Raw genomic sequence first — 144,179 nt, 5'->3', positions numbered from 1 at the left:
CATCCAGATGGTCATTGGCAAACTTCAGACAGGCCTGGACATGCGCTGGCTTGAGCAGGGGGACCTTGCGTGCGCTGCAGGATTTTAATCCATGACGGCGTAGTGTGTTACTAATGGTTTTCTTTGAGACTGTGGTCCCAGCTCTCTTCAGGTCATTGACCAGGTCCTGCTGTTTAGTTCTGGGCTGATCCCTCACCTTCCTCATGATCATTGATGCCCCACGAGGTGAGATCTTGCATGGAGCCCCAGACCGAGGATTGACCGTCATCTTGAACTTCTTCCATTTTCTAATAATTGCGCCAACAGTTGTTGCCTTCTCACCAAGCTGCTTGCCTATTGTCCTGTAGCCCATCCCAGCCTTGTGCAGGTCTACAATTTTATCCCTGATGTCCTTACACAGCTCTCTGGTCTTGGCCATTGTGGAGAGGTTGGAGTCTGTTTGATTGAGTGTGTGGACAGGTGTCTTTTATACAGGTAACGAGTTCAAACAAGTGCAGTTAATCCAGGTAATGAGTGGAGAACAGGAGGGCTTCTTAAAGAAAAACTAACAGGTCTGTGAGAGCCGGAATTCTTACTGGTTGGTAGGTGATCAAATACTTATGTCATGCAATAAAATGCAAATGAATTACTTAAAAATCATACAATGTGATTTTCTGGATTTTTGTTTTCGATTCCGTCTCTCACAGTTGAAGTGTACCTATGATAGAAATTACAGACCTCTACATGCTTTGTAAGTAGGAAAACCTGCAAAATCGGCAGTGTATCAAATACTTGTTCTCCCCACTGTAGATATCATACCACTCATTAATTAATAATAATTAATAATATCAGTCTCATTCTGAATGTCATAGACTCCGCAAATCTGCACAAACCCAGGTCTCACTGATCATTCTGTACCAGACACATTGATTTGATTATTTATTTACTAACAAGCTAAGTGATGACATAAGATACACAACACGGTATAGTTTATTGATTAGAAACTTAATACGATGACAAGTCCCTAGAGACTAATAAAATATGACACTGGTTACACAAGATGGCGATTTAAAGAGAGAGAGAAAGAGAAACAACACTTGGATACATTTCTAATCTACGCTTAGTTTAGCACCTAATACCTTTCCCCGAACCGCCTCTTTTATGGGTAAGAAGTAATGTATGTATTTACGTGTGGAAGGGCTTCGTTGGGTATCCCTGTTGGGCCCAGGCCTCCGTGGGCTGTGTTCCGCTTGGTGAGAAAGTTTTGACGGAGGCCTTGTTCTTTGGATGGCCTTCTCCTTCGTTCACAGGTGTAAGTCTCTGATTGTCCACAAGATGTCACACTGTCCTTCTTAGTTTTCTGTTTACTTGCATTCTTTCTGGATGAGTGGTCTCTTAGAGGATGGCTAATAAGCCGTGTCGATGATCTTAGAGTGGTGATGAAAGCCGTGTTGACAAACAATGATTTGAAGAGAATAACCGTCTGGTCCTGCTTAAATTCACCTTCTTCGATACAGTACTTGGAACAGCTATTCAACCGTAGCATTGTATTGTTAAGAGGTTCCTTTGTCTTCAAACCCTTGTTGCGTTTTGGGGTCGTGACCAATCGTAGACCTCGGCTACAGCTTGTGGCCCTTCTAGTCTGATAGGAATTAACATAACTCAAATGCTTTATACCCTCTGAAAGAAAGGGGGAGTTTCTGTCTTGCTAACACGCTCTCTGGGTTCCCTGAGGCTGTAGCTAGTTACAAGGCAAGGTATCAGAATTTACTATGATCTCGTTAGAGAACTAAAATCACAAATCTTATCTTCACAAAAATATTTTCTTTATCCTGGATATTTTCCACACAACACAAAGCATGTAAACATGACATACACTACCGGTGAAAAGTTTTAGGACACCTACTCATTCAAGGGTTTTACATTATTTTTACTATTTTCTACATTGTATAATAATAATAGTGAATCAAAACTATGAAATAACACACATGGAATCATGTAGTAACCAAAAAAGTGTTAAACAAATCAAAATATGTCAGATTATTCAAATAGCCACCCTTTGCCTTGATGACAGCTTTGCACAATTGGCATTCTCTCAACCAACTTTATGAGGTAGTCAGCTGGAATGCATTTCAATTAACAGGTGTGCTTTCTTAAAAGTTAATTTGTGGAATTTCTTTCCTCAATGTGTTTGAGCCAATCAGTTGTGTTGTAACAAGGTAGGGGGTATACAGGAGATACCCTTATTTGATAAAAGACCAAGTCCATATTATGGCAAGAACAGCTCAAATAAGCAAAAAGAAACAACAGTCCATCATTACTTTAAGACATGAGGTCAGTTAATGTGGAACATTTCAAGAACTTTGAAAATGTTTTCAATTACAGTTGTAAAAACCCATCAAGCGCAATGATGAAACTGGTTCTCATAAGGACCGCCACAGGAATGGAAGACCCAGAATTGCCTCTGCTGCAGAGGAAAAGTTCATTAGAGTCAACTGCACCTCAGAAATTGCAGTTCAAGTAACAGACACACCTCAATCAACTGTTCAGAGCAGACTGTGTGAATCAGGCCTTCATGGTCGAATTGCTGCAAAGAAACCACTACTAAAGGTCACCAATAAGAAGATGAAGAAGACTTGCTTGGGCCAAGAAACATGAGCAGTGGACATTAGACCGGTGGAAATTTGTCCTTTGGTCTGGAGTCCAAATTTGAGATTTTTGGTTCCAACCGCCGTGTCTTTGTGAGATGAGTTGTGGGTGAACAGATGATCTCCATGTGTATTTCCCACCGTAAAGCATGGAGGAGGTAGTGTTATGGTGTGGTGGTGCTTTGCTGGTGACACTGTGATCTATTTAGAATTCAAGGCACACTTAACCAGCATGGCTACCACAACATTCTGCAGCATAACACCATCCCATCTGGTTTGGACTTAGCCCCACTATCATTTGTTTTTCAACAAGACAATGACCCAACACACCTCCAGGCTGTGTAAGGGCCATTTGACCATGAACGAGAGTGATGTTGTGCTGTATCAGATGACCTGGCCTCCACAATCACCTGACCTCAACCCAATTGAGATGGTTTGGGATGAGTTGGACAGTGGAGTGAAGGAAAAGCAGCCAACAAGTGCTCAGCTTATGTGGGAACTCCTTCAAGACTGTTGGAAAACATTCCGGGTGAAGCTCGTTGAGAGAATCAAGGCAAAGTGTAGCTATTTGAAGAACCTCAAACATAAAATATATTTTGATTTGTTTAACACTTTTTTGGGGGTTTCTACATGATTCCATATGTGTCATTGCATTATTCTACAATGTAGAAAATAGTCAAAATAAAGAAAAACACTTGAATGAGCAAGGGTTCTAAAACTTGTACACCATATGAAAACTCTTCCAAGTTACAATGTTTTTGTTATGTCTTCATGCAACTTTTAATGACATCACAAAATAGACATACATTTTCAATTTTCCATCTCTCATCATTACCAACATTCGGAGGATGAAATATATTGTCCCGGTGTCCATTTGTTTGATGTTGTAGTTTGGGAGGTAAACTCATCTAACACAGAGACATTCCATTTGCCCAAATTAGGCCCCAAAATGAATCGTCTGCTGCCCATGGTTTACGATCGACATGTGGTGTCATAAAACCCCCATATCCATCCCTCTTTCCCTCTGTGGGAGAGAGAGCTCTGTAGAGCTGATCCACTGTAACATGATCCTTTGGATCCTCACAGGAGAGTCATGACAGTCCCCCTCTGGTGGATTCAACCTTGGAAGGATCCTGCAAGTTGCAACCCACCATAAGAATTACTATTGAATGTCCATAGCAGTCTCCCCCTGGTGGTTTAACCTGGTAGGATTTCTGCAGGCTGCAGACCACCACCAGAATGGACAGGGGAGGTCCGGCTGTGGCTCTGCGTTCCGGGCCCGTTGTCCCAGCTAGTGGATCTAGGCAGTAACTTAGACAGAAGTTAATAACACACAACACTCCGGCAATACATCATTACATTTCTTCCCCAAATTAGCGGCATCGTGGCACTAACTGGTGGCTGTATAGGGAACGGGTTTGTGGCTCTATCACTTGCTAGGTGTCAAAACGAATGAAACAAAAATGAATAAAAACAAACAAAATATGTAAGATACATCTTAATCATCTAATTGGACTATGTTCTATATACATCCAAGGTCTTGGCTAAGTGACTATCATGTCATTGTCTCTGTCATATCTAGGGTCATCTGTACTTGAAGCTGGGTAGTTAAGGCACTTAGAAAAGTGGCACCCTGAATGACAAAGCTTACACTGTGGACATTAAAAGGCTGACCTAGTGAATTCGGGAGAGGAGGCTGGGGATGCTGTGGATGGAACACCTAATGGGGTTTCAGGATCTATTGCCAGGATCCTAGTATAAGACCTCATTAGGTCTTCCATTACACGTGTGCGCCTGTGTACATAGTAGGTGCACACGCCAAGGGCAATAAGAACAAGGATCATGGTAACAGTCAGGATACTGTCAGGCACCGTCCAAGAGCGGGCAACAGACCAATATTTTGGCTTGTAGTCAGTTGGGTCAACTAAAAGTGCCTCCTCCAGTACGCTAAGATCAACAGTCATTGGTCCCTCGTACTGGATTTGGTTTTGAATTGCTTGTGGTAATTCAAGGGAACGTTTAGCAAAAGCGTCAGACATTTCAATATCTCTGTCTATCCTTTCGTTGGGAAGTTGATATAGAGCGAGGTCGTCTATGTGAATAATCGCCCCCTCCGGTACCTTAACAAAAACAGTCTGGTTGGGGTGGTTCATTTGGGTGGTTGAGTCATGGCGTTCCTAAGTCATAGTGGTGGACGCAATCGGGGTGTTAACCAACCATCGATTCCTTACAACCTCCACTTGTGTGGTGGTGATACCATCCCTTGCTGTTAGTTTGGCTCTACATTGTTCTTCGATGGTGGTAGGCTTAAGACCACAAAGACATTCAGTGTTATCCCTGACACATAATTTGCTAGGACAGAGGGAGTGGACATCTTTGGTTAGAGTACACAGTAACAGGTTAGGGGTGAGAGAGAGATCTGGATAAGCTACGACTCGGAGTGTGGCAATTTTCACATGGGTGCTGTCGCGCCAAAATCCTACATTTAGAACCGCTTTCATTCTATAGATATTCTCCAGTTCAACAACTGGCAGCGTCAGTCAAAATCCCACTTAATTACGAACAACATCAACATGTATTGGGATTGCTGACCCCAGACTATAGGCCAAATGTAACTGAGGTCAATATGTTATGTACCATTGAGAGAGAGATCTCTTCCTCCCGCAGAGGGGGAGAGGTATGGAGGTGTTTTTTTTATGACCTCGCACCCATCGTAAATTTGTAAGACAGCAGACCAACTCCTTTCTGGTCTAATATGAGAGATCGGAATGTCTATTTGCCATATGAGTTTACTGTCCAAAACTAAAACGTCAACATTGGGACGATATATTTGATCTGCCAAATGGGTAGGAATAATGATAGATGGAATATGAAAATGAATGTCTATTTTATGTGAGTAAAAGTTAAATGAAGATGTTATGACAAACATTGTAACATGAAGAGTTTTCATAATGTGTATGCGATGTTTACATACTGTATGTTGTGTAGAAAATATCCAGATGAAAGAGAATGTTTTGGTGACGATAAGACTGATTTTAGTTGTCTAAACGAGATCATAGTAAATTGTAATACCTTGCCTCGTAACTAGTTACGACCCAGGGAACCCAGAGAGCGTGTCATAAAGACGGATACACCCTTTCTAAAACGTGAGTTGAGAATTAACATACTAGACTAAAACGGACCACCACTGCAACGTGATCTAAGATTGTCGCGACCCCGCAAACGCAACACAAGGTTGAAAAGGACGAAGGAGCCTCTTAACAATCCATCCTACGGTTGAGTACTGTATCTAAGAAGGTGAATTCAAGCAGGACCACCTTGTTATTCTCTTCAAGTCACCGGTTGTCTACATGGCTCTCCTACCCTCTTCAGAAGATCACTCTCAAAGAACGAGTGCAAGGAAACTAAGAGAAAGGACATTGACATCTTGTGGACTGAGACTTACACCCGAGAATGAAGCAGACGGCTAAATACATGCATTACAATTCTTACCCATAAGAGCGGCAGTACGGGGCAAGGTGTTAGGGCTGAACTAAACATAGTTAACAAACGTATCCAAGTGTTGCTTTTCGCTCTCTCTCCCTCGCGGCCGCTCTCCCTCTCTAAATCCCCATCTTGTGTAACGTGTCATATTGTGTTGGTCCGCTAGGGACCTGTTGTCATTGTATTAAATTCTAATCAATAAACTAGACTGTGTGTGTGTGTGTGTGTCTTATGTTATCATTTAGCTTGTTAGTAAATTAATAATCAACTCAATTTGTGTGGTACGGAATGATTAGTGAGACCTGGGTTTGTGCAGATTTAAAGGATTATGAGACGTTCAGAATGAGACTGATATGAGGAAATGACTGACTGCTATGATATTGAGATCCTGATTTATTCTTGAGTTAATTCAGGAAACGATAACTCATTAAACAAACTTTAACCGTGGTGCCCCAGATTACTAATGAGTTGATTGTTACATAATTAATTAAATCACGTAATGATCAGACGTAGTTGATTATTCGATAAATAGCGTGTCATCACATTAATGATAAATATGTCACGACAGAGGGGATTCAATTCGTGGACAAGTGGTCCATAGAAGAGCTAACTTCACATAGAAAATCCTCAAATAACAATCTAACCAATTGGACATGGGCATAGTCATGGTTCATGAGGTCTACTAGCTTTCCTACCGACAGGAGGGTTTTGTTCAGGAGAGTAGCGTACCAGAACAGTATCGCAGAGAAACTTTCCTAGATGTTGCAACCTGAGTTCCTGTGATTTGATCTGTTTCTAGATAAGTGGCATCTCTTCAGTTATCTCCCTAGCATTTATCTTGACTACGGCTAGACTGACTGCGTGGGACGGCAGTGGTACTTCGAGCAAACAGTGACCCTACGGCTGCACCTATCGAGAGTAGAGCCCTGACAAATCGTTTCTCTCGCCTTCGCTCTACTAGTTCTGACTAGGTGACTGTGAACTTTTGGAGTTGGGCCAACATATACATATGTAGCTTATTTTCCTATTTCGAACAGCGCAGCGCAGGACAATATCAACAGTGACAACGAACGTATATCTTGTAGCTAGGAAGAGAAGGTAAGATGTTCGGTGCAACCTACTGATCTACTGGAAGGGATCAGCTGAGTATATTTAAGAATTTGCTTAGTACCTTTGACTTTGCTAGGTTTCTATCTATTCTGTGCTGGCCTGCACCCCTTCTATTCCCATGGGGGTTGTGTACAACTTGATTTGGTTCCTGTGGACCCACTTGAACATGGTGTTTTGTCAACCTTTGCGGATTCTGATTTGATAAACTACAGGTGACAGCTTCACCACAATCTTGTGTGGCTCCGTCCAGTAGGGCAGGAACTTTGTCACGACGCCTACGAGTTTGGGGTATACATTTGAAGTCTGACGTTTCCATACACCTAAGCCAAATACATTTAATCTCAGTTTTTCACAATTCCTGTCATTTAATCCTAGTAAAAATGCTCTGTCTTCGGTCAGTTAGGATCACCACTTTATTTTAAGAATGTGAAATGTCAGAATAATAGTAGAGAGAATAATTTATTTTCAGCTTTTATTTCTTTCATCACATTCCCAGTGGGTCAGAAGTTTACATACACTCAATTAGTATTTGGTAGCATTGCCTTTAAATTGCTTAACCTCTCTAGGGGGTGTGGGACGGTAGCGTCCCACTTGGCCAACATCCAGTGAAATTTCAGAGCGCCAAATTCAAAAACAGAAATACTCATTATAAAAATTCATAAAACATACAGGTGTTATACATCGGTTTAAATATTAACTTCTTGTTAATCCAACCACAGTGTCAGATTTCAAAAAGGCTGCAAAAGCATACCATGCGATTATCTGAGAACAGCGCCCAGCAGACAAATCATTACAAACAGTTACCAGTCAAGTAGAGGAGTTACAAAAGTCAGAAATAGCGGTAAAATTAATCACTTACCTTTGATGATCTTCATATGGTTACACTCACAAGACTCCCATTTACTCAATAAATGTTTGTTTTGTTCGATAAAGTCCCTCTTTATATCCAAAACCTCCGTTTTGTTCACACGTTTTGTTCAGTAATCCACAGGCTCAAAGGCAGTCACAACAGGCAGACGAAAAATCCGAAAAGTATCAGTAAAGTTTGTAGAAACATGTCAAACGATTTTTATAATCAATCCTCAGGTTGTTTTTAGTCATAATAATCAATAATATTTCAACCGGACAAAAGCTTTGTCAATATAAAAGGAAAACAAGAAAGGCGCGCTCTCGGTCATGTGCATGAAAAAACCTCTGGGACACTGCAGTGTCTACTCATTCAGAGTGGTCTTACTCCCTCATTTTTTCAGAATACAAGCCTGAAACGATTTCTAAAGACTGTTGACATCTAGTGGAAGCCGTAGGAAGTGCAATTTGAGTCCTAAATCAATGGAATCTGTATAGGCAGTCAATGGAAAACTACAAACATAAAAAAGTCCCACTTCCTGGATAGATTTTTCTCAGGTTTTCGCTAGCCATTTCAGTTCTGTTATACTCAGACATTATTTTAACAGTTTTAGAAACTTTGGAGTGTTCTATCCAAATCTACTAATTATATGCATATCCTAACTTCGGGGCCTGAGTAGCAGGCAGTTTACTTTGGGCACGCTTTTCATCCGGAGGTGAAAATAGTGCCCCCTACCCTAGTGAGGTTAACTTGGGTCAAACCTTTCGGGTAGCCTTCCACAAGCTTCCCACAATAAGTTTTTGGAATTTTGGCCCATTCCTCCAGACAGAGCTGGAGTCAGGTTTGTAGGCCCCCTTGCTCGCACAGGCTTTTTCGGTTCAGCCCACAAATTTTCTATGTGATTGAGGTCAGGGATTTGTCAATACCTTGACTTTGTTGTCCTTAATTTTGCCACAATTTTGGAAGTATGCTTGGGGTCATTGTTCATGACAAGCTTTAACTTCCTCACTGATGTCTTGAAATGTTGCTTCAATATATCAACATAATTTTCTTGCCTCATGATGCCATCTATTTTGTGAAGTGCACCAGTCCCTTCTGCAGCAAAGCACCCCCACAACATGATGCTGCCACCCCCGTGCTTCACAGTTGGGATGGTGTTCTTCGACTTGCAAGCATCCCCTCTTTCCTCCAAACATAACGATTTTCTCCAAAAAGTACAATCTTTGTCCCCATGTGTAAACTGTAGTCTGGCTTTTTTATGGTGGTTTTGGAGCAGTGGCTTCTTCCTTGCTGAGCGGCCTTTCAGGTTATGTTGATATAGGACTTGTTTTACTGTGGATATAGATACTTTTGTACCTGTTTCCTCCAGCATCTTCATAAAGGTTCTTTGCTGTTCTGGGATTGATTTGCACTTTCACACCAAAGTACGTTCATCTCTAGGAGACAGAACGCGTCTCCGTCCTGAGCGGTATGATGGCTGCGTGATCCCATGGTGTTTATACTTGCGTACTATTGTTTGTACAGATGAACGTGGTACGTTCTGGTGTTTGGAAATTGCACGCCAGGAAACCAGACTTGTGGAGGTCTACAATTGTTTTTCTGAGGTCTTGGCTGATTTATTTTGATATTCCCATGATGGCAAGCAAAGCGAAACTGAGTTTGAAGGTAGGCCATAAAATACATCCATATATACACCTCCAGTTGACTCAAATGATGTCAGAAGTTTCTAAAGCCATGACATAATTTTCTGGAATTTTCCAAGCTGTTTAAAGGCACAGTCAACTTAGTGAATGTAAACTTCTTACCCACTGGAATTGTGATACAGTGAAACAATCTGTCTGTAAACAATTGTTGGAAAAATGACTTGTCTCATGCACAAAGTAGATGTCCTAACCGACTTGCCAAAACTATAGTTTGTTAACAAGACATTTGTGGAGTGGTTGAAAAACTAGTTTTAATGACTCCAACCTAAGTGTATGTAAACGTCCGTCTTCAACTGTATGTAGTACCACACCTTATCCCAGACCTTGTACACATGGTGTGAGGCCTTTTTGTCGTAATGGGTCTTGTCACCTTTGCACTTCTTTCCAACTCCAACTTTCCTTGAGCGCACGCAATGGTAGTCTGGAGGTGGGTTCGCAAGTCAGCCACGTATTGATGAGCCGTGTTGGCGGTGGCTGCGGTGACATCTCCTGGTTTGTATAGGAGTTGCAGTGGAAGTGCCATTTGTTGTCCTGTCATCTCGAATGGTGTTATTCCCGTAGACCTGTTGCGTGTGGCTCTGATCGCCATCAGTACCAGTGGGAGTTTGAGGTCCCAATCTTTGTGGTTGGCTGCCACATATTTCCTCAGGATTCTGACGATTGTCTTGTTGCTCCTTTCTACCCTGTCGGAGCTCCTAGGGTGGTACGTGATGTGGAGTTTAGCTTTGACTCCCAGGAGCCTCCAGAGTTCGGTCAATACAACTGCCTAAACATGGGTTCCTCTGTCGCTGTCCTGTTTCTTTTGGCAGGCCGAAACAACTGAAAATGTGGTTGAGCAAAAGAACTGCCGTGGTTTCTGCTGTTTCATTGGTTCCGGGCAGGCACTCCACCCACTTGGTGAATGCGCAAGTCACTGTGAGGAGATACTTGTTGCCTCTTGCCGACCTGGCAACTGGGCCGACCCAGTCGATTCTGATCGGGCTCCACTGGTGCTCTGTGAAGTGGCTTGGAGGGCTGAAATTGGCAGCAAGCTAGACACCCTCTCACGTATTGTGCCACGTCTTGTTTCATGTGAGGCCAGTGGGCCACCTTTCGCAATGTTTCACATGTAGCCTTGAACCCCCCCCCCATAAACCAGTAGGTCGTCTACAAGTGTGAGGTGCTGTTTAGTTGCGTACAGCGAACGCAAGTCGTTTGAGCCTGCCAAAGCCCGTTCGGAATCTGGGTGATTGACAGAATCAGACAAGAAAGCTGTCGAAGTGGGGAGGGTCTCATCTTGGTGTTGCATTGCTACCAGATCACCATTCAGGAATAAATGAGTTAGCAACACATTATGTTCATGCGAAGACGTTTCCCGCGGTGCTACATGGCTATGCATTACCGCAGACACAATGGTTGCCTCAGGGATCATTGCGTCTCGAGCATCGAACACCCAAGGGGTGCCGTAAATTGCACCAAATTTCACCTTGCTGTCAGCATGGCCTTGCCAAGTTCGTCACGACCAGGAGATTTGGAGTGTCCCTTGACTTTCTTCCAATACACCATAAGAAGGTGAGTCTGGTGTAGTTTGAGTCAGTGCAGATTGACAGTTCTGACAACTCGTGTTTCACCGCTGTTTGCAGTGTGATAAGTATGTCAGCAACTTTTTGCCTAGCTGAAATTGAAGCGGTTTGCACGGAATGTCGTTGTGCCATACCAACCCCACACCAGCTTGCAAGTGGTCTAGATTACGGTAAGAACAGCCATCCACAAATGTCATCGGCATGCCAAGATATGTTCTCTTTGAACTAGTGATGGTTCAAAGGCAACATCGAAACTACGTCACACGGGGTGGTGTGAAGTTGATGTCGCCACAGCTTTGACACACCACCAACACCCCGCCCAAAGGCAGGTTTTTCGCTTTTGTGTAGTTACCTACTACATCATGGCTTTGCAGCGTCATTAGTCAAGCTGTTATTCTGCTGTTGTGTACAGCACCCTCACGTATTTCAGAAAAGTCTTGGGCTGGTGACATGTTTCTATGATCACCTTTTGTCCGCCAATATAACTGGTGAAGTGTTTCACCGCCCAGACTGTCGACAGCGGTGCTTTTTCGCAGTCTGAGTACTTGTGTTCAGCAGGGTTGAGCGTTTTGCTTGCGTACGCAACCACACGTCTGTCTTGGTCATGTTTTTGATACAACCCAGCACTAAAGCAGTGCTCTGAGGAACTGACTTCCAAAAAGGTCTTTGTTGGGGTATACCCCAACAAGGGTGCCTCGCAAAGCAGGTTTTTCAAGGAAGTAACAGCTTCGTTGCGAGTGGCATCCCAAACTAACTTGTCAAAGGCTTTGACAAGTCGGCATAGTTTTCGATGAATTGACGGGAGTAATTACATACTCCCAAGAAACTGTGCACCTCATGAAGGATTGTAAGTGTTTTGATGTAGCGGACTGCTTGGATTCTGTTAGACTGTGGCAGGATGCCCTCAGCACCCACTAGAAGTCCAACGTAGTTTACCTTGGTCCTGCATAATGTATTGCAAGTAGCCTTCGACGAAGGCAGTGGAGTCAACGGAGTTGGCATAGTTATTTGTGACCAAACTTGGTTGGTTTTCCAATCCATTAGTGGTATCAAACGGTCAATTAAATCTATCCCAATCAGCATCTGTTTGGTGTCAATGCTAGTTTTAGTAGGAGAGGCTTGGTTAGAGACTGAGTGAAACCTTGAAGTGTGGTGTCGCAGCGTTCAGTTTTTAACCAACGTTTTGATGGGTCCTCTGCCCTTTTTGAGTTCATCCAGAAAAGTTTGAGCTATGAGAGAAATGGTCAAACCTGAATCTATCACAGGTCAAACAGTAATTAGAGGTATGGCCCGTTGAAGTTGGATTTTCTCGTCATATCCCCAACAAAGTAGAGTGGGTTGGAATAACAGAGCATTTGGTTATGTGTCGATTTTCAAGACCGATAACCCACCTTCGTGACCCAGTGGGTCCTCTATCAGAATGAGAGAGGAGTCAGCAGTAGCAACGCTGCTTATTTTGTGCGTCTCGACGAGCAGGAAGCTGTGGAACGATGGGGTAACTTTGGGAGTTTCAGTAAGCAACCATTTTGATACATTCCTTCAATTGTATTAGCCTACTTTATTTCAATATTTTTTGTCATTCTGTGATATTTATTACCACAGTAATTCTTTATGGATCGATTCAGTTGTGGTTAAGAAACGGTACATGCTTAGTGGTGGGCTATACGAAGAGATGGGGGAAGTGACATGCCTTGCAAAGTTTAGAACGGGCACGATGATGGTTAATGAGCGCTGCCTAGCAACCATTGAGTTTAAGAGCGTAGTGTGTGTCAATGCCACCTCGACATTACGGCTACATTTCATAAACCGTTGGCAGAATTGTATTACTAGGAAATGATTACTAGGTTGTTTGGCGGGAATAAACGTTTTGGCTTTCATACGGGCAATACCTTTCACATATAAAGAAAAGGTGCAAAAAAAAATGCGGGAAAAATGTTGTCATATGAAAGGGGTTATGAGTGTCTGCCTGCCAGCTGATAATCTTTACCAGTGCGTGTGTAGGCTGCCTGCCCCTCCACATCCGAAGCATAGGCTGCTGTAGCCTACTGACGTAACAAACATGATTAAAAAGTTACGGCAAGAGATTTTGAATTAGAAAAGAATGGATTAACTTTTTCGATGCCAGTTAAGGATACTATAGCTATAATGTTTCACATTGGATTTATTAATTACTAAAGTTAAGGCGTGTTTTTATTTGAATTCTGGTGCCGCTCTGCACACACAAGCTTGTTAGCTAGCCAGCTCTGGTCCAACGTTAATCCAACTCTCGGAAATTCAAAGACATTCAAAGTTCCTCCATAGAAGGAATCCTTCTATTCAGATAATGTGATTAGATACCCAGCGCTTCAATTCAAGGCTCCTCCACCCTCTTCGGACCAGCAAAATGTCAGTTGCGTCTCGTGCCCTACACTTGTCTGTCCAATTCATGTTAACAACTATACAATATTCACACCCCCTTTTCCACAATTTGTTTTTAGAAAGTGGGATTAAAATGTTTACAAATAAAAACCAATCTACACAAAATACTCTACTGTCAAAGTGGAAGAAATCTAACAAATGAATGAAAAAAATAGAAAATAATTTACCTAAGTATTCAACCCCCTGTTAGAATTAAGAGTTTGACCGATTAATCGGAATGGCCGATTTAATTAGGGCCGATTTCAAGTTCTCATAACAATCGGTAATCGGCTTTTTTGGCAGCTGATTATGGCCGATTTATATTGCAATCCATGAGGAGACTGCGTGGCAGGCTGACTACCTGTTATGCGAGTGCAGGCAGCAAGGAGCCATGGTAAATTGCTAGCTAGCATTAAACTTATCTTATAAAAAACAATCAATCTTAACATAATCACTAGTTAACTACACATGGTTGATGATATTGCCAGTTTAACTAGCTTGTCCTGCGTTGCATATAATCAATGCGGTGCCTGAAATTGTGTCACTTCTCTTGCATTCTGTGCAAGCAGAGTCAGGGTATATGCAGCAGTTTGGGCCGCCTGGCTCATTGCGAACTGTGTGAAGACCATTTCTTCCTAACAAAGACCGTAGTTAATTTGCCAGAATTGTACATAATTATGACATAACATTGAAGGTTGTGCAATGTAACAGCAATATTTAGAACACCCGTTCGATAAAATATGGAACAGTTCCGTATTTCACTGAAAAAATAAACGTCTGAGTGTTTATTATATTATAATTAAGTCTATAAGCAGTCTGACTGAACGGTGGTAGGCAGCAGCATGCTCGTAAGCATTCATTCAAACAGCACTTTCCTGCGTTTGCCAGCAGTGTTTCGCAATGCTTGAAACACAGCGCTGTTTATGACTTCAAGCATATCAACTCCCGAGATTAGGCTGGCAATACTATAGTGCCTATAAGAACATCCAATAGTCAAAGATCTATGAAATACAAATGGTATAGAGCGAAGTAGTCCTATAATAACTACAACCTAAAACTTCTTACCTGGGAATATTGAAGACTCGTGTTAAAAAGAACCACCAGCTTTAATTTGTTATCATGTTCTGAGCAAGGAACTTTGGTCATCCAATAATCGGTATCCCATTGAAAAATCATAATCGGTCGACCTCTAGTTAGAATCACCTTTTGGCCGCGATTACAGCTGTGAGTCTTTCTGGGTAAGTCTCTAAGAGCTTTGCACACTTGGATTGTGCAATGTTTGCAATTATTCTTTAAAATATGATTCAAGCTCAGTTCAAATTGGTTGTAATAATTTGCTAGACAGCTATTTATCAAGTCTTGCAATATATTTCAAGCTGATTTAACTCAAAGCTGTAACTAGGCCACTCAGAAACATTCAATGTCGTCTTGGTAAGCAACTCCAGTGCATATTTGGCCTTGTGTTTGAGGTTATTGTCCTGCCTAAGGTGAATTTATCTCCCAGTGTCTGTTAGAAAGCAGACTGAAGCAGGTTTTCCTCTAGAATTTTGCCTGTGCTTAGCTTTATTTCTTCATTTTTTTTATCATAAACTTCCCAGTCCTTGCCGACTACAAGCATACCCATAACATTATGCAGCCACCACCATGCTTGAAGATATGAAGAGTGGTACTCCGTGATGTGTTGTTGGATTTTCCCCAAACATAACGCTTTGTTTTCAGGACTTAAAGTTAATATCTTTGCCTCACATTCATGTTTTGTAATATTGTTATTCTGTACAGGTTTCCTTGCATTGTTTTTCAGTGAATTAAGATTAAACCAACATAAAAATATATATAAGTTGACACAAGCAACGGATTCTGAAAATGTGTGATTGATATATATATGTAACGGGTTTCATCTTCCTCCTCTGAGGAGGAGTAGGAGAGATCGGACCAATGTGCAGCGTGTCCATTTTAGTTTATTCAACTGAACACTAAAGAATACAAAATAACAAAGTGAATGATACAAACAAAAACTGAAACAGTCCTGAAATGTGAAACAAACATTACAACAGGAAACAATCACCCACAACTCAAAAGTGAAACCAGGCTACCTAAGTATGGTTCTCAATCAGGGACAACGATTGACAGCTGCCTCTGATTGAGAACCATACCAGGCCAAACACAGAAATCCCAAAACATAGAAAAAGGAACATAGACAACCCACCCAACTCCTGCACTGACCATACTAAAACAAAGACATAACAACAGAACTAAGGTCAGAACGTGACAATATGAAGGTTTTTTGTTGTATTTCCAATATAATTAATTGTAAACATTAAGAGAAATTAAGGATTTTCTACAATGTTGTTGATCCATCCTCAGTTTACTTCTATCACAGCCATTGAACTCTGTTTTAAAGTCACCAATTTAAAATTGGATTTGATCTAAGCTCTTCTCCTATCAGGTGTGTTGCTTTGTTGCTCTCTACTACAATGTGATCATCGGCTGAAGCCTGTTCTACTTAGGGAACTCTTCCCAGTACCCTTTACCTTGGGAAGAGTGTCCTGAACATGGTACCACAACACAAGTTACATAAGAGACATGAAGGGTGCCATAATGAAGTTTGGGAGGAGCTGAGTGCAGGGAAAACAATCGCATGTGACAGTACTGATAAGATACTGTTGAAGGCTCATATCACTTAGTTCCCTGCTTAGCAAGAATAATGCAATGTTTAGCGATAAGGAGGAGACGCCACCCAAAGTGGGGTATGAACACCTCCATGGGGGAAGCCGTGTCTGTGTCTGAATTACAGCTGTAACGACCCTTTGGGAAGAATTGAACTTGGTTAAGCTTCTCTAGTGTCCGTGAGTTATTTATTAAAGATTAGAACCTAACACTACTATATAAGGAAAAGGTTTCCATTTAGGACACAACCATCACTCATTCATTGCCTAAATTTTCAATAATGTTGTCCAAATACAAACACAATAGAAGCCTGATGTGAACCTGACCATTGTCTTTGTCTTTAATCTCAGTGGAGGAAGTCCCAGTAGTCCCACCACCTACTTCTGGTTACGGAAGGCTCTAGACATTACCGACTCCATCAATGAGATGGGCGAGTTTATCCCCGTCATCACCTGCTGCCTGCTTGCCGCCTGGACTATCGTCTGCATGGGCATGTTCAAAGGCGCCAAGTCTTCTGGCAAGGTACTGAGTTTTCTGCTTAAGCATTACTGTTTGGTCTGCACGTATAGCCTTACTGGAATTTGAGTCAACCCGCCTAAGCATGACATACAATTACAGATGAACTAATTGAATCACTGAAGCTGGGGGTGTAGAAGCATAAATTCCAGTGCGGTCATAGGCCTGTATGTGGAGTTATCCCACTGCCATTAAACTGACCCTAACTTCACAGAAGCCTGTTTAAATCCCTTCTCTTTTAAAGAAGTTCTCTAAATGGAGAACGACCATCAAAATGACATAGCATATGTAATCAGACTCTTGGTCGACTAACTCGATGGAGATTTTAAGACATTCTAATCAATAAATGTGTTACCCCTCCTCCTCTCATCCAAGGTGATGTATTTCTCCTTGATCTTCCCCTACATCGTGCTGCTGTGTTTCCTCATCAGAGGGCTGATGCTGGATGGGGCTACAGAGGGCATCAAGTACATGTTCTACCCTAAGGTGTCACCATCACCCAACCCAGCACACTGCTTGTATGAATGACAGTTATAAGGGGAAAGAGGGGGGTGGCATATGATAACCTGGCAAATGCTACTACATACAGCCTAATACTGGGACTGCTTAAGCACACACTGATAAACTGTGTGATCCTGATTGTTCTAAAGGGGTATGTGGTTCAGAATTACTCCGTTTTTTGCAACCATGGCAATTCACACACAAACTCCTTGCGATCAATAATGCACTAGGCCTAGATACTGTATCTATCATGGTAGGATTCAGTGCACTGTGCCAGTGTCTAGCCACTGACCGCCCCTTCTCCCTCTCCCCCCAATCCAGCTGGAGATCTGGGGTGAGGTGTAGGTATGGCGCCAGGTGGCCACGCAGGTCTTCTTTGCTCTTGGCCTGGGCTTTGGCTCAGTCATGGCCTATTCCTCCTACAACCCAGTACCAAATGCCACCGTGACGCCCTGACCGTTTCCACCATCAACTTCCTCACCTCTGTCCTCGCCTCGCTGGTGGTGTTCGCCGTGCTGGGCTTCCGCATCAGGGAAGTCGCCATGCGCTGCGTGACGCGGTGTGTGTTTGGGCGGGGAATCACTGTTTTTGATCTCTTTGTGTGTGTGTGTGTGTGTGTATGTGTGTGTGTGTGTTGGGATGAAAAGGGGCTATATTGAAATGCCCTGTGTTCGGGGACTGTTTCTGGTGTTATGTTTAGTTAGATATTATTATATATCTACATGCATATCTACTCGGTCATTAAAAAAAAATACTCGGTCGTAGCGAGTACATAATAAACTGACTGGTTGTTCTCCACACTCCCCTCTCTCAGTAACTTGGAGAAGCTGTCTGAGCAGTTTTCCATGTTGCCCCTAGACCGGGACCTGCTACCCAGGTTTAACATCTCTGACCCCAGTTCGGTACCACTGGAGCCTACAGGGATTGGTTCACGGCTCACGGAGCCAAGGTTCCTGGCAACCTCACCGACTGCAGCCTAGAGGAGGAGGTGAACAATGTAAATGGTTGATCTTGCACTCTAGCCTGCCTTTTCTTTTACTGCATCTCAACTCTGTATTCTTTGTTACCGCTTTGCCCTCTTTTTTTGAAAACCAACCAGCCCTGCAGCCTAGAGTATGCTCTTCCACCCACTCCTTGTAAATTAATAATTTAATTTTAGCAGGTTTATTGCTCAAATTTAGATATGTTAAGATAGTTAGGATCTGTTGAGCTATATCATGATACATGTAAATGTCCCCTTCCCTTTCTCCTTGTCCCTCTCTTTCAGGGTGTGGAGGGCACAGGGCTGGCATTCATAGCCTTCACAGAGGCCATGACTCTGTTCCTGGGCTGTCCCTTCTGGTCGGCCTTGTTCTTCCTCATGCTGCTCAACCTGGGCCTCAGCACCATGTTCGGCGCCTTGGAGGGCATCCTCACACCCCTCACCGACAACTTAAAAGTGCTGAAGTGCCACAAGACCAAGCTCACAGGTAAAGAGAGAGAGAGATGGTGTCTGTGTCCATGTTTTTGCTCGCGAGCCCCTTTTTCTATCAGGTGGCCCATCTTGGGTTTCTGACCCTAAGTTTGGGAACCACTGGATGAAACTATTCAATTTTATAAACATTTGAATTCTTATTCATATAGAAGTGGGTCTGAGTGTTAGTCCTCACTCCTCTTTACTAAATATGCCAAGTGTTTCTGTGTGGGGTCTGTAATGTTCTCTCCCTTCCCCAGTGATTAGCTGCATCATCGGCTTTCTGATTGGCGTGCTGTTGCAGCGCTGTGGGAACTACTTTGTAATGATGTTTGACGACTACTCCGCAACCCTGCCCCTCATCATCGTGGTGGTGTTTGAGTGTTTCAGCGTGTCCTGGGTATACGGCGCTGACCGGTAAGAACCTATTAACTACACTGACCACATAAATCACATGATGTCCCTCAGAAATTAGATGACAATTCCTTTCCCGAAAGAGGAATTTTACATTGATGAAGAAATAGTCATACTTTTGGATTAATGCAAATTTAGATTACAAACAGTGATTCACAGCATCGATCCTTCAGGTCGACTTGCTGTGTTTGTTCCCCATTGTCACTGATCATTGTCTTGTGTATCTGAATGTCCAGGTTTCTTGATGACGTAGAGAAGATGCTGCACTGGCGCCCCCCTGTGATATATAAGTACCTGTGGAAGTACGTGTGTCTGCTGGCCATGCTGGGACTGCTGGAAGCTAGCCTGCTGAGGATGTGCTTCAAACGGCCCACCTACACCGCCTGGAACAGAGAAACGGTAAGGAGGCGGCCTCATCATGGTTGACTTTTTCCACATTTTGTTACAGCCTTATTCTAAAATGGATTAAATAGTTTTTTTTCCTTTATCAATCTACACACAATACCCCATAATGACAAATAAAAAGACAGGTTTTTAGAATTTTTAAAAAATGTATACAAATATTTAAAAAATCACATTTACTTAAGTATTCAGACTGTTTACTCAGTACATCAGTTGAAGCACCTTTTGGCAGCGATTATAGCCTTTCTTGGATATGACGCTACAAGCTTGGCACACCTGTATTTGGGGAGTTTCTCCCCTTCTCTGTAGATCCTCTCAAGCTCTGTCAGGTTGGATGGGGAGCGTCGCTGCGCAGCTATTTTCAGGTCTCTCCAGAGATGTTCGATCGGGTTCAAGTGCGGGCTCTGGCTCGGCCACTCAAGGACATTCAGAGACTTGTCCCGAAGACACTCCTGCATTGGCGTGGCTGTGTGCTTAGGGTCATTGTCCTCTTCACCCCAGTCTGAAGTTCTGAGCGCTCTGGATCAGGTTTTCATCAAGGATCTCTGTACTTTGCTTTGTTCATCTTTGACCTCAATTCTAACCAGTTTCCCAGTCCCTACCGCTGAAAAACATCCCCACAGCATGATGCTGCCACCACCATGCTTCACTGTAGGGATGGTGCCAGGTTTTCTCCAGACGTGACGCTTGGCATTCAGGCCAAAGAGTTCAATGTTGGTTTCATCAGACCAGAGAATCTTGTTTTTCATGGTTTGAGAGTCCTTTAGGTGCCTTTTGGCAAACTCCAAGCGGGCTGTCGTACCTTTTACTGAGAATTGGCTTCCGTCTGGCCACTACCATAAAGCCCTGGTTGGTGGAGTGCTGCAGAGATGGTTGTCCTTCTGGAAGGTTCTCCCATCTCCACAAACAAACTCCGGATCTCTGTCTGAGTGACCATCAGGTTGTTGATCACCTCCCTGACCAAGGTTCATCTCCCCCGATTGCTCAGATTTGCCGGGGGTCAGCTCTAGGTGGTTCCAAACTTCTTCCTTTTAAGAATGATGGAGGCCACTGTGTTCTTGGGGACCTTCAATGGTGCAGAAATATTTTGGTACCCTTCCCCAGATCTGTGCAATCCTTTCTCGGAGCTCTACAGATAATTCCTTCGACCTCATGGCTTGGTTTTTGCTCTGACATGCACTGTCGACTTTGGGACATTATATACACAGCTGTGTGCCTTGTCAAATCAATTGAATTTATCACAGGTGGAGTCCAAGTTGTAGAAACATCTCAAGGATGATGAATGGAAACAGGATGCGCCTGCGCTCAGTTTCGAGTTTCATAGAAAAGGGTCTGAATACTTATGTAAATAAGGTATTTCAGATTATTATTTATTTTTTTATAAATTTGAAAAAAATTCTAAACAGTTTTTGCTTCATCATTATGGGTTATTGTGTGTAGATTGATGAGGAATTGTGTTTATCCATTTTAGAATAAGGCTGTAAGAAAATGTGGGAAAAGTCAAGGGTGTCTGAATACTTTCCGAATTGACTGTATGTATTTATGCATCGCATGTCCCTTTCATACTGTATGTGTGTATTCTCTGTTTGGATATATGGGTGGCTGGGGACAGTAGTTGTCTTGGATGCAGTTTTGTCAATCATCTAGGGACACTGGGAGTGGAATCCGAGGGTACAGATAAAGCGAGAGAAGGGAAAGAACAGCTGAGTGAACACACCTGGCAGACGGGAGTGGCTACCAAACCAGCTAAAGAACTGGTAATGTACATATTCCTATATCTGATTTGTATATCTAAATATATAATTGAATGGGGGAGTAACAACCTAAATATACATGGAAATGCATGAGACTTTAAATAAATAGTCAATTGTGATTACTAAGCTTAAACCGCGTATTTCAAGACCTGGCATTGTATTGGTCGCATACACATATTTAGCAGATGTTATTGTAGGTGTAGCGAAATGCTTGTGGAGCTAAAACGTAAATGTTGCAACAAAAAGTTGTCTTTTGAGCTGTGTGGTAGTTGGATGCTCATAATAAGAACAGTAACTACTAGAGCTTCTCTGTGACTACTCTAAATATCCTAATGTAGAACTCAACGATGAAAGGGATACATTTTAACTGTGTGCACTCAGAGCGTGATAAAGTAGCAACATGGAAGTAATTTCAGTTCTGATTTCCAAAGAAGTCCTCTCTTTTTTTTAAAGGTGAACCTGCTAGTATGGATGCCCTCATGGCCTGCCTGGTGGCCATGTGTTTCTGTCTGGTCCTCCCAGTGAGCTGGTCCCAGAGCACACACAAGTCAGAGGAGTTTATCAATACCCAGCCTCAACCTGCCCCTGGAGTACTACCACAACTGGCTCCTGCAGCAGCACACATCCAAGATGTGCTGAAGAGTAAAGAGGAGACCGAGATCACTTCAAAACAAATGTGTGAGTTGAGAGTCACAACGGGGAAATGTTCATAGATGCAGGGTCTGGGAGAGACAAATGTTGAATTCACGTTAGAGGGGAAAGAAATCACTGACGGGCAGCTGTTGAGAGAAATGGAGGGAGCGGAAGGGGTGGGGTTAATTTGTTGTTTATTTGTAGTTCTGGGCTACTTATGTTGTGGCTTTTGTTCACAAACAATACTGTACGTAGTACAGTTTGAGGGTGGGTTATAGTCCATCTGAAAGGCTGGTGTATGAAGGGATGTATGAATATACAAAGAATTCGCTTTTACTTGTTTTGATATGATATTCAGAGATGGGTAGCAATGTGTCACTGTTTCCCATCAGATGCGAATGTGGGCCACGACAACGCCAAACTGGGCCTGTTCATAGCTGCTGCCCTGGGAACCGTGGCGCTGATGGGCATGGTCTACTGCATCTACATGCAGTTTTACACCAAGCACCAGTACCTGCACACCCAGCTCCACGAAGACTCTGGTAATAGAACTAACTCCTTTTCAATACTAATAGATCATTTTACACTAAAACATGTTGGGCTAGTTTTGGAACCATTGGAAACTATATAGAAATTACTGCACTTGTGATCCCTCTTACTGTTGGCTTTTTCTCTGTCCGTCTCTTTTTCTCGTTCTTACCTTCTCTCGCCAAAGAGTTGACCCTTGACCTCCCAGAGGCACCTCCTGTTTTCTTCCACGGTTCCGTCGGTGCAATGGACAGAAAGGGAGAGGTGCGGGGATCTGGTAATGGATCTTTCATCTCTAACACACCCTCCACCATCTCTGTACCACCCAGGCTGTCCCCTCCTCCCTCCGCTGTGCCTTACCTTCCCCTCTTCCTCACCTCTTACCCTCTCAGGACCATATCTGTTAGAGATCTGGAGAGAAGCTTTGTCTGAAATTAGGTACTTATCACCAGTGACTGGAGACATATTAACCTGATCATTAAGAACAATGTTTTTTCTCTTAGCTAAATTAACTGAAGTTGGTGCTGTTGAACTCATAATAAAATTGACTCTCACTGTGCATTTCCTGTGATCCTGTGGTTTTTGGAAATTGAAAAATTCAACAACTGAACTTTTTTTTTGTCTGCAGTACCGTACTATGGTAGATGAGTAGCCTACTGTAGATCACATGCCATGTCATATTCAGGCCAGTAGGTGCTAGAACACTGGTGATAGAGTAGGGGGATTTTATGATGAAGACTTCAGTGATGGCAGGGATTGGAATAAAACTCATCAATAAAATCAACATAGCCTGAAATAGTAGCCAATAGTACTCATAATGTGGCGAGATCAGAGCACATCCATGTTTGTAGATGTACAGTTAGTATGGTGAGCTTTAACTAAAGATATTGGTTATACTTCCAATCTCTGGGGACCACTCTGGCCCTAAATGACCTGTTTCTCCAGTACATGTTTGTCAGAATAGACTAATCTAATGCCCTTCATTCAGTGTTTGTGTGGTACAAGAATAGCCAGGCTACTTAACACACCGGGCTGCAGGAAAGGAAGTGACACCATACCTCGCTACACAATCGGGCAGATTAGCGTTGGGGGCAGTAATCTGGTTTCAGCACCATGGATAGCGACACTCGCAGCCAGACAGCGGCCGACCGTTCATTCGAGATACACATTTGGATTTGTTTTATAAATTATTTTTAACTTGCTAAAGCACTGCTAAAACAACGTAGGCTATTGTCTAATCTCAATTTTGGGAAATGTGGGCATGGGAAGTGTTAGTGCTTTTTTCTTGAATATTTACTTGCGGCTCACTTTGGTTTGATTTAGACTAGAATAATCAGAGGGTATTAGGAGGGTGTGGATGTCTGTGTTCATAACTCTGTGCGTAAAAACGGTGTGGACCAGCTGGTTGAGAAAGGAAAGCGAGGTTTAATGGTGTGTGAGTGAAAGGTTAAGGGCGGAGGGAGAAGGTGATAGGGAAGAGAGCTACGGTCGGAGCTTGGAGCCGGGAGGATGGAGATCCGACCAGATAGGTTTAAGATCGTCGCGGGCAAGACCCTTGGTAAATTACACAAGTAAGTTAAAAAAACAGCTTCATAGCTTACATTTTCTGTGCGGTGTATTTGTTAAAGTTGTGTAGCCTAAACTATACCTTGTTCGCGTAGCGCACGCAATCCAGATCAAGGTCTTGTTTGTGACAGTATTAGGCTACCTACCCACTTGCCATCCCTGCACTAAGTTTATAAAAGTTTAAACAAATATATAGGCCTATTCAATATTAGCCTAGGGCTATTTATGTTTATAAGATATAAAGTAGGCTATGACTTTTATCCGAACTTTTGTTTAAAAAACGAACGGATGGGCCTTGACACCTAAAATCCACATGCCCAAAACCCTTATCAATAGAACAGTCAATTTAGTAAAACCGTCGTTATATCTTACTTCAAATAAGACATGGAAGATATAGGTTACACACATAAATGCATGTTCAGAAATTCCTTTGATCCCAGTGAATGTGATGGGTTTTTTTTTTACATGTAGGCTGCTTTAATTCATTTGTATGGTAAATTGCAATTGTAAAGGAGTGGGTGGGTTATGGTTGTTTTGATTTTTAAAATATTTGATTTCCACTATGTTATCGTAGCGTGTGCTCTGTGTCATGGATACCTAGATTAATTTAATTCAGGCCCTATAAATTGACGTATAGGCCCACCTCGGAATGCTGTCCTCGTCCTTTCTTTACCAGAGAACTTGAGACAGTTGCCGTTCCGGTCATTCTAAAGTCTATAAGTAGCCTAACTGAAATGATTTACTGAAGGCGTAGAGTGAATTAATGTTTTCTGTGGGAGAAAATGTGGACATCAAAACTGTCCATTTGTTCTTTAGGCAGTGATGCGGTGCTAGACTATTTTATGTTTGTTATGCCTCTTTCTCATAGAAATAAAACATTTTTTTTTGCTTTAGAAATCAAATGGGGCCCATCTAACATTTTTCATTGTCAATTTATTATTATAACACCTGAACAATGAATTTCTTAGCGATGCTACGATGAGTGTTAACAGCATCCATTGTTTACAAAGGTAAGCCACACTAAATGGTGTACGAATAATTTATAATCAGGCCATAATTAATGTATATTAACATGTTGATAAAGGGGAAAAGACTCTGTTGTAAATATGCCTACTGGAAAAATGTGTCTAAAATGTGACATTGCTCTACATGTATAAAAAATTAGGAGGTGGCATCAAAATGTGTATATCCAAGAGAAGTATCTCTGTCTGATGTTCATGCTTGGTTCATATTTTACCTAGCCTACAGTAAAATCATTATTGGGCGGGGGGATAACTACATGATAAGAACTGATCTTTGTAGGCTATGCGCTTTAGTTGAAATTCTTTTGCATAAAAAAAGACGTGTCCAGGCCAGCTGGTCAACTAAATATTGGCACTTTGTAAAAGCAGTGAAAGTTAGATCAGCATCTCATTTGCATAATGAGATACAGTGTGTGGCCACTTGAGAGAGCAAGTGCTGAATATTCTGCTCAAGAAATGTGGAAGACATTTATACTTTAATAAGGGAACATAACGTTTATTTGGTGCGGCCACGATGCAAAAAAATGCGTGATTAATCTGCAGAAACATTGATGGATATCCGAGCGCAAATAGTTCGCGATCTCCTTTCTCTCGGGATTTGAAGAAGCGTCTGAACACATAAATCCTCTCCCGAAATAGCCCTCTCCCCCCTCCAAGCTGTCGGCCCACGTAAATCCCTATACACCTCTCTCTCGCTCTCTCTGTAGGTAGCCTACCTCTCCAGGTTCTCCCGGTCTACGGTTTAATAACTCGTCATCGTCTGCTCCCCTCCCCCAAATGCAGGGATTACCTGCCCTACGCGATAGTTACCAAACCTTCACTTCCTTATCACATGCGTGCGCTGAGGTGTTCCCCAGTGCGTAATATGGTGCCTTGGTTTGTGGCTGCTGTTACGACCCTATGTTGTGTGAATTTTTGTGACATTTAGCCGTATATGACATGTAAATAGTTAGGCCCGTTTTTCTTCATAGAGGTCTGGAACTCTCTTATAGGTCTATTAATTATTTTTCCACCAGGTGATGGCAGCAGGCAGGACAAAATTCCTTCCCACGAAAACAGGCTGAAATTTCAGGGCTTTTTTAAACCCGAATTTCGATCTTGTCTCATCGCTGCAACTCCCCAAAGGGCTCGGGAGGCGAAGGTAGACTCATGCGTCCTCCGAAACAAGACCCGCCAAAACTGCGCTTCTTAACACCCGCCCGCTTAACCCGGATGCCAGCCGCACCAACGTGTAGTAGGAAACACGTTCACCTGATGACTGAGGTCAGCCTGCAGTCGTCTCGCCCGCCACTAGGAAACGCTAGAGCGCGATGAGCCAAGTAAAGCGAAATGAGCCCCTAGCCAAACCCTCCCCTAACCCGGACGTCACTGGGCCAATTGTGCGCCACCCTATGGGGCTCCCAATCACGGCCGGTTGTGATACAGCCTGGGAACGAACCATGGTCTGTAGTGACTCCTTTAGCACTGGGGTTGCAGTGCCTTACACCACTGACACCCGGGACCCCTTTCAGGCGGTCTTTTCAAAGAGGTCTTCAACTAAAAAGGTATTATCATTTTCACAATTTTACAGTAGTATCCCAAATTTATAGTGTGGGAATATACTCTCACCGGGCAGTTTATTAGGTACACCACCCTGTTCACAAATGGATTACACCTACAGACAGAGATTCACATGGCCGTGGCTTGCTATATAAGACAGGTATCTCGACATTCAGTCACTCTTCAATTGAACGTTAGAATGGGCAAAACGAGTGACCTAAGCGACTTTGAGCAGGGTATGATCGTCAGTGCTAGGCACGCCAGAGCCACTATTTCCGAAACTTGCCACCCTTCTGGGCTTTTCTTGCACAACCGTCAAATCAAATTGTATTTTTGTCACACTGGGGTGCGACAAACAAAAAGCATAGTCAGCGGCAGTCCCGTGGGCGAAAACAGCTCGTTGAAGGAGAATGTCAAGAATCGTGCAAGCTAACAAGCGGCCCACAAACATCAATAACGGCGCAGTACAACATTTCGCAACGCACAACTCCTCGATCCTTGTCACGGATTGCTATTGCAGCAGACGATCACACTGGGTACCACTCTTTGCAGCTAAAACCAAGAAGAAGCGGTGGGCCTGCGATCACCAACACTTGACAGTTTACTTGAGGGGCCTGCGCAGTCCCCCAGACCTCAGCCTAATAGTGCATCTTTGGGATGAGATGGCACGAGTTGTTGATGGCATAAATGCACCGCCGTCCAATCTGCAGAAACTGCGTGTTACAGTTGCGTCAGCATGGACCGACATCCCTGTGGAACGTTTCCTGTGGCACTTTGTAGAATGCCCCGAAGAAGTCAGGCTTTTATGGAGACAAAAGGAGGTCTGATCCGGTATGAGATGGGTGTACCTAATAAACTGTCAAGTGAGTGTATAAAACACAGGAAATCACATTTTTGACTGTACTGGGCCTTTTAATATGCTCCTCTTCCTTAACTTCTTTGATGTCTGTCAGATGAATAACCAACTCTGACACTTGTTGTTCAATGATTAATAACTTATTGTTGCGATGATTGTGCTCGGGCCCTCATAACTCACAATAACAAATTACTTATGTAAACATGTTATAAACAGTTGCATAATTACTTATCCTTAACTGCAATCCGATTTTTCAGATACTCTGGAAAGGCATTGTCCCTAAAACAGGGAGTAGATATTTCGATCCAGCTGTTTGGTCATGCGTTGAGGTCATAACAAAAACAAATTTAGTTGAATGCAATTCATATTCTTATGGTTGGGCCCTTTGCCCACATGATAAAACTGGAGAAATTCACCACACATGAACTTGTCTGCAGTATAGTGTCTTATTTACAAATGTAGCCACTGTTTTTGACCATGTGATGCATTATTATAATTTGGAGGTGCTTATATTTGTCCTATTTCACAAGTGTACAAGTGGTTTAATATGCATGTTTGAATTGGAAATGTTTTTTTTAAATATATAATTATATATTTATTTTCATATCCCAACTCCCCACTCTCCAAGGGTGTTTCAGGCGGTCGTGGCAATTATCAACGGTGACCCTGGAGCAATTAGGGTTAAGTGCCTTGTTCAAGGGCACATCGGCAGATTTGTCACCTTGTCAGTTCAGGGATTCAAACTAGTGACCTTTCAGTTACTGGCCCAATGGTCTAACTGCTAGGCTACCTGCCGCCATCATATTCATAATGACATGTCATGACATTTCAACAAAATATCAGTCACCAGTCTAAATTTAGAGCTTTTTGTAATCCAAGTACAACATTTATTCATGTTTCTAAAGCTCATTTTGGTCCAGTCCAGTGTGTGGATTGTTTAGAGAATTTGCCGTTTGGTTATTGTATTATTCAAGAGAGTTCCAGTGCCCTTAGCTGACTTTTCACTCTGTGTTGAAAGGTTTTCCTATGGTAGCCATTTATCATTCTCTCAACTATTCCTTTGTGTGTTGACTAGTCTGCAACCTCCATCTCTTTATTCTAATGAGACCTAAGTTATGTAGTTGTTCAAGACAGTCTGTGTCAAAAGTATCATATTCAGGTGGTATTGCTTCCCAGATCCAGTCCTATTCCTCATGTCCAATTTATTCTTCAATCAATAATCTTCACCTGTTGATTGAACTGTGAACTGCACTGCTGAACTGTTCTCACACCTATGTCCTTGACGAAAGAATTAAGAGATTATGTTGGAGGGTGAACCCACTATACTCATTTGACAAGCCAATGAGCAAGGATTAAGGGTCACTGACCTCTATTTAATTTGCTACACTGTAATATGTCTGAGTATTGTGCAGACAGACTTCCACATTTACTACACAAGTATGCGTCAGTCTGTCTGTTTGTGTGACGATACTTAGAGTGAAAACGAGGGGTTGGTAAAGCGCTAAGGATTAAAAGGGATATACGTCTCAGGGTCAGACAAAGCCAACCGAAAGTTGAGACATGGAGGAAAAAGAACCCGAGTTAAAACTCTCTTAAGACAGAGAACGAAATACATGAAAAAAAAAACATTTCAAAGTATCTACTGCAATGATATCAAGTGAATGATGGCATATTTTCTATGTCATTACCATGGGACAGTTGGCTCCTAGCCCGTTTTCAGCTGTTTGCAAGGCAACAGTGTTGAGCACGTTTCACTTTCAACACATTTCATAAACACCTGACGGTTATCAGAAGGACATTGTGTCGCCAGTACAGATGTGCACTTCCATATGCAATCCTGTTCAGACGGAAAGATATTTCTCAGGACGCAGAAAGGGGGGTTGGTGTTAAAAGAACAGTGGTGCAAGATGGGTGTGACGATGTGAGAAGAGAGGGAATTGACGATTAAAGCCAGGGACTGAGACAAAACTCGAAAGATGAACGAGGGACAGGAAGAATAGAGGGAAAGAGAGGCGCACAAATACAGAAATAGTACGAAGCGGTATTAATAATTCATCCTCAGCGAAAGTCATTAATACTTAATGTCAGAGAATGCTGGAACCATTGCTTGTGTGAACTGTTTTTGGTATGGGCATCGTAGTGGCACCCATTTTGTGGATATTGCTTTGTCACGTATTGGTGTACATAGTTTCCGGATACCACAGCAGTTTTCGACTTGCCACAATGCAGTTTGTAAATTGTAGTTGGAAGCAAACTGTAGTTGGATGCCAAATAAGGTGTACAGTTTGCTGTCAAAAGTGTAGGCGTAATTCAAATGTGTTGATTTTACTTTCTTATCATTCTCTAGCCTCCATATAGCAAGTCACCTTGTAAAATGGCCTTGCATGTTGATGGGGTGACAAACACCTTGTGCTTTCAGGGATAATATTGGTTTATAATCCCATCTAAGCATCACCTTTCCCTGGTTCTTGTGAAACTTTTGTATCTTAATTAGCAGTTTCCTTATACCACCTCATACTCTATTGTTTCTGATGTCTGTAAAATGACAATAGTTCGATTTTGGAGGGATGAAAAGGTCTGTGGGAAAAATAATTAGAACACAGCACAGTATGGTTCAAAGGAGTACCCATTTGTTACCATTCCCAAGGACTAGGCCCAACTAGCGAATAACTATGCAAGACCAATAGACTTATTCCTTGGACGAGAAACGGTCAACTTTGCAGTTCAAACAATACTGGCTTCAAAACTGACTGATTGATAGTTTTGTATTCTTCCGCCTCCTCGTCTGCTCTAAACCAATGTGAAATATTTACTTCCAAAGCAGAGATGATATGATTGGCTCTCCTTCCCCCCTAATCACTTGAGCATTAAAAACATATGCCCAAACAGGATATAAAGCAAGGGCATGTGAAACCTCAGTCTCCCCCACAACCCACCACATCCATTGGCCTTGCAGCAGAGGAATAAAGTATGGTCTGTGAACTCAGCACAGCCTCACATTGGGGCCGAGCTGATCTCATGCTTAATGGATGATGTGCCTCAGCTGAATACATATTTGATGTTTCCTAGACTGGAGGCTGGCGCAGGTCGTTAGCATGTTTGCTCAGTGAGCTGGATAGGTCGGGAGAGAGCAGGAGAGAGCGAGGTGAAGAGATTCGGCCAGAGATGTTCCATAGAGACAAGTGCTGTTTTCACCGTACGGTTTTAGTTCTACTGTATGACAGCCTACCTGCCGAGGCCTGTCAGATTGGCAATGTCAGCAAAAAAAAACGATTCGAAAAAAATAACTCACTGCAGGCCGGGGCTTGACCAAGGTGACATTGAAGTGTACCGAGGTGGTTGACATTGTTTTGAGGTTTACAGGAAGGAATGTCTGTCTTGGAAGAGTCTGTTTGGGTAGATGTCAAGCATAGCAATTCAAATACATTAGCAATGAATACAATCTCATGTAAGTTTAATACCATGCAAAATACATAATTAATGCATGGAAGACCCACACACAAACCTGCATTGCTGACTGGTGCTTACAAGAACATATACTATTGAGACACAAGTATGTGGACACTCCTTCAAATTAATGGATTTGGCCATTTCATTCACACCCGTTGCTGACAAACATTGGCAGTAGAATGGCCCGTACTGAAGAGCTCAGTGACTTTCAACGTGGTACCGTCAAAGGATGCCACCTTTCCAACAAGTCAGTTCGTCAATTTCTGCCCTGTTAGAGCTTCCCCGGTCAAATGTAAGTGCTGTTATTGTGAAGTGGAGATGTCTAGGAGCAACAACGGCTCATCCGCGAAGTGGTAGGCTGCACAAGCTCACAGAACTGGACCGCTGATGCGCTGTCACGGCAGTCAAAAGAAGTGGACCAAGGTGCAGCGTGGTTAGCGTACATTTTCCTTTTATTTTAGAAATGTCGCCAACAAAACAACAAACGAAAGAAACAACCGTGAACAATCAGGGCATTAGTGCCACAAACAAAGTTAACTACCCACACCGAAAGGAGGGAAAAAGGGCTACCTAAGTATGATTCCCAATCAGAGACAACGATAGACAGCTGTCTCTGATTGAGATCCATACCCGGCCAAAACATAGAAATAAAGAAACATAGAAAACAAAAACCCCACATCACACCCTGACATAACCAAATAGAGAAATAAAAAGGCTCTCTAAGGTCAGGGCGTGACAAGTATCACATAAAAATCGTCTGTCCTAAGTTGCAACACTCACTACCAAGTTCCAAACTATCACTGGAAGCAACATCAGCACAAGAACTGTTCGTCTGGAGTTTCATGAGATGGGTTTCCATGGCAGCACAGCCGCACACAATATCACCATGCGTAATGCCAAGCGTTGGCTGGAGTGGTGTAAAGCTCGCCGCCATTGGACTATGGAAAGGTGGAAATGCGTTCTCTGGAGTAATGAATCGCGCTTCACCATCTGGCAGTCCGACGAACGGATCTTGGTTTGGTGGATGCCAGGAGACGCTACTCCAATTCATAGTGCCAACTGTAAAGTTTGGTGGAGGAGAAAAAATGGTCTGGGGCTAGTTTCATGGTTCTGGCTAGGTCCCTTAATTCCAGTGAAGGGAAATCTTAACGCTACAGCATACAATGATAATCTGGATGATTGTGTGCTTTTGATTTTGTGGCAACAGTTTGGGGAAGTCCTTTTCCTGTTTCAGCAATGCCCACATGCACAAATCGAGGTCCATATAGAAATGGTTTGTCGAGATTGTTGTGGAAGAACTTGACTGGCCTGGACAGAGCCCTGACCTCAACCATATTGGACACCTTTGGGGTGAAGCTATGCCATACCTATTCACCCAACATCAGTACTTGACCTCACTAATGCTTCTGTGGCTGCATGGAAGAAAGTCGCTGCAGCATTGACAGATTTTTCACCAAGTCGGTTCGGGGATTCAAACCAGCAACCTTTCAGTTACTAGCCCAATATGCACTTATCCGTTAGGCTACCTACTGCCATGTGCCATTTAGCAGACACTTTTATCCAAGCGACTTAGTCACGTCATCATGAGCGCATATATTTAACATATGGGTGGTCCCTGGAATCAAACCCACTCCTCTGGCGTTACAAGTGCTGTGTTCTACTGACTGAGCTACAAAGGACCAGTCTTTGCACCACCTTTAACGTCTGTATGTTAAAGGCGGTGTCTATACAAGTCCTAAGCCAACTCTATATATAAGCAAAAAAAGAAACGTCCTCTCACTGTCAACGGTGTTTATTTTCAGCAAACTTAACGTGTAAATATTTGTATGAACATAAGATTCAACTACTGAGATATAAACGGAACAAGTTCCACAGAAATTTGACAAACAGAAATGGAATATTGTATGCCTGAATAAAGGGGGGTCAAAATCAAAAGTAACAGTCAGTATCTGGTGTGGCCACCAGCTGCATTAAGTACTGCAGTGCATCTCCTCTTGGACTGCACCAGATTTTCCAGTTCTTGCTTTGAGATGTTACTCCACTCTTCCACCAAGGCACCTGCAAGTTCCCGGACATTTCTGGGGGAATGGCCCTAGCCCTCACTCTCTGATCCAACAGGTCCCAGACGTGCTCAATGGGATTGAGATCCGGGCTCTTCAGTGGCCATGGCAGAACACTGACATTTCTGTCTTGCAGGAAATCATGCACAGAACGAGCAGTATGTCTGGTGGCATTGTCATGCTGGAGGGTCATGTCAGGATGAGCCTGCAGGAAGGGTACCACATGAGGGAGTAGGATATCTTCCCTGTAACACACAGCGTTGAGATTGCCTGCATTGACAACAAGCTCAGTCCGATGATGCTGTGACACACCCAGACCGTGACGGACCCTCCACATCGATCCTGCTCCAGAGTACAGGCCTCGGTGTAACGCTCATTCCTTCGACGATAAACACGAATCTGACCAACAAAACCACCACTCTTCAGTGAAGAGCACTTTTTGCCGGTCCTGTCTGGTCCAGCAATGGTGGGTTTGTGCCCATAGGCGACGTTGTTGCTGGTGATATCTGGTGAGGACCTTCCTTACAACAGTCCAACCAACCTCTGTCCACAATAGTCTGAGCACTGATGGAGGGATTGTGCTTTCCTGGTGTAACTCAGGCAGTTGTTGCCATCCTGTACCTGTCCCGCAGGTGCGATGTTCGGATGTACCGATTCTGTGCAGGTGTTGTTACACGTGGTCTGCCACAGCGAGGACAATCAGCTGTCCTCGCTGTAGCGCTGTCCTAGGCGTCTCACAGTACAGACATTGCAATTTATTTCCCTGGCCACATCTGCAGTCCTCATGCCTCCTTGCAGTATGCCTAAGGCACGTTCACGCAGATGAGCAGGGACACTGGGCATCTTTCTTTTGGTGTTTTTCAGTAGAAAGTCCTCTTTGGTGTCCTAAGTTTTCATTACCGTGACCTTAATTGCCTACCGTCTGTAAGCTGTTAGTGTCTTAAACCCCGTTCCACAGGTGCATGGTCATTAATTATTTATGGTACATTGAACAAGCATGGGAAACAGTGTTTAAACCCTTTACAATGAAGATCTGTGAAGTTATTTGGATTTTACGAATAATTTTTGAAAGATAATGTCCTGAAAAAGGGACATTCTTTTTTTGCTGATTTTATATATCATATATAATCTATCCTCTCCTTTTCATTCTCAGAATCCTAGAGAAGCGGCAGGAAAATGGCGAGACAATCGAGCTCACTGATGAGGGTCAGGCAGTTATCGTGGAGGAGAAGGAGATGCCCGTGGTGGACTGCACCTGTTTCGGCCTGCCCCGACGCTACATCATCGCCATCCTCTCCGGCCTGGGCTTCTGCATCTCCTTCGGTATCCGATGCAACTTGGGCGTTGCCATCGTCAGCATGGTCAACAACCAAACCATCTACAAGGGCGACAAGCCGATTCTTGTGGTGAGTCAGAGATATTGTCTTAGAACAAAGGGTTCTAAAAGGGTTCTTTCAGGACAGGTAGGGTTCTACGTGGAATATTTTCCATCTAAATAACTCTTTATGTCTGAAAAAAGGGTTGTTGAGGGTGCTTTGTTGAGTGAAAACATTCTACCTGAAACTGAAAATGGTTCTCTTACAGGGACAAGCCAAAGACATCTTTATGGTTCTAGGTAGCACCTTTGTTTCCATGAGTGATATGTGTGACTTGTTGGTAACCAGTGAGGGGAGAATGAATCCCTATTGTCAGTGGTGTTATGTATGCTCTCAAAGGGTCAGAGTTGGACCAATCAGGTTGCTTTGGCTTTACCTCCTTCTCCTAAATGGATAATTACCTTATTGGTTGTAATGAACTACAAACACGAGACTCATGCCTTGTTGCACTAGCTGAAAGAGGATTGTTACTGCCAGTTGAAATGTGGTGGCTATTAAAGTTGCTAGGTCCCTATGATCGCAATGAAATAGTTTGATTGTCAACTGAGGATTTGTCTTTTATTGAATTAAGACTTTGATTCATGATTACTGTAGAAGGGTGACAGTTACGGTCACTTACTTTAGCTATCTAAATTATTTTTTCCCACCATCCCAGAAAATCTTTTCCTCATCTTTTTTTGCCTTGAACTCTTCTTTCGTTTTTCTCACTCTCTCCACAGAAAGCTCAGTTCAACTGGGAACCAGAAACGGTCGGAATGATCCATGGGTCATTTTTCTGGGGATACATAGTAACCCAAATACCCGGGGGATTCATCTGTCAAAAATTTGCAGCCAACAGGTCAGCTGCTTTTACTTGTATGTAAATAATGTGACTATTTCAATAACTATTACTGTAGGTAGATATCTGATTCTTTTCCCCTCTATCACGCAGAGTCTTTGGTTTTGCCATAGTGGCCACCTCATGCCTGAATATGTTGATCCCATCGGCAGCACGAACTCACATTGGATGCGTTATCCTTGTCAGGATATGTCAAGGACTCGTGGAGGTGCTTGGCTACATCCAATGGCTTCCCCTAGCATACATCAGAGTTCACACTTGCACTATGCTGACAACGGATTGTTTTCTCTATGGTGAACTGGCCACTGCCCGGCCATGTGTCATTCTTGACTAGAATGTTTTCTTTCTAAAGTGTAAAATGCATTTCACCTGAAACACCCTATGAGAGAAAGAGTTACACCAGGAAGTTATGTCAGTGATTTTAGGAGATCAACTTTTCATATGAGAAAGAAAACATTCTCGTCAAGTATGACACATGGCCAGTCCACCATAGAGAAAACAACTGTCAGCAACCTTTCAGTACAACTGCAAATATAAAAAGTTGTTGTTCTCCTAATGTAACTCTTTCTCTCATAGGGTGTTTCATACCCAGCATGCCACGGCATCTGGGCAAAATGGGCCCCGCCTCTTGAAAGAAGTCGATTGGCCACAACAGCCTTTTGTGGTGAGGTCATCTTTCTTTTCTGTCATCCTCTCTGTCTCCCGTCTTTGTCTGGACACTACAAAGGGACAAAGTTTCGACTACAATTAATATAACTTATTGTGATGACGTATTTCTCCATAATTCTTCTTGTAAAACTGATGTTTTCTACATGACTAGAACCATTTCCTCATCTACTGTGACTATTTTGACCATTATAATAATTAATAATCATGCTGTGTTTGCTCAAGATCGTAGTTCTAGTTCCACAGCAATGTGTTTAATGCTGTTGATTTCCATATGAATGACCTTTCGGTCTCCCTCATGTTTGAGTGTATCTGCCTCTGTATCTCAGGGTCCTATGCAGGAGCTGTGATAGCCATGCCACTGGCTGGAGTGCTAGTCCAGTACTCAGGGTGGTCGTCTGTCTTCTATGTCTACGGTTAGTGACATCTATTTGTCATAAATGTTCCCAACTTAAAGTAATAGTCAGGGCCGGCGTTATGGGCGGCCCTTAGGGGGCCTGGCCCGCCCTGCCGTACCTCCTTGCCCATCCAAATAACACATTGAAATATTGATAATTTATTTGACCAAGAGGCGCGCCGACAGAAAGACGCTTCAATGTCAGATAAAGCATCCGAGCGAGCGAAACAGTGCCCTTCTGTCTCAGAATGCGTAGACCATGTATCTGATTCTGTATGGACCAAAAGAGTATGGCATGTCATACTATTTCTAGCCAGACAGCATCAGATACATGGGCTACATATAGTAAGACAGAGGGGCGCTGTTTCGCTCACTCGGATGCTCTGTCCTGTGAGAGAGTTTCAGCAGAGCGGAAGAGGCGATGCAAGAGGGCTCACTCTCGCCAAAATCTGTCCAGAATAAGCCCAATGCGTTTCCATGGGCATAATATGCAGACCTAAGCTTGTCGCCTGCCTTCCTGGCTTGGGACAACGATTCCCATTGTTCGGGCGGAAACAAGAGCCTCTCGTCATTATATACAGATCTCTGATTTCAGACTCTTGCGAATTGGAAAGGAAAGTTGGCGGGTGCACAGTGCACTGTTAAGATAATGGCTTCCCCTATAGCCAATTTATGTTTTTTGCCAAAATGATATACTTACTACTGTCTGAATAAAAATATTCAAATACTTCACCAGAGAGCATGACTTGGCCACAGAGGATCATTAGCTTGTTTACATTTCTTTGTTGTGGATTATTTCAAATCACAAGTGTGTAAGCCTATGCTTATTTGGGAATCCTGCAAATTTTGGCAGCGTGAATTGCAATATGTTTAGCTGATTTGAATTGTAGCTGTCAGTGAAAAGCATCTAAAATATGTGTGAAGATGATGTCTGAATATATTTAAAATGTTGCAACAAGAAGGAGGGGAGGGATGTGTGGCGAAGATATGGCATGTCTCTCTCCAGAATGCACGCACTCAGCTTTCCAGAATGCGCTCAGTGGTCTCCTGACAATTCTTGCACATTCATTGTTTCATTATGTGAATTGTTTACCCTTTGATCGTTTTTTTGTTTAGCAATTCCCCATTACATATGTCACCAGTAGGTCTAGTAAATGTACCATTATTCCCCAATCATTTGATTACATTAATTTCTGTTAATGCATGTATTGATTACAGTTATTTACCGTTCTCATTCTTGGAGTGGAAACGTTGTTTGCAAAGTCTACAACCTGCTACACTTGTGAGAAACAAGTTCATGTAGAAAAGTGCCCATTTGGCAATGTCTGATTTCTGATTGTCTTAACTCACCACGTCCACCACTAATAAGCTGAGCTTTTCAGTAATTTTTCCTTCACCTCACACTAAGTCAGTCTGTTTTTTTTAAACATCCATTTCGAATGATTTGAAAGCAATATCATGAAAATTATTCCAACACTCCCGGCCTCAATAATCACCAGACTTTGGTGTGAAAGAGCAAAATATCATGATCTGATGATTCCATATATAGTATCTACTGGAAACGTCATAAAAAGCAGCTGTCTGTCCCAAGCTCACTGGCGCAGGAAACTCTGAGGGCCTGGAATAGGCTAGTTGATACAATGTTGCACTTCAATAGCTCAAGTCAAGACATATAGAAAGGGAGGCAGAGTATAGAGATTAATGTGATTGAAAGAAGCAGAATTTTCATCAGGAAATTTTCTGCTGTTTTTAGTTTTCGGCTTTAGGCCTATGTATTTTACTTAGTTGACGTGGAAGTTATAGGCCTACTGCTGCATTGGCCTATAGGCTATCTCTGAGTTCTATGCGCTCATGTCTTTCGCCTCCAATGCACCACGGTGTGGTGCTAAATGTGGCAGAGCTGAGGCTGGTGCTCTCGCCTTAGTTTCATTTGAACTTTTACATTTTTATCATTTTACTTAAGTTTTTTATGATTAACCTCGTGACAATGTTTTTGAGAAACAAAAACGTTATTGTTGAAATTAAACTGTTCCACTAGAAGGCTCATATAAAAAATGATCATAACTGTCTCTCAGATCAGTAGAAATGATATAAGCTTCCCCGAACTTGAAAATCATGAGCTGCCTATGGTCTTTACTCATTAAAAAAAAATTGTGAACACACAAGCGCATGCACACACAGGAGGTCCTGTGAAAAAAAAACGTGCCCGCCTGTGAAAATCAAAGGCCCGTCTGACAGATTCGTTCTGGCTTCCCTAGGGTATTGTAGTTTATTCCAAATCTTAAAAAAAAATGTGTTTGCTGGTTATTTAGCAAAGTCCAGAATCACCTGGATAGATTTTTTTGAGAATGTAGCAATGCTACCGGAAATAGATTGTCTCTGTGCGTCACGAGAATTTTCAATCCCAATGATGATAACTAAACAATTATTTAGGCTTTGACCAATCCCCGAGGTTTGTAAGACCCTGGGTTGAATAATAATTAGGCAAAGACTCAGTTTCTGCAAGAGGTCCGTAAAGTTTATTCAGAGAACATTCTAAAGTAAAACAATGCAAAGAAATGTAATTTTATAACTCTCACCCCCACCTACTTTCCCGCACATACACACACACAAACAGTAGGTGGGTTGTATCTCTCCCCACAGTCCACATTCCTCGTATATCACTACCAAGCTGGCAGTTCCATACCATTCCCTCCCTCCCTCCCGAGATTAGGAGGGACCTTGACAGTGTCTCTTTCCTGTCGTAAGTTTTTCAAAGTTCCAACCAGGTCAGGTCATGTATAGTTTAATTGTCCTCCGTGTTTTCTTAGTCCCACACACACATTTCTCTCCCTTACTTGTCTCGACCAAACCTTATTGGACTTTAGTTTAATTATCCTTAATACATTTTACATAGTCTAATAATTACGTTAGTCTAATTATTCTTATACGTGTTACATAATCGAATAATTACGTTTCAGGGTGGAATTCTTTAGTCATTACCTTAAACATATAAATTCCCTTATCAATCTGTTAGCAAAAGTTAACAATCCCTCAGTTCACTTCAAGTATGCAAATTCCACAAAGGCTTATGTATTGGCTGTGAAACGTATGCACTGTAGCTCTGACTCTTAGTCTGTCCTTGTTTTAAAAATATCCTTTTCCCTTTTCCTCATCTTCCATCAGTTCCCCACTTTTACACTTCCTCTATTCTTCCTATTTTCTCCACACTCTTTTCACTCTTCCTTCCACCTCCCAGGCAGCTTTGGGATCTTCTGGTATCTCTTCTGGATCCTGGTGTCATACGAGAGTCCGGCAGCCCACCCTACCATCACAGAAGAGGAGCAGAAATACATTGAGGAGGCAATCGGAATGTCAGCCGCTAATGCCACACCTGTTACGGTTAGTCAACAATACAACAATTCCTCTATTCACTCACTCACTTCTGAATTAAATTCTTCTCCAGATCCACTTTTCATGGCCCCTCCTTGTCGTGTTCTGATGGTGTGATTTAGCGTTTTTGAGCCTTTGACATTTTTTTTTTAGTTAAGTGCCTGCATCTGAAATGGCACACTTTTCCCTATATCAAATGTTATTTGTCACATGCACCGAATACAACAGGTGCCCGTCAGGAAGTCAAGGATCCAGTTGTAGAGGCAGGTGTTTAGACCCAGGGTCCTTAGCTTATTGATGAGCTTCGTGGGCACTATGGTGTTGAACGCTGAGCTGTAGTCAATGAACAGCATTCTCACATAGGTGTTCCTTTTGTCCAGGTGGGAAAGGGCAGTGTGGAGACTCAATCTCACATCTGTGGAACTGTTGGGGCGGTATGCGAATTGTAATGGGTCTCCAGTTTCCGGCCCGATGGTGTTGTGAGCCATGACCAGCCTTTTAACCTCTAGCGTTGAGCAATCCCGTATCGGGGAGCGTAATCATAGCCTCAAGCTCATTACCATAACGCAACGTTTCCTATTCATGAAAATCGCAAATGAAATGAAATAAATATATTGAAACACAAGCTTAGCCTTTTGTTAACAACACTGTCATCTCAGATTTTCAAAATATGCATTAACCAAAGCTACACAAGCATTTGTGTAAGAGTATTGATAGCCTAGCATAGCATTAAGCCTAGCATTCAGCAGGCAACATTTTCACAAAAACAAGAAAAGCATTCAAATAAAATCATTTACCTTTGAAGAACTTTGGATGTTTTCAATGACGAGACTCTCAGTTAGATAGCAAATGTTCATTTTTTCCAAAAATATTATTTGTGTAAGAGAAATAGCTTCGTTTTGTTCATCACATTTGGCTAAGAAAAAAAAAGAAAATGCAGTCAACACAACGCCAAACTTTTTTCCAAATTAGCTCCATAATATTGACAGAAACATGGCAAACGTTGTTTAGAATCAATCCTCAAGGTGTTTTTCACAATTCTATTCGATGAAAAATCATTCCTGGCAGTCGGTTTCTCATCAAAGGCAAACGGAAAAATACTGCAGCTGGAGATTACGCAATAATTGCGACGGAGGACACCAAGCGACCACCTGGTAGATGTAGTCTCTTATGGTCAATCTTCCAATGATATGCCTACAAATACGTCACAATGCTGCAGACACCTTGGGGAAAACGCGGAAAACGTAAGCTGACTCCTAGCTCCTCCACAGCCATATAAGGAGTCATTGGAATGAGGCGGTTTCAAAAAATGCGGCACTTCCTGATTGGATTTTTATCTGGGTTTCGCCTGTAACATCAGTTCTGTGGCTCTCACAGACAATATCTTTGCAGTTTTGGAAACGTCAGAGTGTTTTCTTTCCAAAGCTGTCAATTATATGCATAGTCGAGCATCTTTTTGTGACAAAATATCTTGTTTAAAACGGGAACGTTTTTCATCCAAAAATTAAAAGAGCGCCCCCTATATCGAAGAAGTTAAAGCACTTCATGACTACCGACGTGAGTGCTACAGGGCGGTAGTCATTTAGGCAGGTGACCTATGCTTTCTTGGGCACAGGGTCTATGGTGGTCTGTTTGAAACATGTAGGTATTACAGACTCCGTCAGGGAGAGGTTGAAAATGTCAGTGAAGACACTTGTCAGTTTGTCCACGCATGCGTTGAGTAGACATCCTGGTAATCCGTCTGGCCCTGTTACTTTGTGAATGTTGACCTGTTTAAAGGTCTTGCTTACATCTGCTATGGAGCGCGTAGCACAGTTGTCCAGAACAGCTGGTGCTCTCATGCATGCTTCAGTGTTGCTTGCTTCGAAGCGAGCATAAAAGGCTCTGGTAGGCTCGCATCACTGGGCAGCTCGCAGCTGGGTTTCCATTTCCAGTCCGTAATATTTTTCAAGCCCTGCAACATACGACGATCGGAGCCGGTGTAGTAGGATTCAGTCTTAGTCCTTTATTGACGCTTTGCCTGTTTGATGGTTCGTCTGTGGGCATAACAGGATTTGTGAGGTAAAAACATGGGGCGCATTCAGCAGGACGCAAAGTTGTGGAATGTTCAGATGGAACAAACATTCCCCTCTGACATGTTGAATAAGGAATAATGTATACTTTTCAAAGTCTTGCGTCCTACTGAACGCTCCACCAGGTTGCTAGCTTTTTGAATGATACGGGCTAGAATCAAGCCGTTTTCTCTGAGGAAAAGAGGGAGACTTGGCAACGTTGGCTACAGAACCTGGCTATGAAATGCAGTGTGGAAAGTGGGAGAGTTGAGTGTGACTACAAATTCAAAGACAGCCTACTCTATTCATGGAATTTCTCTCTGCAATGTCCGAGAACGTTTTGCAACTGAACGTGGCCCTGGTAACATTACCAGCAGCTTACTGTATATGCAAACATTTGGTGGCACAGAAATAAAGGGAAAGGAATAGCAAAAATGTATTTACTAAATTCATCTTGCCATCTGTCTGGTTAAATAACTTTTTGAGTTAATGGGAATTCAGAAGACACTTGGACCACTTGGACCAGGACTCGAGCACTGGGACTCGGACTTCAGCCATAGAGACTCGTGACTCGACCCTAGACGCGACCATTGGACTTTGGTCTCGATTTGGACTCGAGATTTAAGTCACATCACTGGGTGAAACGGTCATTAGCTCCTGTTCAAAGTCTTTAGAACCCGTTCTACTTTTGGACACCAATGTGGCTGCGGCGTCTGTAGAACTTTGATAACAATGACAGAGTGACAGAGGTGCAGCCCATACTACTTTGCAGCACCATCTGGTGGTTGTGCTTCTATCTCTCTCTGTCTCTCTGTCTGTGTCTCTGAGTCTCTATCTCTGTCTGTGTCTGTCTGTGTCTCTCAGTCTGTGTCTGTGTCTCTCAGTCTGTCTGTGTCTCTCAGTTTCTGTCTGTGTCTCTCAGTCTCTGTCTGTGTTTCAGTCTCTGTCTGTGTTTCAGTCTCTGTCTGTGTCTCAGTCTCTGTCTGTGTCTCTCTGTCTGTCTCTCAGTCTCTGTCACTCTCTCTCTCTCTGCCTCTCTCTCTCTCTGCCTCTCTCTCTCTCTGTCTTTCTGCCTCTGTCTCTCTGCCTCTCTCTCTCTCTCTTTGCCTCTCTCTCTCTGCCCCTCTTTCTCTCTACCTCTCTCTCTCTGCCTCTCTCTCTCTGCCTCTCTCTTTCTCTGCCTCTCTCAGCTTGTCTGTTTTGTGTAGTTTTGTGTAGTATCTATGTAGGCTGAATTTGGAATTTACATGGACAGATAATTATTATATATATTTGTCATATTTCTGCTTTTGGGAAGATAATAGGATGTTACTGTATGTGTACTATAGGTTAATGAGGCAATACAAATGTGATGTGACTAAAATGAAAGGGCATTTAGTTGACTAAATTGGCCCACTGTTTTTGTAATTTTTACAATAACTAGACTACAATAATGACAAAGGTGTGACTAAAATGTAAGGATAGTTTAGTCCAAATGACTAAGACTAGCCTAAATCAACAACAAAAAAGTGCCAAAATGAACAGTACTCTGGCCAAAAGCAGTGTCTTTTAGAGCACACAATATAGTCATGATAACATGATCAACCCAGGTCTCCGTGTGGTGGTTGTTACAAAAGCTCTAAATCTGTGTCATTTTTCAACAACTCTATTCAAATCTATTCAGTAGGTTTTTGGTTTTATTTTACTGTGCACATTTGCCTGCAACCTGACACTGGATGTTTTCCTCTAGAAATGGAACACGCCTTGGAGAGCCTTTTTCACTTCGATGCCGGTCTACGCCATCATCGTGGCCAATTTCTGTAGAAGCTGGACCTTCTACTTGCTCCTCATCAGCCAACCTGCATATTTTGAGGAAGTGTTCGGGTTCGAGATCAGCAAGGTGTCTAAGACGAGGAATATCCAAGTAGAGCTGGCCTAGAGCCACACTCAGAAAAAAGGGTTCCAAAAGGGTTCTTCTGCTGTCCCCATAGGAGAACCATTTTTTGTTCCAGGTAGAACCTTTTATGGTTCCAGGTAGATTCCTTTTGGGTTCCATGTAAAACCCTATGTGGAAAGGGTTCTTCATGGAACACAAAATGGTTCTACTTGGAGCCAAAAAGGGTTATTTAAAGGGTTCTCCTATGGGGACAGCCGAAGAACCCTTTTAGGTTCTAGATAGCACCTTTTTTGCTAAGAGTGTAGTGCTGTACTAGTACAGGTTTATCTGGCTTTGTGTGATCCCGGGGTTGTGTGATCCCAGGGTTGTGTGATCCCGGGGTTGTGTGATCCCAGGGTTGTGTGATCCCGGGGTTGTGTGATCCCAGGGTTGTGTGATCCCGGGGTTGTGTGATCCCGGGGTTGTGTGATCCCGGGGTTGTGTGATCCCGGGGTTGTGTGAACCCAGGTTTGTGTGATCCCAGGGTTGTGTGATCCCGGGGTTGTGTGATCCCGGGGTTGTGTGATCCCAGGATTGTGTGATCCCAGGGTTGTGTGATCCCAGGGTTGTGTGATCCCAGGGTTGTGTGATCCCGGGGTACACAAATTGTATTTTTATCTTTTCTTTTGAGGACTTCTAACATGCAGAGTTATGCTACTCTAAATCTCGTCTTATTTGTCGTACAGTACTCAAAAATATCTTCCCTCTCCTTTTTCCAAACCTCTGCTCACATATCCACCCCTCCACCCCTCATCACAGGTGGGCTTGGTGTCGGCGCTCCCCCATCTAGTGATGACCATCATCGTGCCGATCGGGGGCCAGCTGGCTGACTACCTGCGCACAAACAAAATCATGAGCACCACCAATGTCAGGAAGATGATGAACTGTGGAGGTAAGTGAGGAGGGTGAAAAGGGGAGGAAGGAAAGAGGAGGATGGAATTAAAAATATATAAATATTTTACCTTAACTAGGCAAGTCAGTTAAGAACAAATTCTTATTTACAATGACGGCCTAGGAACAGCGGGTTAACTGCCTTGTTGAGGGGCAGAGCGGGAGCAGGCGGAAGGGCAAGAGGTGTCATTGATTTAGAGATTTGTATCAAATCAAACCACATTTTTATGGACGCATACACATACAGACGTAATTGCGGGTGTAGTGAAATGCTTGTGTTCCTAGCTCCAACAGTGCAGTAATATCTAACAATACACAACAGTACACACAAATCTAAAAGTAAAATAATGGAATTAAGAAATATTAGGACAAGCAATGTCAGGAGAGAGAGAGAGAGAGAGAGAGAGAGAGAGAGAGAGAGAGAGAGAGAGAGAGAGAGAGAGAGAGAGAGAGAGAGAGAGAGAGAGAGAGAGAGAGAGAGAGAGAGAGAGAGAGAGAGAGAGAGAGAGGTATAGACATTATGGATAAGTAGGATATAATAGTATATGTATAGCAATAGTTGAATAGGATGCTATTGACTAGAATACAGTATTATACATACGAAATGAGTAAAACAGTATGTACACATTATTAAAGTGACTAGTGTTCCATTATTAAAGTGACCCGTTGTCCATGTCTATGTACATAGTGCAGCAGCATCTAAGGTGCAGGGTTGAGTAACCGGGTGGTAGCCGGCTAGTGACAGTGACTAAGTTAAGGGCAGGGTATTGGGTGGTAGCCGGCTAGTGACAGTGACTAAGTTCAGGGCAGGGTACTGGGTGGTAGCCGGCTAGTGACAGTGACTAAGTTCAGGGCAGGGTACTGGGTGGAGGCCGGCTAGTGACAGTGACTAAGTTAAGGGCAGGGTACTGGGTGGAGGCCGGCTAGTGACAGTGACTAAGTTTAGGGCAGGGTACTGGGTGGAGGCCGGCTAGTGACAGTGACTAAGTTAAGGGCAGGGTACTGGGTGGAGGCCGGCTAGTGACAGTGACTAAGTTCAGGGCAGGGTACTGGGTGGTGGCCGGCTAGTGACAGTGTCTAAGTTCAGGGCAGGGTACTGGGTGGTAGCCGGCTAGTGACAGTGACTAAGTTCAGGGCAGGGTACTGGGTGGTGGCCGGCTAGTGACAGTGACTAAGTTCAGGGCAGGGTACTGGGTGGTGGCCGGCTAGTGACAGTGACTAAGTTCAGGGCAGGGTACTGGGTGGTGGCCGGCTAGTGACAGTGACTAAGTTCAGGGCAGGGTACTGGGTGGTGGCCGGCTAGTGACAGTGACTAAGTTCAGGGCAGGGTACTGGGTGGTGGCCGGCTAGTGACAGTGTCTAAGTTCAGGGCAGGGTACTGACCGTTAGCCGGCTAGTGACAGTGACTAAGTTCAGGGCAGGGTACTGGGTGGTAGCCGGCTAGTGACAGTGACTAAGTTCAGGGCAGGGTACTGGGTGGAGGCCGGCTAGTGACTAAGTTAAGGGCAGGGTACTGGGTGGAGGCCGGCTAGTGACAGTGACTAAGTTAAGTGTAGGGTACTGGGTTGTGGCCGGCTAGTTACAGTGACTAAGTTAAGGGCAGGGTACTGGGTGCCAATGATTTCAAGTCTGTATGTAAGCAGCAGTCTCTCTGTGTTAGTGATGGCTATTTAACAGTCTGATGGCCTTGAGATTGAAGCTGTTTTTCAGTCTCTCGGTCCCAACTTTGATGCACCTGTACTGAGCTATCAGTCAGCTTGTGCCAGTTTTGTCATACATGACCTCTACTTTTACATGAGAAAAACTACAACTACAAGGAGAAATAGCAGGTTAAAAAAATCTGAACTAAAAGATTCAGGAAAGGAAAGATATTGACCTGGAAAATACAACACCTTGTTTTGTGGTAACCACGGAGTCCAGTCGATCCGTGAGAAAATGATCACTGCATAAGGCAAACGATGACTCACCGTAACGCAGCATTGCTTGCCACTGTAGACTATTTTTGAACTGCAGAGAAATCGATAGAGGAGTGAGGGGAATGAGAAGCGTGTTTATATATTTATATCTCACTGTGTGAAGCTGCACCATGTAGAGCCACAGTTAGGTTATACTCTCCTCAATACCCTTTAACTAGAAGGAAACAAAGGAAATAATGTCTTAAAGAAAAATATTCTGTTTTATCTGCAACAGAAATCAATCCCCATTCATTTACCTGTGTATTCAAAGCTCATTTGATTCTTGACTTCCTCCATATATGTTTATGGGTCTTTATTTCCTTGTAATAGGTTTCGGAATGGAAGCCACCCTACTGCTAGTGGTCGGGTTTTCTCATACGAAAGCTGTGGCTATCACCTTTTTGGTTTTGGCTGTGGGCTTCAGTGGGTTCGCTATTTCAGGTGAGACTTAGTTTGTTATCTTTTATGTCTCTCATACCCCTGCTATTCTCTACTCAAGACACTTTTTGGCATTCTCACACAGCAGAAGAAAAAGAGTTCACTGCAGCACCTCACAGAAACGAATAAGCTCTGTCAGCAGAACAACTAAACCTGATCTGTCCATAGAGAATTGCATAATCTCTCAAGCTCAGTTATTTAGGGGATCATCCGTATCTAGCATAGAGTTTGGCTACTAATATATCATATTCTTGCAAATTGATCGTCTGTGTAGTTTACAACAACAACATGGTGACCTTTCTCTCTGTTTCCCCATTAGGCTTTAATGTGAACCATCTGGACATTGCTCCCCGCTATGCCAGTATCCTCATGGGCATCTCCAACGGTGTGGGCACTTTGTCTGGCATGGTGTGCCCGCTCATTGTTGGCGCCATGACCAAACATAAGGTACAAAATGACTCTACTTCTACACAACATAATGACATCACCCTGCCTACTGCATTCATTACTGACTTCTACACATCATATAAACCATTATCTATCATAACACAGCAAGACACTGATGGAGGAGTAAGAGACAGATTCTTACTCAATATTCATCCTTTCAGACTTTCTTCTTTTATCACTTGTTTTAATCGATTTTTCTCACCCCATTCACTCTTTTTTACTTTCTCGCTCTCTCTCTCTCTCCCTCTCTCCCTCTCTATCTCTCTCCCTCCCTCTCTCTCTCTCACACACGGACACACACTCTCTCTTTCACTCGGTCTAACAATCACTCTCATGTTTATCTTTCTCCCTCCCTCTCTCGCCTTAGACGCGGGAAGAGTGGCAGTATGTGTTTCTCATTGCTGCACTTGTTCATTACGGCGGTGTAATATTCTATGGTGTGTATTCTCTCTCAATCCCCCCCATCCCTCTTCTTCGCACATCCTAATGAAGCTGTATAATGATGCTCCGTTTCACAACAATTGTTTGCCATTTACTCTTGAATTGACCCTGAAGTAAATAAACGGGTTTCATTTGTATCAAACTCATTTCATGCCACACAAGCTAGATCCTTCATTGAAAATCAAACATGCATTCTCATATCGCTCTCCCCTTTTGCACTATTGCATTGCCTTTCGTAATAATATTCAGATATGATTCATTTTGGTCCTACTTTCCATGTGTTAATGCAACCCTTTAGTGTAGAACTAAATCATCTAGATCCAAGCCAAGTAAGTACAGCTTTGGGCAGAATGTTTTTGTTTGTCTTTTGTATTCCAGGACTTTTTGCCTCCGGAGAAAAGCAGTGGTGGGCAGAGCCCGAGCAACTCAGCGATGACAAGTGTGGAATTCTGGATGAGGATGAGCTGGCCAACGAGACGGAGGAGTTGTACCGTACTAGTGGAGGAGGAGGCTACGGAGCAACGAGCCAAGCCCCGGATCCCAATGGAGGAGGAGGAGGTGCAGGAACCTGGGTTTCAGACTGGGACAAGACTGAAGAGCTAGTACAACCACCAGGAACCAATAGTTACCTACATGGAGGAGAGGAAGACAGGGAGCTAACATAGAGGAAGTTACAGGGTGGGGTAGCAGACAGAACGAGTACGTAAAAGAGTGAAAAGTTTCCTTTTGGCACAGGATCTTGGAAAGGGGTGGATTAGGTAGATGGGATGAGGGCAAGGAGCAGAAGAGGGGGAGGAGGAGGAAGAAAAGCCAGCATGTCCATAGTATTATTTATGGGGAACTGAAAATGATTGTACAAAAGTGGAAAGAGGATGAGCCATAGCTGTACTAAGCGTGTGTATGTGAGTGTGTTTTTGCATTTGTGTACCGTGTGTGAGACATTCTCACTAAGAGTATTTTAGGGCACCAAAGCTTCTATGTCGATACAGGTACACCTCTTATTGAAGAGGGATATTTTTAGGCCTAGTTTGGTTGCTTTCATTAACAGTGCGTTTATTATAACCCACCGTATTGGTTGTTTGAATATATTCCATCATGAGGATGAGCCTGATTTTTGTTACCATGTTTGTCACAAGACTACCTGTAGATCTACAACTGAATGCCATATACTATATCACAGTCTGGTGGCTAACATCAACATGTTAATTCAATACATGATAACGTTCACACTTTTAAGAAAAAGCATCTTACTTGTGCCAATAAGTAGTATTGGTTTGCTTAATCTGGAGAGATGCAGTCTAAAAATTCCAAAGTTATTGACTTACAGCATTGTGACTACCAGTTTATCTTTAGTCTGTTCACTATTCCTTCCACAGTATCAGTTCAATGAGTACAATTTTCAATTCTAGCATGTCAACGAATTGTATACATTAGGCCTCGAACCTGTCTGCCTGGTTGAAAAAGGATTGTCTGTTGAGATGTTGCCTTGGAAATAATTACAAGGGATGTGGTTTTAGAAAAATAGTCAGTAGGATGAGAAAAATAGTTGCGCCAAAGACCAACTCAGAAACATCACCCAATCCAAGTTCTGCAAAATATAGTGAAAGATGTTTATTGACAGGTAATACTGGTATTTGACAGGTATACTGGTATATATTTCACATACAGTTGTTAGACTCTTTGGTTTTACTTTATATAAGACTGTATGTATGAAGGTGTTTTGGGAAAGGAAAATGGAGAATCGCATAAAACGTAATAGTATTGTTCTGTAACAAGTCTGGATTCCGTATATACACTGTATTCTCCACCTCCAATAGACACGTACCTATGTTATTGTAGCTTTGTATTGATTTCCACTGTTTGTCTTGCCGGTCACGCTTGATATATTGTGATGTCAGTGCGCTCGTGCCCGAAGAACCAGTTTGCAGGCACCAAGGAGCCAAAAAAAAAAACCAAACACACGCCAGCCTGTGCCCACCGTCACAGTGACTAAGCAATAACACACGGAGGGAGAGAGGCTGTGGGGTCATGATCCCAAAGAGCGCCCACCACGACCCTATCAATCACTCATCCAAACCAGTCAAATAGTGACTGCTTTGAAGGGCAAAATGGTGCATGAAGCTATATACCAGTCAATGGTTGACAGTACATTTCAAACATGATATTGATGTAGCCGCTGGCTCCCTCCAATGCAGGGTCGTGTTCATTAAGCACCTAAAGAAGAAGAAAAACTGACTGAAACAGGGAGGGACTACCTCGACTTATGAAATACACGACCCTGGTGTCCATACAGAGCAGAGAAGGGGAACCGGAGATCTCTCTCTCTCTCCTATGGAGGAATATCCCTCTCACCAACCCCTCCCTTTACTTATATAGTCTGCACTGAAGTGTAACTCTGGATATACTTAGAATCGTCGGTAAGGCTGTATTTTTACGCACTTAGTCAAAAAGCAATAACTAATGAATTATGTATGTCACTGAAAATGTTGAATTTCTGTACATAAATAATAACTTTACTGGTAAGCTTTTTGAGTTGTTAAGTTAGCCTTAGAGCCCTAAGATAAAACCCATGTTTTCATTGCTAAAGCAGAGTGGTGTCTCACTTTCAGACTTAGATCAAATATGGCAAAAACGTATTTTGAGGTACACTTGATTTTGCACTTTTGGGACAATTCCATTGGCTCTTCTGTACCAGGCAAACTAAATCAAGTGCAGCTTAAGTATTTAAACGTTTTTTTTTACCTACATATTTCACCCAGGTCTGATCACTTTGACTGACGAGTTTGTTTCAGTCATTGGCGATAAACAATATTAGTCTTTCACAGTCCTGGAAAGGATGAATATTTACTGTTTGGGTTTTTACTGTGGTTGTGTTTTTGTTTCTTTTTTATAGACTGTCAGCTGCTTTCATTCTTTAACAGTTTTGTTTTGTTCTTTACTGTAAAATGTAAAATTGTGTATGTAAAAAAAACATGTACATGTGGAAATAATATTGTTTAATAAAAGCTAGAGGACAATATTATTATCACTATTATTACTATTATCATTACTACTGCTATTATCAACATTATTACAAATTATTCAACATTAATTTGGAACATCCTATTCTATTTTCTCTATGAACCTGTTCAGTTTTCTATACTTGTGGATGGTATGTGAATTGTGAACAAACTGTATAATACACAAAGCCTCCTGCTTGTCTGGTTCCCACTTTATCTGCCCACATCTTTCCCTTCGAACACCCCATTCTTCCCTCTGCCTCTGGTTGGGCTGCTAATGGGCAAAGAACCCTTCTCTCCAGATACGAAGGTGTCATATTTCTATGCCATATCCCTTTCCCATCTATTGATCACTGGGCTTCAGATATCACCCTAGAGAAAATGGGAGAGAGAAATAGAGATTTTGATGGGCTTTGTCACTGTCCAGGGAGCACGTGGAGGGTCTATGTCATCATGTCAGACAGAGATAGTCCTTATGACCAGTGTAGAAAACACTCTCTTTCTCTGCCCTCTCTAATCATTAATAATCCTGCATCCATCTGCCTGAGAGAGAGCGAAAAGGAAGGGGGAAGGGAGAGACATTGGTAAGTGATATTTGATAATGGTATTATATTATGACACCTGATTTCTAGCTGTGCACTGTGCATTCTCTTGGCATTGTTCTGTGAGGGGGTGAAGGAGAGAGACAAGGAGGGAAGGAAAGAGGGAGGGAAACGGAGGAAAGAGAAGCTGTCAGGTTAGCTGAAGTCTTTCTGACACACTTGGCTGGGCTGAGGAGATTCCTGGTGGGAACAGCAGGTTCAGGTAATTATAGTCAAGATGGATGAGTGTAGTGCAGGAGGATTCCACCTCTCCTCCTCTGCCAGCCCTGGGACTCCTCCCACAGCTTCCCTCTTCTCTGACCACTCAAAGGTATTTCTTGGGTCAAAGATAATGGCTTCAATGTTGTAAAGACCAAGGTGCGTATTCACAAAGCGAGACGCTGCTCTAGGATCAGTTTTGCCTTAGATCTTTATGAATAAGATTACATGGACAGATGAACTTAGATCAGCAATCTTACTGTAGGAGCGCTGTGTGAATACAGCCCCAGAACAGTAACCAGTTGTAGACAGTGTTAATCACCCATCCCTATGGTAATATTAAACCCTGCTGCTCATTCTATTGTTCTCAGACCTCATTTTAATATGATTATTCCAGCACAGGGTGATCCCGCACCAAGGTACACCAAAGTGCAATGGTATAATAATATTGACTCAATCTGTGTCTGGTTGAGTGTGGGACCCAAACAATTTAGTATTTTATATATTTTTAAACCTTTATTTAACTAGGCAAGTCAGTTAAGAACAAATTCTTATTTACAATGACAGCCTACCCTGGTCAAACCCTCACAATGCTGGGCCAATTGTGTGTCGCTCTATGGGACTCCCAATCATGCCGGTTGTGTTACAGCCTGGAATCAAACCAGGGTCTGTAATGATGCATCTAGCACTGAGATGCAGTGCCTGAGACTGCTGCACCACTCGGGAGCCCTAGTTTCCATAAAACAATTTATTATGCAAATACTTTATTTCAGCAAACTAAATGATCATAATGATAATACCCATATTCCACTGCTGCCCACTATAACTAATATATATATTGTAGCGGTTTCAGGGGTTGTGTGGTGGATGGACGGTATGTGCCTGCAAGGTTTCTGTGTTTTCTGGCTGCCAGTATTCCCTAGAGGCAGGACCATGGACAGCTCAGGGGAAACTGCCAGACTACAGCAAAACAGCCACACCTGTCTCCAGTTGTAATTAGGCTAAAAGTCAGACAGGTGAAACCAATTAGGGCCTCTACTTAACCGCTCCCTGGGTTTGCTTTCTTTGCCTTTCCTTTGGCCTCGGCTGGTGAACGAGGAGGAGGAGGAGGAGGCGGCGGCGGCGGCGGCGGCGGCGGCGGCGGCGGCGGCGGCGGCGGCGGCGGAGGAGGAGGAGGAGGCGGCGGCGGCGGCGGCGGCGGCGGCGGCGGCGGCGGCGGCTGAGCATACGAAGGAGGTTTACCGGAATAACCCCAAAGACCAAGGGTGGAGGCCCTTCCACTGGTGACGACATATTTACTTTGTTTGAGTTTTGTATATCAGGAACACTGCCGGTACCTGCTAGATAAATAAACCATGTTAACCCTTCACGTGGACTGGCGGGGTGCGTTTGTATGTGCAAACCCTGCCTTACCAAGATCATAGTGCCGAAACCGCCACAATATACAGTCTGGAGTATCGCTTTGAGATATAATGTATATTAAACATATTGATATCTCAATGCAGGCTCTGTATACAGTGCATCTGGAAAATATTTAGACCCCTTGACTTTTTCCACATTGTTACGTTACTGCCTTATTCTAAAATGTATTAAATAAACAAAATCCTCATCAATATACACACAACAGGTTTTATTTTTTTTTGCAAATGTATTAAATAAACATACCTTATTTACATAAGTATTCAGACTCTTTGCTATGAGACTTGAAATTGAGCTAGGATGCATCCCGTTTCCATTGATCATCCTTGAGATGCTTCTACAACTTGATTGGAGTCCACCTGTCAAAATTCAATTGGACATGATTTGAAAAGGTACACACCGGTCTATATAACGTCCCACAGTTGACAGTGCATGTCAGAGCAAAAACCAAGTCACGAGGTCGAAGGAATTGTCCGTAGAGCTCAGACAGGATTGTGTCAAGGCACAGATCTGGGGAAGGGTACCAAAAGATTTCTGCAGAATTGAAGGTCCCCAAGAACACCGTGGCCTCCATCATTCTTAAATGGAAGAAGTTTGGAACCACCAAGACTCTTCCTAGAGTTGGCAGCCCTGCCAACCAGGGAGGTGACCAAGAATCTGTTGGTCACTCTGACAGCTCCACATAGGAACTCTGGAAGTGGGAGAACCTTTCAGAAGGACAACAACCCTACGTACACAGCCAATACAATGTGGAGTGGCTTTGGAACAAGTCTCAATGTCCTTGAGTGGCTCAGCCAGAGCCTGGTCTTGAACCCGATCGAACATTTCTAGAGAGACCTGAAAATCGCTGTGCAGCAGCACCATCCAAGTTTGAGTGGTGAGTTTGAGTTTATTCTGCAGAGAATAATGGGAGAAACTCCCCAAATACAGGTGTGCCAAGCTTGTAGCCCCATACCCACGTAGAGTCAAGGCTGTAATCTTTGCCAAAGATGCTTCAACAGAGTACGGAGTAAAGAGTCTGAATACTTACGCAAATGTACATTTAAATGTTTGTAAAAATGTCTAAACTGTTCTTGCTTCGTCATGAGGTATTGTGTGTAGATTGATTATATTATATTTTAAATACATTTTAGAATAAGTCTAACGTAACAACAGAAGAAAAAAAAGTAAATGGGTCTGAATACTTTTCAAATGCCTCTGAATACTTTCCAAATGCCTCTGAATACTTTCCAAATGGGTCTGAATACTTTCCAAATGGGTCTGAATACTTTCCAAATGCATCTGAATACTTTCCAAATGCCTCTGAATACTTTCCAAATGCATCTGAATACTTTCCAAATGCGTCTGAATACTTTCCAAATGGGTCTGAATACTTTCCAAATGCCTCTGAATACTTTCCAAATGCATCTGAATACTTTCCAAATGCGTCTGAATACTTTCCAAATGGGTCTGAATACTTTCCAAATGCCTCTGAATACTTTCCAAATGCCTCTGAATACTTTCCAAATGAATCTGAATACTTTCCAAATGCATCTGAATACTTTCCAAATGCATCTGAATACTTTCCAAATGCATCTGAATACTTTCCAAATGCATCTGAATACTTTCCAAATGCCTCTGAATACTTTCCAAATGCCTCTGAATACTTTCCAAATGCCTCTGAATACTTTTCAAATGCCTCTGAATACTTTCCAAATGCATCTGAATACTTTCCAAATGCGTCTGAATACTTTCCAAATGGGTCTGAATACTTTTCAAATGCCTCTGAATACTTTCCAAATGCCTCTGAATACTTTCCAAATGCATCTGAATACTTTCCAAATGCATCTGAATACTTTCCAAATGCCTCTGAATACTTTCCAAATGCCTCTGAATACTTTCCAAATGCATCTGAATACTTTCCAAATGCGTCTGAATACTTTCCAAATGGGTCTGAATACTTTTCAAATGCCTCTGAATACTTTCCAAATGCACTGTAATTTGAATTTGATTGAAGGGGCAATCTGCAGTTCAAACACAAGAAAGTGGCCAGCCAGCCACGGTCTTAGGTAAACAGCTTAGGGGTGGGACTGGAGAAATGTAACCACTCTCAAATTCATAGACAGGACTAGATGCAATAACTAACCATCCATGAGATCAAAATTATAGCTGTTTTTATTTTATTACAATGTTAAACAATATAGTAAAACAAGCTTATACTTTTGGTTTTGATGGGGTTAAATAGTTGCGCTAAGCCCACGAGGCATTTCTAAGTTATATTCTTCAATAAGCCTCAGGGTGGAGGAGATGGACGGTATGAGGAGCTGAGAGAGAGGGAGAGTACGACACCCGGAACACAACTCCAGCAGCAGCAGCAGGGGGAGAGAAAAGTGAGGGAGACACCCTGAAGGTGAAGGAAGAGAGGTGTACGTCACCTTGGGTGACGAGGGGGCTAAAGATAGGGATGGGGAGATGAGGTTGTATGACGTTTTGAAAAAGTCCAAAGATGGGTGGGTGGGGGGGGGGGGAGTCTCTACTCTGGGGATACATTTAAGCTGAGCTGTGACAACAGCACAGGTACGATAAAATGGTTCAAGAGCAAGACAGCCAGACATGCAGCAAGACTTGCTCTTGAATCCCATTTTTGTTAAATAAATATTTTATAGTACCTGTGCTGTTGTCACCACTCAGCTTAATTGTATCCCCAGAGTAGACTTGCTTGACTGAGGGGGACATGGAAACTGAAAAGAGATTGAAAAAAGGAGAGAGAACAATTAGAGAGGCTTTTGTCTCTTAGTGTAAATAGGAATTCTCACAATATTTGGCTGAAGTGGCCAACTGCAGTCAGGTTAGGTTTATGCTGCCATCTAGCGGCATTTGAGACGTCACACTTGAGAAGTGATATGAAAATTGCTATGGTGGTTAAATTGTTATCTGTGGGATTTCACTTAGTGACGGGGAATCAACTAAGGTACAATTATCTCGTGGACAGACTACGTAAAGCATTTTACCAAATTACATAAGATTTTAGTTCTCGGCTCACCAAGATTACTCAAGAAGTAGCCTAATTAAAAGGCTATTTTGAAGATGCATTGAGGCAAGAGAGGAACATGGAGATACGAGTCATTCCGTAATTGGTTCAAGTCATGTATTGTCCCTCTGCACAAAGAAATCTGTCCAACACTCTAACGTTGATGTATTGTAAGGTTAAGAGTAGCTATGATTCCATTAACTTTTGTAGCGATTTTTTGTTGTTGTTATTGACATTTAGAAAGTTCGCATAGAAAAGAGTTGCGACATTTGCCTGCTAAGGTGCGTTTCCATGTTGATCTCTTGTGTAGATAAAAACAGCTGGACGTAATGACGTCAAAATAAATAGACTGATAAGCGCCACTACACTGTAGGGAGATGAGGAGGAGCAAGCAATGTCTGTTTGCTCCTGGCTCTTATTTGCTAGAAATATTCGTTGTTAATCTGATTTTGAAGGGATAGTTCGAGATTTCTGTCAATTAAGCCCTTTTTCTTCTTACCTTTCTACTCATTCGCTTCTGTTAAATGAATACAGGGGAAACACTGCAGACAACCAGAAATGCAAGGCGAAGTAATTCAGACATTCTTGATAGTCAGGACAATCCTTGTCCTGCAGTACAGTAAGCAACTAGGCGTTTATGGTGCAGACATTCATATGGCCTATTGTTAGCTTCAGTCATGTCATGTGACCTGGCCAACATCCAAATGTGTTTGATAGATCACTGGAAAAGGAATAGGAATAGGAACTTTGAGATTTATTTTAAACTGCAAAACCCTTACGCACCACTGCACTTTGTATACCAGGGTTGGCTGGCCTTCTCTAGTCACTCGTAGGCTCACTGGACGGCTTTTCACAAATGTATATGTATTTGAACACAATAATGGTTGAATTGAAGAAGTTTAAGCTAACTAGCAATCATTGCTTTTGCAACCATTGGACAGACAGTGAAAAATGTGCACTTGCAACAGCTGCATATTGCGGACCCCAGCCTATTGAATACAGGTTTGAGGAACTTCCTCCATTCTAAACTTCTCTATGGTATTGTGCTCCATACTGTCAAAAACTAGTTTAATTTAAGAAGACCACGAGTGGGGTTTTTTATTGCTCAATCGGGCTGATAAAATAAAACATCTGAATGCTTAATGGACACATGCTCAAATTTGCATACCTTTGATAGACTTAAACAGCTGCAAATGATCAAGATATCAAAGTGTCACCAACAAAATGGTAAACAATAGGCCTATAGCAAATGCAGCATATGGCATTCATTTTTCACATGCAAATAGCACGTTTTGGTAGTTATCAAAGCATGCCATTCCATGAGCGCAGCATTTCTTTTTCAACTTGAAGCAATGAGCCCAATCAATCCTCCATGACAACAAAATATACAACAGAGTAGCTAAGCAAATAAGTCCTTAGCTGACTAAACTCCACTCCATGGTAGTCAGCTACTAAGTCCCTAGTTTTTGGGTTATGCTCAGGCAAAACATCTACACTATATTTCAAGTCCTCTTCTTGAAGATCTAGGGGTATTAAATTCACCATAATGACTGGAAATCTGAAGGAATTTGGTTTTTAATATAAAGATATAGCCTAATCATGTTATTATTTGTAGTATAAAGCAATGGGTTAGAAGAAGCCTACATAACCAACCCATATAAAGCATTTATGGCCAGCTATGTAAACTTTTAACATTGATTTATCCTGCAATAGATGTTGTTAAATGGGTAGATTTGTGTCTTCTTCTAATGCCTCTTAAGGGGAAAGTCATCTAAAAGTAATAAAGTTACCAGATTACTGAGTTTGGGTAATCCAAAAGTTACATTACTGATTACAATTTTGGACAGGTAACTAGTAACTGCAACGCATTACTTTTAGAAAGGAACTTACCCAACCTGCCGGTGATTTACCGAAGTTACCGGAATCTTTAGTAATTTAGGTAATTAACAGACAATCTATCGTAAAGTTGGCAATTTATACCTGAATATATATTTTTTCTTCTTATTTAGTATTCATTTATTATATCAGTTTCTATATTTTCCATGTGTTTCTAGTAGATAGACCATATGGTCGGAATGAAAATAGCCTAGTTAATGAAATGATGACATTATTATTTTCTATTAACTCTGCAACTCTTCCAACTATTTACGTTTTCACAACTGCCACCAGTTTGACGCCAAAACGTTGAAAACAAATACATATTGACATAGTAAAATAAATACAAGTTTGTAAAAAAATAAATACATATAAAGGATTTTTCATGCTGAAACTCTCATATTAAACATTGGTATTCACTAAGTTAATGGTTAATATTTAGGATATTGTTTTACACGCTTGTCATTAATTATAATTCTTAAAAAAATCATCTTATTGAATTATTTTATATATTTTGCGTGTGAAAAGCTTTAGGGGTCATCTTATCATCTGATGACTTACTGTAATCATTGATGGAACTGATAGAAGCTGATAGCTTTTCACAGCCATTCAGTGTCATTTATTTTAGGGCACTGGACATTGGGTTATACTGGTTAGTAGTAGTATTATACTGGTTAGTATAACCCAATGTTTAGGGGAGAAATAGAAATGCAGTCCATGAAAGATGTGGTCATGCCCTTAGTCACCTAGATGACAGGAATTGAGTAACTTAAGTGCCTGTAAGCAAGTTGTATGCTTCTCAGTTATTCAGTCTTGATAAATTATTACCCCCAGTCCATTGGCGCACACGCAGCTAATCTTCTTTCAATTACTCATAACTGTCACTAGAGTTCACTACTGTGTTATTTTTCACTAAATAAGTTGTGTCGTTTCTTCCATAAACCAGATGGCACTGTGATCTGAGGTCAAGGTTGAGTGTAGAAATGATCAACCTGGACACATATATCTTTTCTGCTCTCCTTTGTCACTGAAGAAATGCAATTAAACGGTATGGTGGCAATTGCTTCCATGACATGTGTTTGTAATGAATTGATAGATAGCAAGTTATAATATAAAAGTGCTTTTGACTATGTATTGTGCCCACATAATGAATGCTATTCTTTCCATTTCGTTCCAATGAGCTATACCGTGCCTTCGGAAAGTATTCAGAACCCTTGACTTTTTCCACATTTTGTTAAGTTACAACTTTATTCTAAAATTGATAAAATCGTTTTTTTTACTCATCAATCCACACACAATACCCCATAATGATAAAGCAAAAACTTAAATATCACATTTACATAAGAACTCAGACCCTTTACTCAGTACTTTGTTGAAGTACCTTTGGCATCGATTATAGCCTCAAGTCTTCTTCTGTATGACGCTTACAAGCTTGGCACACTTGTATTTGGGGAGTTTCTCCCATTCTTCTCTGCAGATCCTCTCAATCTCTGTCAGGTTGGGTAGGGATCATTTCTGCACAGCTATTTTCAGTTCTCTCCAGAGATGTTCGATCGGGTTCATGTCCGGGCTCTGGCTGGGCCTCTCAATGACATTCAGAGACTTTTCCCGGAGCCACTCCTGCATTGTCTTGGCTGTGTGCTTACGGTTATTGTCCTGTTGGAAGGTAAACCTTCGCCCCAGTCTGAGGTCCTGATCGCTCTGGAGCAGGTTTTCATCAAGGATCTCTCTGTACTTTGCTCTGTTCATCTTTCCCTCGATCCTGACTAGTCTCGCAGTCCCTGCCACTGAAAAACATCCCCACAGCGTGATGCTGCCACCACCATGCTTCACCTTAGGGATAGTGCCAGGTTACCTCTAGACGTGATGCTTGGCGTTCAGGTCAAAGAGTTCAATCTTGGTTTCATCAGACCAGAGAATCATGGTCTGAGTGACTTTAGGTGCCATTTGGCAAACTCCCAGTGGGCCCTTTACAGAGGAGTGGCTTCCGTCTGGCCACTCTACCATAAAGGACTGATTGTTGGAGTGCTGCAGAGATGATTGTCGTTCTGGAAGGTTCTCCCATCTCCACAGAGGAACTTTAGAGCTCTGTCAGAGTGACCATCGGGTTCTTGGTCACCTCCCTGACCAAGGCCCTTCTCCCCCGATTGCTCAGGATGGTCGGGCGGCCAGCTCTAGGAAGAGTCTTGGTGGTTCCAAACTTCTTCCATTTTAGAATGATGGAGGCCACTGTGTTCTTGGGGACCTTCAATGCTGCAGAAACGTTTTGGTATCCTTCCCCAGATCTGTGTCTTGACACAATTTTGTCCCTAAGCTCTACGGACAATTCCTTCGACCTCATGGTTTGGTTTTTGCTCTGACATGCACTGTCAACTGTGGTACCTTATATAGACAGGTGTGTGCCTTTCCAAATCATCAATTTATTTTACCACAGGTGGACTCCAATCAAGTTGTAGAAACATCTCAAGGATGATCAATGGAAACAGGATGCATCTGCATCAATTTCAAGTCTCATAGCAAAGAGTCTGAATACTTAAGTAAATAAGGTATTTCTGTTTTTAACTTTTAATACATTTGCAAAAAAATCAAAAAACCTGTTCACGCATTGTCTTTATTGGATATTGAGTGTAGATTGCTGAGGATTTAAATATACATTTAATCCCTTTTAGAATAAGGCTGGAACGTAACAAAATGTGAAAAAAGTCAAGGGGTCTGAATACTTTCCAAAGGCACTGTATATACAGCACTATATAAGCTCACTCTTCCTTTCATCCCATTCATTAAATCATTTTCTCCTCTCCCTTTACACACACACACACACACTCACACACTCACACACTCACACACTCACACACACACACACACACACACACACACAAAATCCCTACTCTCTCCTCCATCTGCCCATGACCCACTTTTTCTCCTTCCCATTGGGATGTGAATGGTTAACTCGGAAGGCAAGAGGAAAGCATGTCTTTCAGAATCAGGACATAGGACAGCAAAACCAGAGAGCGCACCAATATAGGCCTGGAGTATAGTGTATTAAAGAGAAGAAGTGTGCCATCGCGGTACATGGGTAAAAAAGCTAAATATGATGTGGCTGTCCATGGTTCTGATTTCTGTGTTCGTGTGTGCGCGTTCGTGCAAGTCGAAAAACATCTTGACTCACCTGTTAATTGAAATGCATTTCAGGTGACTACCTCATGAAGCTGGTTGAGAGAATGCCAAGATATTAAATATATTTTAATTTGTTTAACACTTTTGGTTACTAAATTATTCCATATGTGTGATTTCATAGTTTTGATGTCTTCACTATTATTCTACAATGTAGATAATAGTAAAAATAAATAGAAAAAACCCTGAATGAGTAGGTGTGTCCAAACTTTTGACTGTACATATTGAACTTCCATCCTCTCAGGTGACAGGCACAACAATGTATAAATGAATTGTTGGATTAGAATCACGGTTATAATCATTGGCCAGTACAGAGAATGAAGTAAAACCACAACCACAAGTATCATATCACTGTGCGATGTTCTATCGATTCCCAGGATCATTTCATGTTTATCTGAGCTAGTCCCTAGGTCGCTGGCTTTTGTAGGAGGGGGTCCCTGGGCAAGAAAATATTGAAGACCCCTCTTATATTGTATTTGTGCATCTCTGAGTGATGTTCTGTCAATTCTCCGGGGTCATTTCATGTTTTCATGTGTATCTGAGCTATTCGCTGTTCAAGCATACAGAAATACAGTGTTTAGTATTTCTACCCGTTTTGTATTTCTACCTGTTTGATAGCTCAGATAAAGAGGAAATTACCCTGGGAATCGATAGAACATCGCACAGTGATATGATATAACATTCAAAATGGGTGAATCTTTCCTTTCATGTTAATGGAAACACATCCAACGCAGATCCAGCCGACTCGTTAGTGAAGCTGCTCATGGTCTGTTGTCCAGCTTCCTGTGGACAGGCCCTCTTTCTCAAGATCAAAGGAAATGATTCAGTAAATAAGTCCTGCTGGAGTTCCATTTAAACAAAAAATACATTGACCTCTTATTAAGACTGTAAACATGGCATTTAGTGGTTCTTACAGGCACAACCCGGCTTCCAAAGTAATTAAATATTCAGTACTACCACAATCAATCATATTGTGGGTAATCAATTAGAAATTGTTTATCTGGTGTGGCTTGAAGGCCAATCATGCAGATGATTTACATGTCATGTTTCTAGTAGGACGCACCAGTAAATTGGTACCTGCTTTTTCCAGCTACCTTTCTTCCAGCTGCCAGCCTGTCTTACACTCTGGGTCAACCCAAATAGGAAGCGGGGATCAGCAGTATGTGACACATCCTCACATAGCTCCATGAACCCTGTCCCATTGGGAAGTGAACGTTAATTACGACAGTGTACCTCTCCCAACACCTTGCACTGCGGCGATCACTTGAAGCTTCCGATTCCCCACCAATGTGATGAGAGAGAATAACCTTTGAATTTGGTCAATGGAGAGAGGTCTTGCAGGCTGTGATTTTGATCCCCACTGAACATCAAAGAGACCAGGAGAGAGATGACCTGAATCTGGCTGCTGTCAGTGTTAGTGTCAGTGGTAGATAGACCACAGGAGGGGAGAAGGGTGGCATAATATCATGAGAGAAGAATGTGTGTGAGAGAGGGGTGGAGGCAGGGAGGGAGAATGGCAAGCGACAAGGAGAAGGAGAGTGTGTTAAGAGGGAGGTTGAATATTGGGGGACGAGGGAATATGATAGCGTATGTGAGTGAGAGGGAGTGGGATAGAAAGACAGAATGGAGAGTCACAGGAGTAGCTAGAGTAAATAAGTGGAACATAAAGAGAAAGGGAGGAGAGTGATGGAGTGAGATCAACCTACCAGCTGTAGAGAGAGCGAGCAGGGTTGTTTGAATGAGCCACGGTGGCGAGGGAGAGTGTGTGTGTGTGTGCGAGGGAGAGATAGATAGAGCTATTGAGGGGGTAGGTGGGTGAGAAAGGGTGTGTGTCTGAGAGAGAGAGAGGTTGTCAGACCCCCATCGAAGTAGAGGCTGCTGCTCAGTGCAGTTGCTCTGGGTCCCATTGATACCCATTTGTAGAGTGGGAAGAGCTGAAAATGTAATTTTGAAAGGAGAAAAAAACATGTTTTCTTTTTTTTCTCTTTCCTTATTTTTCCTTCTGGATCTTTACTCATCTCCAATCTGGTCCTCCTTGCTCTCTTTGTGGTTGTATGAAGGAGGTCACTGCGGATACAAAGTAACGGAGCACAGTCCAAACAACACTGTAGAAGGTATTTATTCTTTAGTTTTTGTGTTTGTTAAATACTGATGTATTGTTTTAAAGAATGTTTAATAGAGTAACATTAGTAGTTAACTCAGAAGAGTAACTGAATGGAGAGCAGGTTTTGGTGTTTGGGGACCGACCAAGATAAGTGACAGAAAAGGTGTCTGAAAGTCAAAGGCACAGTAACCAATAGGAAAAGGGCAATCGTTTGGTGACAGAGACCCACTGTGCAAAAAGACAAAGATAAGATAACATCTAGAAGCAAGCTTGGATATATACGAGAGGTGTCGTCTCAGCAATCAAATCAAATCAGTCTCAGTAGTCTCAGCGATGCATGTTTCATACAGAGAGGGGTGTGAGCTGGAAAGTCGCAGTGTTCTTCAGAGAAGAAAGTGAGAGAGAACAGCGCTGGTATCCGTTTTGTAGAGAGCAGAGGGGTGTGTATTACAGAGTGATGGTGAAGAGGTCTAATTCACATGTTTTATGTAGATGGGGAGGGGGATAGGTGCAAAGTGGGACAGTACAGGGATTACATGATCACAGAGGCTTCTTCAAAGCCAACACTCGTGTAATTGGGCACATCCCTTAAGAGTAGATTAGTATTACTCAAGAAATAGACGATAGAACAGATTATAAATTGTGATAAATTGTGCCTTCTATACCCTGTTTCCATGTGATTTCCATGAAATTATTGTACAGTATGTAGCCAAAAGCTTGTACAGTTGTTATCTAGTTCAACTCCTGAAGTATTCAATAGAAGAAGCTTACGGTGTCTACAACTTGAATTGAGTTGCGTTTCTGTAAATAATTGCTCGATGCGTATGAACGTCGAGCATGAACAAACGGAGAACGAGTCACCACAAGGTTGAGTCAGACGAGTAGGCAAAGATTGTCAGAAGTTTATTCTGAAAGGGGCTTTATCACCTGAGGACACTTTGAAAGCGTGATTACCTGAGGACACTTTGAAAGCGTGATTACCTGAGGACACTTTGAAAGCGTGATTACAACAATATTAGGCCTATGTTTTTTTTCAATCGCATGCAATACCATAGTCAGACCATGTTGCATGCGCTACCTACTTCTTACAGAGCAATAGAGAGAGGATGGGGGGGGGGGGGGGGGTGCATACACATTTCGGGAAGGCAATCTGCAAAGCTGCCCCTGTTGATTCCACTTGGTGTATGAACTATTATGTAACAAAAGTTATAAAATGTGTTGCATCTTGCTGGGTCAGTTCAGTAGCCTGACGACCTATCCACATCGCTCCTTCCAAATGCCACGCCCACTAGCGTTTCTTCTCAATGTCTGGGTTTGCTTTCTTCCATGACGTCTGGTAGAGTGTGAACATATTCTTGCCGTTCGGATTGGTCCCAGACACTGACGTGTTGGGCCAGAGCCGGCGCCAGAGCCATCATTGGTTTTGCTTAATCCAATTGGCTAGTGACATTCTCATCACAGTCAAATTTGTTTTGTACAACGCCCCTGATTTTGACGTCAGCACAAATGACTTCTAGGATGGCCGTTTCTGACTGAACGTATGGAGCGATCGATAGAGCAGTGGACTTACATTCATGTGAGTCGCCAAAGGCACAGAGTTCAGAGTGAGGAAGTAGAAAGGTCAGGAGAATCCTTGCAGAGCTCAACACCGAATTTCACACACTTCCTGTTCTGATGCTTGTCAACAAAGTTGAGTTTTATTCCTAACTCGAGTTCTTACTATGCTATAAGCTGTCTCCAGACAGCACCACTGAATGAAGTCAAGTCATATGCGAGTGGAACAGGTTATTTATATGATAGAAGATGTGCTATGCATCAATGGTGTAAGACAGGCTCATGAGCTGAGCAGAAGACTTTGATCTTCTAGATACAGAAAGTAATTGGCTGTGCCTCCCTCTAGACTTACACTGAACATTATACCGGTACATGTTATATTGCACAACCAGCAGTCTTGCTATTGACGCGAACAGCATCTTTTTCTATGGAAAAACTGGACCCCAGGGAATTAATTTACAGAACAAAAAAATGCAGTTTGGAGGAGAATGGTTACAGCAAGATGAATGACTTCCTTACGAACACAGAACAATTTATCAACACGAATTTGACCGCAACAAAGACAGTGACATGACATTATCAAACCCGTAATGAGATCAAATGAACATAAATAATGTGTGTGTTCAAAGGAAATAGGATTCATGTAAAGCATGGCGATGAAAGAGAGCATTAATGTAAGCCACAATGCTCGGAGGTTCACTGGGTGCTTTTCTACTCAACAGAACTGGGAACTCTTAATAAAGGAGAGGAATGGAGAGGTCACTGTGTAGCAGATTTAACTCTGGTGTTTGCTGCAGTATCTCTCCAGGGTTTAGTGTGGAGAGTGTGGAAGACAAGAGGGAGACATGTTGAGAATGGCTTTGTGGCAGCGATTCTCCTACGAGAAATAAAGAGGGCGAATTGCAAGCTACTGCACAGTAAGATGCAGCATTTACAATACAATATAGCTTAATTCGCTCCCGTGTGGAAATCATAACTGGGCTGCAGCAGATGGGACACACACACACACACACACACACACACAGTAGTTGTGTACATAACTAGAGAAACACATTATTAGAGTGAAACACTTATGATGACTCAAGTTAAATATCCTATATGCTCTGTTGGTTAAGTGCCATCAATTAATGGCCTTGAGAAATACTTTTTTATATAAAAAAAAAAGAAAAGCTATCCTTAGATAAAAAAATGTTTAATGAGCTTTCGATTGTTGCTTACTGTAGCGAGCATAGCAGCCTCCCAGAACGACACTCATTAAGAAGGTGGAACACAATAAAATAGCTGTTCCACCTGACTCAGCAATGCTTTCATATTACGTAGGACAGCCCCTAGAGTAAAGATGTAGACTAGAGGACAAGCCAGCAAAGCTGGAGCTGGTAAACGGCTACATAACCATCATAATAGAGCACTCTGAAAAATGTGTTTTCTTCAAAAACTGACTCGCACAGTATCAGTTGAAAATGCTGTTATATTCCAATAACAAAGCCATAATGTATTTTTAATGACACTGGAGTATTATACTATAGTAATTTTGTTCCCCTTAGGCTAAAACACCACGATTCCTAGCTAATGATTCCACTGTATTAACAGGCTTTAAAAACTAGTCCAAAACAGAGCCAGATGAAAAGCAATCATTGGTGGCCTATACTCCATGTATCGAACAAGTGTCTCATAGTCAATAAATACAGAAGTGTCCGTCTCCTAAACTAATCCAGTGTTTCCCCTATTCTTTTTTTCAATAGTGGTGGCAAAGTTAGCTTGAGGCGGTGGCCTCGGCCTTTGGCGCAGTCTCCAACCAACATTTTTAAAGGCCCTCCTCTTAGCCGCAGATGTTTTTGAAATATATATTTTTAAGCTAATTTCCTGCAATTCTACACAATTCTACACATTTTGCAATTGGCCTGAGAGAATATTTGCAGTTTTAATGCTAATTTCCTACACATTTTGCCATTGGCCTGAGAGAATATTTGCAGTTTTAATGCTAATTTCCTACACATTTTGCCATTGGCCTGAGAGAATGTTTGCAGTTTTAATGCTAATTTCCTACACATTTTGCCATTGGCCTGAGAGAATATTTGCAGTTTTAATGCTAATTTCCTACACATTTTGCCATGGTTTATGCTGTGTTTTTCTGCTATCTGAGCAGGACGGTAACCAGGGTTTGAGTGTTAGTGAGTTCCAGAAGGAGCTTTGAGAGTTCAACGCATTTACATTTCTATACAATTAACAAACTTTAAAATGCTATTTGGAGTACAGCAAAAATAAGCACAGATGACCCCAGCCATTATCACCTTGGCTGCTGTAGGTTCATTCACCTCAGTCGTTCTACAAACACATAGCCTATTAGCTATACAATTGTAATATTATGCCCCTGAAAGTGGGGAAATATGAGAAATGATTCACACGGACATGTAGCATGAGCCACGAAACAAAAACGTACTACATTTTTAGAACTGTATGTATTGTTAAATTCCTAACTTGTTTGTTAAGATTAGTCCAGATTTTCTAAGGGGACCCCATGTTTGGGAACCGCTGTACTAACCTCTCCCTCTGCTTGCTTTCTTTCTCTCTCGCTCTGCCCTGCTTCCTCCTGCATGCAATGCAACCTGCCTCAGCCTCACCGCTGAGCGCCACGTCACTGTCTCAGACGCTCAGTAGCCTACTCTCTGTAAAACAAAGTTATTATCGGAATTTAATAGCATATTTTTTTCTCCTGCTGAGGTAGGCTCCGTTTGACATTAGCTTCTAACTTCATCCTTATAACTGGCTAAGTAACACTATCCAGAGCCCTTCAATGTTACTGCAATCCTTTGGGTGGTGGACCATTCTTGATACAAACCGGAAACTGTGGAGCATGGAAAAAAACTCAGCAGTATTGCAGATCTTGACACACTCGATCCTGTGCGCCTATCACCTACTACCATACCCCGTTCCAAGGCACTTGTCTTGCCCATTCAACCTCTGAATGGCACACATACACAATCCATGTCTCAATTGTCTTATAATTGTCATATTGGCTTATAAATCCTTCTTTAACCTGTCTCCTCCCTTTCATCTACACTGATTGAAGTGACATCAATAAGGGATCATAGCTTTCACCTGGATTTGCCTGGTCAGTCTATTTCATGGAAAGACCAGGGGTTCCTAATGTTCAATTTCTTTTTCTTTTTTGAAAACATTACAGAGGTCCAGACCTCTGTGTCCTCATATGTAGTAAAGGCCACGAGCAGGCCCTGGGGCTGTGCCGCAAGAGGGCGGAGTTAGCCATTTGAGAGAGTGGTGAATGTGAAACTGAAAAGGCAAATCTGGGAGGCAAATCCGGAGGACGCAGGCGAACATAATGAACAAACCACGGTTCATGATTCCACTCGTTTGCAAAGAGGCAGGCTTGATTAGAACTGTCAGATAAAGAATATTAAGCGTTCTAAACTTTGATCAACGCAGGGAGCAATATTTAGATGTTGACCCGTTATTCGTTTTCTTTATGTATACAAAGTATATATTTGTATTATATATTTTTTTTAATAAAATGAGAAACAATTACCGAGGTCTGGACCTTGTTGTCCTCATACTGACTTTATATCTGGTTGAAATCGTTTAAGTTTAGGGAAAGGAAAGGGGGGTACCTTGTCAGTTGTACTGAATGCATTCAACTGAAATCTCTCTTCTGCATTTAACCCAACCCCTCTGAATCAGAGAGATGGGGAGGGCTGCCGTAATCGACACTGAAAACATTTCATATAAAAAAGGTGATACTTTTTGGGGGAGTGGTCTGCTTTCCCCTAAATGAATATAAGGGAAACACTGTAATTGTGATACATTTGTGAGTTAAAGAACTAACCTTAACAAGAGCCGACAGTCACGTCTCATACACTTCCTCTCTCTGGCATCATCATAGTCCCTCTGTTGAAGCTACTGTATATCTGACAACATTTATTATGATCTTGTATGCCTCAGTTCCTCAAAAATGCATACAGAACCCTTTGAACTAACAGGCAGAGGCTACATACAGTTGAAGTCGGAAGTTTACATACACCTTAGCCAAATAGATTTTCAAAATTTCTGACATTTAATCCTAGTAAAAATTCCTTGTTTTAGGTCAGTTAGGATCACCACTTTATTTTAAGAATGTGAAATGTCAGAATAATAGTAGAGATGATGATTTATTTCAGCTTTTATTTCTTTCATCACATTCCCAGTGGGTCAGAAGTTTACATACACTCAATTAGTATTTGGTAGCATTGCCTTTAAATTGTTTAACTTGGGTCAAACGTTTCAGGTAGCCTTCCACAAGCTTCCCACAATAAGTTGGGTGTATTTTGGCCCATTCATCCTGACAGAGCGGGTGCAACTGAGTCAGGTTTGTAGGCCTCCTTGTTCGCACACGCTTTTTCAGTTCTGCCCACTCATTTTCTACAGGATTGAGGTCAGGGCTTTGTGATGGCCACTCCAATACCTTGACTTTGTTGTCCTTAATCCATTTTGCCACAATTTTCATGCTTGGGGCCATTATCCATTTGGAAGACCCATTTTCGACCAAGCTTTAACTTCCTGACTGATGTCTTGAGATGTTGCTTCAATATATCCACAGAATTTTCCTCCTTCATGATGCCATCTATTTTGTGAAGTGTACCAGTCCCTCCTGCAGCAAAGCACCCCCACAACATGATGCTGCCACCTCCGTGCTTCACAGTTGGGATGGTGTTCTTCAGCTTGCAAGCATCCCCTTTTTCCTCCAAACATTAAGATTGTCATTATGGCCAAACAGTTCTATTTTTGTTTCATCAGACCAGAGGACATTTCTCCAAAAAGTACAATCTTTGTCCCCATGTGCAGTTGCAAACCGAATTGAATGCCACCTTCCAAGTGCAGTTGTGCAGTTGCAAACCGTCATAGAATGCCACCTTCCCAACAAGTCACTTCGTCAAATTTCTGCCTGCTAGAGCTGCACCTGTCAATTCTAAGTGCTGTTATAGTGAAGTGGAAATGTCTAGGAGCAACAACGTCTCAGCCGCGAAGCAGTAGGCCACACAAGCTCACAGAACGGGAATGCCGAGTGCTGAAGCGCGACTGTTCTCAGTTGCAACACTCACTACCGAGTTCCAAACTGCCTCTGGAAGCAACACCAGCACAATAACTGTTTGTTGGATGCTTCATGAAATGGGTTTCCATGGCCGAGCAGTCGCACACAACACACAAGATCACAATGCGATTCCCAGCATCAGCTGTAGGGGTGTAAAGCTTGCCGCCATTGGACTCTGGGGCATTGGAAAGGCCTTCTCTGGAGTGATGAATCACGCTTCACCATCTGTCAGTCCGATGGACGAATCTGGGTTTGGCAGATGCCAGGAGAACGCTACCTGCCCAAATGCATAATGCCAGCTGTAAAGTTTGGTGGAGGAGGAATAATGGTCTGGGGCTGTTTTTCATGGTTCTGGCTAGGCCCCTTAATTCCAGTGAAGGGAAATCTTAACGCTACAACATACAGTGACATTCTAGATGATTCGGTGCTTCCAACTTTGTGGAAGAGTATGGGGAAGGCCTTTTCCTGTTTCAGCATGACAATGCCCCCATGCACAAAGCGAGGTCCATACAGAAATGGTTTGTCGAGATCGGTGTGGAAGACCTTGACTGGCCTGTACAGAGCCCTGACCTCAACCTCATCGAACACCTTTGAGATGAGTTGGAACACTGACTGCGAGTCAGGCCTAATCGCTCAACATCAGTGCCCGACCTCACTAATGCTCTTGTGGCTGAATGGAAACAAGTCCCACAATGTTCTAACAGTGTAAAGCCTTCCCAGAAGAGTGGAGGCTGTTATAGCAGCAAACAGGGGACCAACTCCATATTAATGCCCATGATTTTGGAATGACGAGCAGGTATCCACATGCTTTTTGTCATGTGGAATATTTGGCCATGACGATCCATAATCCAAACGAACCGGATAAGGGTTATTTTCTTTCCTTTCTCTCAACCTCAGTTTTTTTTCATGCTGCTATTGTCCGTTGCCTGCTTTTCTAGGGCTTTCGGCCTCGGATCTTTAGTGAAGAATATGATGTCTGAAGAGAAAAACGAGCCCTTGGAATATACACATGTTAATGGGTACACTGGGATGAACTGTTGTGTAGAGACAGATATGTTTCCACTGTCCCCCTGTGTTTCTGTGTTTCCGCTGTGGATGTGAGACAGTAGGACTCCTGCAGCAGAGATCCCTTTGATGTTCAAATGCTCTTTCATGGCGTTTTAATGCACACTGTCAAAGCATGCCAGCCATGTGTATATACTGTATATACTACCACCCCACCCAACAAATGTTCCAAATGGAAAGCCCCAGAGATTGATTCGTTCATCTAATTTCTCGAGGGAATATTGATGACGGCACCGGTTTGTTATAAGATCACATACAGCGTCTGCAGTCTGCGCAATATTACTAGAAAAATGTGTGCTATGCATTTTATTTAAAAGTTGTAACTATAAATGTAACAAAGTAATCAGCTGGAAAACTCAAGAACAACATTTTGGCAGCTTTCAACAATATCACTGGGGACATTACAGCTAAAATGTGCCCTGCGCAGTAGGCTACCCACCCTCCCCACCAAGTATAGCCTAGCCCAGGCAGGCGAGGCACTCAACACACATTCCACCTGACCCATTTATACCCAGTCTGGTGGGGAAAGAGAGAGCGCCGCTTTTGATCTGCACCAGACCACTGCCAGCCAGATTAAGTGGTCTGAAACCTTAGCTGCTTTCTAGCTACACTCAGGACAGAGGAGTCTGTCTTAAGAGTATGATTCCGAGCTATCTGTATTTGAAACCTTGTCAGCCTATCTCTAACCTTTGAGGATAGCTAGATGTTTCCAGAAAAGGATGGCCCTTGGTGAAGTGGAGTTGGAGGATGGGGAGGCTTCAGAGTGGATCAAAGAGTTGGGAATTGTTTACCGAGGAGTGTAGGCTCGGGATAATTATTTTAATCAAGCACTTAATTAATGATAAGATGTCTGTTTGAGTAACGGTTTGATTATCATCTAACATTCTGTTTGATTAATGAAACGCAATTGTTTGGAGAGGCGATCATTGAATTTTCCTGTGAAATGACGGTAAGTGAATCATGGTAGAGGATGGGGAATTATACTATTATTATGTGTTCTTATCTCATTTGAAAATAAATGAAGGCAGCAGAAATGTATTTTTGTGACCAACATTTAATTGTATTTACCTGCAAAACCTGAAAATGGATACATTTTAGATGGTTGACTGTCTCACATCTCGACAATAATCTCATTTTTTTGCACCAAGTGCTACCTTGGTTTATTAGGAACCAGAAGTCAGAAACATAGCTAGCACACAACATGGCCCTCATGGAGTTAAAATGGACTTCCCTGAGTGTTTGCGATCTTCCTGCATTGAGTACCGCCCTTTAGAAATTATCTACTGAAGTTTAACTCCTCCTCCCCATCTTCTCTGACTACTCCCCACTTAGATGGCCAATGATCCACTCGTAGGTACCTCCCATATAACTTATCAAAGCCCCCTTTTCTCGTTAGAAGTGTTCATTCTGTCTGTCTCTTTGATGTTGTAATAGACCTACGGCACATTCCTAAATGTCTCATGCTTAAGTAGAGGGGACTATCAGAGTGAAAGAGGTTGAAGGATGGCGACCTAGTGAAAGAGAGGGATATGGAGGACAGAACTTGGCCGCTCTACTTTCGTAGGACTCAAAAGTGGGACAATCTGTTCCTTGGATACTCTCCAATTCTAGTTTCTGGGGACCAATACACTGAAAATATATCTATACTCACGCTCTGTCCTACATAGAGAGAGAGTGAGGGAGAGGAGAGAGAGAGTAGAGAGAGAGAGAGAGTAGAGAGAGTAGAGAGAGTAGAGAGAAAGAGTAGAGAGAGAGAGTAGAGAGAGAGAGAGAGAGAGAGAGAGTGGAATGCGTCTTTAAGGCCTAAAAAATGCTCTGCGCTGCGCTGCGACCGTATTTATGACCATTCCCTTGAGATGGACCCAAAAAAGGAGAAATCCCTAGATCTAGACTTAGACTTAACTCAAATGTGACATGCCAGTTGCTGATCGACCATCTGCCTATGAAGAGAGGAGTGTTGCTAACAGGTGTAAGATGTCATGTCTGACAGTACAGATGTGCATGATATAGCATGTAGTTCTGGTGTGTTCTGGTGTTGACTTGTCAGGCCATGTAAAACTCTCTTTCAATATTTATTTTATTTGTCATGTTTTGTAAAAAAAAATTACACAGCTACTGGGGGGGGGGGGGGGGGGGGGGGGGGTCAGATGTCAATGCCAGCTTAAAGTCATGGTGACTTTGTTGCAAGTGATGAGATCCTATCCTATCTTCCAAAGCAAAGAGGAAAAGAAAGATGGAAGAAAAAGATATCATTAAACCTTTCTCGAAATCTATCCATCCATCCATCCATCTTTGCTTCCTGGGCACTGAACGAGGGCAATTTATCTCTGTCCTCGTTATCATGATTAATCCTCCTCTGATCCTCCTCTTATTTTCAACTCCTTCTCTCTCCTCTTGGCTTCTACACACCTCAGTGAACCCATATGTTCTGTTCCCCATATCACTGTCAAATACCCTGTTTGGGCCCCATGCCCTTTCTCCAGGTTTCCACCAGGGTTTCTGGTGCTGATCTGAGTTCAGACCTGAAGGCCCTAATTTTCAGATCGTTCAGCCTTTCCTCTCCCCAACTTAAGTGTCTGTCTTTCAAAAACACAGTCTTCAGATGGTGCTACGCTCTCACTGTTTTCAATCCATTGGGGCCCTCCACGTACTATTAGTCATGCAGAGAAAGACAACAAGTGTGATGTTGTCAGTTTTTTAAATCAGAAGGGAGCTTTATCCTTGTATTGGGAGGTTCATGAGGCTTCCGTACCTATTGTGGTGTAAATGTGGCTCAAACTTGGGATGTAGCCCCATTTCCCGTACCAACTCCTACACTCTTTGGTTGCCAACCAGTTTTTTCTCTCACCCCCTCCTCATCCAATCACTCTTATATCCTACTTTTCCTCCCAGGGCTCTTCAACTCTCTTTCGACACCTTTCCAATCCCCCCAATTGTTCTCTCTCTTTCTCCCTTTATCTGATTACTCTGCTTTATGCTAAATACATCTCACTCTTTCTCTTTCTCTCTCATGTATTCCCCTTGTGCTCTCTCTCCCCAATTAGTTTGTTCTTTGACGCTCTATTGGCCTGTCTACCCTCTGCCTGTCCTTCTTCTCTTATCTCTTCCAGTGCAGACTCCCAAGTTCTTAAATATTTAATGAGACAATGTACATAAATCAGCCTCTCTCCGTCCACCCTGGTTAATTGTATGATGGTGTTAACCTCCTAAAGCCTTGTTAAGCGTTAGGCTAACATGCTGCGGTTTAGCAACGTGCGAATTATAGAAGCCATCACCGTTAATACCAGGCTTGGTTCGGGAATGGCGGATCTAATGCCGCCAACAACAACTAGAGTTTATGATGAACGTTAGCTTGATATTGCATGAGAGTTAGTTTGGGTTGGCTTGTTTTGGTTCGTTTCATAGGTAGTTTCCTGCATTTCTAAGCTACTGGTACAGGTTATTTGCCTGGAGTGTACACTTTTATTCAACATTTTTGAAGAGTTGATGAATTATACAAAAATATAAACGCAACCTAGAAATTTTCCTTACACACAAAAAGCTTATTTCTCAAAAAATGTTGTGCACAAATGTGTTTACTGTCCATCCCTGTTAGTGAGCATTTGACGTTTGCCAAGATAATCCATCCATATCAAGAAGCTAATTAAAAAGCATGATCATTACACAGGTGCACCTTGTGATGGGGACAATATAAGGCCACTCTAAAATGTGCAGTTTTGGCACACAACATAATGCCACAGATGTGTCAAGTTTTGAGGGAGCGGGCAATTGGCATTCTGACTGCAGGAATGTCCACCAGAGCTGTTGCCAGATAATTGAATGTTAATTTCTCTACCACAAGCCGCTACTTCGTTATAGAAAATTTGGCAGTATGTCCAAACGACCTGACATCCACAGACCACATGTAACCACGCCAGCGAAGGACCTCCACATCCGGCTTCTTCATCTGCGGGATCGTTTAAGACCAGCCACCCGGACAACTGATGAAACTGAGGAGTATTTCTGTCTGTCATTAAGCCATTTTGTAGGGAAAACTCATTCTGATTGGCTGGGCCTGGCTCCCCACTGGGTGGGCCTATGCCCTCCAATGCCCACCCATGGCTGTGACCCTGCCCAGTCATGTGAAATCCATAGATTAGGGCCTAATTTATTTATTTCAAATGACTGATTTCCTTATATGAACTGTAACTCAGTGAAACCGTTGAAATTGTTGCATGTTGCGTTTATATTTTTGATCAGTGTACTTACAGTGGGTATAGAAAGGCACCACCACCTTTCAAAATGTTCACATTTTGTTGCCTTACAGCCTGAAATAAAAACACATCAAATCATTTATTTTCCAGCTTTACTTACACATAGTAACCCACAATATCCAATTAAAACATTTCAATAAAAAAACGCTGAAAATGAATTACAATTAAAACAGTAAAATAACCCATTTGGATAAGTGAACACCCCCCTGAGTTAATTATTTTGCTTGAATTACAGCCATGAATTACTGCCAGTCTCTTTGAAAACACGTCTACTAACTTTGCACACCTAGACTGTGCAATATTTGCCAATTCTTCCTTGCAGAATTGTTCAAGCTGAGTCAAATTGCATGGTGACTGCTCATGGACTGCACTCTTCAAGTCATTCCACAGATTCTCGATGGGATTTAGTTTGGGGCTCTGACTAGGCCACTGAAGGACATTCACCTTCCTGTCCTTCAGCCTCTGTACGGTTGCTTTGGAGGTGTGCTTTGGGCCATTGTCAAGTTGAAACGTGAACCATCTTCCCATTTTCAACTTCCTAGCAGAGAGTTGCAGGTTCTCTTCAAGAATCTGTCAGTATTTTGCACTGTCCATTTTCCCTTCTATCCTGACAAGTGCTCCAGTCCCTGCTGAAGAGAAACACCCCCACAACAGGACGCTGCCACCGCCGGGCTTTACTGTAGGCATGGTGTTCTTTGGGTGGAAAGATGTATTGGATTGTCGCCAGACATGTGGTTATGTGTTGTGGTCACATGCACACATTGACCAGTCTTCGCCATAAAGGCCTGAAGCTCCTTCAAAGTCACTTGGCTTCTTGGTAGCTTCTGATCAGTCTCCTCCTTGCCCGGTCATCCAGTTTGAAGGGGCGGCCTGATCTATGCAGGGTCTGGGTGGTGCCATACGCCTTCCACTAATTAATAATGGTATTAACTGTGCTCCGAGGGATAGACAAAGGCTTTGAAATCTTTTTATATCCATCCCCTGACTTGTGCCTTTCCACAACTTTATCTCGTACTGTAGATCTTTTCAAAGTACCTTTCCGCCCGTAGTGGATCCTTTGCATTGAATTGCACTACCAAGCAAAAGACTCCTCTTTGAACAACTGCTTTTATTCTGAACTAATCAAAGTCACTACAATGGATCACAGATGGAAGCCAATTAGCTTGATTTGTGATCAGGAAGGTGGTTGGTTATACCTCAGCAAGTTTGCAATTCTAAGGGGCTGTGTTCACTTATCCAAATAGGGTATTTTACCGTTTTAATTTCAATATATTTTCAGATATTAACAAATATATATATATTATTGTGGGCTACTGTGTGTAAATAAAGCCAGAAAAGGTGAATATTTTGAAAGGGGGTGGTGACCCACTGTATTTGATAGATTGTTTATTTGATTTAGTGCACGTATTATGGCCCTTGCAATATTTTCATTGAGCCCCCCTCTCTAATGTACACTGAACAAAAATATAAACGCAACAATTTCAAAGATTTTACTGAGTTACATTTGATATAAGGAAATCAGTCAATTGAAATAAATTCATTAGTCCTTAATCTATGGATTTCACATGACTGGGAATACAGATATGCATACGTAGGTCACAGATATCTTAAGAAAACCAGTCAGTATCTGGTGTGACCATTTTCCTCATGTAGCGCAACACATCTCTTTCGCATAGAGTTGATCAGGCTGTTGATTCTGGCCTGTGGAATGTTGTCCCACTCCTCTTCAAGGGCTGTGTGAAATTGCTGGATATTGGCGGGAACTGGAAAGCACGCTGTCGTACATGTCGATCCAGAGCATCCCAAACATGCTCAATGGGTGACATGTCTGGTAAGTATGCAGGCCATAGAAGAACTGGGACATTTTCATCTTCCAGGGATTGTGTAAAGATCTTTGCGACATGGGGCACTGCATTATTATGCTGAATCATGAGGTGATGGCGGCGGATGAATGGCATGATAATGGGCCTCAAGTTCTCATCACGAAATCTCTGTGCATTAAATTTGCCATCGATAAAATCCAATTGTTTTTGTTGTCCGTAGCTTATGCCTGCCCACCGCCACCATGGGGAACTCTGTTCACAACATTGACATCAGCAAACGACTCGCCCACACTACACCATACATGCTGTCTGCCATCTGCCAGTTGAAACCAGGAATAATCCGTGAAGAGCACACTTCTCCAGTGGCCATCAAAATTGAGCATTTGCCCACTGAAGTCGGTTACGACGCAGAACTGCAGTCAGGGCAAGGCCCTGGTGAGGACGACGAGCACCCAGATGAGCTTCTCTGAGATGGTTTCTGACAGTTGGTGCAGAAATTATTTGGTTGTGCAAACCCACAGTTTCATCAGCTCTCTGGGTGCCTGGTCTCAGACGATCCCGCAGGGGAAGAAGCTGGATGTGGAGGTCCTGGGCTTGCGAGGTTACACGTGGTCTGTGGTTGTGACTGCCAAATTCTCTAAACAACATTGGAGGCGGCTTATGGTAGAGAAATCTACATTACATTTTCTGGCTACAGCTCTGGTGGACATTCCTGCAGTCAGCATGGCAAATATATGCTCCCTCAAAACTTGACACATCTGTGGCATTGTGTTGTGTGCACATTTTAGAGTGGCCTTTTATTGTCCCTAAACAATACGCACCTGTGAAAGGATCATGCTGTTTAATCAGCTTCTTGAAAAGCCACACCTGTCAGGTGGATGGATTATTTTGGCAAAGGAGAAATGCTTAATAACAGGGATGTAAACAAATTTGTGCACAAAGTTTGAGAGAAATAAGCTTTTTGTGATTATGTAAAATTTCTGGGATCTTTTTTTTCAGCTCGTGAAACATGGGACCAACACCTTACATGTTGCGTTTATATTTTTGTTCAGTGCATTCGGAAAGAATTCAGATCCCTTGACTTTTTCCACATTTTGTTACGTTACAGCCCTATTCTCAAGTTGATTGAATTATTTATTTTCCTCATCAATCTACACACAATACCCCATAATGACAAAGCAAAAACAGGTTTTTAGAAATGTTTGCAAATATAAAAAAATATAAAAAGATAAATACTTTTTTACATAAGTATTCAGACCCTTTGCTATGAGATTCGAAAAGTTTAACTCTGGTGCATCTTGTTTCCATTGATCATCCTTGAGATGTTTCTACAACTTGATTCCACCTGAGTCCACCTGTGGAAAGGCACACACCTGTCTATATAAGGTCCCACAGTTGACAGTGCATGTCAGAGCAAAAACCAAGCTATGAGGTCGAAGGAAATGTCCGTAGAGCTCTGAGACTGGTTTGTGTCGAGGCACAGATCTGGGGAAGAGTGTCAAAACATTTCTGCAGCACTGAAGGTCCCCAAGAATACAGTGGCCTCCTTCATTCTTAAATGAAAGAAGTTTGGAACCACCCATACACTTCCTAGAGCTGGCCACCATGCCAACCTGAGCAATCGGTGGGGAAGGACCTTGGTCAGGGAGGTAACCAAGAACCTGATGGTCACTTTGACAGATCTCCAAAGTTCCTCTGTGGAGATGGGACAAACTTCCAGAAGGACAGCCATCTCTGCAGTACTCCACCAATCAGGCCTTTATGGTAGAGTGGCCAGATGGAAGCCACTCCTCAGTAAAAAGCACATTATAGCCTGCTTGGAGTTTGCCAAAGGGCACCTAAAGGACTCTCAGACCATGATGAAATGAAGATTGAACTCTTTGTCCTGAATGCCAAGCATCATGTCTGGAGGAAAACTGACACCATCCCTACAGTGAAGCATGGGGGTGGTAGCATCATGCTTTGGGGATGTTTTTCAGTGGCAGGGATTGGGAGGCTAGTCAGGATCGAGGGAAAGATGTACGGAGCAAAGTACAGAGAGATCTTTGGTGAAAACCTGCTCCAGAGCGCTCAGGACCTCAGACTAGGGCGAAGGTTCACCTTCTAACAGGACAAACGACCCTAAGCACCAAATAAAGACGTCGCAGGAGTGGCTTCAGGACAAGTCTCCGAATGTCTTTGAGTGGCCCAGCCAGAGTCCGGACTTGAACACGATTCAACATCCTGAAAATAGCTGTGAGCAACGCTCCCCATCCAACCTGACAGAGCTTGAGAGGATCTGCAGAAAAGAATGGGATAAACTCCGAAATACAGGTGTGCCAAGCTTGTAGCGGCATGCCCAAGAAAACTGAAGGCTATAATCGCTGCCAAAGGTGCTTCAACAGAGTACTGAGTAAAGGGTCTGGATACTTAGGTAAATGTGATTTTTCCGGTTTTTTGCAAACATTTCTCATCCTGTTTTTGCTTTGTCAATATGTGGTATTGTGTGTAGATTCATGAGGGGAAAAAATATAATTTAATCCATTTTAGAGTAAGGCTGTAACGTAACAAAATGTGGAAAAAGTCAAGGGGTCTTACCACCTCCCGAATGCACTGTATGTGTGCTTACGGAAGTGGTTTGTGACATATTTCCTTCTTCCCCTCACCACCATTCTCCGGCCGGCCGCTCATCTCCCTGGCATGCCAGCCTCACTTCCTCTGACAGACCGTTGCTCACGGTGAAGTGGCCAACCCTGTCACCTACTGGCTCTTTGGGAATCACTTTCCCCACATGCTCAATCCTCTTTTTCACTCGCTTACTTTACACCACAACTGTTTAATGGGCGTGCTTCCTGTTTGGGCTCTGAGACATGAACAGACCTTATTGATTTGCATGCGTCAAACATACGACCTGCAACTGTCATTCAATGGTGCTGATACACAAACCCTCGACCCTTTTTACCCTATTCATCCATTATGCTTGCCATTTTACCTATGTGAGTGATGTGTCTGCACTTTCGTCATGTCTGTAATTCTTTCAAAATCCTGTGTATTTCCAGAAGCAGGCCGTCTGTCCTTGTTGTGCCTGCTACTAGAGTCTAAAATTAATACTAACCCTGTGGTCTCGAGTTTTATTGAGCTCCGTCTATCCTTGTTGTGCCTGCTACTAGAGTCTAAAATGAATACTAACCCTGTGGTCTCGAGTTTTATTGAGCTCCGTCTATCCTTGTTGTGCCTGCTACTAGAGTCTAAAATGAATACTAACCCTGTGGTCTCGTGGTGTTTTATTGAGCTCCGTCTGTCGGTCTGAATCTACAAATTCACATCTATGTAGGTTTCACCACCTTCATTTTCATAATTTCTTATTTTATACATTTTTACCAAAGTGAAGCCGCTCCAAAAACACAAACCAATTCCAACCATGAAACTGCCAATGGGGCAGTGGGGAATCCCAACGTCATCCACCATCATTCAGACAGTTTGTGGACATGACCTAACTCTGCATGATGTCTGGCCCTGTAGCCAGACTATGCCACGTAGAGAAACCAGAACAAAGCATATAGAGGAAACCAGAACAAAACCAGAACAAAGCATTTCTCAGTCAAATGCTCATGAAAGGGAAGCCATATTAAATTGTGCAAGTCTTGCTGTTATCATTGTGTTTTTCCAGAGAAAACAGTGCTACTTTAACAATAGTGCCCAATGCTCTTGACCAGTTGGGATAGTAAACGGCATGTCCTCTCTCTCCTATGTGAACTTGCAAATATTGATAGAGTTTATATATAGGCCGTCTTTCATCAGCCCTACTCCATATATTTCCGGCAGCAAATGGTGCTGATGAAAGACGGCCTATATATAAACTCTATCAATATTTGCAAGTTCATTATAGGAAAGAGAGAGGACATGGCGTTTACTATCCCAACTGGTGAAGAGCACTGAGCACCATTGTTAAAGTAGCACTGTGTACCAGTACTCATATGCTTTGTGAGAATGTCACTAATAAGTTATTACTTCTATTGCATATGGCTACACTACTGTTCAGGTGGCTATGCTACTGTAATTATGGCTATGCTACTGTTCATATGGCTACGCTACTCTTCATGCCAAATGCTAAATATTTGTAATATTTTTGACTTATTTTCTCACAGTTTGAGAAATGTGTTGATTTCAGTGTTATCAGTCAATGTGTTAATTAGCTATTTGGTTAATCCCTTTCTCTCCCTCTCTCCTCCACAGCATGTTTTTGGGGGTGAAAACTATGTCGCACGGGACAACCATGTCACGTTGCAACAATAGCAATGTCACCCGGCCCTCTCTGCAGTGACCCTGCACAGCAAAGGATGCTGGGAAATAACAAACACTATTATCCCGGGGAGGACGACAAGGATGGGGAGGATGAGGAAGAGGAAGAGGAGCAGGGACAAGATAACAACAAGGGGGATGGTAGAGAGAAGGAGAATGGAGGGATGGAAGGGCTCGAGGAGATTGAGATGAAGGGAGGCAGACAATCACGCGAAGGGAAAGGAGAGGGAGGTAAACCCTCAGCCATTGTGGTTGGAAGGCAGAGAGGGGACCGGACACTGAGGCCAGACAATCCAGGAAATAGAGGCATCCCTTATACGTCCAATCAGGCCCCTCATAAGCAGCAGCACCAGCAGCAGTATCACCCGGCCCCATCCACTCAGACCCAGAAAAGACGTGCTCACATGGAGCGCAGTATGACCACAGTGGCACCCATAGAGGACACTCGACTGACCATGATGGTGTTCCGCATTGGAATCCCTGACATCAAACAAACAGTAGGTGCATGTTTCACGGTACTGCTAAGTACAAGTATGTCAAGCTGCTGTTATATACTTCTTATGTTACTATCATAACATACATTCAGTGTAACAGCCAAGCCCAGGCCAGAGATAAACCCTGAGGGGAACCATACTCAATTCAGAACAACCATCTCTGTCACATACAGTGCCTTCAGAAGGTATTCATACCTCTTGACTTCCACATTTTGTTGTGTTATAACCTGAATTACAAAATGGACTAAATAGTTTTTTTTTCTCATCCATCTACACAAAAAAATACATAATGTCAAAGTGAAAAATGTATTGATAATGAAATACAAAGTGTCTAATTTGAGTTAATACTTTGCACCTTTGCTTCTACAAATAACAGCTGTGCACACCTGGATTGTACAATATTTGCTCAATATTCTTTAAAACGTTCTTTAAGCTCTGTCAAGTTGACTGTTGATCATTGCTAAACAGATATTTTCAAGTCTTGCCATTGATTTTCAAGCCGATTTAAGTCAAAACTGCAACCAGGCCACTCAGGAACATTCAATGTCCTCTTGGTAAGCAACTCCAGTGTAGATTTGGCCTTGTGATTTAGGTTATTGTCTTGCTGAAAGGTAAATTCATCTCCCAAGCTGTGTTCAAATGCTCATACTAACCAAACTAACTGTACTGTTGTGATTTAAATTGAGTATGTAGTATATTTATTGGTCATAGTATGGATATAGTCAGTATGCCAAAAGTTACTGGATGTCATACAACATTTTCCAAAATACGAAGTATACAAGCAGTGAACACTATTTCCGGGCTTTTAGGGCCCATAATGCAATTATTCAGAAAATGGGCATGGCTTCACAACATTATCAAATTTGAATAAAATGGTGGAAAATATGCAGCTGAAGTCTGACGAGAGTGGATACAAATTCATTGCTTTAACAAATTATGACAAATGTTAAGAAAATGTTGAGCAATGTAATAAAGTAATGACTTTCAAATAAGTTTCATTACATGTTATGTTGGCTGACAATTTGTTAGCTATGCCGTCCTTACGAACCGCATAGCATATTATTACAGCAGTATGTACCAATATGTTAGCTATGCTGTCCTTACGAACCGCATAGCACATTATTACAGCAGTATGTACCAATATGTTAGCTATGCTGTCCTTACAAACCGCATAGCATATTATTACAGCAGTATGTACCAATATGTTAGCTATGCTGTCCTTACGAACCGCATGGCATATTATTACAGCAGTATGTACCAATATGTTAGCTAGCTACCTAACATTACTTGGCTACTGATACTTGCCAGTCAAACATGCCAGTATATTAACTATTGTCTATATGACTAACTACGCAACGTTTATTGACTTATTAGTGATTATTTGTGCGTTCTCAATGGACATGGTTAATTCTGTCTAACTACTCTGATTTCAGAGCACTCTCATCTGAGTGTCAGAGCTCATAATAACTGATGAATTTACTCAACACCCGTTGAATATGGTCTGAGTCAGTAAACGTCAGCAAAAAAGCGTTATTAAGTTGTTGCCAGCGGCACAGTTACAGTCACCAAAGCTCTGGATAACATGAAAACAGACTAACCAGCTCTGCTAGGGCGAATAAAAAATACGGACATTGCAATTTATTGCCCTGGCCACATCTGCAGTCCTCATGCCTCCTTGCAGAATGCTTAAGGCACGTTCACGCAGATGAGCAGGGACACTGGGCATCTTTCTCTTGGTGTTTTTCAGAGTCAGTTGAAAGGCCTCTTAGTGTCCTAAGTTTTCATAACTGTGACCTTAATTGCCTACCGTCTGTAAGCTGTTAGTGTCTTAACGACCGTTCCACAGGTGCATGTTTATTAATTGTTTATGGTTCATTGAACAAGCACGGGAAACAGTGTTTAAACACGTTACAATGAAGATCTGTGAAGTTATTTGGATTTTTAGGAATTATCTTTGAAAGACAGGGTCCTGAAAAGCAGGGTCCTGTTTTTTTTTTTTTGCTGAGTTTAGCATATACTCATTAAGTATGTAACATACAGTATGTTAGTATGGGTATTTGAACACAGCTCCAGTGTCTGTTGGGAACAAACTGAGCCAAGTTTTCCGCTAGGATTTGCCTGTGCTTATAGCTGTATTCTGTTTCTTTTTATCCTAAAAAAAACTCCCTAGTCCTTGCCAATGACAAGCATACCCATAACATGATGCAACCACTGCAATGCTTGAAAATATGAAAAGTGCTACTCACTGATGTGTCGTGTTGGATTTGCCCCAAACATGATGCTTTGTATTCTGGACAAAAAGTGCATTTCTTTTCCAAAATGTTTTCAGCGTTACATAAGTGTCTTGTTGCAAACAGGCTTCCGTCTTTTCACTCTGTCATTTAGGTTAGTATTGTGGAATAACTACAATGTTATTGATCCATCCTCAGTTTTCTCATATCACCACCATTGAACTCTGTAACTGTTTAAAAATCCCCATTGGCATCATGGTGAAAACCCTGAGCAGTTTCCTTCCCCTCCGGCAACTGAGTTAGGAAAGACACCTGTTTCTTTGTAGTGACTGGGTGTATTGATACACCACCCAAAGTGTGATTATTAACTTCACCATGCTCAAAATAATATTCTATGTCTGCTTTTAAAAAGTTTACCCATCTACCAATAATTGCCCTTCTTTGTGAGGCATTTGAATACCTCCCTGGTCTTTGTGAGGGACCTTAGAAATAATGTGGGGTACAGAGATGAGGTAGTCATTCAAAAAGAATGTTAAACACTATTATTGAACAGAGTGAGTCCATGCAACTTATTATGTGACTTGTTAGGCACATTTTTACTCCTGAACTTATTTAGGCTTGCCATAATAAAGGGTTTGAATACTTAATGAATCAAAACATTTCAGCTTTTAATTGTTTATTCATTTCTAAATGTTTCCGTGTAGATCAGTGACATAAAATCTCAATTGAATCAATCTTAAATTCAAGCTATAACAATAAAACGTGGAAAAAGTAAACGGGTGTGAATACTTTCTGAAGGCACTGTAAGTTATCTATACATGAAGAACAAAAATCTATGGAGACTTGACTCACTTAATAATCCAATGTAATTGACAGCCTAAAGACATTCATTATCATCAAAATTACAGTGTTCTCTCTTCTCACTAAAGTTAGCAATGACTTGCCCTTTCAAATGCTTTCTTGGTATTGCATAGGTAGGTGAGATTGTGGGTGAGAATTGGCTAACCAATCAGTCTGTATAGTGGCATTTCAGGTGAAAATGGGTGCCCTATGCTAACCCTTCGCCTGTTATGAATCTTCTCTGTACTCCAATTCCCAGAACATTCCCAACTGTTCTACATGTCAGCTAATCTGCCCTCAATATAACAGTAATTGTTAATTATCTAATAGGGTTTTAATGAGTTTGGAGAGGACTGGGAAGTGAGCAGCATTGTGAAAGGCGTAAACACCAAGAGGGCATTTGGTGTCTTGGTCTTAGAGCACTTTCACCAACGGGTACCTAGACCGCCCACTACCCACTCCAACAAACACTTACAGTACCTCGCACAGGAAATATAATTGTTTGAAATGAAAGGAGGATGGAGAGAATGAGGGAGTGTAGTGCATACTGTAGGCTAAAAGCGCGAGAGAGAGAAGGAGAGAGGGAGAGAGAGAAGGAGAGAGGGAGAGAGAAGGAGAGAGGGAGAGAGAGAGGGAGAGAGAGAGAGGAGAGAGGGATAGAGAGAAGGAGAGAGGGAGAGAGAGAAGGAGAGAGGGAGCGAGAGAAGGAGAGAGGGAGAGAGAGAAGGAGAGAGGGAGAGAGAGAAGGAGAGAGGGAGCGAGAGAAGTACAGGACATTAGAAAGGGAGAGGCAATTACAGGGGGATCGAGATCAGGTCACACACAAAATACATCTGTCCATTGATCAGTAATTTATGTCTGAACAATGCTATGTTCAATGTAATGAGGACAGCTGCTGAGAGCATCCCAGAAAGTCCTGTAGGAATCCACAGAATGATCGGGAGGAAGTGTCACACTCACATACAGTGCCTTTCAGAAAGTATTCATACTATTCATATTTTGTTGTGTTACAGCCTGAATTCAAAATGGATTAAATAGATGTTTGTCTCACCCATCTACACACAATACCTAACACTGACAAAGTGAAAACATGTTTTTATAATATTTTTGCAAATGAAATGCAAAAATATGAAAGTTGCATAACTATTCACACCTCTGAGTCAATACTTTGTAGAAGCAACTTTGGCAGCGATTACAGCTGTGAGTCTTTTGGGGTAAGTCTCTAAGAGCTTTACACACCTGAATTGTACAATATGTGTCCATTTAATCTTTAGAAAATGATTCAGGCTCTGTCAAGTTGGTTGTTGGTCATTGCTAGACAGCCATTTTCAAGTCTTGCCATAGATTTTCATGCCGATTTAAGTCAAAACTGTAACTCGGCCATTCATGAACATTCAATGTTGTCTTGGTAAGAAACTCCAGTGTAGATTTGTACTTTTTTTTACGTTATTGTCCTGCTGAAAGGTGAATTCATCTCCCAGTGTCTGTAGGAAAGCAAACTGAACTAGGTTTTCCTCTAGGATTTTACCTGTGTTTATAGCTGTGTTCCATTTATTTTTATCCTAAAAAACTCCCAAGTCCTTGCTGATGACAAGCATACCCATAACATGATGCAGCCACCACCATGCTTGAAAATATGAAGTTGTACTCCGTGATGTTTTGGATTGACCCAAACGTGACGCTTTGTATTCTGGAAAATTAGTAAAACAAATTGCCACATTTTATGCAGTATTATTTTTTTGCAAATAGGATGCATGTTTTAGAATGATTTTATTTTGTACAGGCTTCCTTCTTTTCACTCTGTCATTTGGGTTAGTATTGTGGGATAACTACAATATTGTTGATCCATCCTCAGTTTTCTCATATCACAACCATTAAACTCTGTAACTGTTTTAAAATCTCCATCTGCCTCAAGGTGAAATCCCTGAGCAGTTAACTTCCTCTCTGGCGACTGAGTTAGGAAGGACACCTGTATCTTTGTAGTGACTGGGTGTATTGATATACCATCTAAAGTGCAATTAATAACTTCACCATGCTCAAACGGATATTCAGAGTCTGCTTATTTTATTTTTACACATACCAATCGGTGCCCTTCTTTGCGAGCCATTCAAAAACCTCCCTGGTCTTTGTGGTTGAATCTGTGTTTGAAATTCACTACTTGATTGAGGGATACAGATAATTGTACATATGGGGTATAGAGATGGAGTTGTCATTCAAAAGTCCTGTTAACCACTTTTATTGAACACGGAATGAGTCCATGCAACATGTGACTTGAACACATTTTTACTCCTGAACTTATTTGGGCTTGCCATAACAAAGGGGTTGAATACTTATTGACTCAAGACATTTCAGCTTTTAATTGTTTCTTCATTTGAAAAAATGTTATACAAATAAAATTCCAGTTTGATATTATGGGGTATTGTGTGTGGATCAGTGGCACAACATGTCTATTTAATCCATTTTAAATTCAGGCTGTAACACAACAAAATGTGGAAAAAGTAAATGGGTGTGAATACTTTCTGAAGGCACTGTATATTACATTAGCTTGACTCTCTCCATGGGATTGCACACGCACACGCACACACACACACACACACACACCAGACACACATACACACATACAACCCCCCTCATATGGTTTACCTCCCAGGGAATACCAAGGCATTGCTACGGCAACGGGTGCCTTGCTCCTCTAATGAACTGGTTGCCATGCCAATGCTGTTGGCTACAGTATCAAATGTAGAGGCAGAGGGGGAGAGGAGGGAGACAAGGGACTATGCTGAACTGTACAATTTTATTTACAGATCATAAGCATGGGACAATAGTTCTGTGTGTATCTCACTAACCCCCTTCTCCTATACACACATGAAGTTCCAAGACAAACATTGCAAAGGAATTGTCGTTCCAAGAAAAAAAAATGACATTGGGAATAAATAATATAGAAGCGCCACCAGACGCATATACAAACATCAAAGACATTGTCCATTGTGACCAGAAAGCCTCTAGTGTATCAAGCACAGACATGTGTGGGGGGGGAAAGCTCTTTATCCTCCAAAGAAGTTTAAAAAGAAAATCTCTATTTCTCATTGACTGCAATGCAGGTCTAGGCGTATGGCATAGGCAGATAATTGGTTTAGATGAGAGAGCGTTGAGTCTTTTGTGTCTTGAGTCTTGTTAACGACACTGAACAAAAATAGCAAATCAGTCAATTTAAATCAATTCATTAGGCCCTAATCTATGGATTTCGCATGACTAGGAATACAGATATGCATCTGTTGGTCACAGATGGCACGACAATGGGCCTCAAGATCTCATCACAGTATCTCTGTGCAATCAAATGGTCAATCAATAAAATGCAATTGTGTTCATTGTCCGTAGCTTATGCCTGCCCATACCATAACCCCACCGCCACCATGGGGAACTCTGTTCATAATATTGACATCCGCAAACAACTCGCCCACATGACTTCATACGGTCTGACGGTCTGCCATCACCGAGATCCATCTCTAAAGAGCACATTTCTTCAACATGCATCGAAGGTGAGCATATGCCCACTGAAGTCGGTTTCGACGCCGAACTGCAGTCAGGTCAAGACCCAGGTGAGGACGACGAGCATGCAGAAGAGCTTTCCTGAGATGCTTTCTGACAGTTTGTGCAGAAATTCTTCGGTTGTGCAATCCCACAGTTCCACCAGCTCTCTGGGTGGCTGGTCTCAAATGATCCCACAAAAGAAGAATCCGGATGTGGAGGTTCTGGGCTGGCGTGGTTACACGTGGTGTGCAGTTGTGAGACCGGTTGGACGTATTGCCAAATTCTCCAAAACAACGTTGGAGGCGGATTATGGTAGACAAATTAACTTTCAATTCTCTGGCAACAAGTCTGGTGGACATTCCTGCAGTCAGCATGCCAATTGCACGCTCCCTCAAAACTTGAGACGTCTGTGGCATTGTGTCGCCTGACAAAACTTCACATTTTAGAGTGGCCTTTTATTGTTCCAGCACAAGGTGCACCTGTGTAATGATCATGCTGTTTAATCAGCTTCTTGATATGCCACACCTGTCAGGTGGATGGATTATCTTGGCAAAAGAGAAATGCTCACTAACAGGAATGGGAAAAAATGTATGCACAACATTTGAGAGAAATAAGCTTTTTGTGTATTTGAAACATTTCTGGGTTCTCTTATTTCAGCTCAAGAAATGTTCAGTGTTCATAGTTAACTCAATGTTTTCAAATGAGTCGGAACGGTGATAGCGAATCAGCAGCTTTACAGTTAATGAGCACAGTTTGATGTTTAATAGGTAGTAGGCCTATGCTAGCTCAATTAGATTATACATTTATTTCAAGAAGCATATGCATGATTATTGTCAGCTTTAAATGAGACCAGTAAAGTGCCATCGATAGAAAGGTGAAAGTACTACATCTACTTTTAATACAAAAACTTGTCAATCATGAGCCGTAAATACAGCCTCGATGTCACCAGATTTTAGTTAATTAACTGTAATTATGCTTTAGATTTGGATCACAAATTGTTTGCCAAGCTAATTATACACCTTTCAGTCAAATCAAATGGCATTTAAAATGTAGAACACACCTTTGACCCACTCCATACTTCCATCCTACACACACACACACACACACACACGCGCACACGCGCACACGCGCACACGCGCACACACACACACACACACACACACACACACACACACACACACACACACACACACACACACACACACACACACACACACACACACACACACAAACCACCTTGAAAACAATACATTCATGATCTCCCTCTTATCAACTGTTCACTGTGCTGTCTTGTCTCTCGTCTCCTCCCTCTGTCAGAGGTGTCTGCAGTTTGACCCTGACTTCACAGTTTGGAGCGCCAAGCAGGAGGTCATCTGTTCGCTGAGCGAGCCACTGTGGGACGTCTATAACTATGGCCTCTTTCAGCCCGCCGGAGACGGATGCGATGCCATGTTCCTGGAGGAGGAGCGCTGCCTCCGAAACTACCCACAGTCCTTTGAGAAAGGGGTGCCTTACCTGGAGGTATTTTGATGGAAGACACTGGGAAAACATTGTTAGATAATGATGCAGTAAAAATATGTTTATCCCATTTAGGCTTTTCAGGAAGATCATTTAGAAACTGACTTTGACTAATGGGCTGCCCACAAATCTGATTTCCATTTTGTTTTAAATGCATGACCTCCACCATAACCACAACCACCTTGTAGGAGCAAACAGATTTCTTATAGATATATTTAACATACGTTTTTAGTGGGTTTGCAGTGCATGGATGTGACTTAGATTTTTCACTGTGGAGCTTCACATACTATTAAAGTCCTATAGAGTACAGTGATACCTATACACTGATATTATGATGCCCTCTTGTGGTGCATCTTTTGCAAGTGTTCAGGGTGGGGTTCCAAATATGCAACAGATCGGGGTTAGGGTTGATTCCAGAGGCACTACAGTGTTAAGATTAGGCCAAGTTGGAGCCAAGAATATGAAAATAAATGTGGTTGTTATTTAAAGATTTAAATAAATGTTTTACCATAAATGTTTTCTGTTTTACAGTTTAGGTACAAGACCAGGGTATACAAACAGACAAACCTGGATGAAAAACTACTCACAAAATTGCACACCAAGGTACTTCCTATTTTGTTATAATATTCTTATGTCACTTTTGTAGGTGAAACATATTTGTACAACTATGCTAAGTAATGTTCCTAGCTAACAACAAATGTTACCACAACATTAGAGAACGATCCCTTAAAAGTCTCATTAGGTCATTAACTTACGTTTTCATGGGAATCTTCCTGGGATGTGCAAGGAATGTTTCCAAGGGACCATTCCCTTAATGTCAACTAGAACCAGAACGTGGTTACCATGTTCTCAGAACTTAAGAAATGAATGTTCATTGGTTTCATTGGAACGTTGCAAGAACATTCATGTGTCCAGTTTTCTGTGGGTTAGGAGAATATTCCATCAACGTTGCCCCAAACACACACAGAACATGGTTGCCATGTTCTCAGAACACAAGATGTTAATGTTCTAGACACGTTTTATGGGAACGTTGCAAATTCCATCAACGTCCTACCAAACATACACAAAAAATAAGCACATGGCCTAGAGATATCCCTTATTGGGACAGTACTTAGGGAATGTGTCATTGATGCTGGTGTACTGGGTTTGAGACCTGCTAGGGGATTCACCCTACTCTCACATTCTTCGCAATGCATATGTTAATGTCATTATTGCTGTTTTGAATTGCATTTATCAGACATTTTGATTGTTTGTATAGACATTTTTGTTACACTTGGACATATTATTTATGTATTTTTGTTGATTATCATGTGTAAAGTGTTCTCCTCTTTCACTCATTTCTGGAACTTTGGCTACCAGCTCTGTCAGGTTTGATGTGGTGTTTCTGGACGAAGAGATCAATGCTGCCTTTTCAGAGTTAGCATTTTACCAAAACGTTGTTCTCTTTCTCCTCGATTTAACTCCAAAATAATGGATGCATTTGCACAAGGAAAATGTTAAGCAGGGTAACAACACAGCTGCCATCATTCTTTGATTTTCGGCATTTACAATAGTCTGTTGGAAACGAGTTAGCCTACAGCATTAATTATATTAGCATGAGACAAGGCTTTACAGAATATAACACACCGGCAAAGGGAAAGTGGGATACGTAGTCAGTTGTCCAACTGAATGTATTCAACTGAAATGTGTCTTCCGCATTAAACCCAACCCCTCTGAATCAGAAAGGTGCAGGGGGCTGCCTTAATCGACATCCATGACTTCGGCGCCCAGGGAACAGTGCCTTGCTCTGGGGCAGAACGACTGATTTTTACCTAACCACTAGGCTACCAAAAGATATGCTTCTGAAAGTAATCTACGGGTTACTTGAAAACATAACTGTAATACTATTACAATATTTGAAACCAGTAACTAGTTATTTTACTCCGTTAATCATAAAAGTAAGTAATTAATATATTACCCCAACACAGTTCCCAAGTGATTCTGTTGCAATTTGTCTATTTTTCCTGGAGATAGAACTTTGTGTTGTGTATTGTTTTGGTATAACTGACATCATCATTGCTTAGCTGGCAAATATGAGAAAGTACAGACATGCTACTGTAAATATGCACAGTTCTCATATTCTGAGAATAGGACAGCCATGTGTATGTTTCTATCAGCGGCAACACCACTTTTTCGGCTGGAGGGTTGATGCAAAAACATCCTTGGTTGACAACCTTTGATGTTTTTTTTTGGGGGGGGGGGGCTTAGGGGATAAGTGGTGCAAGGTGGGAAACTGATAAGAAACCTCGGTTGGGAGCCATGCTTTTTCGGGTGGGGGGCAGATAAAAATGTGGGGGGCAAGAGGATGGAGGGCGGGTGGGGGAACTGAAAACATGGTATGGGGGGGGGGGGGGTACAACAGAAAAATATATTTGGAAATTAATATGTGATATTTTTTTACTTTAACCTTTATTGAACTAGGCTAGTCAGTTAAGAACAAATTCTTATTTACAATGACAGCCTACCCCAGCCCAATTGTGCGCCGCCCTTTGGGACTCCCAATCACAGCCGGATGTGATGCAGCCTGTATTTAAACCAGGTAATGTCTTAGACCACTGCGCCACTCGCGAGCCCAAATGAAATGAATGAATCTTGAAAATATATGAATTTGAAGATTGTACCTGTAAAACCCACCAACAAAAAATATGACAAAATAAATATAAATTTGGTCACAAAAACATAAACACCCCTACCGCCTGGGCCATGTTTCGGCAACAAATAAGGAATGTTCCAGATACACACGTTTGTTCTACATGGTATATGTGGTGAGATTTCAAAAATGTGATAGCTCAGCATCTCAAAGAGAATCTAGAATTTTCAATGAGAAACACATTTGAATTAAATCCTTATACTGTAGGTGTGTTGTAACTGTTGCCTAATAATGACATTAACATATTGCTAAGAATGTGAGAGTAGGGTGACTCCCCTAGCGGGTTTCAAACATAGGCCACCAGCACCAATGACAAACACCCTAACCACTGTCCCAATAAGGGATTTTTTGGGGCATGTGCTTATTGATCCAGTATAGTTAGGCCCTGTCCAGAGGAAACCCTAAACCCTCCTCCTTAGGCATTTGTGTAGATCTAAAAGAACGTGATAGGTGTGAGCAATGTGGTGAATGCACTTTGAAGTAAATCGCACCTCTGTTAAAAGTACAAACAAGATACATTTGTATTGATCATAGTGATTCAGGAGTGTAATTAAAACAGGTAAATGGTAAATCGAACTAGAGAGAATAGGCAAATTAACTGACAACTTACACAGACATGGTGGCATAGCAGTAAGAGCTGAATGCTGTGAACCAGGATGTTGTGAGTTCAGATCCCAGGTGAGAACATGTTATATAGTAAAGACTGTATAAATAAACATCCAAAATGTAATCATGTGTGTTAAATATGAAACTTAAAAGCAATATGTGTGTATTCCTAACCTTGTCAATAGACTAAAAGAGCTGTGAATGCATCAGGGGTTTACCAATCAGGTCCTTGATGGGCTTGGCAACAGTAACAAAGCCATGTCTAATAAAACATGTTTTTTTGGAGAACATTTCTTTGGGACTATCAGGCGGTGTCCTGACAACTGCTACACCTTCCTTTGAAACGTGTCTGGTACATTAATATGTTATGCAATTTCTAAACGGTTCTGCAGATACAGATGAAAATACCCTCAAATTAAATCTGACCGTCTACACTTTAATCCAGGGGTTAGAACTCGTTCAGGGAACAGAACTGAAAACCGTAAAATAACAACATGTTTCATGGAACAGAAACGGAACCTGTAACAAAAGTGACCCATACTGTTCTGGAACAGCACCATTATTTAAAAAGCATGGGAACCAGTTAATAATGTTAAGGAGTAAGATTTTTAATTAGCTAGAAAATAATATGCTTGTATCACGTTTCACGTTGGATTTAATAACTACAAAAAGGTAAGACGTGTTTTTAATTCTGGTGCCGCTCTGCACACACAAGCTTGTTAGCTAGCTAGCTCAAAGGACATTCCATTTCTACATAGAAGCCACTCCTCCTAGGTATAATTCTGGTGCAGCTCTGCACACACAAGCTTGTTAGCTAGCTAGCTCAAAGGACATTCCATTTCTACATAGAAGCCACTCCTCCTAGGTATAATTCTGGTGCAGCTCTGCACACACAAGCTTGTTTGCTACCTAGCTCAAAGGACATTCCATTTCTACATAGAAGCCACTCCTCCTAGGTATAATTCTGGTGCAGCTCTGCACACACAAGCTTGTTAGCTAGCTAGCTCAAAGGACATTCAATTTCTACATAGAAGCCACTCCTCCTAGGTATAATTCTGGTGCCGCTCTGCACACACAAGCTTGTTAGCTAGCTAGCTCAAAGGACATTCCATTTCTACATAGAAGCCACTCCTCCTAGGTATAATTCTGTGGACCTAATTCAGATAATGTATGTCATTACAAGATGCCCACCTGCAACATTTCAGTCACATCTTGCACCATAGGCTACACTTGTCTGTCCATCACGCATTTAAGCAACTAGCTTGCCTGCTCTATCCACACTGATTGGTTAGGTAATTTAGTGAGGAAAATGTAAAAAAAAAAAAAACCTGTTTATTTGACAGGTTAAAAAGGAACAGAAAGGAACTAAATAACCGGTACTGTCTTGAAGTTCAAACCGGTTCAGAACTTTATTTTGTTGGTCGGAAACAAAAAAATATTGGAAAATATTTTTGGTTCCAATCCCTGCTTTAACCTCATAGTCATTGTATCATTTCAAATCCAAAGTGTTGGAGTACAGAGCCAAAACAACAACAATTGTCACTGTCCCAAAACTTTTAGATCTCACTGTACTGTAGATATAACGTTCCCCTAACTAATAGAAAACTTGACACTCAAACATTAGGGAAACATTACAGTTAACATTACAAAAACGTTCTCTCTCCCTAGATTTGTTAGTTGGGTTTATGACAGACAAATGTTGATATTGGCCAGTAAACCTCTTACCGTGCAGGTGAGTCTGAAAAAGTTCATGGACTACATTGCAAGTGGATCAATAGATAAGATGTCAAAAGCCCTGGAAAAAGGTCTCGACCCAAACTACCATGACCCTGACAACGGAGGTGAGTTGAACACTAGCTTGATAGGGTTGCCACTGCATGACTTTAACACTGTTTTCAGTCAAATGTCAAATGATCATTTCAGATATTGACAACCCTCTTAATCTCAAACACTTTCTCTGCTCCCCCCTCTCTCCCTGTTCCTCCATTTCCTGCCTCCTTCCTCTCTCTCTCTTTTCATCTTCTTCAGAATCCCCACTGTCTGTGGCGGTGCAGTCTGGCATGACAGTGGAGGGGATCAGGGTGCTCGTTCAGGGTGGGGCCCATGTGGACTTTAGAACCAGAGATGGACTGACAGCTGTACACAAGGCTGTCAGGGCACACAATCACGTTGCACTGCTGGTAACTAGGACTACACACACACACACACACACACACACACACACACACACACACACACACACACACACACACACACACACACACACACACACACACACACACACACACACACACACACACACACACACACACACACACAAAATAAACATGCATTTAATAAACATGTCTTTTCCCCCACCTTGCTAGGCTCTTCTGTCCCTGGGAGCCTCTCCTAACTACAAAGACCGATGTAGCCTGACCCCACTGTACCACTCAGTGCTGACAGGTGGCGACACCTCCTGCTGCGAGACCCTACTCTACTACAGGGCTAGACTGGGAGTGAGGGATGAGAATGGCTGGGAGGAGTCTCACCAGGTATCCGTCTGGCTGTCTGTCCGGCTGCCTATCTTAAGGATGGGGGTTGATATTGTTTTGGACTGTGTTTTGTAAATATGTCAGTATTTGACTTTGACTTTAATCGAATCTGAAGTATCATATTTTTATGTGTAATATTTTTTTGTGTTTTGATTTTTGTGTATGTTTGTCTTCTGTGTATTATCATACTTTGGTATAGTACATTAGGTTTTTAGCATACTTTCAATCTCCTGTCCTGTCCATGTCTTAAACTTTTCACCCCTCGTTTTGCACTCTCCTTTCTCCTCCATTGAGAGACACCTTCTCGCTGGTCTCTTTCCGTTGTTTCCCTTTCTCCCTCTCTTCCTTTCTCTCCATAGCTCAGGGATGAAGAGGAATTTGGAATGCAAGAGATACACAAGGTACTGATCATCTAATCCATGAATACTTCCATTCAAGTTGTGAAGTTGGGGGGAAGAGTGACTCTTAGGATCATGACCTTGCATGACCTTCCATGGTCTCAAAGGGGTAAAAAAGAAGAAGAAAGAAAGCAGAGTTGAGTTATTTCTTCCTGAAACGGAGATCCTTCACAATTCAGTACATTCATCTCATGTAACTGTTGAGATGCGGATAAACATTAGACACCATTAGACACCATCTCGTGCTGACATCCGCTATCTCTGCGTCATTCACTCACTATCTCAGTGCGCTGCTGTACACCAGTGTGGTGTCATTCTATTTTACTTTAGTTTATGTTCACCTATGTAGTGTCCTGTGTTTTGTTACTTCTCTAATTTTGTGTTGTGTTATTTTAAGTGCAAATAACGAAAGCGGAAACCGTTAAGGGGAAGGTCAAAAGCTTGTTTATATTGTTTTAATTTCTTAATTTGTTCTTTATTTTGCAATGGTTCAGACATTCATCAGTTCTATCTTTTATTCTGTTTGTCTTTTAACGTGTCACAATTTTATGAATAAGCACAGTAATTGCATATTTTCAAGTGATTGTGAAGTGATGACCCTTTCGATACTTTCTGTGATGTAATCTTTCGATACTTTCTGTGATGTAATCTTTCGATACTTTCTGTGATGTAATCTTTCGATACTTTCTGTGATGTAATCTTTCAATACTTTCTTTACACCCCCTCCTCCCAAGGCCTGCCAGAATGGTTTTGCCCAGCATTTGGAGCACCTTCTGTTCTATGGGGCAGATACCACTTCTCAGAATGCCTCAGGGAACACCGCACTTCATATTTGTGCTCTGTATAATAAGGTAAGTATAATTTTTAAAATACAGGGACAACACAATAATCAGTGTTCGTGTCCATTCAAAGTTGAACTCAAAGTAACTGTTTTTTGAGTTTCAAATGTCTGTGTGACATTTTAGTCCTGAATTAAGTTAAACAGTGGCTGTCTTTCTGGCCTATCAGGAAAGCTGTGTTCGTGTTCTGCTCTACAGAGGGGCTAGTAAGGAAATTAAGAACACGCATGGACAAACCCCCTTTCAGGTATCAATAACAACTTAATGTTTTCAGTTTTCTTTAGTTATTTATTCTGCCGACCCTAATGTAGTCAGGTTTGCTATAAGTCAATAAACCATTGAGTTGAAAATCAGTTAGTTGTTTTAAATGTATTATTTGCTAAGTGTTTATTAAATTGAGCGTTTGCTGTTTTGGAGGGACTTTACCCGATGCATGTGTTACAGTGTTGCATGTAATTGTATGTGTGCGTACATGTGTCTGTGTTTTGAAGGTAGCAGTAATGTCGGGCCATTTTGAACTTGGGGAAATCCTCAAAAACCACAGAGATGCAGATGTAGGTAAGTCTTGGTCCTCCACGTAGGTCTTTCCAGATTAGGAAGTGATTGATAGTGAGTTTTGGTGCATGAGTGTCTGTTAGCGTTGAATGGCGGGAACCCGGTTACCGAGATTTTACCACCCAAAACCACTCCTTTTTCCCGGGATAAATAACTGCGAGAAACTGGTCAACTGTAATAAATGATTTATATCAACAACATGATGTGAAATGGAACTGTTACATTATATGAAATGATTAAATCTTGCTTCTCTGCGGTCTTCTCTCTGCTCTCTGCATGATCAGTCATCAACACTCATGTTGTGGACAGACAGCCCAACTCAGTATGGAGTGCAGTTCATATTGCATGTAGACCTATCATCTCATCATGGTAACTTTTTTTTCTTGTGACAGGTAGGCCTGCATTTACTGCAGCATTGCCTATGCTACGGTATAAGGACAAATGCATGTATAATTTATCATCTCCATCACCTTGTTTTTTTATTTTAAAGATTTGTGATTTTTTTTATTGTAGCTGCAGAGTTTTAAAACGGCCAATCACTTGAATATCGTTGCGTTAAACTGGAGCAGGCGCGAGCAGTCTTCAAATCAAATTGCATCCAAAATAGATAATCCTGTTCAAGATTGATATATACAGTATATATACAGTACCAGTCAAAAGTTTGGACACACCTACTCATTCAAGGGTTTTTCTTTATTTTTACTATTATTCTACATTGTAATAATTCTACATTGTATAATAATAGTGAATACATCAAAGCTATGAAATAACACATATGGAATCATGTAGTAACCAAACAAGTGTTAAACAATTCAAAATATATTTTAGATTTCTTAAAGTAGCCACCCTTTGCCTTGATGACATTGGCATTCTCTCAGCTTTACCTGGAAGGCTTTTCCAACATTCATGAAGGAGTTCCCACATATGCTAAGCACTTGTTGGCTGCTTTTCCTTCACTCTGCGGTCCAACTCATCCCAAACCATCTCAATTGGGTTAGGGTCAGTGATTGTGGAGGCCAGGTCATCTGATGCAGCACTCCATCACTCTCCTTGTTGGTCAAATAGCCCTTACACAGCCTGGAGGTGTGTTGGGTCATTGTCCTGTTAAAAAACAAATGATAGTCCCACTAAGCGCAAACCAGATGCAATGGCGTATCACTGCAGAATGATGCGGTAGCCATGCTGGTTAAATGTGCCTTGAATTCTAAATAAATCACTGACAATTTCACCAGGAAAGCACCATCACACCAACTCCTCCATGCTTCAAGGTGGGAACCGCACATCCGGAGATCATCCGTTCACCTACTCTGTGTCTCACAAAGACATGGTGGTTGGAATGAAAAATCTTAAATTTGGACCCATTCAGACCAAAGTACAGATTTCCACATGTCTAATGTCCATTGCTCGTGTTTTTTGGCCCAAGGAATTCACTTCTTATTATTGGTGTCCTTTAGTAGTTGTTTTTTTCTGCAATTCGACCATGAAGGCCTGATTCACACAGTCTCCTCTGTACTGTTGATGTTGAGACGTGTCTGCTACTTGAACTCTGTGAAGCATTTATTTGGGCTGCAATCTGAGGCTGGTAACTCTAATAAACTTATCCTCTGTAGCAGAGGTAACTCGGGGTCTTCCTTTCCTGTGGAATCACATGTTCTCTCAGCTTTATCATGGTTTTGAACAATGTGCGTAAATCCAGTCATATAATACAATACAGTACAGTAATACAATACAGTACAGTAATACAGTCCAAACTCAAAAAGATCAGCCTACTGGAGCTTGTTTCATTTCTTTACCCGAGAGAGCATATAGCTAGCCACATCTATAAGCTTTTCTGTTTTTCTGTCGAGCATAATGTGCAGTAGCCTATATATCATATATGTGTTGGATAATGGCACAATCATTTGGGCTTTTTTGGGTTTGGGATTATAAAATTACTTTTTGATGTAGGCCTCGTAAAATGCATTTACTGTATGGCTCACCAGGCCCAGGTAGCATCAGCCTTGCATTTTAGATCAAAGCTCTAATCAAATCCAGACATAGGCCCATTTAAGTGACACTTCTGTTTTTTTCGGGGAACACCGGGTTATCTGGGAGAAAAGGGATTTATTCTCCGGATGGAACATTTGTAAAATAAGGGGAAAATATTCCTCCTACGTGTCTGTACTGTATGTCTGTCATGCTATCTGCTATAAATCACTTTGCAGTGCATTGTTTGGTATAAATGTTCTGCTTCATCAATCAACATGTGACTCAGAAGATCTGTTGTCTTTTGCCATCATATTAAGTTGTTTTATCCCACTGGTAGATGGTGTTTGATGCGGTGCACTGGATCAGCATACAGAGGCTAATCCCTAGACATTTTACAAACTATTTTGTTTCTAAAAACACTATTGGTCCAGAGGTGGCCGGTTGACCTCAACTGATGTTTTGGATTATTGCTTGCCCAGTTTGAGGGTTGTATGTGGTGTTCAAGTCCATCTGTGTTACTTGTCGATTGTCTTTGCATCCGAATCACTTGAGTCGGGTTGTTCATTGTTCACACTCTCACAATATTCCCTCCCACTTTCTCTCAACTCTTGCACTAACCTCATTGTTTTTCCACCTACCTGTGACTCTCTTTTCTCAGTGCCCTTTCTGGAATCCCCAAAGTATGCTCCCAAAAGAGGAGAGAGTGCACGCACGCTCCCTCTCCTCATGGCTCACCCCTACCCCCTCCTGCGTGCTAACAGTGATAACAGCATGACCCTGCCTGACCCCATGGCCCTATCCAACAAGGCTGCTGGAGCCAATCCCATCCCTGGAAAGGTACATAGAGGCACAGTACGCAGATGTAGCAGGAGATTGCAACTGTACGGTTTATTGGGGAGCTGTGCTCTTAGTTACTTTGGGATGTTAACCAATGAATTGTGAGTTTGGGTCTGTGTAAGTCTCAACACAATTCTATATTTCATCCTGCGTGTGTGTGTGTATTCCCTCTCTGTCTAGGGTCGCAGGGCCTCTGAGGGTGTGAGGAGCTCCAGCAGTCCCAGGGCTCGTACCCGCTCCCCATCGCGAGGAGGAGGGCAGAGCGACACGGAGGAGAGGCATCAAAGCAAACCACAGCGCGGCAGACAGGGGTGAGAACATACTGGAGGGAGAGACTAGATATTTCAATCAATTTATAAATAATGTGCATATCCAAAAAGTGATGTTTTTACATGCATTTTGGTTGTCTACAGCCAATGGGGCTGTTACCAGCTTTAGAGTTTCCAAAAATGTTATTCTCATAGTGTAAACCACGGTCATGAGCCATTTCTTGTCCCTCTATCTCTGCTACTGGTATCCCCAGGTGTTGTTCCATGATACACAAACTCTTCCTCTGTCTTTCCTCTTGCAGTGCGACCTCAGCGGGTAGTGGCGGGTGGTCAGCTGGGGGTCAGATGAGGCATATGTACAGTGCGGTCCCAGGGCGAGTGTACATGGCCACGAGGGCCTACACTGCCCACGGAGACAAAGAGCTCAGCATCAGCAAAGGAGACAAAGTCAAAGGTAAGAGAGATTCAGAGAGGAGCGGGTTTTTGGAGAGCCACGGTGTTGATTGTAAAGTTGGGATGACCCCTCTTCTCTTTGTTCTCTCTCTCTCTCTCTCTCTCTCTCTCTCTCTCTCTCTCTCTCTCTCTCTCTCTCTCTCTCTTTCTCTCTCTCTCTCTCTCTCTCTCTCTCTCTCTCTCTCTCTCTCTCTTCTCTCTCTCTCTCTCTCTCTCTCTCTCTCTCTCTCTCTCTCTCTCTCTCTCTCTCTCTTTCTCTCTCTCTCACGCTCTCTTTCTCTCTCTCCTCCCTTCTCTCAGTGTTGAGTGTTGGAGAGGGGGGGTTCTGGGAGGGCACAGTGAAAGGTCGTACAGGCTGGTTCCCCTCAGATTGTGTGGAGGAGGTGGGTCCTCCCAGTAAGGACAATCGATCAGGTGAGACAACACCAGCAACCTTATAGAAACAAAATACAATACGTGCTCAGACAAAGACACAATCCTCACTCGCATTGCATCAGCTCAGACAAACACCAACCAAAATCCCTCTACAGATGCTAACCCCGCATTTACTGAATGACTCATCTTATCTTCATTCAGTTGCCAACATTCTATTGACTGCAGGACATCCTCACAATGATACATGCAGTAGGGCATGTATCACACCCACCCAGTAACATTAATAGCACACCACCACAACAACCAACATGATCATTGTGTGTTTCAGAGATGATGCAGTGGAATACAAAAGTATACAAAGACACACCGAGTACACAAATAGCGGGGACACAAAGACGACAAAAAACACACATTAATATAAATGTGACACATGATTTTTGGTTCCAGAGACGCGCAGTGAGAAAGCCAAGAGGAAGCTGTTTCGTAATGTCACCATGGGAGCATATGATGGCGTGGATGGCCCCAGGTAAGACTGGACTTGATTAAAACTTGTCATCTGCTGGCCCTCAGGGACTAGACGTATTGATGAATGACCTCACGCAAAGTCTTTTTTTTTTTACCCCTGGGACACATGGTCACCATGGTCACCAGGTTCTAAGGGTGGAGCAATAGTGAAGTAATGAAGGAACAGAAGACAAGAGGCTAGGGGAAATCACTAGCTAACTCTGCTAAGATTGAATACCCAGTACTAATCGTGCTCTGCAGCCCTTGTGATTCTCAGTAGAACACATACAGTAAGCTTAGACATGATCTACTGTAATGTTTTAGCTGTGTTTTGTCACTTGTGTAGGTGGACAGTTAGAATCGGCTAATTCGTTGGTGTTTCTGATGGGCGTGTTTTCTGGGTTGGAAATTGGAGGAAGGTGTGCGTGTGTGTAGGGTGAACCGGAAGTGATTGCGTGTTTATGCTATTGTTCAGCTGTGTTAAGACCATGCTGGCGCTAAAAGCACTGAAGTCAACATGTCAGTTCAATTCTATTTCTTGTACATCTAGCAGACAAAGTTGCTTGACTTCTGCTTGTTCATCTGGCCAAAATCAAATCAAATCAAATTGTATTTGTCACATCAGCCCCAATACAACATTTCACATTACAGTGAAATGCTTACTTACAAGCCCTAACCAACAATGCAGTTTAAAAAATAAAATAAAAATACCTTTTAAAAAAAAGAAGAATAAGAAATAAAAATAAAAAAATAAAAAATAAGTAACATAATTAAAGAGCAGCAGTAAAATAACTGGGGCGTACAGAGTCAGTGTGCGGGGGCACCGGTTAGTAATATGAGGTAATATGTACATGTAGGTAGAGTTATTAAAGTGACTATGCAGAGATAATAACAGAGAGTAGCAGAAGTGTAAAGGGGGGCAATACAAATAGTCTGGGTAGCCTTTTGATTAGATGTTCAGGAGCCTTATGGCTTGTGGGTAGAAGCTGTTTTAGAAGCCTCTTGGATCTAGACTTGGCACTCCAGTACCGCTTGCAGTGCGGTATCAGAGAGAACAGTCTATAAACAGGGTGGCTGGAGCCCAACTCACATGACCAATCACCCCTCCGAATTCGCCCTTTCAGTCCTGCTTATTTTCCCTGTTAAAAAATAATGCCATAAATGTTGACAAAGGATTCCTTCTCCCCCATTGCATCTGTCTAATCTTCTAGCGTCAAGCTGCAGTCCAGCCCCAGACAGCTGCAGTTGTGGTGTGCATCATAAGGACTAACAGTGCTGTGTGTGTGTGTGTGTGTGTGTGTGTGTGTGTGTGTGTTTGTGTGTGTGTGTGTGTCTCTACGCGTGTGTGAGCGTGCGGCACAACATCCTGATGATGAGTCTTGGGGATTTGGAGGTGATGAGCTTGCGTTCGGTCAATCGGCAGGTGTGAGGAGGGACTCCACGCCCCCAGGGTTTTGGGCTTCCAATGTGTAGCTGACATTAGCCGTGTGCTAAGAAGCTCTTATTATTAGCTTAATAAATGTTCACCGGTATTTGGCTATGTGAATAATGGCCAGTGACTCAGACGGTGAATGACGTCTGTGTGAAGAGAGAGTGCATGTAGAAATGTGTGTAGTACAGTGGTGGTTATGTGGCCGATTTGTAATACAGTAGCATTTTGAACCGGATCCAGCTCCAGATGTACGGCTGCTGCTACCCACTGCATTTGTGTGTTAGGGAGAATGTCAATGAGAATTTTGAGTGGGTTTTGTTCGAATTTGAATGTTGCAAGTGCTGTTATGTGCATGTGTGTGTCTGTATTTGCAGATTAGGAAATCTCTCTGGAGTGGAAATCAGCTGTTTGTGAATCTGCCAGAAACCAGTCAGTGGATGTTCAAGTAAACACCGCATCCCTGCTGCCTGTTACCCCCCCTTCCCCCACCTGCAAAAGCATCCCTTTTCTCTACCTCTTTTATGCTAAACCACCACTCTCTCTTTCCCTCCCCCTTCCCTTTTTCACATCCAGCGTTCTCTCCCTCCTCTCTCTTGCGCTCTCTCTCCTTGTCGCAGAGAACCATCTCTGTAGCTTTCCTTTTCTTTCTTTCACTCTCCCTCCCTCTCTACTCCTCTCTCTCTCTTTCGCACTGTCTTAAGCATGCAGGGTGTAGACGTGCTAGGCCAGCGCTCGCTCTCTCCTCTCTCTCTTCTCTCTTCTCCTCTCCTCCACTCTCGCGGCTCTCTCTGGCTGTGCTCTCGCTGGTAGAGCGAGAGGCGGAGGGAGAGGAGGGGGTGGAGGAGAGGAGGGGGGAAATGGCAATGGGGGGATGCGGAGAGAGAGATCTGTCTCTCTCTCTCTCCCTCTCTTCTTCGTGGCCGTCACTGGGCCCCAGAAACAGGAGCGTGTGGTTCATTTACAGGTAGCCGCTGTTTCCTCATTCATTGCCTGGCTATGGATGTGAGGAGAGGACAATGGAGAGAGGGGAGAGGTAGATGCAACAGAGAGGCCGTGGATTTGAAAGGCGGATTAATAAGCTATGTATTGTGTGTGTGTGTATTTGTATTGTGTGTATTTGTGTATTTGTGTGTGTGTGTGTGTGTATATATATATGTGTGTGTGTGTGTGTGTGTGTGTGTGTGTGTGTGTGTGTGTGTGTGTGTGTGTGTGTGTGTGTGTGTGTGTGTGTGTGTGTGTGTGTGTGTGTGTGTGTGTGTGTGTGTGTGTGTGTGTGTGTGTGTGTGTGAAATCCTCTTTTTCCAGTGTGTGTGTGTATTTGTGTGTGACGGAAGTGGCTACTGAATGGAGGCTCTGACTGCAGCATGTTTATCTCTGTTTCTCCCCTCTCATGTATTTCTGAGTGTAATCTGAGAGCACGCTGCAATGTCAGCTATATATTGCCATATCTCATAAACTGTGTGTTCCATCTGTGTTTGTACCACTAACATATAGGATGATAATTGTTTTATAGAAAGGGCGAGAGTGGACACATTAAGTGGTTTGTTTGTGATTTCCTTCATGTGAGTGTGTAAGTGGGTGTGAGCGCACAGGCACAGTGTGTGTCACTGTGGTTGAGTGTCGTTGTGGGAGTAGTTCATCTGTGTCGGTGTCCCTGAATTGTGTCTGCGTGTATGTCATTGTGTCTCATGGTTTAATTGTATGTATGTAAATGTAGAAGATGAGTATGTAAGTATGTATGCCTACAACGCTGCTTCTTCTGTACAATCCTGGAAGCTACAGAGGATGATTCAGGAATCAGAAGGGAGCGTACATGTAGGCTACTGTAATACTGTAGGCTACTGTAATAATGTAGGCTCCTGTAATACTATAGGCTCCTGTAATACTGTAGGCTACTGTAATACTGTAAGTTACTGTAATACTGTAGGCTACTGTAATACTGTAGGTTACTGTAATACTGTAGGCTCCTGTAATACTGTAGGCTACTGTAATACTGTAGGTTACTGTAATAATGTAGGCTACTGTAATACTGTAGGCTCCTGTAATACTGTAGGCTCCTGTAATATGTGAGTGTATACTGTGACCACTGTGAGTGTCACACTGGCCAGTGGTGAATTCATGTAACGTAGAAGCAGTCAATATGCACATATACATGTAACAGGAACGACGGGGGTTAAATGGTACAGACTATTTCAAAGAACCACGGTGTCATTCCTACACCTCTGTTGCCTTGGGGATAACATGATACAAACCAGCCATTTGAGCACACTGCTGCATGTAGATTTGTATCCTTTGAGAGGGAATGCACGAAGGAGACGGGATGAGAGAAAAGGAATGAAGTGTGAACAGCAGATGGATGGAAGGCGGCTTTTTGCGTTGGCGAAACCGTAACTTTGACAGTGTGGTGACACACAAGGGAAGGATGAAAGGGACAGTCCAAACTGTAGACCTCAGTATGAGAAGTTAACAGTGGTTTCTTCAGCTTTGTAATGGATCCCATGGACTGCCTGCTCACACCGAGTTCAGCAACTCCCAGAAAAGCAAAGACTCTCCTCCTCAGCCGTGTTGTACCTTGGTGGATTTGCACAGTCGATTGAAGGCATCAGTTTGAGTTTATCCGGGCATCTAATGCAGAAAAACGAAGCTCCGGAATAAAATACGGGGATTTCAACCCAACGGATTCAACCACAAGTCATACAGTGACTGAAGAGCCAGACATCCTAATGGAGTTGCAAAACAGCATGAATTGAGACCGGCCAGCTGTGTAAAATTGAGACCTTTAAATGAACGGAGATGGAGACCCTGTTGTTGTATATGGCTGTTAAGTCTGAGGTTACAGTATGCACTGAGCTCGTAAAACAGTGTGAATTGAGACCTTTAGATGAACGGAGATGGAGACCCTGTTGTTGTATATGGCTGTTAAGTCTGAGGTTACAGTATGCACTGAGCTCGTAAAACAGTGTGAATTGAGACCCGGCAGGCTTTACAGCGTGAATTGGAGACACTGTTGTTGTAGGACAGTATATGGCTACTGTGGAGTGAGGCTCCTGTATTCGCTGAGCTCTACATGAGGGAAAGCCGCTGTAAGGCAGCCATAAATCTGGCAAGCAACAGAAGTCCCAGACATGGCAATGGGGCAATGATCAACTCGTAACCCTGTGCCGTAAAACTAAAACTACCATATCATAACAACTGTCAACCATCAATGAAAGACAGCAAATGTCATTATGAAGAGCGACGACTAACTGCTACTCAAACATAGATCCCTATCTGTGCATCATCAAGTGGAGAAGTGGAATGAGAGCTAACCAAATTAGCTAGTGCAGTGAAAGCTTGAAGAAAGCGAATGCAGTATTACAGGTGTGTTTCTAAGTTCCCATTAACAGTGAAGTGTCTGTGCAGCATTTTTTATGTACATTCCCACGTGCTTCCTGGTGCTAGTCAGCGTTGTGCTGGATTATGGAGAGGTCTCTCCAGTACACTCCTCCTCGCCCATCATGACACCGACTCTACCCTGGTTTGACGAGTGTCTTTGTATGGTGGTGCTCTTTGTATGACATGCCTCAAGCCCCCCCATCTTTTGGTGCAGTGTGATTTCATAATGTGATGCAGTATAGCTGTCTCCCAGATTCAGAAATGCTTTATTTGCATGACAATGAGGCTTTCTGTTACTCAAGAAGTCATATAGCTTGCTCTCTCTTGCTCATTGCCCCCTCCCCTCTCCCTCCTTCCCTTCCTCCTTATTCTCTCTAAGTGACTACATCATTAAGGAGAAGACAGTGCTCCTGCAGAAGAAAGACAATGAGGGCTTTGGCTTTGTGCTTCGGGGAGCCAAAGGTGAGTGAGTGCCTCTCCTTCGAAATACCCCTGGATGTCTCCTATCTCCAGCTTCCACAGTCCTCTATCCTTCTATATATTTAACTTTCACCTCTCTCATTTCCTCTTACCCATTTCTTCCATCCTATCTCCCTGCCTCCACTTTAACACCATTGTATTACTTCTCTCCCTTATCCTCTTGTTCTTGACTTGTCTCTCTGCAGCCCAGACTCCTATAGAGGAGTTCACGCCGACCCCAGCATTCCCCGCGCTGCAGTACCTGGAGTCTGTGGATGAGGGCGGTGTGGCCTGGAGGGCTGGCCTAAGGATGGGGGACTTCCTTATTGAGGTATGGATCCCTGGAAAGGCTTGTCATTCTGAGAGTTTATGCAAGACTGGAAATCAACATGGGGTCAACTTTTGTACTGACTATCAAATTGTAGATGTTTTAATTTGTTTTGAGTTTGAACTCAAACAGTGCAGTAAGACAGTTTAGTCTTGTTGCCAGCCAGTGTTATAACTCTCTCTCTGTGTGTGTGTGTGTGTGTGTGTGTGTGTGTGTGTGTGTGTGTGTGTGTGTGTGTGTGTGTGTGTGTGTGTGTGTGTGTGTGTGTGTGTGTGTGTGTGTGTAGGTCAATGGTCACAATGTCGTGAAGGTGGGCCACAGGCAGGTGGTCAACATGATCAGACAAGGTGGCAACACTCTGATGGTCAAGGTTGTCATGGTGGCCCGCAACCCGGAGATGGAGGACACCAACCCCAGGAAGAAAGGTATACTTTTTAGTTTGTTCTGTGTAATTTATGCAATTCATGTTAATAGCATAGTAGTAAACAGTAATGATTGTTTGCAATGAGTGTATGTTTATAACACACTAGTCAGAAAGTAAGTGCGTGTTTGGTCCTTCTCCTTTGGCAGTCCCCCAGCAGGCTAAGAGGCTGACTCCTCCTGCCATTGCCCTGCGCTCCAAATCAATGACATTAGAGCTGGAAGACATGGGTAAGACAATTGAAGAAGGAGGGTTGAGAAGCATGAAAACCATGGAGAAAAGGAAAAGAAAAGGATTGATCACATTCTGACCCATAGAAAAAAAATGATTGAAAAAGTCCATGAAATATTAAGTGAGTTGATGCAGAGAGCCTTGGGGATTTAACTGGTATAGGTAAGGATAATTTTTCTATTTACCAATGGCTTGATGAGGAGGACTATACTATGGAGATACATGTCCTCTTTCAAGTGAATGTATGGAAATTTGCTCTGTATGGGAAAGATGAAGTCGTTCACATTCTGGAAACGCTACAGTGTGCAATGGCATAATATAACCTCTGCTCCATTTCTTCTTTTTCGGCTAAATCAAATGGATGACTAACAGTGGAGAAAGGTGGGAAAAGGTTGAGTTGTGTATCATCATTGTCATCATCAGTGTTAAAGTATGTACTGGGTTCATTCATGTTATTTTGTGATATTACAGCAGTCTCGGTATACTGTCATAGCATAATATGATTACCTTCTTTTCTCTAATATGCTGCAGCTGCCTCTCCATGGAAAAAGAAAGCAGGTGAATGTCTCGCTTATCATTACTTTCCTCAGCCCTTAAGCCCCCATTCAAAATCAGTCTGCGAGGGTCCTATGAATACACTGCCTCTGCCTCTCTTTCCAGAGTACGAGTCCTCCCAGGTGCCTGATAAGAAGAGGACAGTCTATCAAATGGCACTAAGTAAGATCTGACCCCTGTCCCCTTTTGTGTTTCAAGAGGCCGTCTTTGCTTTTAATATTCTTATGCTTTTGATCTCTCTCTCTCTCTCTCTCTCTCTCTCTCTCTCTCTCTCTCTCTCTCTCTCTCTCTCTCTCTCTCTCTCTCTCTCTCTCTCTCTCTCTCTCTCTCTCTCTCTCTCTCTCTCTCTCTCTCTCTCTCTCTCTCTCTCTCTCTCTCTCTCTCTCTCTCTCACACACACACACACACTCACACTCACACTCACACTCTCTCTCCCCCCATTTCTCCCTCTCTCTCACACATACATACGCACAAACTCTCTCTGTCTGTCAGATAAACTGGATGAGATCCTGGCAGCAGCTCAGCACACGATTGCGTCAGACGGACAGGGGCAGAGGGGTCACGGGGGGAAGAGAGAACGAACCAAGAGCATCGCCCCCAATGAGGTACTGCATCATTCTCAGCATTGTTAGTGCCACTGTTGTTAGTGCTTTCTTAAAACGGCATTGTTGGTTAAGGGTTTGTAAGTAAGCATTTCACTGTAAGGTCTGCACCTGTTTAATTCGTTGCATGTGACAAATGCAATTTGATTTGATTTGATTTTAATAAATTACATTTTTGATGGGAGGCTGTTGCAGAGGAGTGTAAAATGCTTATTTTAGGCTGGATCATGTGGATGAATTGTGTTGTATTGTTGTATTGTTTTAATTCTGTAATGTAATGATTGTTGCTGCCTTCTTTGCCAGGTCTCATATGAAAAAGAGACTCTGGGTCTCAATGGGCTTTTCCTGGTTAAATAAAGACTAAATAAAAAATAAATAAAAAATGCTCTACCATCAAATCAAATCAAATTTTATTGGTCACATAAACATGGTTAGCAGATGTTATTGCGAGTGTAGCGAAATGCTTGTGCTTCTAGTTCCGACAGTGCAGTAATATCTAACGTGTAATCTAACAATTCCACAACTACCTAATACACACAAATCTAAATGAGGAATGGAATACGAATATATACATATAAATATATGAATGAGCAATGACAGAGCGGCATAGGAAAGAAGCAATAGATGGTATAAAATACAGTATAACATATGAGATGAGTAATGCAAGATAAGTAAATTATTATTATACATTATTATACATTATTAAAGTGGCCGATGATTTCAAGTCTGTATGTAAGCAGCAGTCTCTGTGTTAGTGATGGCTGTTTAACAGTCTGATGACCTTGAGATAGAAGCTGTTCTTCAGTCTCTCGGTCCCTGCTTTGATGCACCTGTACTGACCTCGCCTTCTGGATGGTAGCGTGATGAACAGGCAGTGGCTCGGGTGGTTGTTGTCCTTGAGGATCTTTTTGGCCTTCCTGTGACATCAGGTGTTATAGGTGTCCTGCAGGGCAGGTAGTTTGCCCCCGGTGATGCGTTGTGCAGACCGCACCACCCTCTGGAGAGCCTTGCGGTTGTGGGCAGTGTAGTTGCCGTACTAGGAGGTGATACAGCCCGACAGGATGCTCTCAATTGTGCGTCTGTAAAAGTTTGTGAGGCTTTAAGGTGACAAGCCAAATTTCTTCAGCCTCCTGAGGTTGAAGAGGCGCTGTTGCGCCTTCACCACACTGTGTGGGTGGACCATTTCAGTTTGTTCGTCGATGTCGATCAGGGGGTGCTCCTCTTCTGTTTCCTGAAGTCCACGATCATCTCCTTTGTTTTGTTGACGTTGAGTGAGAGGTTGTTTTGCTGACACCACACTCCGAGTGCCCTCACCTCCTCCCTGTAAGCTATCTCGTCGATGTTGGTAATCAAGCCTACTACTGTTGTGTCGTTTGCAGACTTGATGATTGAGTTGGAGGCGTGCATGGCCACGCAGTCATGGGTGAATAGGGAGTACAGGCGGGGGAGGAGCACGCACCCTTGTGGGGCCCCAGTGTTGAGGATCTGCGAAGTGGCGATGTTGTTAAGAACCTTCACCACCTGGGGAGGCCAGTCAGGATGCCCAGGACCCAGTCGCACAGGGCGGGGTTGAGACCCAGGGCCTCAAGCTTAATGATGAGCTTGGAGGGTACTATGATGTTGAATTCTGAGCTATAGTCAATGAACAGCATTCTTACATAGGTATTCCTCTTGTCCAGATTGGATAGGGAAGTGTGCAGTGTTATGGCGATTGCATCGTCTGTGGACCTATTGGGGCGGTAAGCAAATTGAAGTGGGTCTAGTGTGACAGGTAAGGTGGAGGGGATATGATCCTTGACTAGCCTCTCGAAGCACTTCATGATGACAGAAGTGAGTGCTACGGGGCGATAGTAATTTAGTTCAGTTACCTTTGCCTTCTTGGGTACAGGAACAGTGGCGGCTATCTTGAAGCACGTAGGGACAGCAGACTGGGATACGGAGAGATTGAAACTGTCCATAAACACACCAGCCAGCTGGTCTGCGCATGCTCTGAGGACACGGCTAGGGATGCCATCTGGGCTCTGAGGACACGGCTAGGGATGCCGTCTGGGCTCTGAGGACACGGCTAGGGATGCCGTCTGGGCTCTGAGGACACGGCTAGGGATGCCGTCTGGGCTCTGAGGACACAGCTAGGGATGCCGTCTGGGCCGGCAGCCCGGCGAGGGTTAACACGTTTAAATGTCTTACCCACTTCGGCCACAGAGAAGGAGAGCCCACAGTCCTCGGTAGCGGGCCACGTACCATGACTGTACTTGCAGAACCTACTGACCCTAGAGATCATACCCTCAATTCAGGGACTGTGTCTGCAATGCTGGATGTGAAATAGACCTCACAGCCTAGGATATTAACTTATTGCTTTCTCTATATTGCGCTATATCACTTTTACTCTCAATGCAAGTGTAATGCGCCTTCACTTTTTCCCGTTCTCCGCATCTCTCCCTGTGTGTCTTTCTTCTTTGTGTGTCTTGCAATACATTAAGCCAAGTCATGACCAGTTGGTTGGTGTAATGCCGCCTGGCTTCAACCAGGGTCAGTATCCCCCCGGCCATCCGCATGGAGTAATGTTGCGACAGAAATCTATTGGTATGTCCTACCGATACAATTACTATGAAGGTTACTGTCAAAAAGCCACATTCTGAATGTTGTAAATTAACTTTCTTTTCCAACCAGATAGTCTGTGTAACAGTGTGCCCGTTTTAGGTGTGACGGAGGAGGAGAGGCAGTCCCTCCACACCCCGGCTATGAAACTGGCCCGTAGCCTGTCGGAGGACATCCCCCCTCCCCCCAGCACATCCGCCCCAGAACCCCCCTTGTCTGCTGGACCCCACACTGCTCGGAGGGGGGAGCAGTCTGCCCCCCAGCCACTGTCCTCCCAGGCCCAGGCCCACTACCAGGCCCTCTCCACCCAGCAACAAGCAGCGCATGATGCCCAGGCAGATTGGGACAGTCAACAGCACGGCATGACCACCACCCTCCAGAGAGGAGGAGGACAACACACAGGGGATCCCACGGAGGGGACGAGGAGAGGAGGGGGAAAAATGGGGGCATTGAGGAGGGGCTACAGTAGTGCTACTCCACCTACAAGCGCAGCTCCCACAACTCAACAGCAGCCTCAGCAGCAGCAAGTGGCGGCCCGGGAGAGGATCGGAGGGGCAAGCAGGGGAGGGGGAGTCAGGAAGGGCGGGAGGGGCCCTCTAGTGAAGCAGCCCACAGTGGAAGGTGGGCTCGGCAGGCACCACAGAGGGGGGCAAGGCCAGGGGGGTAAAAGCTCCGGGGCCAAAGAGAAGAGCTCCATCCCCATCCCCACCATCATCGTCAAGGCTCCATCCACCAGCAGTGGCAGTGGCCGCAGCAGCCAGGGCAGCAGCATGGATGCCGAGCAACCGCCTCCCGACATAGACGACCCTACCTCCCCCCCTGCCTCTCCCGACACCTCCACCACCCCCGGCCCGCCTTCCACCGTGGTCCCCTCACCACCCCAGCCCCCTGTCTCCTCCCCCATGACCCCTTCGACTGTCGCCCCCCAGCTGCCCCCTAACCTGGAGAACCTGGACTTCACCACCCAGTTCGGGGGGGCCTTCGTCGGGGCAGCGCGCCGGGACCGGGAACGTTTCCGTGACATGAGGAGGAAGAGTGCTTCCTTCTTCCTCTCGTCCGAAGAGGATGTCCAAGGGGAGGCGGGGGGAGGTGGAGGGGTATGGACCCAGCCCCTACAGGGGATGGGGATCGATGTCCCCACCCCCCGCCTCCGCCCTTCCAAGTCGATTGACGAGGGCATGTTCTCTAGGGACAATTACATACACTACGCCAGCAGTATGCCCCCTGCCTTTGGGCTACCTGAGTACCACTCCCCTGTGATGGGCCAGGATGGCCAGCCCAAGTCCGCTCCCTCCAACTACGGCCCAGGCACTCCAGCCACCACCTTCATCCACCCTCTGACTGGGAAAGTCCTGGACCCCTCGTCCCCCCTGGGCCTGGCGCTGGCTGCACGAGAGAGGGCCCTCAAGGATGACCGGAGGACCCGACGGGAGGAGCGGCACTTTGGCCGGCAGATGTCCAGCGTGGGGGTGTTCCCTACATCTCTCCCGTCTCCCATGCCATCCCTGTTTTCCACATCCATCACCACCACCTCACACGCCTCACTGAACCGCCCACAGTCACCCAGGATATTACGCTTGGGAGGGGGAGGAGAGAGAGTGGAGAGGGACCAGGCGGCTGGAGCCAGAGAGGGCCTCAGAGTTCGCTTTTCAGAGGACAGAACCAATCAGTACCAGACCCAATATTACCAACAGAGTCCAAGAGACAGGGAGCCACCTGGCCCACCCATGCAGCCGCCCGGCCCGCCGCCTCAGCCTGCACCACGCAGACCCTCGTTCCTGCAGATGGAGAGCAGTGCAAACGCTAGCTACATCCCCCAGTACACCCTCACCGCAGCCCCAGCACACCCACATGAAGGTGGGGGAGAGGGAGGAGTTGGAGGGGGACTGGGGCTCATGGTTCTTCCCCCACCTGCACCCTCGATAGATTTGGATGATGAGTTTGTCTTTGTTGACCCCCTGCCCCCTCCCTTGCAGTTCGCCAACGGCCAAGGCCAGCGAGAAATGCAGAGGGGATACCCTCAACAGCATCAACACTCAGCTCAACACGTCTCTTCCGCCATGCCACCCCCACCGCCCCCCCTCCCCTCTCCTAAAGTACCTCCACCAGGAGGCTTCCCCTCCAACGCCCCCCTCCCCTCCCCCCAGGCCGGGGACTCTGCCGCCTCCAGCCTCACATCCTACGACAGCGAGGTGGCCAACCTCACCCAGTCAGGTCTATCTCCCTCCCTTCCCTCACCCCAGATATTCCCCCCTTCCTCCACCACTACAGCCACCTCCATTTTACCCGCACCCGCACCCTCACTCCACAGACCCCAGCCCATGTCGCACACACACCCCTTCTTCAGTGACCCCACCGTACCAGTTAACCCCGCTAATATGGGTGCCCCTGCTCCCCAAATGACCTTAGCACAGTACCGTGGCCCGGCCACCCTCACTACAACTATGACCTACGCCACAACAACGACCATGACCGCCGCCGCCACTGCTACCACAGCCTCTGTGGTGTCGTCAGACTACAACGCGTCTCTGAAAGCCCCCAGAACCGCCATCAACACTGCAGGCAAGGCAGGCGACCACCACCCCTCCATGATGAAGACTGGAGACTGGCAGACAGAGACGGTGGTGGACTCTGGGATCGAGGAGCTGGACAGCCACAGCAGCGGCGACCAGCACCTGGAAATACTGGGAGTGAGTGAACTGACGGGTGAGAGAGGAGGAGGAGGAGGAGGAGGAGGAGGAGTGGAAGGGGACGGATGGGGTGGCGAGCACCCAGATCCTTATATGACCTACTCAGGCGGGAAAGAGTTTGAAGCACACCCCACCAAACACACGACCAAACCAACCGTGTATCCAAAGACGATGCAGTACAAAGAGGGCGGTATCAAGGACACAAGGGAAGCGTTGCGTCGACAGGTGAGCACCAACCCGCCCTACCAGAGCACCCCACCACACCCCCATAGACAGGCTAACCCAGAGGAGGAGGCCAGGAGAGGAGAGGGAGGAGCAGCGGATGAGAGGAAACAACGTAGACAGAGTCGACCCAAGATGGAGGACGGCTTCGGTTCCACCCTGGCTGCCTGTCTGGAGCGGCCCAACACCTTGGAGCCAAGGGGTTCAACCGAGGGGGTCGACCCGGGACAGGGCCTGGAGCGAGGTGAGGCCCAGAGGGACGGGATGTCTATTGAGGGGCGCAGGCTGCACTCGCCACTCTCGGGGATGAAGGCCAGCATCATCAACGAGCTGAGCTCCAAGCTTCAGCAGATGAGCAATAAGAGCACAGACGACTGGGGTCAGTCTGAGATGCGAGGTCAGAGTCCCATTAGTCTGAGGTCACCCACAATGCACAGGTGAGGCTGCTGAGGTTTAGTAAATTCTAACTGTTTTACTAAGTGGCTCCACGGCATTGTGTACTGAGCACAGTAACCCCTTTTACTTTCCTTATCTTTTAGATATTCTGGGGATTTCTCCGCCTCGTTTCAGAGCCCCCCCACAGCCCGCTCCACTTCCCCCTTACCCACCTCCTCCCCGCAGCATCGCCCGCCAATCCTCACCCCCAATCTCACCGCCACCCCCTCCGGCTCGCCCTCCCACCAGCCCACGCTGCAGCCCAACTGGACCCGCTCCCCCTCTCCCCAGATACCCACCTCCCCCTCTCACTTCTCCCACCCTCCTCTCTCCCCCACCTACTCACCCTATCCCACGTCACCCAAACACCGCACTAAGTATCGTGGAGCCAAGATTTTTGACTTCCAGTGTACTCCTGGTCCAGAGCTGAGGTCGTCTGTGTCACGCCGGCGCGCCCCCAGCCCCCTCATATACTCCACAGACCGCCCCAGCCCCGCCCCTCCCAGACCCTCCTCCCTCCCCATCCTCCCCAGCACCCATGTCTACAACACCCCCTTTGATTTCCCCTCACCCCTCACTCCTTCATCCCCAAGCCACACCCTAGGAGACTCTTACAACCCCTCCACACCGCCTCTCTTCCCCACATCCCCACAACCTCCCAGTGCCCTCCTGGTCTCCCGCTCCCTTTCACCCACCCAGTTCCTCTCCGGTGCCTCCTCGCCCTCCATGCACATGCCCCCCTCTCCGTCCTGTCTCAGCTATCCCCACCACACCCCTCCTCCCCCAGCCAAACCCTTTACCATCAAGCCCCTGTCCTACTGGACTAGGTGGGACGTGGCCGATTGGCTGGCCTACCTAAACCTGGGGGAGCACCGGGAGCGCTTTCTGGACAACGAGATTGACGGCTCCCACCTGCCCTCCCTCACCAAGGACGACTTCCTGGACCTGGGGGTGACGCGCGTCGGCCACCGCATGAACATCGAAAGAGCGCTGAAGACACTGACTGACAGGTGAGGAAGGAGCGGCATGGACAGAGTCAACGCACAGACAGAGGCTACATGTCAGCCAAGTGGCGAGTGGAAATACAGAGAGAGAAAAAGAAGGAAAGGATGGAGAAGGAAAGACAAGTGCCTCTTTCCTTCCCTGCGAGCCAGATGATTCCATCCCCTTCCCTTTTAGCATAAAGCATTTTTCCTTTGTTCATTTGATAAGTTATTCCATCTCTCTCTCTCTCTCTCTCTCTCTCTCTCTTTCTCTCTCTCTCTCTCTCTCTCTCTCTCTCTCTCTCTCTCTCTTTCTCTCCCATATTTAATTTACTACTTTCACTCCTTATTCATTTTCCATTCATTCTTATTTCTTGATTTACCCTCCTCCCTCTTTCCTCAGGCTCTTCTCTCCCATGCATGAGCCTAGCCCCTCCCCTGTGCTACAGACTGAGAGAGTGAAAGATGAGGTGACTCAGAGCTCAGAGAAAGACAGAGAAACAAACTGACTGAGATGAAAGCTAAAGAAGACCATTGGACACAAACAGACTGAGTTGGACCTCAGACAGGAAGCGATCGTGATGGACAAGGCTTAAACACGCCAAGAGAGATTTGGTATGAGTGGAATACAATTGTTTGGAATCTTTCTTGAGATGAACATTGATTACACATGTTGGTCAAAAGAGGGTAGAAACACTTACGACACACACTCATGTCTAAAACTATACAATTTACACACACTGTACAACTACTGATGAATAGGCTTTTAATTCACACATGGACACACACACATTTGACTGGTGATTCTCACACTCCATTTGCTGCCTGAGTTACAGTAAAAGGAGAAATGCTAACAAGAATCTTGAGATTGGAGTGCTGCTACCCATACAGAGAGGGTAAGCCCATGGATATACTAAAGGTGGTGGTGAAGTTCCTCTAATAAACAGTGAGGGCCATATTCAAACTTGTCCTGAGGTTCATACGCACACATTGACTTTACGCGTATTACATCATGGGATTGGAAGCTATGGTTGGAATGTATAAACTTCAGAATATGGTCATAATATGGAAAGGTACATTCATTGGTTTTGTACCAAGTGCTGATTGCAATCATTCATTTCAAATAGGTCAGGGTGTTATTGATATTTAATCATTCAAATGTGTGTTTAATGACAAATATTCTAAAATATACAAAACATATAGTCATAAAATGACATAATTATTATCATGGTTATTATCTTTACAAAGGCTGGCTGGAGTATGTCAGAGAGGGGCAAAGGGGAGTAAAATCTGGGTTTGTTTTTCCCTGAGACACTGCTATAAGGTGTCGACAGCCATGTTTCAGCGTTCGCTATGAACTCAAGTCTTTTTACATTACACAGCTTACCGGTCATTCATTCATGATGTTGATGTTTACGAGCAGAGCACATGTCCAGGGATGTGAGTGTCTTTGGTCTCGTACTCACACACACACAGGTGCAACAATCAAAAAGGGCTTATACCGTGCGTCTGTCAGTCTTTATGGTGTCTGGCTACCTTGGCCTTTTTCCTCTGAGTGTTTGTACGCGTACGAAGATCTGTTTGTCAGCCTGCCTTGTTACCCATGATCCTTTACCCACCCTCTGCCCCTCTCTCTTATGCCTTCTCCGCAACTCAACGGCAGTTTTCCAAACATTTGAAAACGTAGAGATGTATATTTTGCACCGGTTGACAATCCTAACTTTGCCCTATTTCATAAACTTTCTCAGATCCACATGTTTCAGAAAAAGACACACACACACACACACACACACAGACACACACACACACACACACACACACACACACACACACACACACACACACACACACACACACACACACACACACACACACACACACACACACACACACACACACACACACAGGCTCTTTTAGATACCTATTTGCTATTGCCTTCGGTGAAATGCATTGTAAGGTGAGGAATACACACAAACTTTTTACACATAATTTATAGGTCTATATCAGTGATGGGCAACTTTGATGGGGGTGGGGGCCACAAAATCTGAACTCATCATGAGGGGCTGCAGTGGCTTACGGGTCTGCGTACCCACATCCATACCTACACATGCAGTCAGAGCTAGCCCTAGCCTTTTTGGGACCTAAGTGACAAGTTTGCTGCAATTCTACACATTCGGCCATGATGGGGTGGAGAGAAAATGTAGCAATTGTATAACACATTTCATGCAATTCTACTCATTTTGCCATAGGGTGGAAAGAAATGTTTGCAGTTTTTAATATAATATCTGTGTGAGAGTAACTAAGAAAATCAATAGAAAATCAGTAATTCAAACATTATTACCACAAGTTTAGATATCTGGCTGGACTAACTTACCAATCTAAAACAATTTAGCTGACAAAGGGCTAATTGAGTGACTGTCAGTGACTGACCTACCAAAAGCAAAACCCTAACTCAGTCCCCCCCAATTATTTTCATTTTAATTTTAATGTTACAGTGCCAGTCAAAGGTTTGGACACACTTACTCATTCATGGGTTTTTCTTCTTTTTTGAAAAACTATTTTCTACATTGTAGAATAATAGTGAAGACATCAAAACGTAAACCAATAACACATATGGAATAATATAGTCACCAGAAAAGTGTTAAACAAATCAAAATAGATTTAGATTTTAGATTCTTCAAAGTAGCCACCCTTTGCCTTGATGACAGCTCTGCACCCTCTTGGAATTCTCTCAACCAGCTTCACCTGGAATGCTTTTCCAACAGTCTTTAAGGAGTTCCCACACATGCTGAGCACTTGTTGCCTGCTTTTCCTTCACTGTGCTGACCAACTCATCCCAAACCATCTCAATTGGGTTGAGGTTTGGTGATTGTGGAGGCCAGGTTATCTGATGCAGCACTCCATCACTCTCCTTCTTAGTCAAATAGTTAATTGTCCTGTTGAAAAACAAATTATAGTCCCACTAAGCGCAAACCAGATGGAATGGTGTATCGCTGCAGAATGCGGTGGTAGCTATGCTGGTTAAGTGTGCCTTGAATTCTAAATAAATCATTGACAGTGTCACCAGCAAAGCACCCCCACACCATCACACCTCCTCCTCCATGCTTCATGGTGGGAACCCCACATGTGGAGATCATCCGTTCACCTACTCTGCGTCTCACAAAGACATGCCGGTTGGAAACAAAAATCTCAAATTTGGACTAAGCACAGATTTCCAAAGGTCTAATGTCCATTGCTCGTTGCTTGGCCCAGGCAAGTCTCTTCCTCTTATTGGTTTCCTTTAGTAGTGGTTTCTTTGCAGCAATTCAACCATGAAGGCCTGATTCACACAGTCTCCGCTGAACAGTTGATGTTGAGATGTGTCGGTTACTTGAACTATGTGAAGCATTTATTTGGGCTGCAATTTCTGAGGCTGGTAACTCTAATGAATTGACCTTCTGCAGTAGAGGTAACTCTGGGTCTTCCTTTCCTGTGGCGGTCCACATGAGAGCCAGTTTCATCATAGGGCTTGGTGGTTTTTGCGACTGCACTTGAAGAAACGTTCAAAGTTCTTGGATTGTTCCGGATTGACTGACCTTCATGTCTTAAAGTAATGATGTACTATCGTTTCTCTTTGCTTATTTGGAGCTGTTCTTGCCATCATATGGACTTGATCTTTTACCATATAGGCCTGTCTTCTGTATACCATCCCTACCTTGTCACAACACAACTGATTGGCTCAAACACATTAAGAAGGAAAGAAATTCCACAAATGAACTTTTAACAAGGCACACCTGTTAATTGAAATGCATTCCAGGTGACTTCCTCCTGAAGCTGGTTGAGAGAATTCTGAGAGTGTGCAAAGCTGTCATCAAGGCAAAGGGTGGCTACTTTGAAGAATCTCAAATGTAATTTGATTTGATTAACACTTTTCTGGATACTACATGATTCCGTATGTGTTATTTCATAGTTTTGATGTCTTCACTATTATTCTACAATGTAGAAAAACCCTTGAATGTGTAGGTGTGTCTAAACGTTTGACTGGTGTGTGTATGTATGTATATATATATATTTTGTATTGATCCGCAGCCCTGTAAAAGGGGGCGGCCTGCAGATTGCCCATCCCTGGCCTATATAATATATTGATTATGATAATGACAATAATAACATAAATTATAGTATAATTTAACAATAATTATTATATCAATGATTAGGTATATGTAAACATTTTAAACACTACAGAATCTCTGTCTTCCAGATAGTGTGAGAAACGTTTTGAAGCTACTTGTTTTCTTTCGTTCTCTTTATTTATTATTTCCGGTACATGCTTTCTATACTGCTCTACTAGTCCGACCACTACCTACTCTATTATTCCTGTGAGACTAATGCACAACAACACACATTCTTTAGGGTTGTTGCCATTCAAGAACCTTCTGATGGAAACGATTGAGCGGTAGTGTAGAAAGCATTATGTTCTATGATTTAAAGAGTATTTTAGGACTAGTAATATAAACATATGATTATGATGAATATATACAGTATGAGCAAATGTATGCAGAAATAAGATGTATTTATGAAGTTTTGTTTAAAATGAAATACAGAAATATACTGATAAAACATGATAAGAGTTATAACTAAGGTGTTGAAATAAATGCTGAATCAACTATTGAACTGTTTGGATATTTTTTCCCTCTCTGAATCAAAGGTATCTACGGTGGCAAGAAAAAGTATGTGAACCCTTTGCAGTTACCTGGATTTCTGCATAAATTGGTCATAACATTTGATCTGATCTTCATCTTAGTCACAACAATAGACAAACACCGTCTGCTTAAACTAATAACACACAAACAATTATAAGTGTTCATGTCTTTATTGAACACACCATGTAAACATTCACTGTGTAGGGTGGGAAAAGTATGTGAACCCTTGGAATTAGTAACTGGTTGACCCTCCTTTGGCAGCAAAAAACTCAACCAAATGTTTTTTGTAGTTGCGGATCAGACCTGCACAAAGATCAGGAGGAATTTTGGACCATTCATCTTTACACAAAACTGTTTCAGTTCAGCAATATTCTTGGGATGTCTGTCTGTTGATAAACTTGGGAATTAATTTTTCCGTCGATGATAGCAAGCTGTCCAGGCCCTGAGGCAGCAAAGCATCCCCAAACCATGATGCTCCCTCCACCATACTTTACTGTTGGGATGAGGTTTTGATGTTGGTGTGCTGTGCCTTTTTTTCTCCACACATAGTGTTGTGTGTTCCTTCCAAACAACTCAAATTTGGTTTAATCTGTCCACAGAATTTTGCCAGAAGTGCTGTGGAACATCCAGGTGCTCTTTTACGAACTTCAGATGTGCAGCAATGGGTTTTTTTGACATCAGATCAAATTGGCATCTTCTGTGGTGTCCTCCCATGAACACCATTCTTGTTAAGTGTTTTACATATCATAGACTCGTCAACAGAGATGTTAGCATGTTCCAGAGATTTCTGTAAGTCTTTAGCTGACACTCTAGGATTCTTGATTGAACATTCTGCTCTGTGCTCTTGCAGTCATCTTTTCAGGACAGTAACTTTTAGGGAGAGTAGCAACAGTGCTGAACTTTCTGCATTTATAGACCATTTGTCTTATCGTGGACTAATGAACATCATGGCTTTTAGAGATACTTTTGTAACCCTTTCCAGCTTTATGCAAGTCAACAATTCTTAATCTTAGGTCTTCTGAGATCTATTTTGTTCAAGGCATGGTTCACATCAGGCAATGCTTCTTGTGAATAGCAAAATCAAATTTCGTGAGTGTTTTTTATAGGGCAGGGCAGGTCTAACCAACATCTCCAATCTCATCTCATTGATTGGACTCCAGGTTAGCTGACTCCTGACTCCAATTAGCTTTTGGAAAAGTCATTAGCCTAGGGGTTCACATACTTTTTCCAACCTACATTGTGAATGTTTAAATGATGTATTCAATATAGACAAGAAAAATACAATAATTTGTGTGTTATTAGTTTAAGCACGCTATGTTCGTCTATTGTTGTGACTAAGATGAAGATCAGATCAAATTTTATGACTCATTTATGCAGAAATCCAGGTAATTCCAAAGGGCTCACATACTTTTTCTTGCAAATGTAGGTTCACATAAAGATAGATAGCTAGGTTCACTGTTTGTTCTGTTATGATTGACTAATTTGGCAGCTTCTCCTCCTCCCAGCCCACCAGCGGCCTTACACCATATTGTTCTCATGTTCAGGATTAATTCAGATCTGGACGAATGCGGAAAAGAGGCCACTAAGTACTTGGATTCATCTGCTGTAATCATACACTGTAGGAGGTAAGGTGGGTCTTTAAGAAGTGGGAAGTCAAGGAGAAAAACTGAGAAACCAGCTAACGGTCAATGAGAAGTCATTCCTTGACACACTTGTACAGGTTCTGATGCAGTTGGTTTCCAGGACCCACTACATCAGGGAAACCCCAACCCTCACTTTGCTTGCAAGCAGTAGGGCAGCATGCACACTATGTGGTCTGGGAGTATGCTCTTTGGCAGTTTTGACAAATTCCGTCACATCAGAGAATGGAGTGTGCAAAGGATTGGGGGATACCTAGTCAGTTGTACAACTGCAGGCATTCAAAGGTGCCCAGGGTGAATGTGACAGTACACAGGGCCGCTCCCTACACACACACACTAATAAGCTCACATGATGCGGTGCCACATTGACACAACGCTGTGCAGAGGGTTGAAATAAACTTTGCGTACACTCGTGTCAACACTAGTTCTTCAGCACCCTATTGAGAGAGGGAGGGAAGGAGGGAAGGAGGGAAGGAAAGGAGGAGGATGTTTCTTCCAGTTGTTTTTGTAATGGACTATACAGTAGCAGTTGTAGAGAGCGAGAGAGAGAGGGACAGTGAGAGAGCAGGAAGAGGTAGACGAAACAAATCATCTGACACAGAGTTTCAAGGAAACTACGGGAAGAAAAAAATGAAGGACAGGGAGAGAGTGAGTGAATAGAGGAAAACTTGAATAACGACTTCAGAAAACAGCGAGAAAGTTGACCGACAGTGGAATGAGTATTAGGATAGAACAACACTGCTAACAGTGGAGGAGTGAAAGGTAAGAATGATCTTTATTTGCCTCTTGCCTACCAATCATTGTATGATTTTTATGCAAATTCACTGTCTTTGTCTTACTTTTGTTGGCTCTGACTTGGTGACTCGTTCTTTCAGATCACACTGGTGTTTGTAACTTTACAGGGAAAATTGTGTCAGTGAGTGAGGAGAATGTTTTGTGGAAGAGACACGGAGAGAAAAAGAGACAGAGGGAAAGTCTGAATGGCCCAAGAACTAACAAGTGGTCACTCGAGTAATCACTAGTGATTCAGAGAGACATGTAACTGATGATTTCTCCCAGACATAGTTTTCATTTTTGTCATGTTTGAATGAGGACTTTATTATTTCAATGACTTTAACACAACTTAAACGTATTTTTATTGGAATTATAGTCTAACTGTTCAGTGTTATGAAACTGAGCAAAGACAAACTAGCCAATTGATACTCATAAAACCTAGTCCCCTACCCACCTAACCTCAGCATGCTGATATAAATAAACAAAGTGGATATAGTGGGACTATATTTTAACCAGAACAACAATTCTGTGACATTCATCAACAGTAGGCCTACTGTACTGTTATGTCATGACTTACAAGACCAGCTGAGAGAGGGACAGGCTAGATAAACACAGCAGCAAGGGGGAGGACTGTAGTGAGACAGAACCTCGGTTTAACACTTCTCTCGGCTTTAGTCTTGTGATGAAGTACAGTTATTCGGTGTCACACAAAGGAAATGATCACTGAAAATAAAGTGCCAATGTCTTATGGAGACAATAATAGGCCTGTAAGAAAAATCAGTTAAGAACAAATTCTTATTTTCAATGACGGCCTAGGAACAGTGGGTTAACTGCCTTGTTCAGGGGCAGAACGACTGATTTGTACCATTGGGGATTTGATCTTGCAACCATTCAGTTACTAGTCCAATGCTCTAACCACTAGGCTACGCTGCCACCCCAAAAATATTATTATTAGTATTAATTAGTATTATCTTGTACTGGTCAGAAAACTTCTTATACTGACATAACCTTGTGTTAATTTTAAACAAAGCTTTGACTTAGAACTACAGTAATCCTATTCATTGTTTTCCAAACCCAAACTTTCTCCCCTCGCACTTTGTTGTCATGTTTTCCATGTTAAAGGGGCATACTGTAAGTGAGAGGAGAATATGGTTCAGCTAATAGGGAGGCCGTTAGTCAGAGCCAGGGAAAGATGACCTTTCCCTCCTGTTTATTTTTGGACAGCAGCAGGAAGAATGTTGGAGCTGGGGTGTTCTATTCTTGCTGTTAGATTCCAGCCTATGAATTCCAGTCTCGGAATGGTACTCCCCCTTACTCACGATAGGTTCCGATTTAGCATAGACGTCAGCAATGTAATGTATGAATTATAGCTGCGAGCAGCAATGAATTGGGTTCACAGGATGACAGAAAAGACACCATATCAGTTGGATAACAGAGCAAGCACTCTATCATTTAGGAACTCTCTTCCTTTATGTTCAACCAGTGAAAGCATTACCATGTTTATCTCTCAATACCACAAGGATGACGCAAGTGACGTTTAGTCTAGTGCTGTAGGTTGGTTATCTTTAAATGCAGCAGGTAATCATTCTTAAAGTCATGACTTAACGTATTGAGTTTATACACAGTACCAGTCAAAAGTTTGGACACACCTACTCATTCAAGGGTTTTTCTTTATTTTTTACTATTTTCTACATTGTAAAATAATAGTGAAGACATCAAAACTATTAAATAACACATAGGGAATCATGTAGTAACCAGAACAGTGTTAATCAAATCAAAATATATTTTATATTTGAGATTCTTCAAAGTAGCCACCCTTTGCCTTGATGACAGCTTTGCACACTCTTGGCATTCTCTCAAACAGCTTCATGAGGTAGGCATCTGGAATGCTTTTCCAACAGTCTTGAAGGAAAATAGTACAAATAAAGAAAAACCCTGGAAAGAGTAGGTGTTTGGGGAGAAGGGCTTTGGTCAGGGAGATGGTTCGGAGTTCCTCTGTAGAGCTCCAGAGTTCCTCTGTGGAGATGGGAGTACCTTCCAGAAGGACAACCATCTCTGCAGCACTCCACCAATCAGGCCTTCATGGTAGTGGCCAGACGGAAGCCACTCCTCAAAAAAAGGCACATGACAGCCTGCATGGAGTTTGCCAAAAGGCACCTAAAGGACTCTCAGACCATGAGAAACAAGATTATCTTTGGTCTGAATGCCAAGTGTCACATCTGGAGGAAACCTAGCACCATCTCTACGGTGAAGCATGGTGGTGGCAGCATCATGCTGTGGGGATGTTTTTCAGTGGCAGGGACTGGGAAACTGGTCAGGATTGAGGGAAAGATGAACAGAGCAAAGTACAGAGAGATCCTTGATGAAAACCTGCTCCAGAGCCCTCAGAACCTCAGATTGGGTTGAAGGTTCACCTTCCAACAGGACAACGACCCTAAGGACACAGCCAAGACAAAGCAGGAGAGAGACCTGAAAATAGCTGTGCAGCGACGCTCCCCATCCAAACTGACAGAGCTTGAGAGGACTTTCAGAGAAGAACAGGAGAAACTCCCCAAATACATGTGTGCCAAGCTTGTAGCGTCATACCTAAGAAGACCCGAGGCTGTAATCGCTGCCATAGGTGCTTCAACAAAATACTGAGTAAGGGGTCTGAATACCTATATAAATGTGATATGAACGGGGTTTTTTTGTACATTTGCAAAAAAAATGAAAAACGTATTTTTACTTTGCTATTATGGGGTATTGTGTGTAGACTGATGAATAAAGGCCGTAACGAACCAAAATGTTGAAAAAGTGAAGGGGTCTGAATACTTTCCGATTGCACTGTATATGTTATTGGTCCTTGAGGCAAATTTGTTCAACATGAGAAAAAACACCTACATACAAAGTTTAAAGTCTCTATGTCAAACGGGGCACCGGATATGAGGGTTTAACTCAGACTGCTTACAACATCGCCCCCTTTAGGCCAATCTGTGCTATTATTTTAGACAAAGTTTCTGTGTGCCTAATTGGAAAAAAAAGTTACCAATCTAGGCTTGAGTTATTTGACCATGTAAAGGAAAAAAAAAATGGAATCCAGTGAATAACAGGTTTCACGGTTTCGCTGTGAACCCCTAATAATGTTTCATCAAGTCGCTGCTGGTTCCAGGACTGTAGGCTCACTGTAAGAGTTGGATGTTTTTTGTTCCATTTCAATGAAATTCTGTATATTCCTAATCATATTTAATCATTTTGAATTTGAGAAAATTCTGTACAAATCTTTACTAATTATGTCATCAAGCCAAAAATGTTAAACATTTAAATAAGTATGGTCACTGGCAGGCACATTTCAGATTTATGAGCTAAGACAGATTTCAATTGGGTAATAATATATCTGTTGATATACTTCATGTAATGATGCAATCTCTGTGAAAGCACTATAAGGAGGTTGTTCATGATCTTTCCCTTTCTTCTTCTACGACGTCCCCAAAAATGTCGACGCTCCCCAGGGAACCCCCCGAGGACAACAGGATGCAGAGTTTCTGGATGGTGAGGAGGAAGTTACATATAAAAAGATCAACATAACATTTTACAATAGTTTGAGGCTACCATTAACGGATTATCTACACTACATGACCAAAAGTATGTGGACACCTGCTCGTCAAACATCTCATTCCAAAATCATAGGCATTTATATGGAGTTGGTCTGCCATTTGCTGCTATAACAGCCTCCTGGGAAGGCTTTTCACAAGATGTTGGAACAGTCAGCATTCCAATTCATCCCAATTCATCCGAAAGGTGTTCGATGGGGTTGAGGTCTGGGCTCTGTGCAGGCCAGTCAAGTTCTTCTACACCAATTGACAAACCATTTCTGTATGGACCTCACTTTGTGCATGGGGGTATTGTCATGCTGAAACAAGAAAGGTCCTTCTGCAAACTGCTGCCACAAAGTTGGAAGCACAGACTCGTCTAAAATGTAATTGTATGCTGTCGCGTTATGATTTCCTCACTGGAACTAATGGGCCTAGCCAGAACCATGAAAATCAGCCCCAGACCACTATTCCTCCTCCACCAAACTTTACAGTTGGTACTATGCACTGGGGCAGGTAGCAATCTACTGGCATCCGCCAAACCCAGATTTGTCTGTCGGACTGCAAGCTGATGAAGCGTGATTCATCACTCCAGAGAACACAGCCACCGCAGCCGACGCTTGGCATTGCGCATGGTGATCTTAGGCTTGTGTGCGGCTGCTCGGCCATGGAAACCCATTTCCTGAAGCTCCAGACGAACAGTTCTTGTGCTGATTTTGCTTCCAGAGGCAGTTTGGAACTCAGTAGTGAGTGCTGCAACCAAGGACAGATGATTCTTACGCCCTTCAGCAGTTGTTGTTGCTCCTAGACATTTACACTTCACAATAACAGCTCTTACAGTTAACCAGGGCAACTTTACCAGGGCAACAATTTGACGAACTGACTTGTTGGAAAGATGACATCATATGACAGTGCCACGTTAAAAGTCACTGAACTCTTCTACTGCCAATGTTTGTCTATGCTCGATTTTATACACCTGTCAGCAACGGGTGTGGCTGAAATAGCCAAATTCACTCACTTGAAGGGGTGTCCCCATACTTTTGTATAAATATGTTTTGATTTCTAAGACTTTGTAAGTTTTATATCATTCACAACTAAATTTGCCAAATAACTCTAAATCTAGCATATAGGACCTGTTTCAAATAACTCTAAATCTAGCATATAGGACCTGTTTCAAATAACTCTAAATCTAGCATATAGGACCTGTTTCAAATGATCATGTTTATGCTCATATGTGCATTTGGTCCGGAATAGAAAAAAATATCATTTCTGTTTTATTAATCTGAGTTAAATTATATTCTTCTACAATAAAATCATGTCATATAAAATAATGTCGTTGGATTTATAAGCAGATCTTGTCAGCTAAAAAAACAAGCCTACCGCCTACGGAGCATAGCAAGAGAGCATACAGTAGACCATCTCATATTCTGTTCTTCTGAAATACATCCTCTTCATATCGTAATGTTTATTTAGACCGGCCTAAATGGATTTAATGTGATGGTGTATATTCAATTTATTTATTCGATTGTTTTGATGGGTCTGACTTCTAAACTTGAAAATATGAAATATCCTTATTCATGTCACTGAGGGAGAGAAGGGAATGTAGAATGCTTACATTCTGTCAGAATATGTTATTGTTAGACATCAGAGATCCTATGGAAAGGAGAACGGTCACAGTCTGGTTCAAGTCAACAGGACAGCCGTGAGTTGGGGAGGAGTGAGGAATTTGGGCCGAGGTCAGGTCAGATGAAGTGAGGAAGAACAGATATCACTAAAGTTCTGGCTGTTCAGATGCGTAAGGAGGAGACTTAAATAGGAGGAAGGGTTAAATACCCGTGCTTGTGTGAACATGTCTTTGTCTGTTCAGCTGTCTGACCTTTTGGGTGAATAAACTTGGTTTGAGCTCTCCACAGTTGTCCGTCAGTTGTTACCCAGTTATTTAGAACCTAAAACTGAAATGTAGCTGTTGCAAAGGTGCGCATCAGCGACTTGTATGCAGCTTGATTAATGGGCATTCCTGTGAGACCCGCAGTCTTTTGCATGACAATAACCGGCTGACAAAAGTTCATGACACAGCCACAGCCCTATCTACAGCGCATTCATAAAGTATTCAGACCCCTTGACTTTTTCCACGTTTTGGAAATGTTACAACCTTATTCTAAATTGTATTAAGTTGGTTTTTCCTCATAAATCTACACACAATACACCATAATGACAATGTTTAAAAAAAAAAAATCATATCACATTTATATAAGTATTTTTCTAGTGTTGATAGGCTTTTTACTACCAGCCATATATAGAGCTCTGATTACTACTGTATACATACTATGTGTTGTGTGAAATGATACGGAGAGAGTTAATGAGGAGAAAGCACTAACGCTAATCTGTATCGTCAGGAATGGGTCCCACCTGTAAAAAAGCCAAAGAATAAAAGTCCAGAAGGATAAACCGTGTGTGTGTGTGTGTGTGTGTGTGTGTGTGTGTGTGTGTGTGTGTGTGTGTGTGTGTGTGTGTGTGGTGTGTGTGTGTGTGTGTGTGTGTGCGAGCGAGTGTGGACTTGTTTTCCTATCTTGTCACAACCAGGATGTCGTGACAAGATGGGAAAACAATAAAAAATCTGAAAAGTTCAAATGCTATTTTCTTTTTAAAGCTGTAAAATGTTTGGTTAAGACGGCGCTGGAGAGGATGGCTGATGTGTTACATGCTCCTAACCAACTGTGCTATTTTGTTTGTTTTTTTGTGTTGTTTGTAACTTATTTCTTTATTTATTTTGTACATAATGTTGCTGCTTCCGTCCCTTATGACTGAAAATAACTTCTGGACATTAGAACAGTGATTACTGACCTCGAACTGGAAGAAGCTTTTTCTTTTAACGAGTCCAATGATAAGGATATACTGCTTTCCCAGGAACAGGCCCAAATCCCCGTCATTTGCGTGAAGAAAAGATGGAGAAAAAGGGGGCAGAGGTCGGGCTGCCTTCTGAGAATTAATTGGCGAGAGAGTAAACTCCCACCGCCATCTGTTCTATTGGCTAACGTGCAATCATTGCAAAATAAAACTGATGACCTATTTTTTACTTTAGTTAACATTGTAAATATTTTCTTAGCTCTTCTTGAACTGCACTATTGGTTAAGGGCTGGTAAGTAAGCATTTCACGGTAAGGTCTACAAATGTTGTATTTGGCGCATGTGACAAATAAAGTTTGATTTGATATGTAACTTTTTGTGTTACCTAACCAAATTCATGTTGAAATATGTGTTATACAGTGCCTTTGGAAAGTATGCAGAACCCTTGACTTTTTCCACATTTTGTTAGGTTACAGCCTTATTCTCAAATTGATAAAATATTTTTTCCCCCTCATCAATCTACACACAATACCCCATAATGACAAAGCAAAAACAGTTTTGGAAATTGTAGCTAATTTATTAAATATAAAAACTGATCCTGACTAGTCTCCTAGTCCCTGACACTGAAAACATCCCCACAGCATGATGCTGCCACCACCATGCTTCACTGTAGGGATGGTGCCAGGTTTCCTCCAGACGTCACGCTTGGCATTCAGGCCAAAGAGAATCTGAGAGTCTTTAGGTGAGAGTTTTCAGGTGTCTTTTGACAAGCTCCAAGTGTGCTGTCATGTGCCTTTTACTGAGGAGTGATTTCCGTCTGGCCACTCTACCATAAAGGCCTGATTGGTGAAGGTTCTCCCATCTCCACAGAGGAACTGTAGAGCTCTGTCAGAGTGACCATCGGGTTCTTGGTCACCTCCCTGACCAAGAATGAGCGATGAGCTGTCCTTTAAAGCAGGTAACCTGACACCACAATCTCTTCAAATCACAGTTCAATTCAGCATTATGTCTAAAGCATTGAGAGATGACGGTTCCTTTAGCCAGTCCAATGTCTCAAGTGTATCATCCTGAATCATGTTTGTTTCCATACCTGTATTATTCCAGGTGAAGTGTTCCTGAAGGTTGAGGAGGAGGATGACCAGGGCTGGTGCAGGGGGATGCTGGATGGAGGAAAGGACGGCTTCTACCCAGCTAATTACATTGAGGCTGTTGTGCAGTGATGATGTCATCCTGCCACGCCCACACTCAAGTGTTACCTCAAGTGTTACAAAATGTGCATGTGTTCATTGACAAATCCACTTTGGTGCAAAAACAATTTAGAATTTTGAGTTGACTTTGACATCTTACCAAAATAACCATAAACATGAAATGTTAACGCCCACAATGTTATCATAATCATCATGCTGAAATATGCAATGTACATTTTTATCTAAAGATTGATACCCTCAATTATCTAATTTTATATCACCAAATTTTTAAATTCTGGCACAAAGAACACATGTTCAACTTCATTAAAAAAAACATGTTTTCCCATCTCAAGAGGTAAATACAAAAAATACTATAGTAAGTGCCTAATAAATGCCAAAGTAAGTAACAGGGTTGACCGTAACTTAACCAATTAATCTTAAATCTGCTATAAATCGCCTTGTGACCTGGGGAATGAAAGCTTGCTGTGTGCAACAGGGAGGGTCAATTGAATTCAAGCTTCATCCCAAAAATGATACTGTTAAACATTTATAGCCTATCTATCTATGGGTAAGAGGGTTGACGTGTTATGCCAGACACGCTCAGTTTTCTACCACAAAGCACCAACTGCCAACACACCTACTTTCACATCATGATTAGACTTACTGTATGTTCAATGTTTATAAAAAAAAATAAAATAAGAGTTCAGTTCACTTAATAGGGTTGACCTTAAAATGAGGTACAGACATGAATTAATTTAAAAAATATTAAACATTAAATAAGTAATAATAATAATTTGTCAAAGCAACAAAATATCAAGGGCTTTGCAATGACGGTGAAAACTGAGAAACTTTGGGTTTAAGTGGGTTAAAATCTTCCGAGAAGTAAAAAATAAGTAAATGACGTGTCATTTAATGACATGTCAAAATAATGTTTTTGTCAGTTTAGCAAATCTTTGCTCATAAAAAAATCGGATTTATTGAATTTTCCATGTGGTCTATATTATTAAAGGGGCCTTTTATTTAATAAAACAGGCCTTTAAAATTCAATATTGATGCAACATTCTTACTTGCATTATCAAACGATGCAAAAGACACTTCATTCGCTGAACAACCCCTATATGTTTTGAATATTTGTGCAATATGAATTAACTTATAAATAAATGGCTATCACTCACTGTGTGTACTTTTTGCAGGAGCTCTGTAACGTTGGGAGAGTGATGGGTGTGGAGTCAGGCGCAGAGAGCAGAAGTTCCACGGGAAAAAAACGCTTTAATGTCCTCAGTAAACAGGAACAGGTACAAAAATGGTTGAAGCCAAAACACAGGCGCAAACACAACCCAAAGAACCCAAAATCAACAATATACCACCTACGTACAATAACAACAAGCCCTCTGGTAGCAGAATCAGAATCCTTTAGGTAACATTTATGAACAGCGCCTTCAAACGACGGAATGCTCCGTCCTCCTCTGCTGACCACTGCAAACGCAATGGCCCCCCCCTTCAGCAGTGAGGTAATAGGATAAACCTCCGGTAGTAATTGGCTAACCCTAAGAACCGCTGCACCTCTTTTACCGTGGTCAGAGTCGGCCAATTACGCACGGCTTTGACACGGTCACCCTCCATTACCAGGAAGGAAACGGCTCTTTGGAAAACTCACATTTCTCCGCCTTCACGTATAGTCCAGCAGTCGCCCAAGAACCTTGCGCACCAGAGACACATGCGTGTAGCGGAGTAGATCAAGATATGTAAATATACACCACCACAACCTGTCCGTGCAGGTCTTTGAGAATCTCGTCTACGAAGGATTGAAAGATGGCTGGAGCATTCTTTAACCCGTACGGCATGACGAGGTACTCATATTGGCCAGATGTGGTACTAAATGCGGTTTTCCACTCATCTCCCTCCCGAATACGCACCAGATTATACCTGCTCCTGAGGTCCAGTTTTGTGAAGAATCGCGCCCCATGAAATGATTCCACCGCCGTAGCGATGAGAGGTGGAATTGAGACCTCGATAATCAATACACGGACGCAAACCACCCTCCTTTTTCTTCACGAAAAAGAAACTCGAGGAGACGGGTGACATGGAGGGCCGAATGCCCTGTCCCAGGGCTTCCGTGACATAGCCAACGTCTCCTCCTGGGACAAAGAATACACGTGACTCCTGGGTAGTGCAGTGTTTACCTGGAGGTTTATCACGCAATCCCCTTGTCGATGGGGTGGTAATTGGGTCTCCTTCTTCTTACTGAAGGCGATAGCCAAATCAGCATATTCAGCGGGAATGCGCACGGTGGAAACCTGGTCTGGACTCTCCACAGTTGTCGCACTGATGGAAACTCCTACACACCTGCCTGAACACTCACCAGACCACCCCTGGAGAGCTCCCTGTCTCCACGAAATCTTAGGATTGTGAATAGCCAGTCAGGGAATCCCCAGCACCACCGGAAACGCAGGTGAATCGATAAGGAACAGACTAACAGATGCTCCTTATGATTCCCCCGCATAATCATCTCCAGAGGAATCGTGGTCTCCCTGACCAGACCTGACCCTAACGGTCGACTATCTAAGGAGTGCACGGGGAAGGGGGGGGGATCTACCTTGACTAACGGAATCCTCAACCTCTGGGCGAGTCCTCGATCTATAAAGTTCCCCGCTGCGCCTGAATCGACTAGCGCCTTATGCTGGAGAGAGGGAAAAAACTTAAGGAAACAAATTAATAAAAACATGTGACCAACAAGAAGCTCTGGGAGAGTGTGGTGCTGACTCACCTGGGGTAATCGAGGAGTGTTCTGCCTGCCCTCTCAACTCCCAGATGGACTCCTCCAGCACCGACCAGAAGTGTGCCCTCTCCGGCCACAACGGGTACAGGAGGAGCCTCATCCTCCGGTCTCCCTAGATGCAGCCCCCCCCCCTAGCTCCATCGGAATGGGAGCGGGAGGGCCAGGAGATGGAACTGACAGGACCCTTTCAGAACGTCCGCGAGCAGCCAGCAGATGGTCTAGCCGGATCGACATGTCTATTAGCTCATCCAGGCTGAGCGTAGTGTCCCGACAAGCCAGCTCCCTGCGGACGTCCTCTCTCAGGCTACACCTTTAATGGTCTATCAGGGCCCTGTTGTTCCACCCTACTCCAGCGGCCAAGGTCCGGAACTCCAGTGCGAAGTCCTGCGCCCTCCTCGTCCCCTGCCGGAGATGGAACAACCTCTCAACTCCGGGTAGTGGCCCCTCGCTGAGTTGGGCCCGTTCCAGACGGCATTGGCCCACTCCAGGGCTCTACCCGTCAGGCAGGAGACGAGGACACTCACGCTCTCCTCATCCGAGGGAGCCGGCCGAACGGTGGCCAGGTAGAGATCTAGTCGTAGCAGGAATCCCTGGCACCCCGCCGCCACTCCATCGTACTCCCTCGGAGGCGTAATACACAGAGCGCTGGCACCGGATCCCGCTGGAGGAGATGGTAGAGTTGCTGGTAGGAGGGTAGGTGGGGTAGTAGGGAGACCACTCCTCTCCCAACGGTCCATCTTCTCCATCATTTGATCCATCGCTGATACGATGCGATGTCATTCGCTGAACAACCCCTATATGTTTTGAATATTTGTGCAATATGAATTAACTTATAAATAAATGGCTATCACTCACTGTGTGTACTTTTTGCAGGAGCTCTCTGTAACGTCGGGAGAGTGATGGGTGTGGAGTCAGGCGCAGAGAGCAGAAGTTTCACGGGGGAAAAAAGCTTTAATGTCCTCAGTAAACAGGAACAGGTACAAAAATGGGTGAAGCCAAAACACAGGCGCAAACACAACCCAAAGACCACTGTTACATAAACCGGACAGCGAAAACCCCAAATCAACAATATACCACCTACGTACAATAACAACAAGCCCTGTGGTAGCAGAATCAGAATCCTTTAGGTAACATTTATGAATAAGATGTTTTATTAATTTTCATAAGTATGCTTATGTGGGAAAAGTTACTTTTCCCATTGGGGAGAGGTTAGGCTTGTCTTCTTATGGGAATGTGTCTAACTATTACATGTCCCCTCTGAGGTTGCCCTTATCTTGATTTAGTATATGGCCTAGGAGGCTCACTGTCTCCATGAGCTTGAGCTTGTCCAGGAGGGATTGTATTTGAGATGGGAGTATCTAAAACAATTGATATATACCATTGGATAAGGTAATGTCTTGGTACTATGTTGTACCAAGAACGAGATAAGAGCTTAGTTTTAGGAGAGCAAACTGAACGATAATTTATAGCTAATGCTGTCTGGCTATGGGATACTCCTCTGACAAGTAAATCTTCCTTTGTGTTGTCATATATACACATATTCATATACATAGCTTATATATCAAGCACATATATTAAGCCGCCTGACTCAAGTCATTTCACGCACCCCTGTCCAAACAGGAAGCACCCTAGCCCCAGCCATAAACTGCCAGTTTCAGTTCCCCTTATCTCACGACTCCTGGACACACAGACACTTCATCGCACGAACACACACACCTCACTCCCCCCTCTACTGGTCGGGTGCCAAGAGCAGAGGACTCTGCTGTGCACCAATGGGGCCTGCTCTGGCTGGAGCAGGCCCGCCTCCAACTCTTCGGGACCAGTCAGAAGACCAACACGACAAGACTCCACCTACATTATTCCATGTATAAAATCTGCTGCAACCTTTGTCTAGGTCCCTTTTTCAGCTAACTCCTTCTAAGCTATATGAATAGGTCCGTGCACGTTAAACTGCAGGACAAGATATATTTTGACTTTAATAAACTGCCTTTTTGCTATACTTGATTCCACTCTGTCCAGCGTCTTGATTTGGTCTCTTTCTCTCGTAGTTAAACATCAACAAAACTTGGTAGCAGAGGATGGTTCTCAACATCTGAATTCGATCTATGACAAGTTGATGTGAGAGGAGACAAATCATTGGGTGCAAACCAGACGGAAGAGTGACCTGTCGCCAGGAGACATCGGCCATTCAACTTGCCTCAGGAAACTGATCAGAGCGCTCGACATAAAAGGTAAGCAGAGCCTGTTAAATCAAAAATCTGCACATTATATTTTAGTCAATTGCCAAATTTTTGATCAGTAGTACTGAGCGTGAGTATGAATTGCTGTTAAATTACTTTTAAGAAATTAAGGCATGGTTAAAAGATATCTTGCATAAATAGAGACTGGTTAACTGAATCTGCATGTAAAATGTCCTATTGATATGTTGTGTACTATCGAATAGGTCTTGTAAGAGGTGTAGTTAACAGATAAATTAACTGAATCTGCATGTAAAATGTCCTATTGATACGTTGTGTACTATCGAATAGGTCTTGTAAGAGGTGTGGTTAATTTATAAATGAACCGAATCTGCATGTAAAATGTCCTATTGATACGTTGTGTACTATCGAATAGGTCTTGTATGAGGTGTGGTTAAATTAACCGAATCTGCATGTAAAATGTCCTATTGATACGTTGTGTACTATCGAATAGGTCTTGTATGAGGTGTGGTTAAATTAACCGAATCTGCATGTAAAATGTCCTATTGATACGTTGTGTACTATCGAATAGGTCTTGTATGAGGTGTGGTGAAATCGACTGAATCTGCATGGAAAATGCCCTATTAAATGAGTTGTATATTATCTAATAGGTTGTGTAAGAGGTGTAGTCGAGTAGAAATAGTATATGTAAGTTTGGCGTTCCACAAGACAGTGATCGGGAATGATGTGACCATTGCACATCAAACTATAACATAATATAACCAGTTTTGACGTTCCGCAATTTTGTTGTGCCCAGTTCAGAGAAAACATTTGTTGGGGAGTAATTGCCATACTGTGAATACATAAACGGTGTAAAATTGACGGCCGCTGAGCCCAAATACTGCCCATACCAGCCGCCGAGCTGCGAATTAACCCAGCCGCCGTGCTGAATGCTGACTGGTTGCTATTTTCCTTTTTCTGCTGTTGGTATTCCCCAGGAGATAGAATTATTCTGAAAATTGTTATAGAACCGCTTGAATTTACTAATATATTGTTCCAAAAGGTGATTGGTGAATTACTTTTAGAAAGTATTTAAATAATTCACTGAACAAATCCGAATAAAAAATACCGGTTCCCAAAGTGATAAAATTATTCTGACAATTGTTATAGAACCGCCTGATTTCACTAATATATTGTTCCAAAAGGAAATCACCGAATCATTTCTAGAAAATACCTAAATAAATTGCTGAACAAATTCAAATAAACTACAGGAGAAACACACACGTGGCTGGCACCACATACTGATAAATCTTTGCGTGCGAGGGTGAGACACAAAAGATAAGTCTGTGCCGACACCGCGAATACATCCCTGGTTTCGACCAGGGACGGGCTAAGCATACAACGATAGAAATAAACACCACATAGTAAGGATTGAATATACCTAAATAACGCATTATACACATTATCAGACGAACTAGATAAAATGTCTGCAGCCACCACGCCCAAACTCAAATTCAATGAATATTTAGATCAGAGTATGATTGATAGAGCGGGAGGGAAAGAACAGTATAGTAAAGTGAAGAAAGTGTGGGAACGGATAAAATTAAAATGGACACAAGCAGGTTACTTTAGCGGGGGACCTCCTACAGGGGGGAAACTCCAATCTATGCAGAAAGAGCTAGAGGACGCAGTAGAAAAAGCAAGAGCGAGTGAGACGGAGAGGAACAAGATACACATGTTCAAAAAAGAAGGCACTAGAAAGAGAGAGAGCAGAAGCAGAGCTAAAGATAGGGACATGGGCGATAGAGGAGAGTAGGAGGGTGAAACCGCAGAAGAAACCAGACATAATGGGCGTGGTCTCTGCAACGTCAGAAGATACCAAAGCTCCACACGATTATTCTCCCACAGCCCCCCAAGCTGACAACACCAACACGGCGTCTGCTCCTCCCTCACTATACCCAGAGATACCAATAGAGGTGGCCCAACCTCCACCATATTCAATGGGGCACAATCAACGTGGCCCGTTTCACAACCCGTTCAAAGGCAACCCTTTCCTCACCAGGACCCAGCCCACAATTCAGGCCCCTCTTTTAAGTGTACAGGCAGGCCAGCTGAAAGGGGCTATGAGCTTTGGAATAACAGGAGGGCAGATTATGTGTGAGCAAATCACCACCAGTACTCCAGGTCCAGGGAACACCTCCCAGGAACAGGACCAACAATGCAACTCCGGGGCTTTCCCCGGAACCGGACCACTCCTGATAGACCTCAGGGGGTCTGTGGGCTCTCTCACAAGTCCGAAGAGTACAGATGGCGGTGTGCGCTTCCTCTCACCTCCTAACCCCGCCTACTGCCGAGAGTGTTCCCCGCACAGCCTGCAAGCTGAGGAAGGATCCTGCCAGAGCCAGGTGAGCCAGGCAATGGAAGATGATGAGGACAGTAACAGACACGCACCCATCCGTGTAGAGGTAGAATATGAGATACAAGACCTAAGAAGACAACTGAATAAATCCATAGCCCTAGCAAGAGGATTGATGGGCGTCGAAGGAGAAGGGATGGGTGAATACCACATCGAAGGCATAGTGAAGGGAAAGGTGACGGACGTGACCGACACCCAAAGGGCTACCACCATCCGGATGTCTGCCCGGCAGGCCGGACTGAGAGCTAAAGGAGTGACCGCCAGAGAACACTGGGACTCCGAACGGGGTGGAGCCTGCATGTTTCCCCTACGCCCAGCAGCTGATCCACGCTTCTTAGAGTACCAACCTTGGAAAATGACTGACCTGACCACACTTATGGAACAAATGCCTAGTCTGCATGGAGGGGCCTCAGCATGGCTACTCCAACTTCAGACTCTGACTTCGGGTCTGAATCTCTGCCTGGGAGATATGAAAGCACTACTAGCCAGAGCAGAGCATACCCTACAGAAAGAAACCATGCTACCCTGTCTTCATTTACCATCAATCCAGGTGTGCATCCAGCAGCATACCTGGACAGGGCCAAAACCACCTGGAGATCAGTCCACGATGAACCATTCGATCACACAGACACCACTCTCAACATGTGGAAAGACATGGTGGGGAATGGGTGCCCAGGAGATGTAAAAATCAAACTCAGAGGAACCGTGGGGCTGATCGCACTCCTTCTGACACAATTCAATACGCATGTGCACCACCATGTGACCCAGCACAACAAGGAAAAGGGGGGTGCTGAGAGCCAGGTCCAGTCCCTCCAGGTACAACTCCTGAAGCTCCAATTGAAGGAAGCACAAAAAGGAGAAAAAACCTAAGAAACAGATGGTGGCGGAAGAACCCAGGAGACAGGCACCAAAACAGACATCTCTCAAATAGTGGCCCAGACTGTCTCTCAGATGATCCAACAGCAGGCCGCGCCACTCCCTGTTCCAACAGGGACCCAACCAATGGTGGCACAATACCCTCCCCCACAGCAGTACGGCCCGCCACAACAGCAGCCATATTGGCAACAACGGGGCACCTACACCGGTCTACCCAAAGGGGTGTGCTACAACTGTGGAACTCCTGGCCATTATTCACGGAATTGTCAACAGCCACTCTCCACTCAGCAACGCCTATGGAGAGGTAGGGGACGTGGTAGAGGAAGTGGGGGACACCTACCTCTGCAACACCATCAACCAGGACCCAGTCACCTGCAGCAGCCAGCACCTGCATACAACCACCCCGGCCGGACCTACTCACATGCAGCAGCAACAGCAAGACTACAATCAACCTCAGTTCCAAGGCATGGCAGGGAACGCCTTGCCCTGGCCATGACGATGCCCCCCACCCGCTGCAGGAGAAGGGAGCCAACTTACTGGAAAAAAAAAAAAAAAAAAACATTTTTACCCCATACCAATGAACCTCCTCGCACCCGGATCATCAACAGGTTTTGCACAACTGACAACAGATCTATCTGCGGTTGGATGTTTCTGTATAAGACGAATTCACCTCATCCGTCCTTTTCCAGAAACAAGAGGGGGAGGAAGCAGAAAGGAAGCAGAACAAAGAACAAAGGACTGGTGAAACTAAAGACCCTTCAAAAGGTCTCGCACATCTGGTGGCACCCTCAAATTAAAGTAATGACTGACTTATTTTGTGACAAATGCAGCATCTGTGGCAGACACAACCCGAAGAAACCATATCAAACATACTTAATGCATATTTTCAGGACAGTAGCATAAAACGCTATCTCTTAGTTATGGTAGATAGGTGTCCAAATGGTTAGAAGCAATACCAACAGCAAAAGAGAATGCTAGGTCGGTCATTAAGTGGCTACAAACCAAACTAATACCCAGGTATATTGACAGTGGCTCACATTTCAGTAACAAACACCTAAGACAGGTGGAAGAAAGATTTGGCATAACACACAAATTCGGTTCTGTGTACCATTCCCGGTCCCGAGATCTGGTGGAACGTCAAACCAAAAGTTGAAAGCAAAAGATAGCTAAAGTGTGTGCAGGTTCGAAGTTGACATGGGTTGAAGTCCTGCCTCTGGCGCTGATGGCCATGAGAGCCTCACCAGGAGCAGGCACCCATCTCTCTCCTCATGAGAAAATGACTGGAAGAGTCATGCCTGGTCGACCAAGGGAGGGAGGTCATATGCCCGCTCTTGATGTACAACAAATTGTAATGTCTGATTATGTAAAAAAACTGACAGACCTTTCTGCAGCTCTCTCTACCCAGGTTCGCAAGGTCCAAGAGGGGGAGCTGCCGGGAGACGCGCCACCACTGAAGGTAAAAGTTGGTGACTGGGTGAGGGTTAAAGTCCACAAGAGAAAGTGGCTGGAACCCAGGTGGACTGGACCGTACGAAGTGAAGGATGTTACTTCACACTCAGTCCAGGTCAAAGGTAAATCAGGCGCACCTTGGCACCACCTTACACATTGCACTCCAGCCCCAATTCCTTCCAGGACACTGACAGAAGTCAGGGCTGATTTGAGCAGCCTAAATTCGAATCCAAACAAAGACACTCCTGACTCAGGTGATGCGGCCTCAAATTCCACCTCCCCTGAAAAAGGAACCTCGCCCAGTTAGAGGGACATTTCTCCCTCCCTGGGTGAGGCTGGGGATATCTGGCCCCTTATTTGTGATATTCCTACTGACATTTGGGGTGTCCCTGGGCACTTTCACATGGTTAATTGAACACCTATCTCACCCTGCCACTGCTATTACCCCAATGCCTACAGACCAGGCTCATATGTACCCGCTTTTGGGGGTTGATGACCCTGAGGCAGTGTTTGCACCTTTTGAGGAACCCCTTCCTCCTGACTTCTCCTCTTGCCCATTCCATGTGTAGCACTAGTGTTGCCTTTTCTGGTCCTTGTTTTATTGCCTAGTTTCGCTGCATAATAGAGGGGTTTTTTGTTTTCGTCATCTCCTCCTTCTCGGTTCTACTATAGTTTTCACGTCTAATAGAAGTGAAGAGGGGGATTTGTCATACAGTGCCTTGCGAAAGTATTCGGCCCCCTTGAACTTTGCGACCTTTTGCCACATTTCAGGCTTCAAACATAAAGATATAAAACTGTATTTTTTTGTGAAGAATCAACAACAAGTGGGACACAATCATGAAGTGGAACGACATTTATTGGATATTTCAAACTTTTTTAACAAATCAAAAACTGAAAAATTGGGCGTGCAGAATTATTCAGCCCCTTTACTTTCAGTGCAGCAAACTCTCTCCAGAAGTTCAGTGAGGATCTCTGAATGATCCAATGTTTACCTAAATGACTAATGATGATAAATACAATCCCCCTGTGTGTAATCAAGTCTCCGTATAAATGCACCTGCACTGTGATAGTCTCAGAGGTCCGTTAAAAGCGCAGAGAGCATCATGAAGAACAAGGAACACACCAGGCAGGTCCGAGATACTGTTGTGAAGAAGTTTAAAGCCGGATTTGGATACAAAAAGATTTCCCAAGCTTTAAACATCCCAAGGAGCACTGTGCAAGCGGTAATATTGAAATGGAAGGAGTATCAGACCACTGCAAATCTACCAAGACCTGGCCGTCCCTCTAACCTTTCAGCTCATACAAGGAGAAGACTGATCAGAGATGCAGCCAAGAGGCCCATGATCACTCTGGATGAACTGCAGAGATCTACAGCTGAGGTGGGAGACTCTGTCCATAGGACAACAATCAGTCGTATATTGCACAAATCTGGCCTTTATGGAAGAGTGGCAAGAAGAAAGCCATTTCTTAAAGATATCCATAAAAAGTGTTGTTTAAAGTTTGCCACCAGCCACCTGGGAGACACACCAAACATGTGGAAGAAGGTGCTCTGGTCAGATGAAACCAAAATTGAACTTTTTGGCAACAATGCAAAATGTTATGTTTGGCGTAAAGCAACACAGCTGAACACACCATCCCCACTGTCAAACATGGTGGTGGCAGCATCATGGTTTGGGCCTGCTTTTCTTCAGCAGGGACAGGGAAGATGATTAAAATTGATGGGAAGATGGATGGAGCCAAATACAAGACCATTCTGGAAGAAAACCTGATGGAGTCTGCAAAAGACCTGAGACTGGGACGGAGATTTGTCTTCCAACAAGACAATGATCCAAAACATAAAGCAAAATCTACAATGGAATGGTTCAAAAATAAACATATCCAGGTGTTAGAATGGCCAAGTCAAAGTCCAGACCTGAATCCAATCGAGAATCTGTGGAAAGAACTGAAAACTGCTGTTCACAAATGCTCTCCATCCAATCTCACTGAGCTCGAGCTGTTTTGAAGGAGGAATGGGAAAAAATGTCAGTCTCTCGATGTGCAAAACTGATAGAGACATACCCCAAGCGACTTACAGCTGTAATCGCAGCAAAAGGTGGCGCTACAAAGTATTAACTTAAGGGGGCTGAATAATTTTGCACGCCCAATTTTTCAGTTTTTGATTTGTTAAAAAAGTTTGAAATATCCAATAAATGTCGTTCCACTTCATGATTGTGTCCCACTTGTTGTTGATTCTTCACAAAAAAATACAGTTTTATATCTTTATGTTTGAAGCCTGAAATGTGGCAAAAGGTCGCAAAGTTCAAGGGGGCCGAATACTTTCGCAAGGCACTGTATATACACATATTCATATACATTGCTCATATATCAAGCACATATATTAAGCCGCCTGACTCAAGTCATTTCACGCACCCCTGTCCAAACAGGAAGCACCCTAGCCCCAGCCATAAACTGCCAGTTTCAGTTCCCCTTATCTCACGACTCCTGGACACACAGACACTTCATCGCACGAACACACACACCTCACTCCCCCCTCTACTGGTCGGGTGCCAAGAGCAGAGGACTCTGCTGTGCACCAATGGGGCCTGCTCTGGCTGGAGCAGGCCCGCCTCCAACTCTTCGGGACCAGTCAGAAGACCAACACGACAAGACTCCACCTACATTATTCCATGTATAAAATCTGCTGCAACCTTTGTCTAGGTCCCTTTTTCAGCTAACTCCTTCTAAGCTATATGAATAGGTCCGTGCACGTTAAACTGCAGGACAAGATATCTTTTGACTTTAATAAACTGCCTTTTTGCTATACTTGATTCCACTCTGTCCAGCGTCTTGATTTGGTCTCTTTCTCTCGTAGTTAAACATCAACAGTGTAATGTTCCTAAGATCTGTGTTATTTGTTATGTGAGTTGAGAGGTGTTTCTTGGCTATAAATTATACTAAGAACTGTTTTGTAAGCACTCTCAGAGAATTCATTTATAGACACCGAATTGATCTGAGAGTCACAGGGCTATGGTGAAGCTCATATAATTAAATATGGACTTTATGATAACTTGTGCGTGGTTTGCTCTCTCATGATTTGGTAATACAGGAAATTTCCACGACAGCCCACACAACCACAAGCGGGCTGAACAAACTTAAATAATACCCACCTCAAAACCCCAACAAGGAACAAGTGAAAACGTTTAGACAAAAACAAACGAAAAGGAAAAAGGGATCGTGGCAGCTAGTAGACCAGCGACGACGACCGCCGAGTGCCACCCGAACAGGAAGGGGAGCCACCTTCGGTGATATTCGTGACACTCTCCTGTTTGTGCGTGCTTGAGAGCGATAGAGAAAGACAGAAGAGATTAGTGTGTTTGGTTGCCTCTGTACACTACTTTAAAATGATTTCATGATCAGTATTTACCCTTGACCAGGAAAAAACACAGGTTTACAGTGAATTGTGTATGCTGATGTTGCAATCTGAAAGCTGTATGTTTACACGTATAATAGATGGAAATA

At 43.2% G+C, this 144,179-nt stretch overlaps 3 protein-coding genes, 1 long non-coding RNA gene and 1 pseudogene across 4 annotated transcripts; all 5 read left to right on the top strand.

Moving 5' to 3' along the window:
• Window positions 1-16,438: 16,438 nt before the first annotated feature.
• LOC139377106 (sodium-dependent neutral amino acid transporter B(0)AT2-like) lies at window positions 16,439-21,384 on the top strand (annotated as a pseudogene).
• A 2,704-nt stretch (window positions 21,385-24,088) lies between these two features.
• Window positions 24,089-49,834, top strand: LOC139376434 (vesicular glutamate transporter 1-like). Its single transcript, XM_071119032.1, has 13 exons — window positions 24,089-24,168; window positions 34,244-34,496; window positions 35,186-35,304; window positions 35,398-35,512; window positions 35,881-35,968; window positions 36,300-36,386; window positions 39,606-39,748; window positions 43,520-43,669; window positions 44,465-44,597; window positions 46,882-46,992; window positions 47,309-47,436; window positions 47,804-47,873; window positions 48,256-49,834. The coding sequence occupies exons 1-13, from the start codon at window positions 24,107-24,109 to the stop codon at window positions 48,540-48,542; spliced, it is 1,746 nt and encodes a 581-aa protein (XP_070975133.1). The 5' UTR covers window positions 24,089-24,106; the 3' UTR covers window positions 48,543-49,834.
• A 31,417-nt stretch (window positions 49,835-81,251) lies between these two features.
• LOC139376433 (SH3 and multiple ankyrin repeat domains protein 1-like) lies at window positions 81,252-117,247 on the top strand. The gene is made up of 27 exons (XM_071119030.1): window positions 81,252-81,814; window positions 89,731-89,934; window positions 90,463-90,534; window positions 94,959-95,067; window positions 95,255-95,406; window positions 95,593-95,760; window positions 96,120-96,161; window positions 96,893-97,009; window positions 97,167-97,244; window positions 97,489-97,555; window positions 100,179-100,357; window positions 100,538-100,668; window positions 100,929-101,080; window positions 101,380-101,493; window positions 101,902-101,980; window positions 107,145-107,227; window positions 107,431-107,555; window positions 107,839-107,977; window positions 108,123-108,203; window positions 108,577-108,585; window positions 108,736-108,762; window positions 108,865-108,921; window positions 109,252-109,364; window positions 111,842-111,944; window positions 112,062-115,308; window positions 115,411-116,316; window positions 116,693-117,247. Exons 1-27 carry the CDS (start codon window positions 81,314-81,316, stop codon window positions 116,796-116,798), a joined length of 7,161 nt encoding a protein of 2,386 aa, XP_070975131.1. The 5' UTR covers window positions 81,252-81,313; the 3' UTR covers window positions 116,799-117,247.
• A 5,769-nt stretch (window positions 117,248-123,016) lies between these two features.
• Window positions 123,017-132,159, top strand: LOC139376432 (uncharacterized). The gene is made up of 3 exons (XR_011627922.1): window positions 123,017-123,370; window positions 130,902-131,780; window positions 131,830-132,159. It is a non-coding gene; the product is annotated as an uncharacterized lncRNA (long non-coding RNA).
• A 1,810-nt stretch (window positions 132,160-133,969) lies between these two features.
• Window positions 133,970-139,791, top strand: LOC139376431 (uncharacterized). Its single transcript, XM_071119029.1, has 2 exons — window positions 133,970-136,466; window positions 136,545-139,791. Exon 2 carries the CDS (start codon window positions 137,788-137,790, stop codon window positions 139,039-139,041), a length of 1,254 nt encoding a protein of 417 aa, XP_070975130.1. The 5' UTR covers window positions 133,970-136,466; window positions 136,545-137,787; the 3' UTR covers window positions 139,042-139,791.
• Window positions 139,792-144,179: the final 4,388 nt, after the last annotated feature.

Source organism: Oncorhynchus clarkii, chromosome 20 (assembly GCF_045791955.1).
Source record: "Oncorhynchus clarkii lewisi isolate Uvic-CL-2024 chromosome 20, UVic_Ocla_1.0, whole genome shotgun sequence".
NCBI lineage: Eukaryota > Metazoa > Chordata > Actinopteri > Salmoniformes > Salmonidae > Oncorhynchus > Oncorhynchus clarkii.
This window is presented reverse-complemented; position numbering and strand designations above follow the sequence as displayed.

What these genes read in the sequence shown, in the direction of transcription:
- LOC139376434 (XM_071119032.1), top strand. Translation starts at nt 24,107, where the DNA reads ATGGAGATCCGACCAGATAGGTTTAAGATCGTCGCGGGCAAGACCCTT. An exon ending in GCGACAAGCCGATTCTTGTG is followed by an intron (nt 34,497 to 35,185) that starts GTGAGTCAGAGA and finishes CTCTCTCCACAG; the next exon opens with AAAGCTCAGTTCAACTGGGA. An exon ending in CAAAAATTTGCAGCCAACAG is followed by an intron (nt 35,305 to 35,397) that starts GTCAGCTGCTTT and finishes TCTATCACGCAG; the next exon opens with AGTCTTTGGTTTTGCCATAG.
- LOC139376433 (XM_071119030.1), top strand. Translation starts at nt 81,314, where the DNA reads ATGTCACCCGGCCCTCTCTGCAGTGACCCTGCACAGCAAAGGATGCTG. An exon ending in CCACAGCGCGGCAGACAGGG is followed by an intron (nt 100,669 to 100,928) that starts GTGAGAACATAC and finishes TTCCTCTTGCAG; the next exon opens with TGCGACCTCAGCGGGTAGTG. An exon ending in TGGGGGACTTCCTTATTGAG is followed by an intron (nt 107,556 to 107,838) that starts GTATGGATCCCT and finishes GTGTGTGTGTAG; the next exon opens with GTCAATGGTCACAATGTCGT.
- LOC139376431 (XM_071119029.1), top strand. Translation starts at nt 137,788, where the DNA reads ATGGGCGTGGTCTCTGCAACGTCAGAAGATACCAAAGCTCCACACGAT.